The sequence below is a fragment of the Theobroma cacao genome, chromosome 2 (assembly GCF_053813885.1).
Source record: "Theobroma cacao isolate CCN51 chromosome 2, ASM5381388v1, whole genome shotgun sequence".
NCBI lineage: Eukaryota > Viridiplantae > Streptophyta > Magnoliopsida > Malvales > Malvaceae > Theobroma > Theobroma cacao.
The window spans coordinates 42,608,798-42,746,084 of NC_142640.1; the positions used below are offsets into that span (position 1 = coordinate 42,608,798).

Below are 137,287 nucleotides of genomic sequence, written 5' to 3' on the forward strand. Positions count from 1 at the left end.
TATCAATCGGGTTCTTTAGTAGAACTCATTATATTATGTGGTAAGTAGGAGTTGTTCCCATGCTTAAAGATAGTGGGAGTTGTTCCCATAATCCAAGGTTAAATTAAATTAGACATTTTAATTAATGCTTATATTATTGGTGATGATTATTAGCATGCATGTGAAATTTTTGAATTAGTAATATAGGTAAAAATTAAATATGTCTAATCTTAATTGATTAGAAAATTAGATATATGCCTAATTAAATCTTATGTAATGTAGTGATATAACTTCAAAACAAATTATTGTTGATTTGACCAAATGTGCCAAACTTGATGGCAAAAACTATGATATCTGGCATAAGAAGGTTCAGTATCTTCTTAATGAGCAAGAGTTATTCGATCATCTGACCAAAGAGATGAACCCACCTGAAGCTAGAAACACTGCCCAATGTTATCGTGACCAAGAGGCCTATGACACTTGGTATAACAAAGACTGCATTGCGCACTTTGCCATGTTAAGCTGCATGCACGATATCTCACTAGGGAGTTTGAAAACTTCCCAACTACCAAACAATTGTAAGAACAACTAAAACCCAAATATGGTGGAACCATAGCTATGAGGCTTCGTGCCTTGATACTTAAGTTCATTCAATATGTGATGGACTCCAATCATACTATGGCTGAACACTTAAGGGCTATGTCAGCCATGATAAGAAAAATGAAAGCAGCTGGCTATGATCTCACATATGAATAGCAGGTCTTAGCTATCATCAAGTCACTTTCTGAGTCTTCATAGGGACATGTTAAACTTGTATTAACACACAATGAAGGGATAAAGACTTTTGATGACATTTCCTACCATCTAGAGCTTAAAGTAGAACATAGAGAAACTATCCGCAGCATTGCCCTGATAGCTCAAGCTAGAAATCATAGAGGGTATGTTCCTCAACAAAAGAGACAACAAAAGAAGGGAAAGATTGGAAATCTAAAGCCCAAAAGTGTTAAAGTCACCAAATGCCAAAGAGGCAAGCGTGGTGGGAAAAAGGATAAGTCCAAGTTGAAATGCTTTAACTGTGGTAAGAAGGAACATTTTGCTCAATAATGCACTGAGCCTAAGAAGGTTTGTCCTATAAACCGTTTTAAAACTTATGTATGTTTTCATGTGTTTATAGCTCATTCTCTCCTTGGTGGGATTGTAGATACAGGAGTAACCAAGCACATAACTTGCAACCGTGCAAGAAATGTAAATTACCATCGTTTACCAACTGGTAAACACTTTGTTAGATGGGGAACAAAGAATAGGAAGAGGTCTTCAAAGTAGGAATTTACCAACTCACAATGCACAATGGGCGAAAATGGCTCCTACTTAATGTGCTGCATACTCCGTTTGTACGATGAAATCCATTTTCAGTTTTAGCATTGATGGGTTTAGGATTTAATTTTACCTTCGAGAAGTATATTTGTCTATTTTTCTTGAAAACATGATTTTCAGTCATGGTTATTTTAAAGACGATTTGATTATGTTAGATTTGGATTCTAATAATGATGTTGTTTTTGTTTCAAATTTTTCTTTCAATGTTATAAATAATTCTATGAAATGGCATGCTAGATTAAGACATATTGGGCAAAATAAAATGTCCAATTGGCTAGAGAAAAGCTATTGGGCTCACTCACCAAAGTTAAACTTCTTAAATGTGAACCATGTCTTGTTGGTAAGTCTAGCAGAAAGCTTTTTAGGAAGGTTAAAAGGGCCACCCATCTTTTAGAACTTGTTCATTCGAACATTTGCGGGCTTATGAATGTAAAGGCATGCAATGACACATCCTATTTCATTACATTCATAGATTATTACTCACGATATGGATCCATATTTCTATTGTCTTACCGTTCTGAAGCTTTGAATTGTTTCAAAGGCTTTCTAGCAAAGGTTGAGAATCAGAAAGAAAGGTAACTTAAAGCTTTACGCACTAATAAAGGTCGTGAATACCTATCTGATTAGTTCAAAGAATTATGTGAGGAAAAGGGAATACGTCGACAATTAACGATACCTAGAACTCTGTAACAAAACAGTGTTACAAAGAGAAGGAATCGTACCTTGTTAAACATTGTTAGGTCAATGATGGCACAAGCCAACCTTCCAATAAGTTTTTAGGGGGATTCCTTTTTGACCGCAGCATACATCCTTAATCATGTGTCCTCAAAATCTGTTTCCACAACTTGGAAGGCTTACGTCCTTAGGAATTTGTAAGGTACACACATCACTCATCTCATAAGTATGGGAAACTTGGCCTTAAAGCTAATAAGTGTGTTTTTATTAGATATTTAGAACATTCTAAGGACTACGTGACATCTGGAGAACACCCTGATGGAGGATTGATTGAGATGGAATCTCGTGATGTTGATTTTCTATAAGATGACTTCTCAAACAAAAGTGAGGTTAAAGAAAGCCTTTAGCTTTATGAGATGGAGGGGCCTCAAGAAAATGTATCCCAACATGAAGAAATGAATGCAAAAACACACCCTATCTAAAAGACTATTGAGGTCAGTGGGAGTACATCACTTAAGCTCTAACAAGATTCAGAGTTGCAAAGAAATAAACGTGGGCAAATACCCCATAAATGATTCGAGATAGAAATCTTTCTTAGGTATTCTTGTGGATGTTGATAAACCATCTTCATATGAGGAAGCTTTAAACTCAGCATCATCAGACAAACAACTTACTACTATGGAAGATGAAATGAAATCCATGATTGAAAACCAAGTATAGGAGTTAGTTGACTTTCCATCTGTGCGCAAGGCCATTAGAAACAAATGGGTTTTGAAGGTAAAGCGCAAAGCGGATGGATCAATTGAAAAATATAAGGCTCATTTAGTGGCAAAATGCTTACCCAAAAAAAAGGTGTGGATTATGAAGAGACGTTTTCTCTTATGGTGAGATTTGTGTCAATTCGCCTTATCTTAGCTATAATGGCACATCTAGATTTGGAATTGTTCCAAATGGATGTGAAAACTGCATTTCTCGATGGAGAAATCAATGAGGAGATTTACATGAATCAACTTATTGGTTTTCAAGCCAAAGGAAAGGAACATAAGGTGTGTCACTTGAAACGTTCTATCTATGGCTTGAAACAATAATCCTAACAATGGCATATCGTTTTCATCAAGCCATCCTTCTTATAGGCTTTGTAATGATTGAATAAGACCATTATGTATATGTAAAGAAATTAGGGAATAAGTTTCTTATTCTTTCATTATAAGTGGATGATATCCTATTAACTAAAAATGACATGGAGTTAATTGTCACCACTCAAAAGTGGTTGTCCTCCACTTTCTAGATGAAGACATGGGACAAGTTGAATACATCCTCAAGGTTAAGATCTCGAGAAATTGTTCTAAGAAGTTCTTGAGTTTGTCTCAAGAAGATTACATTTAAAGGGTTTTAAAACAATTTCGTATGCAAAACTCTAAGCTTATAGACACTTTAATAGAGAAAGGCTTATATCTTAGCATGGAACAATGTCTTAAAACTAACAAAGAAAAGAAACAAATGGTGAACGTGCCATACGCAAGTGCTATTGAAAGTTTGATGTACTTTATGATGTGTACTCAATCGGACATATGCTTTGCTGTTGGTATGGTTAGTAGGTACCAAAGTAATCCTAGGATTACCCATTGGGCTGTAGTCAAATGGATACTACGATATCTAAGAGGAACCACTAATTTGGCTTTATGCTATCAAGGTGGAAGTCTAAAATGGGTCGGATATAGTGATGCTGATCATGTTGGTGATAAAGATGATCGAAAGTCTACTTTAGGATATGCTTTTATACTTGGAGAAGGAGCTATCTCTTGGAGTAGCAAGAAGCAGCTTTGTACTGCTTTATATACTATGGAAGCAAAGTATGTAGGATGTTATGTTACAATGCAGGAGGTAGTTTGGTTAAGGAGATTCTTGCAAAGCTTGAACATTATTAGGCATCTTAGTGAAGTTGTTGTACTTTGTTACGACAACACAACTGCCATAGCTTATAGAAAAGATCCTAAGTATCATGAAAAAACCAAACACATTGATAATCGTTATCACTACATTCATGACATCATTTCACAAGTTCTTGTTGTGTTGAATTACATTTCCACAACTGATATGCTAGCAAACCCATTCACTAAACCTATTGCTAGAAATGCTTTCCAAAAGCATATTAGGGGTTTAAGGTTATTACGCATTTGATATTCATGTACTATTGTTTTTGAATAATTAATAAATTAAGTCTATTTTGACTCATTTGATCAAAAGTTGTTAATTAATTAGGGCACATATCTACGGTAATTATTGTCACCTAGCTTTATAGATTATTCCTCTCATACGAGATAATCGTCCCAATGCTTTGGTAATGTGTGGGATGAGACTTAAACGATCACAAGGTACCAATTGTTTTGTGATCTCCTTGTCACGTGAGTTGTGAGTAAATATCTTAGCAATGTCACCTTGATTTAAAGTCAAGATTAGGCTCGTAAGAGTCGAACATGGAAATTATCCACACTCCATGGAACCAGTGATAACCGAATTTGAATCTTAGGGGATTCAAGTCAATCCTTATTGCAAGGATTGGACTGAGATCCGTATGGTGGTTTTAACGTGACAAACCCTAAATGGAAGATCCACCATAACATACATTTCATACTGTATGTGCTATTAATCGACCAATGGAAGGGAGTGATTGAATAAATCCCTGCTTCATCATTGTGTGAGCCCTAAGGACTTATGTAGTCTAAATTATATACCCTTTGGGACTTAGATCTATGATATGAAGTTGAGATTTGGTGTTGCTACTTTAGCATGATTTTCAAGGGTCAAAAATAATGTGATATAGCAGAACATGACTAGGAAAGTAGTTAGATCTTAATGGATTGGCATGAGTATCCAAGGAAGAGTCATTATACATCTCACATACATGGTCTATAACTCATTGTCTCACATACATGTTCTATAACTCATTGCTTGGGCAGTTATAAAAACATTAATTATTGGATATAACCATGAGTTTAGACACAAAAAGTGATTCCACATAGCTTTTACATGTAAGAGGGATCAAAGATGCAAAATCTTGTGTGATTAAAATGATTTGGGGTATGACAAGAACTCGAGTGGCGTTATGTTAGTAGGATGGTAACTTAATATCTCACTACTCACTAGTACCTTTATTTTTTAGTTGGTCGCACATTCCATTTTCCTTATATGACATTGAATGGAGAATAAGTTAAATTGAGAATGGTATAAGTTGATGCCAATGTGTATGAGTGGGAGATGTTGCATTTAAATGTGTTGCGTCCACATAGCATGCAATTTTGTTAATTATTTACGGATAATTAACAAATATTCGATTAATTAATATTGGATATTATTTTGATATTTCTTAATTGAATAATTAAAAAAACTTTTGAGATAGGATATAAATTTAAATTTAATTTGTTTAAATTTAAATAAGAATTATCAATCCACTATTTTAAATTTAATTTGTTTAAATTTAAAAATAATATATTATCTCTATATCCCTAGATACATCTATAAATAGTAAACAGACATATCGGTTTCTATACACAACAAAGAGTGAACATGAGTTGTTCTGTAAGTCAAAAAAACCAAAAACTCTTCTCTTTTTTTTCTTCGTTCTTGAGGCACCATCAAAGGTTAGAAGGTTTTGGAGCGTGCATTTCCTTGTGAAGGACTCTAGTAGCCGCGCCATAACAATGAGAGTGAAGAAATCATTGTGTGCACGAAGGAGGATTTGTAAGGCAAACTTCTTCGATCAGAAAGGGAGTGGGATATTTATCTGAAAAGGTAAACTCACTTCCCAACAATAGAAAAAAGAAAGAACATGAGAAGTACAAAAGAAGAAGAACATGGTTGATAGTTCGAAGAAATTTGGAGAAGAAAATCTATAAAAATGCAAAACATATAAGTAAATAGAATAGAAATGAAAAAAATAAATAAAAATAATAATATATATAGAAAGAAGAAGACAACAGAAAACTTTACTTTTTAATTTCACACAATCTTGATGAGTGGTCCCTGTCCCCATCCTTGTTCAAGCAAACAAGCTCATAAATCTCTATTGAAAAATGAAGTGCATTTCGATGGTGAGTTACTGAGAAGTGAGTAAAACAAAAATGAAAACACAAAAAAGAAGAGGAAGAGAAAAAGAAATGGAGAAAAAGAGAAAGAGGTGTGAAAAAAATTAAGAGTGAGGGTAAAGTTGAGAGGAGCTTGTGAGGTTATTTTATTATTCTTTTTTTATATTAATTATTAAATAAAAAATTATTTTAGAAGGAAATTAAAAAATATATAATAAATAAATAATTTTAAAAATTTGGGAGTCACAGCTCCCCATAATTAAGCATCATCCGCCCCTGATGGAGGAAGACCAGTAATTACAGTAGCAGTATTGTTTTTTTGTTGGTTTTGCAAGAGTAACATTGTACATAGTCTATTTATATAGTACTGTTCTGTTGTCATTATCAGCTTAATAAGACAGACTACAATGAGTTTGCCTATATTTCTATTTCTATACGGCTTTCAAAGTCCTTTTCCATTGATGACGCAGTTGTCTGTTTCGATCCTTTAAGGCTTTGAAGTGAATTGACCATGGATCCCCTCATTCAATAATCTTTGTTAACAACCATTCTACACTACCAGTGAAGACAACAGAGATATTGGGTTTGACTGGTAGCTATTTCGACATCATGAGTTTTACCTTTGACAAGCATATTGCCTACAGAGCCAGCAAGCTCAAAACCATCTCATCGCCGACATCAATATTATTTTTCACCATATATATACAAGACGAAAGACAAAAGTAATGCTTCCTCCTAAAGCCATGGACCTTGTAACAGGTATATCAGTTCCGTTTTGGTAACAGGTATGCATGTAAGTAACAGTAACGTTTGGAAGCTACGGCTGCTGCCTCCTCCTCCAGCCATATGTTAGTTATTGCAAGGGATTTGGATGCGGACACACGAATGAATGTAGTAATATACATGATAACCAAACAAGAATAAATAAAATTTGGAAGCTACATATTCTTTAGTAGTGTAGGACGTGATTGCGTATTTAAAGAAACAAAAACGAAATGGTGGCATAAAATTGGTTTTGATGACAAAATTTAAAAGTTTCAAAAACCTTTGACCATGAAAGTCCCCTTATGTTGTATTTATATGTACAAAGGCAGAAAAAGAAAAAAAAAATGTTTCAAAACAAGATCTTTGCTACTATGTTTTGAAATAAAATCTTTACTACTGAACTCGAATTTGTGTTCTATATTTTTTTAATTGAGGTTTTTTATGTTTATATATAACATTTAGCCTTTAATTAATTCCAAACAAATTAAAAAATAAGATGCTTCTCGCCGCCCTTCTTTTTCTTGCCTTCCCAGGCTGATGTTGTGTTGAGGTTTTGCTAGGGTTACTACCTCAGAACTACAGCTATTTTATATGTCAACTTAATTTTTCTGTTGAATGAACTTCCCTTTCGAACAGTTGACGGTGAGCAGAACTCCCTGTAGAGAAAGGCTACCGTTGAGAAATGTGGGGTGGAACTCCAAGCATGGATTCCTTCATCAAATAATCTTTGATAGAATGTCAAAGGTGTGGAGAGATAAACATTCAAATAGTCGAAAGACTTCAAAACCTCATAGGGAATGAAGGTTGCCGTTGGGTTTTAGGAAATGGAGAGAACATCTTATTTTAACATGATGTTTGGATGGAAGAGAATCCTTTTAAGGCATGTTTGGTTAGCCATTCCCTTTCTATTTCTCAAAATTTTTTCCCTTCGGTTTGGTTTGTTTTTGGAGAAAGGAATAATCTTCAGAACCTTACAAAATCTTGAAATTACTATTATGATCCTCATGGTATGAGCTATTCCACACCCATGAGAATAGAGTCTAAAACATTTTGGACTAAAATGTCCTTACTTTCAAAAATTACAAACCTAGAGTAACAAAATTAATATTTTAAATTAAAAATAAAAAATTATTAATATTTTAATATTTTAATCATAATAATATTTAAATTATAAATAAAATATTAATATTTTAAAATATTAATGTTTAAATTATTCAATGAAAAATAAATTAAAAAATAAAAATTGCAAATAGAGAAAAAATAAAAAATAAAAAATTATACTAACAATTTAATAATAAATTATTAAAATTATAAAACTTTAATGAAAATAAAAATTTAATGATTAAAAAATAAATAATTTACTTAATTTTGTCTTGTGGTATAAATTTTACTAACTTATATAAACAGTATTTTTGTTTTTGATGAAAATAAATCTTATTATAATAAAGAGTTTAAGTTTTCAATTATATATTATAAAAAATTAATATTTTAATTTTAAAAATTAATTAAATTAATTAATAATTTAATCATAATAATATTAATATTTTAAATAAATTATAAATTAAGAATATTTAAAATTAAATGATCATATATTATAATAAAGGGTATTATTTTTTTTTTATCACCTATTCCTTTGTTATTTCAAAATTATTTTTACCAACCAAACATTGTAATAAGTTATAATATCAATTCATACCTTATTCCTTCTTGTCAACTAATAACATTTCCATTATATTCCTACCTTATTTTATTTTTACAAAATACATATTGTATTTCATTTCATTCTAGTCCGTGAACCAAACGTGATCTTAAAAGTTATATGTCCAAGATTGTACCATTAGAGCAATGAATAAAAAGGCAAAAGTAATCGACTACTGTCAAGAGGGAGGTGATATGAATTCAAATTGGCAGATTGTTTTTAGAAAATCCCTTTTTGAGTGGAAAAAAGAATTGGTTCATCAATTGATTTCAATTTTTTTTTTTGAAAAGGAAACTTAAAAAGGATAGAAAGGATAGGTTGATACAGAAATTCCACGAGCATGGCTTGTTCTCAGTAAAAAAGCTCTCTTCCATCATTTGCTTTTTGTTAGACCATTTGTATGACAACACTCTCGTGCGATGTGGAGTCAAAAGATCCCTTCAAAAGAACAATGGTTCTTATGATTGGCATACAGTTAAATCTCTATAAATTAATTCTCTGAGGATCATAAAAATTTATTAATTAATCGAGATATTTTTTGATTAATAAATTAATAATTTATTAATTTATACATCAAGTTTTGTATTAGAGCTTGTCTGTTGCGAAGATGCATTTAAAGCAATAATCACATTGTATAATTTTCTCTTGCAATACGAAAACACTACACTAGAGCTTCTTAATGCACTAAGAAAAGTTAGAATTGAGGTCCAAGGAGACATCAATTAAAAGAAGAAACAAGTAACATTTGAGTCATATTTTACAAAGATCTCCGAATAGAGTCGTGTATATATATAATTTGGATGTATAAGAAGATTACTAATTTATATATCAAGTGAAACTTATGTGTTTTTTGTTAATGTATTATTTTATAAATTTAGCAAATTATTAATTTACCACATTGATCCTAAGTCAAGACAGGTCAAAAATATTATTTAATCAAACTTATTAATTCATCAAATATTAATTTATAGAGGTTATAATGTATTTGGGGTGCATTCATACCAAGGTCTTCCTTGTCTTTAGAGGAATCTTGATACCAAAGGAAAACTGCCTATGCCCTTGGTGCTATGCGATTGTGGAAGGCTTATAATCATCTTCTCCTTAATTTTCTTTGAAGTTGGAATTTTCGAAGAAAAATTCTAAAGTGGTCAGGAGTGCTTGTTGTCTTTCCAATATCCCTCATTTCCTTCAACAATGTGATTTTTTAGAGGAAATGAGGCATGTTGGAAGAAATGGGATGTTGATGTATGGGGTAGCTTCATGGCTTTATAGGGTGCGAGAAATGAAGCAGTATATGACGGGAAGAAGTGGGAATCCAAGGTTTCTTCGATGAAACTTTGAACATTTATTGGAAAAAGGCAGTGGAGTAGGATGACAACTTCATGGAATCAGCTTGGTGGACTAACCCGAGGACCATTTCTGTTTTAATATATACTCATATAGATAAAAAAGAAAAAAATGAAGAAAAAACAGAGACTTAACAATTAACAACAAAAAAAAATAAGAAAGAGTTTTGAATGTGGAAACCGGTTCGAGGCACACTATAGAAGGCGTTGACTTCATAGTAGATTTTTATCACTACTTTGATGTAAATAGCAATCGATGACGACTTACTCCCAAGATACAATGAACCACTCAAAGATCTTCTAATGTTCAGTCAAATAGAAAATCTAGCAAACTCATAAATCCCTTGAGTGCTCTTGAAGGAATTTTAGAATGAAGAAGAATAGAGTTTTTGGAAATCCGAAATGCTTAGAATGAATTTTTCAAAAAAAAGGGGATGGGTATTTATAGATAATGAACTATCGCCAATGTGTCTTTTCATTATACAGACACACCTATTCATGAAGTAAACAAATGTATCCTTCTAAAGAGACATGCCTTACGACAATCAAAAGTCATACCTCTCTCAATAGACAAATTAAATTTTAAATCATCAAAAATAAAATAAAAATTAAAAAGTCAACAATTTCAAGATCACACGTTCCAAAAAACTCTCTCTATAGGAAAAACATCCAACGTAAGCATCCACACTCTGATATCATGAAGTTTAACATGGACAGTTTTACAAGAGGTAAACCTAGTCCATCGAGGGTAGGAGGGATATTGAGAAATCCCAAAAGTAATTCTATTGCATCATTCTCTGGCATTATTGTGGTGAATGAATCAATTATGTTGAACTTGTGCCATAAAAGTGACTCTTGAAATTTTCTATGACTCAATATGGTTAAGGGAAAGAGGTATTTGATTATTGAATAGGAATCAAGGATTATGGTTCATTAGGTGCTTAAAACTAGTACAAGGTCATGGAAGCATTAGAAACTTTTGCAACAAATCGATTCATTCCAGAATACTACTGGTTGCATCTTCTTTTGAAAAATCTTTCGAGATGCTAATGGGTGTGCAAACACTCTAGCAAAAATGGGTGTAGATGAAGCTATTCTATTTGTGGCCTAGATTTAATGCGAGGAACCCGTCTATTTGGGAAGTTCTCAAGCACTACAAGAATCTGAAAGTGATGATGCATGTCCACATAGTGGCTATGGATCCAAAAAGGTGTGTTTTAATGAAGTGGCTGGTACTTGACCTGAAACCAAGAAGGAAATCTGTTACGGATTTAGGCATTTCTTTATTTTCTGTTTTAACAAGGAGGCAGGGCTATTAATATGATATAGCTGATTATTTAACTATGATTGGTTGGTTATAAGTAGACTTATGTTGCTTTTGAAGTAAAAGAGATTAGGTTGAACATAAGTATACACGTGATGATGGTTGGGAAGGCTTAATGCTTGTATTGATACTTTATTTTATTATTGCAACCAAGTTGTTATGAGGTGCTTGTTTTGTTATCTTGGTGTAGGTGTTCTTTGTTGAACACAGTAAGAATGATAGCTTACACTACCAAAATTAATGCTTTCACCAACAGAATTTCTCGTCATTAACGTAAATTACCAACAGCATGATCACAGAAAATTCTATCAAAATTTAGTCGAAAATATCATAATCGATAAAGTTGATTTCGTTGACAATTAAGTTTTTCGTCTGTAAATCTCTAACAAAATATTCCGTTGGACAATGGGTCGACAATGCATCTAATTCGTTGATAGCGTGATTGGTAGGTATTGATTGATTTCTAGACAGTGTTTTTCATTGGTGAAGGATTAAAAAATATTTTTTAATTTTTAAAATATAATTTTAAAAAATTAAAAAATACATACATAATAATTTTAAATATTACAAATATGTAAAAAAATTAATTACTAAAAACATAAATATAAATTGTATTATTTTTATTACAATTAATTAAAAATAACATGCCAAAACGTATAAGTATATGATGAACACAAATGAAAAAAAAAATACAAATCTATCTACTAGCATCATCCTTTTGTTGCGAGGGCCCATCGACTACTCTAATGAAGATTTGATGCAGACTGCCGAGCACATCACGTAATTGAATATCTACTAGACACTAGACTCTAAGTTCATTAAACACTAGAGTAGACCAACATCCCTATATTTATAGTATTAGTATGTAAGACACCTTCCTAGTCGATCGAGAATCTTTGGTTGATTGAATATTCTATCTTTAAACCTCTTTTATCAAATATAATTACATTGAAAAGACTATTCCTTTCAATTTGATCATATTTGATAAGGGTGGTTTAGAAATAGAATACCCAATCAACCTACAAGGAAGATCATCAGTCGACTCAAAAAGTGATCTTACATACTAATACTATGAAAACAGAGAGCATGAGATTAAAGAATTATGCCAATCACTACATTAGGCGGTGGAAGAGATGAAAACTAACCTTCTATAGAAGCACTCATCTTAAATTGAAAATAGACAATAACAAAACACATGTTTTGTAGAAGCATTCATTTTGTAATCTTTGTTTGTTTTCCATTCAAAGATTTTAATATTGATAGCTCGTATATTCTGTAGATCTGACCTACCAACTTGAGATTATTTAACAAATAGGGAATTCGAAACAATATATTCAATCCATACTTCCTAAATAATCCCCAGTAAGTTGATCAAGTCCATTGAACCTATCAGTGAGTTGGTGACGAATTGTGCTCTACTCTTTGAACCCAAACTCGTATGTTCCATAGACCTAACCAACGTACCCAATGCCAACAGCTCGAATATTCTATGGACCTGGCTAATAGACCCAAAATTAATTCAATTTGAAGTTGGTTAATCAAGTCCACAAAATATCCAAGTGATAGACTTTGCTATTCTCCTTAAATCCAAAATTTTGAAATGATATGCCTATTACATAAAAAGAATAGTCATGTTAATTAAGCATAAATTCATTCAACAAAATCAATAATCTAAACATAAATTTATAATATATAAGTCAAATCATCAATGCATAAGAAGATAACTCACTTTGCATGGGTAACATTCATGATTCAAATCCAACTTTTATAAGACCACGTATAAGATCAATAAAACAACTAATATTATCATATAAGGTTTTAATTGACACATAAATTAACCAATGGATACCCAAAGTTCTTTAGAGGAAAAATTTACCAATATGGTATGTTAAGTAGGGAGGAGCTTGTGTTTGAAGGTACTTGGAAATCATACATTAATCTAATTGTCAAGGGATGTAAGAGATGGATCCAACTAAGCCAACAAAAATTTTAGATATGAGAGGGAATCAACAAATTTTCACTCAAAGTGTGCTTGCTTATATCATTTATCAAATGTCACTTCAACAAAAATACACATCCTACGTACATTACTAGGCTCCAACTGAGAAAATAACCAAACTACGATCCAAAAAACCACATCCAAATCACAACCCGGGAAGGCATTATGCAATTCACACTTAAGCAGAGCGCATTGGCTGGAACATAATAGCTATTATAGCAACAATAGCACCAAGACATGATGAATGAATAAACCAGAGATTCAAACCCAAAGAATTAAAAAAGGATATCATAAAACCACATCCTCATCAGAAACATAACACGGCACCAAAAAACAATTAGAGCCAGAAATTGCCTCACGATTAAAAGCAAGCAAGATTAAAGGGTATACATTCTACATCTTCTTTTTGGTTAGAATTACTCAACAATCCTATGTTAATTTCTTTATTTATAGTTAAAGAGAGACATGGCAAAATAGAAAACATACAAGTATTTTTTTACACAAGCCCCATCAACAAGATACCTACTTAGGTTAGAGAAGGTAATTTAAGAGGTTTAGAAACCAAATTAATTGAATGGTTGTAACTTTCGGCAATCGAGGAGGGTGGATTTGTGACGGGGGAAGGTGAGGGGTTAGATTAGGACCAATAGGGATCAACGGTAATGGAGGGGAGAGAAAAAATAAAGAGAGAGAAAAGAAAAAAATGGCTAGGGTAAAATTGGAGAGCTTGATCAGGTTCCTTATATATTTAACTAATCGACGAAATTCTAGAACTCTTACTGATAGAATTTTGCTGAAAAAATAAGTTGGTAACTTTATTCAATTACCGACCGACGACTTCGTTAGAAATTCCATCACAACAGTTTGTTAGTGTTAGTAATTACTGACAGAAGTAGTTGGTTGGCAATATTCGCGCCTTTCTCACTTTTTGCATGCCATCACATTATTGTCCTTCTGTAATTCCATCAGTATATTACATCAAAATTAATAAATGCCAACGAAAGTTGTTGGTCAGCATCTATGCACTTTTCCTAATTAATGTGCGCAACCATTTTATCGACCAGACACTGACGAAATATACTTTGATGGTAAATTCTATTGCTAAAATGTCAATGTCATGTTGGATGTGTCCTTACGAGTATTTGGTCAGTATGTACCAACAGAATGAATGCCATCAATAAAGCCTTTTGTTTTGTGGTGTTAGGAAAAAAAAAGAAAAATAAAGAACTTCCCTTTCGCATGAAAGAGAAAAGAATAAAAAAAAGTGTTCTATCAATCAAAGACAGAGGAATAAATTAAAGTTTGAGATTTATTCTTCTCATTCTTTGTTTCTTTAGTTTTCATGAGAACTTTCATGTCTTCCATTCTTATAAAAATATGCTTTTATATGTCCTGCCTTATGACACTATTAAGATTCTTTATTACTCTAAATTGTCTAAGATCCAGAATTCAAGCTAACTCTCCATCTTCTATCATTCTTTTTTTCTTACAATTTGGAAATAATTATTTAAAATTATTGCATTATCCTCTTCATTCTAACTTATACTCCACAACTATGTAATCAATCTATTGAACTAGATTATGTATGCCTTTAAACTTGATAGTTCATCTTCAACCAATACAATTGTGTTTTTTTTTTCAAACATAACTCATTTGTGATCGATTTTGACATTTAAGTTTATTTTAAATTTATCCATTGTTTTGGAGATTTTTCATTATTGAATGTATCATTCTTAACTTCAAGTGTAAAAGACAAATAAATTGTGCTTATCGCTTTTCATTCAATTTGTTTCGTTGAATGTAATTCACCCCTGATAGTTTCTCTCTTTCAAATACGTCTCTTAATACTTGTTCCTTTGCCACATGTTAAAATTGTTTCTTTCATTTAGTGGTGGATCCAAGATTTTGCATAAGAGGTGGCAAAAAGGTAATTATACAAGGTCATGGATTGCGAGAATGATCCAATTTGAAGCAAAAAATAATCATTTTTTAAATAAAATTAAATTATAACATAAAATTTCATTAACAATTTAAATAAAAATTTTTAGATTTACCAATACAAATAGATATAAAGCAGAAAAAAATTAATACAAGATTTTCACATTAGGTATTGTAAACTATTAAGTAATGTATTTTTTACCTAGGACCACACCAAGTATCTAGACTTGGGTCAATCCAATTATTTAGGAAAATACATATTAAAACCAAATCCTCCAATATATAATAATAGTTATTTGGTTTGGAGAGAAAAAAAATTGTTTAGTTGATTCACGAAAAAAGATAATAAGACAAAGGGTTTTTCTAATTTGATGATTGATAATTGTTTGATTGATTCACAAAAAAAAAGAGTTTTTTAATTTGATGAATGATAATTGTTTGATTCATTTACAAAAGAAAGAGAATAAGAGAAAGGGTTTTTTTAATTTGATTAATAATAAGCCTCCAAAATATTTATAAAAGAAAAAAAAGGAAAAAGGAAATAGTAAAAAAAAAAGAAAAAAGTCTAGCCAGGAAAAAAATTGATGAATGATAAGCCTCAAAAAAATTTATAAAAGAAAAAAAGCAAAAAAAGTAGTAAAACAGGTAAAAAAAAAGTCTAGCCAGTAAAAAAAAAAAAAGAAGGGAAAAATTTTTTTGATGAATGATAAGCCTCCAAAAGATATATGAAAGAAAAAAAATGGAAGTAGAAAAAAAAATCTAGCTTGCAAAAAAAAGGAAAAAAAAGGGGAAAAAAAGTCTAGCTAGCAAAAAATGAGAAAAAAAGTATAATCAGTAAAAAAAAGGAAAAAAGGGAAAAAATTAGAATTTGAGCTCAAGAAGAATTAAACTTAAGCTAGTTAATGGTTTTACTAGAAAGATTACTACTATTCCAAAAATAGTTGTATGATTTAATTAGGGGTGACAAAAATTTATATGTCAAATTTTATACATATGATGATAAAAAAAATTAAAAACTGAGAGGTGATGGCCACCACCCCTCTCCCTCCACCATTACTTCCATTAAAATGCTAAATCTCAAACTTTGTAGTTCCAATAACATTAATATTTTCTACTAGAACAGCTTTAACATAATTTGTTATGACAAATATTTAATCAAGCAAGCAAAAGCAAATAACAAGACACAAAAAATTTCAAAAACTTTTTTTGTGGAAAAATTTCACAACTTTCTCTAACAAAGTTTCAAGGTTATAATCCAATTATTATTATTTTTATCTCTATCACAATCTTACATACCCAAAACCTATTACAATCAAGAGTTTTTCCTAATAATCTCAAAAGGTACTTTTAACTCTTTAAGACAACACTCACTTAACCTTAAGTATATATATATAGCCATCAATTTTATTGGAATATAGAAAATGGTACGTAGAATGTATAAAGAAATCACAATAGACTAAGACCCCTTTCCAAACATCATAGCATAACCATCTATTGGTAACAAACATCCTCAATAAGTCAATGCTAGCACAAGATAGACACAGATCCCATCTAAAAAAACATAACGTAACACACTTGTGAAACAAGAGATATTAACATAGAATCCAAATACCACCATTTCATCTAAAGCAACAACCAACAAAGATCATAGTGCTATGAAGAAAAGGCCTACTCCTTAGACCCAAGGAATTAAAAAGTTAGGTTTATCCACCTTCAATTTGACTAGAGTATCTACACAATAGTTGGCTTCTCTAAAAAACATTACAAAAAAAAAAATACAACCAATCATATCTCAAAACATGCATATTGATATGTTGGAATGATTTTCACAATTTCCATGATCTTTTAGATGAATTAAAAGACTCGGCATACACTGACCTTTGAGTCCAATTCAATGATCAATGGCATTTTACCAATCCATTATGAATTGTAAAACATTTCAAAGGCCAATTTAATGGTGAATGCTATAGCATAATTAGAATTTAAAATGCTAATTGGTCTTGAGAAAAAAATGAGAATATTACTTGCATAATCTTTTATCATCCCTTCAGCCATCACATCTTTGGGTTTATCTTTAACAGAACTATCCATGTTAAACTTTAAGAAGCCAGCTTGTGGAGGTTTCCAATAAATATTGCTTCTACAAAGGATATTTTTACAAATACACTACTTAAAAGCCAATCTTGTGGAGTTCTGTCTCTCAGTGTTGTCAAAAGTTATTAGAAGGTCGTAGACCACTTAGACCCACATCTATAGGTTTGGCACCAGGGTGTCGGCTGCAACACTACTTGATGCAACTCAAACGTTCGAGTGACGTTGTGGTCCAACCCTTTCCAACAATGTTGTAGTCGTTCCTCAATTAGATCCTAAGGAACTGCCAGCACTGAAGGATAAAGTCAACATTATTAGCAATGAAATGGTGGATATGAAGTAAAGCATCACATAGATCCTTTAGTACGTGACGCTGGCACACCACTTGGGTTTTCATCACAACAGTTGGACTTATCTAATAATGAAGAAGCGTGATCAAGGGACAATGACGGCAGTTAGATTGTAGATTGTGTGTTTAGGTATTTGTAGATTTTTTTATTGATTGTAATATCGAATAATACAATTTATATTTTTTATATATTTTTATAAAAATTAAATATTTTTATAAAGTTTAGCATTTTTCAATAGTATTTGTGATTGCTATGATGTTTGAATATGTTTTGAATATATATATATATATATATATAAATTATACGTAAAGTATTTTAAACTGGGAAACAAGCTATCAAGACCCGGAACTCCCATAGGGCCCATGACAACCGTCACGACACCCGATAGGCACTTATTACCTGGAATGCTGATCGAAACCCCACAAGGCTTAGCATCAGCTTTCGCATCTCCCCGGTGAGCGACAGTTATTAAATCTCGCATTTCAAGAAATCATAAGTTGTTTCGAAATCAAAATAATATAATATTATTTTTTGGCTCATAGGGGTATTTTCATCATTTTTCTTCGAAAATATCAAAACCTGCCAAAAACATGGTGTGTCGGTGAAAAACACATGTTTCATAATTAAAAGTAAATTTAGATGTCTAAAATAATTATTTGAAATGAAATTATAATTGTTTGAATAAAATAATAATATTCAATAAAATATTTTATTTTTTAAATAAATAAAAATAATAATATTTATAGAGAAATTCGTAATTTAATTTCTATAGTGTAAAAGCTAAATATATTCATACGTACTTTAAAGCAGATAACTGAAGTATAAAATTACTTTTACAGTGACACGTGGCCCCCAACTAACCAATAAGGTGCGAGTCTGTGAACTTACAATTTTGTCGATGCAAGGCTAACTGAAGTCCTTGATGCAATCGGCTATTTACCGGCTATCCCGAGCTTGAAATGTGGAGAATTGAGGGTGGTGAGATTATAAAATCTCAGTGAGTAAACAGACACCATCTAAACTATCTAAAGGTGAGTAAATGGAGACAAATTAAAATATTCTTTTCCAATATATGTTTCATAACATGAATATTCAGTTTACTCAATTAATCAACATGGCTTATATATCTCATAAAACTTGGCTCTTGCCAAAATCATTCCCGAGGATGCCTTAGCCTAGGCATCTAATCGAGACCACCAAGGCTGTTAAATGTCTTTACATTCGAAATTCTAACCATGCCTTGACGTTGGCTGAGTCTCACTCTCACGTGGTGGTGCACGTGAAGTGCATTCAAATCTTTACCTCTAAAGAAACCCTACACACGGCTCTCTAATCGAGGTAAGGTATATCTAATTCTGTGCCCCCTCTCTTAAGTTGGTCCATAGAACCTCCACTGCAGGGATTATGAATTATTTTATCTACCACCTGATTTATAAAATCCTTTTCTGTATGACATGGTAATTTATCGCAATCTAACCTCTCAAGGCTGAATACATAGTATATATAATTTTGATACAAACACCGACTTTGCAATTCATGCTCATATATTGCTATAAGCCATATAATTTAAAACACAATTTATAACACAAGCGAACAGTCTCCAATTACTCTACTTTCAAAACCAGTATTCAATTTTCAAGACAATTTATAAAATCTTTTCATGTAAACACATTTTGTTTGTAAAACACAAAAATTGACCATTTAAACTCATTTTCATAAAATTTCACCAAAACCGATTAAAAACATACTTTAGATAATAAAAATGATGGTAAGGTTACTCACAGTTCTAGGAGTCGATGTACTCCTAATCTCAATCTTCAAGCACAATCTCTGTACTTTTACCAGCGTAATTTGCTCACCACCTATCAACAATGTACAATACATAATTCACCAAATTAATGCTTGACCATTATAAATCAATCCAGGCTCGATGTATATGCATGATATGATATGCAACTTATCCGACTACCGCTTAAATGCAGTGCTGACCTAATTCAGCCTATTACCCGATTAAATGACAATTGTGTCCGATTTGGTTCCAAATTGCTCCATTTCATTTCTAATACCTCAATTCACCAAACATTATTCAAATAACACCAATTTCAGCATCAAAACCCTCCCATTTCTTCATGGAAAAATTTGGCCATTACAGTGCATTAACATCGTGATTTTTCCTACTTAATTTTCTCACCATTATTCATCATTTTCTAAGCCATTTCTCTTGAAATAATAACAATCCATCTCCCACACATATCAAGGAAGATTCAGCCATGAAGATTCATGGGGAAAATGGAATCCTTTCTTATTGTTTTGCTTCTGAATATGCTAAACTAACTAAAAACACTAACATAACTTAACAATCAAATCAATCCAACATCTTTCTCTCTCCTTACCCATTTTGACCAGCCATGAATTCATCATGAAAACATGTAATTTAAGCATGGAAAATAAGGAGAAATGCTTAAGGAAAATAGATTTCAAGCTTAAGTTGAAAAATCCTACCTTTTTCACTTGTTTTCCTTGATTTTCAACACTTTTTCTCTTGAAATTCTTCACCTAGGGTTTGTTCTTCCTTTCCTTCCCTCTCTTCCTTGCTTGGCCGAATATTTGGAGAGATAATGGGCTGATTTATGCTGATTTTTAAGTTAAATAATAAAATATCCTAAGCTTGATACATGGCATGTTTCTATTGGTCTATTTTTAAAACTTTAAAAATTTTAAACCTTTTATCTCCACCACATGATTAGTCAAAGGTCAAAATGAGGATAAGGGAAGACCATGTGCTGGACAAATGTCCTAGTGGTTGAAAATTATAATTTTGCCCCTGAGGTGACAAAATTACCATTTTACCCCTATACTCCAAATTATATCGGAGTTAAAATTTTTACTTCTAAACCTCAAATCATACTCCAATACTCAAATCATACTCCAATAAGTCAAATGGAGCCAAAAAAATCTTTTCTAAAATTTCCATTTTGTCCCTAAGTGGCAAATGACCATTTTGCCCCTAGATAGTGAAAATTTTGATTTAACTCCAAATTGATCCTCGAACTCCAAATCACCATTTTAAATCATTCCTAGGCTGTGAAACTCTTAATTTCACCTTAAAATTCCTATTTGAACTAGTTCGAGGCTTAATCGACTTAATAGTACCATTATGGGCAATATCGTCTTTTAATGATTTTTTGAACTTCCTAAATATGCAAACATTCTATTGAGCATGTAAATGACGTCGTAATTATTTTATAGAATAGGGTTTGACACAAGCTTTTCCAGACGGTTTATATAAAAAAATGTGCCTTATATTTGTGTGGTGTGCATCCATGATTATATTATTTATTTGCATTTGTGTTATTCATTTGAAATAATATCAAGGAATGTACAAAACCAATCAATTTTAATTTTCATAAAAAAAATCTTGTATTTAACTTTAATGCTGACGAATATACTAGTTTACCAATGAAAAAATGTAAAAATTTACTGATAGAATAAACTCAATCATCGACGAAAACTACATGCACTTGATAATTTTAATAATTTACCAACTGAATGTCCAAAATACTGACCACTCATCCCTCCAAGGAATTAGATGCTTTCCCAACCAAAATTTGGATGGAATATTCTATTGGATACTTACCGACGGAATATGCAAGCACTGACATAGTGGCTTTTACCGACAATGGTATTTTTTACAAAATACCAATGAAAATTTTCATCGATAATCCATCGATATGTAGACTTACTGATGGAATTTTCACCTTGTTGATAAAAAAATTCCAATGATAAAGGTGTCAAACTTGGTAGTGAGTTTTATAAGATTCAGATCATGTGGTGTTTGTATGAAATAATTTTCGTCTCATATAAGTGAGATGCATAAGATGTTAAATATATATAATATAATATAATTCATGATCAAGAAAATGATCAAGAGAAAAAACATGTGACTAATTAAGTTCTAGTGTACTTAACGCTGTAACATATATTTAATATAGTAGTATTTTTAGTATAGTATAGAGTTTAAAAATATAAATATTCCATGCAATAATTTGTCCTTCAATACCAATGATCTCTGTCATTAAGGTTACGTTTATTGCCTTACAATGCAATTACATTGTAGGGAATGTGATTACAATGAATATGATTGTAAAGAATATGATTGCTAATAAGATAACATTGTAGCATTTGGTATATTAAGGAAAGTGTAATTAAAATGTTGAGAAGATAACATTACTGCTTTTGGTTTACAAACACTTTATTGGAAATGTAATGTTAATTTATAAAATTACCCCTATGTATTAAACTACAAGGTTTTTTTTCGGAAAAGAATGCATTTCATTAATCTGAATTACATAATGGTTACATATGAGCTCAAAACAAAACATCATTATAAACTCACTCAATGAACCAAAATTTTTATAACCCCATGTATAATGTGAAAGCCTTGTTAAAAACCTCTTCATGGGAAAACCTAGTGGGACAAAATCCATGGATCCCAATTATAAAGATACATATATACCTTGCCCAGTATGCCCAATTAAATCTAACTTAATACTTGAGCTAAATCACTTCCAATTGGATCAGGAAGCTCTTAGATACTCTTCCAAAGCGCTTTACTCTGTTGTATTTCCTTAGCTTTTTGCGTGATTCAATGGTGCCTGGCTCTTTTCTCTTGGACAATAAGAATTTGGCCATCAGCACTTTTCATTGTAGTCCTCTATAATGTTCCTTAAGCCACCATTTACTTTGTTGGTACATACCCAATTAACCACATTTAGACAATCTGTCAACACATGACGAACTTTAACATTCTCTAAGATGCAACATGACAAGGACCATGCCAGGGCCATGAGCTCCACCTCCTCTACACTAGAACCATAGATTTGATGATTGGCACTAGCCAAGATAATATCTTCATCATCATTGCAAACAATAAAACCAACACCAACAAATTTTGCATCATTAAAATCAAATACAGTCACATCAGAATATAGCAGATTCCCCTGCATTCTTGTCAACATATCTAAAGCTCAACCTCATGACTCCGTTTTCACCACTCGTCACCAATACGTTAGCTTCTCGGTATTGTTTAATGATAGCATATCACATTTGCAGCACATCTCCAGGTTCAATCCTTTGGTTTTTATATATGTAGGAATTTCAATTTTTCCATAATGTCATAAGACACAACAAATATTCTCTCAAACATATTTCTCCATTTAATCACAAAGATAATTGAACCAATCATAAAGAGAGGAAAAACACCTCGACAAATCTCGAAAGCCCCACTTTGAAGCTAATCATACAGCTCTTGAGAAGTCACATGACATCAAACAGTGGAAATCTATTTTACCTACATTAGAGCAAAATGGACATAGCAGCTCAACCAGTGGCGGAGCCAGGATTTCGAGTTTAGGGGGGCAAGGAGTCGAAAACAATATAAAGCAACTTAAATGGAAAAACAATTCATATAAAAATATAAAAATAAATTATGAAAATCATTTCAAAAATCAATCTTAATAATTTACTTAAAAGAATTAACTAGTATAATCATAAATAATTTAATAATGGTAATAATCCTAATTTCCAAATAAACTTAACAAAAAGCAAAAATTAACAAATATAATAACAAAAACCTCAATGGAAAGCAATTCGTTAAGAAAAATATTAAAGGCTATCAATAAATAATTCAATGTGAAACAATTTCCTAAAATTAATAACAAAAATTGAATATAATATCAATAAACAATTCAATGAGGAAGTCATCCCGAATAAAAGACTTAATTGTTCACAAGAATATAAGCAAATAAAAAAAACACAAATAATTTGTAAGAAAGCAATCAAAAAATCCCTAAATAAATAAGTAATAACTAACATTAAGTACTCAACCAAATTCTTGTTTGTTGCTTTCAACAAAAAATGACTAAGACGGTAATCATAAATCAAAATCACCAAGTGGAAATTATTAAATAAAGAAAAAATTTGAAGTTAAAAATATTAAAAAAATAAGTAAATAAATCAAACTTACCAATTGTTATGACAAAAAAATTGAGTTATCTGCTAAAGGTTTTCTGTACAGAGAATGCTGGCAAGCAAAAAAGTGCAAAAAAAAAAAAATTTGCTTCTATAGTATTTGGCAAAAAGAAAAAAGAACAATAGGGGGTGGTTGTGAGGTTTTGTAGAAGTAGGGGTTTGGGAATAATTATATTGCAATAGGTTTTATTTTAGTCCTATTAAAATTAGTTGTTAACTAATTGTTGTGGGACATCTCACCAAAAAAAAATTATTGTAGGGTCAAAATTATAAAATTCTAAAAAAATCAAAATATGAAATTATTAAATTTAAACATCTCCACATGAAAAGGCCTATGTTGCAAGGGAAGTGAAGTTTCCATAATCTAGCCCACATAGGATCAACATTATTTGAATTGCCACTAGCTTGGGGATTCAAAGATGAAAATAATAGATGGTATCCAAACTTGCTCGAATAAAGACCATGTCCCTCATAAAATGAAAATTGGTGATCCATTGGTCTCCGATAACTCAAAGGAATAGAGAGAATAAGGTTGCATTCAAATGGCGAAAAGCATTGTTGAATCCTATCCTCATTCCAACCACCTCTGTCAAAATCTATTAATTCGCTCATCTTTGTTAATTCTACTACATCATCAGCACAAGCAATGACAGGCCTAGTTGTGTCATAAGGGATCTAACAATGCCTTTTAACTAAAGTATTATCGTCGTTTCCTACTCTCCAAGTTGACCCTTTCCTTAGTAAATCCTGGCTTTCTCTTATGTTTCTCCAAAGATAACTAGGATTGTTACCAATATAAGCATACATAAAGTTAGTGTTAAGGAAGTATCTCGCTTTTAAAACTTTAAAAGCTAAAGAAGGTTCACCTCTAATTGTAATCTCAAACCCTGTTTTCCCAACATTGCCACATTAAAAATCCTTGAGTCCCTAAATCCCAAACCACTAGACCCTTTAGATGTACACAAAGATCACCAATTTTTCCAATGAAATTTTTGGTCTTTCGCATTTCCTCCCCGCCAATAACGAGCTATAATAGAATCAATTTCCTTGCATAATGAATCTAGGAGCTTAAAATAGCTCATGACATAAGTAAAGATAGCCTACGCAGCATATTTAATTAAAACCCCTACAATTCATAGAAGTTTATTTTTCCAATTGGAGATCCTTTTTGTACTCTTCTTTTTCACATACCCAAAAATCTGGTTTTTAGAACCCCCACCAATCAACGACATTCCTAAATATTTACCTCCCCACTACCCATTTTGGATACCAAGAATCTGACATACAACTTCCTTATCTTACTCTCTAGTATTTAGACTGAAAAGCATTGTCAATTTCTTTATGCTAATCGTCTATCCAGAAGCTTTCTCATGCCATTCAAAAATCTCCTTAAGAGCTTGAGCTTCAATACTCTTTGTCTTACCAAAGACTATGTTATCGTTTGCAAAAAACAAATGAGTCACATTCAATCCTTGACGACATACCTCAATACCATAATTGGTTTTTTGAAGCTTGGCATTCAACAATATACAAGATAATGCTTTATAGACTATTACAAATTAAAAAAGGAGAAATAAGGTCTCCCTGTCTTAATCCTCTAGATTACATAAACTTGTTTCCTGGAACTCCATTCACAATAATCGAATAAGAAACTATGGTTATACATCGCATAATCATATCTAGATATTTTTTATTGAAACCCATCTTGCACATTATTTTTTCCACAAACAGACATTCAACCCTGTCATATGCCTTACTTATATCAAGCTTCAATGCAAAATTTCCAATTAAACCCTATCTTTTATTATGTAGGAAATGAATAATCTCATGAACCACTACTACATTATTAGAAATAAGCCTACTTGAGACCAAGGCACTATAGTTCTTTGAGATAATCAAAGCAATAACTCTATGACATAGAGTTATTTGGACTTAATTTTGATTATAATTTAACTCAGTTCTTGTAGTAATGCATAAAAATTAGTAGGTTTTATCTAATTATTTTAAATTAATTAATTAGGTGAGTCAATCTAATCTTAGTTAAATTTGCACTTAAATTGGTGTTAATGTGCCCAAGATAGGGTATTATTGATTTATTTGTGCTTCTGTAGGTGTTTATTGAAGAAGAACTTTTAATGGAAGAAGAACTTTTTAATGGAAGAAGGATTTTCAATGGAAGTAAGAGAAAAATTAAAAGGTGTAGACTTACAATGCAAATGTCTCAGTATTTTGACCATAACTCTCTCTACAAAACTCTAAATGAGGTGATTATTAGACCATTGGAAAGATAAAAGAAAAACCTACAACTTTCATGTTTGCCATTTTACTTAGTTCGTCCTAGAAAGTGGTCAAAAACCTTATTGTAATAGTAGTATGTTGTCTCATGAAGATTTCCTTGTTCAAATACACTTCTTTCTTGGCCAACATAGAACTTGGAATTTAAGTGGGCTTAGACTTCTATTTTGGTTACAACTTTAAGCCTTATAAAAAAAATCTTTGAAGAAGACTTTTAAATGAATCAATCAAACACGAGACACCAGATTTAGAGTTGAGATTCAAGGCACAAAATCTTTGAAAAAATCTCGTTGAAGCTAAGAAGAAATCGAGGGATTCAAAAAGATTTGGAGATCAAGATTGCAAATCTTGGGTTTCTTTTATCTTTTTGTTGTTCTTTTATGTTCTTGGATTTAGTTTTAATGTTTAAACTTTATTTGATTATGATGTGTGACTTGATGGGAAACTAAATTATTTATAAAAGATTATGATTGAAACTAATACATAGTCTAAATTATTTATCTCTCTTTTGCTTATATTTGATTATTTTAAGTTATTTATTTTATTCTGTTCTTAATGCTTTTAGTTGATTGGCCACCAATTAAATTGAATTAACAACCTAAATTAAACCTTAACGAAGGAAATTTAGGTAGACTTTGAGTAGAAGCATATGATTGAATGCATTTAGTTGATTAGGTGGTTTGATTTACATATAAGGCAGACATACACTTAGAAGCCATATGTAGCCAAGATTAGAGTACGAACTTAATGGGTCTTTCTTCAATTTAATTTACATAGACATATAGTAAGTTAATTAGAGAGATATTTTTATGAGAAACTCAATAGAGACTTGTAAATAATTTAGAACTCTAGGTTAGTAACTTAATCCATTAAACTAAGTTGAGAGAGAGAGATAATATTCAAATTAAGTATTAATGGAAATCATAATCTTAGGTTTGGTAGTTAAGTGAGTTTTTTAAAACAAATTTACTATTTAATTTTATTTTCAGTTTATTAGTTTTAATTTTTATGTTAATAATTTTAAATTAATTGTTTCGATAAGATTAGGGTGTGTTAATTTTCGCTGCAACAAGTAGGGATTAATTCAATTATCCATGGGAGCAAATTCTACTTTCTTCTATATTACTTGTTAACAATACATGCTCTTGCGTGTGAAATCAACAACAAGTTTTTGGTGCCGTTACCGGAGAATTGATTTTTAATTATTTCTTGTTAATATTAATACCAAGCATTCTTAATCTTACTTCAAACTTTTTATTTTATTTTTAGGTATTTTTTTATTAAGGTGATGAATTATTATAACTAATAGTGGTCATCTGAACAATTTGAGCCTAGGAGGATTGCGAGTAATTATGAATTGGAAGCAATTAGTGCTTTGACCACCCAAGTAGATTCTTTCTCTTAGAAAATTGATACTTAGGGGGTTAATGTTTTTAGAGTCTTTTTTGTGACATGCGAGCTTTATGGAGATAGGCATTCAAGTGATTGTTGTCCAACCATTGTGAATCAATGCAATTTGATGGAAACTTCAATGGGAAGCAAAACAATTCATACTACAACAATTATAACTCAGGGTGGAATCACTAAAATTTTTCATGGAGTAATGATCAGGGTCCTACATATTCATCACAATCTGTTTTCCATAATGGTTTTCAATCACAAGTTAGAGCCTCTATTGTGAGACCTCGACCTTTATAGGCTCGTAACTAGACATAGACGCAATAACACGAGCCAGGGGTAGTTTTGTCATTTCCTTAGTAAGTCCCTAAAAGTAAGTTTTTTTTTAAACAATATTATGGCCTAAGTAGGCCTAAGGCATAAATGAGTGATGAAAATAAGGGTAAAATGACGAAGGAAATAAAAATGATGAGGATTTTCATGATAGGGGCAAAATGGTCATTTTTCACCTCGGGTCAAAATTTTTAAGTTTTCGCGAACCCGAGTATTTCTAGACCATTATGGACTTTGTTTCAATGTCAAAAGAGTAAAAAGGTTTCATAAAGGATTGGAGGAGAACAAGTTAACTTGTGAAGGCATTTTGGTAATTTAAGTGGAGTGGATAAGCTTGGGCTATAAATATCTCTTTCTTCCAGCAGCTTCTTCTCCCATTTTCTAGCAGCTTCTTCTTCTTCTTTCTTCTCTTTCACGTTGCTTCCAACCTCCATGGAAGCTTGATAAGAACCTCCATAACCTCCCTTAAAATAGCTCCACTTTTCATGCTTTTGGTGCACCCTTTCATAAACCCTTGTGCTCTTCCACTCTCTCTCTTTAAAACCTTTGAAGAAAATCTTATTTCCATACTTTCTATCTAGTTAGGTGTTTTAGAGAGAGAAAGAGGAAGCTTCAATAATAGCTTGAAGGTTTTTGGAAAGAATTTCAAGCACAAAGCTATCAAGGTGAGTAGTAAATTGGAGTTGAGTTTAAAGCGTTGAGAATATCTAGTAATTAGATTTGTGAGAGTTTATTTGTTGGGATTATTCATTTAAGTGTGATTAGAGTATTGTAAACAATAGCCATTTAATGGTAGTTGGAAACTAGTTAAGAATGACTAGTAGAACCCAATTTAGAAAATAGTTTTGGAATAGTATTAATACCAAGTTGGGGTAATGGTGATGTTGTTGTGCATGATAGGTCCCAATGAAGTCCCACAGCCTCAATTGGACCATTAGGGGAGTTAGAGTCGGCTAAAGGCTCAACAAAATACCGGTAAGTGAATTTGTATCTCAAAACCGTTTTGGGAATGTGAATCTATTTGCACAAAACATTGATTGATTTTATCCAACTTTTCTTAAAAACGTGTGCCTTGGGAACAAGCCCTTGATAAAATATGTTGATGTTGTGAAAATGTGAAATGTGTAAAAAAGACGGACCTATGTGTTTCTATACTGTGTTGATATATATGTATGTATACGAATAATGTTGTGTAATGATATTGACCCGACTATGTACGAGTAGGAGTGTGCATAAGCCGATGTTGACCCCACTATGTGCAAGTGAGAGTGTGCATAAGCCGATGCTGACCCGGCTATGTGCGAGTAGGAGTGCGCATAAGCCGATGCTGACCCAGCCATGTGCTAGTGGGAGTGCATATGAGCTGATGATGATGGGAGGGTGTGCATGACGGTTGATATATATATATACATATATAGATATGTGTACTATAGAAAGTTCATGAGTATGGTATATGGTTTTGCACATGTGAATCTTGCATGTTGAACTTTGAGAATTTTTATGCTTTTCATGTTGATTTTTGTCATTTTAGCAGGATGGCTTTTTCTTGAAAGAAAGGAAACCTTTTTTCTTGTTGCTCTGTTTCTCGCTGCAGTGATAAACTCTAGAGTTTGGAGGGATAACGCTTGCCGGAATCTCATTGCAGTGAGAAAGTTACTGCAGCATTTTGCTGTAACGAGAATCAGTGAAAAACATTCTGTTTTATGGCTGAAATTTCGCTGCAGCGAGAATGAATTCTCGCTGCAGTGAAAAACTTTCTATTTTGCTCCTTATTTTGATCGGTTGCTGTCCTATTTTCTACTTCTTTAGTACCATAGTTGAGCATGAACTTCTAACATTAAGAAATTAATTAGTTAAGTTTGAAATGAGGAGGTTTGGTGAGAAACCCTCGTTCGGCTAATAACTTGAATCCAAACTTCGCTGCAGCGGAAAGGCATTCTTGCTGCAGCTAGGACCCGTCGTTTACTTGACTTAATTTGCATAAAGGCTATTAAGGTTTTCACTCTTCAAATCATATGTTGAGCATGGACCCTTTTATCAAGTGATTTACTTATCTTTGATAAGAGCTAAACTAATTGCATTGTTTTAAAGATAAATGCATCATGATTTCTTTAAATTTTCCTTGTAGTTGCTTGTTCCCATCCTTGTTCACTCACTAGGTTTATACTCACTGTTTTCAACTTCATGTTTTCAGATCAAGAGGCAACTGGTAACTAGGTTGAGGTGTCTTCGTATATTCGACCCTTGGTAGGTGTCTCAGCATTCAATAGTTGTACATTCGTCTGAGTTTCTCCGCTGGAAGTCGAGTACTCTTTTGTTATGTATAAATAAATCCTATGTAAATTGTAGACACAAAATTACAAATAAAAAAAACAGAGTGAAAAATATAATGAAAAATGAAAAAAATGAAAGAAGGAAAAAAGGAGAGAGGTACGACTAGCAGGGTGCGGACGCACCCTGCCAGGCACCTCTCTCACCTGCCAGACGCGAATTTTTCGCGTCTGGCAGGGTAGTGGAGCGCCCCCTCCAGAGCCCAGAAATTGGGTATAAATGGGAGGGGGAGAACCTGCAACAGAAGGAGGGAGCTTTTCTAAGCAATGGAGAGCAACCAAGGAGTAGAAAAATAGAGAATGAGGGAGAGTCGTTCTGCTGCCGGCAAGGAGAGCTGGGCAGAAGAAAAAATAGAGAAAGAGGGGAGGAGTGTCTGCTGCCGGCAAGGAGAGCTGGGCAGAAGAAAAAATAGAGAAAGAGGGGAGGAGTGTTTGCTGCCGGTAGGAGGAGAGAAATCTGGGCTGGTTTGCCGCCGGTAGGAGGAGCAACAGCTTGGAGGTTTGCCGCCGTTTAGAGAGGAGCAACAGCTTGGAGGTTGGCCGCCGGTAGGAAGAGTGAAAGCTTGGAGATTTGCTGCCGGAGAGAGGAGTAACAGCTTGGGAGGGTTTGCCGCCGGTGAGAGGAGTAGTAGCTGGAGTGTTAGCCGCCGGTGGGTAATGATTTGAGAAGAGAAGAGAAAGGCAGCATTTTTAAAGAAAAAGAGAAGGTACCGCCGGCATAGAGAGAAGAAAGAAAGTTGAAAAGTGAGGAGAGAAAAATAAGAAAAGGGAGTCCGTCTCCCCTGAGCCGTACGACGTCGTTTGGTGCTCCAGATTGAACTAATTTAGTGGGATCAGGTAAGGAAAGCTTCACTCCTTTGCCTAATTGATTCATAATGATTTAATAGCTTAGGTTATTATGGTTTGATTTGTTTGGATTTAATCTATAAAATTCAATTTAAGCTTCATATGATTAATCTGAAAATATTTTAATACAATCCCCTAGAAATTTTTGAAGAATGTCTTTCAAGATTAGGATTGGTTTACTTTAGCATAAGGTTCAAAAATCTTTTAGATACTATTTTTAGGACAAAGAAGATAATATACATAGAGAGATATAAATCTATATATAAAAATACAATATAAAAATAAAAATATATACATATAGCTAATAAAAAAATTTAAAGGTAGGAGAATGTTTAGCAAGGGTGAGAGAAGTAAATATGCAAAACATAAAAATAGATTGCTAAATAAATATATATAAGTGAATGAAATAAATAGTAAGTTAAAGAGCTACATATAGAATAAGTAAGTGAAATTGAAAATTATTAGGCTATTAGTGAGGTATTCTTAAATAAAATATATAAAAGAGCATGGGAAATATTTATGTACATTAAAATATATATATATATATAGTGAATAGAGATAGATGAATAAATGTAAATAAATATAAATAAATATATTATGTTAAGTATCAAAATAATTATGATAAAATAGATATGGGAATCAATCTAAAAAATAATTAACTCTTCAATAAAAAAAAGATAATGAATAATAAGATAAATACAAAATACTATAATGTTAGCTATAAGTATAACATGCTGATGATGGGATAATCGATCGAGATGCGAGAAGTCGCAATCTCGAGTTTATGTTCCCTAGGCTCGGAATTCAAACCAAGGCTCCACCAGTATGATGGGAGGGCCTCGTTTTTAAGATCCCGAAATCCTTAATAAATAAAGAGCCTGATTATACCACAAAAATTATTACTTGATAAAATTACTTGATAAAAATAAATAATAAGTAATAAAATGATGATGAAGTGATAACAATTCAAATATATAATAAATAATTAATTTGCGAAAATACAATATATATGACATTAAATAAGTAAATAAATAAATTAATAACTAATTTAAAATTAAGCATTGAGTATTAAGTGGCATAAACTATAAAAATGTAAAGTATAAAAATAATAATAATAGTAATAAGAAATAAGAATAGGAAATAGGATAATAAAATATATAATAAAACAAAAATGTTAATGATAATAAAAAATAAATAATTATATTAGCATAGCATATACATATCGCATCATACATATCATTGCATATTAATATTTTTTGTTTTCGAGTTTAAGCCCCGATGATGGGATCTTTCGGGGATCCTGCGAAGGCGGGTATTTCTCGAAAAGTTTCTTAGGTGAAAAGATGTCCTCGGATCCCACCAGTATGATGGGAGGGCTCGAGAACCACCTTTAATAAAAGGCTTTCGCCCGAATTAGGACCATTATGCACAAAATATTATTTTAAAAAGAAAATGTACGATGACCCCGAAAACGGGAATTATTCGTCGAATTTGCGAAGGCGAGTTTCTCGAATAATTCCCTAGGTGAGAGAATATCCCGAGTCCCACCAGTATGATGGGCGGATTCGGAAAGTATCCTCGATAAAAGGTTATTTGTCCAGCATTTTTATCTCACGCCATGCATTTCATCTCGCCATTCATTTGCATTCCGTTTTAGGTTAAATAGGAGATAAAATAAAAATAATAATTAAGGAAATCTAGTGAAATTAAAAATTAAAGCCCAATAGGATAATCTAAAAATGGTACCGTTCATGGAACGGGCGTCCGAGGGGTGCTAATCCTTCCCCGGGCGTAACCGTACTCCCGAACCTAGATCCAGAAAATTGTAGACAGGTTTAAGGTTCTTTTCGGTGGGCTTAAAATTAATTTAAGTTTGCATCGATTAGAATCGAGTCAATAGGTGGCCAATCACACCTAGTAAAAAAAAAGATTGGTGGCGACTCCTAGTTTAATTTTTTAGTGAGTTTTCACAGTTCATCGTATAGCGGTCGGGTTCCAACGGACCCGCACGTTACGACAGCTGGCGACTCCACTGGGAACCTGCCGAGAGTCGAGCCATTAAAAAATAATAATAGGTTATCCAAGGCTTTAAATAATCCACTGTTTCCTTAATATTAATGATTTGTACTGCATATTTTGTTTGGTACATTAGTTTATTTCGCATTTATTACTTTATTGTTTCTAATACTTGTGGGGATTTAGGGTAAAGAGGTGTGAGATTGTTACTTTGAACTCATGATTTCCTTCACACACACAGCACATTTTACATTCATGCATAAACCCTCCACCCGGGTTATGTCCTTTTTAGGAGGGAGTTTAGTAGCTACGCTCTCGTGAGGTGATAACCTCCGCACGGGCTAGTGAAGACTCCCACTCAAATCGAACCTAGTCCGTTTGAAGCCTGTAATGGGTGAGGACCGGGGTGCCTTACTAGTCCGCGTGGACGACAGTGAGGAACGATTTGGGAACCTTAGCTCTGTTCATAAACCCCGCTCAGCATATAGAGTACCGAGAGCAGCGTAACCTTAGAAAGAGCCATACCCGTGAGAATATACCTTATAAGTAGGTACACATGAAGGAATTTCTTCCACTCCCTCTATTCTAAATTATGTCCCGAGATAATAAAGTATCGTGGAGTAGACAATAATACCCATGATATTGTTTGTTATTCTCTCATTATTTTTAACATTCCATTATTTCTTTTTACCATACTAACTTAAGTTTATTTTTCTTGTCATGCGCATGTTACATGTTCATTTGCATACATCGTAATTGCATATAGGAGGAATATTGGCTACACAACATTCAACCTAAGAGATCCCAGTTATATCCATGGCATCCTCATCAGCCGGCCCGCTCAACATATACAGAAATGACTATGAGATAGAGTTACAGATGAGGCAGATTCAACAGGAAAAAGGAGACTGTTTGACCCAAGGACATATCTCAAATTTACCCGAGAGAGTTCACTTGGATCTTCAGCAGAATGACCTTACAGAGATGGTAGGGATTTGGGAACAATGGAGACGTGCTCACCGAGATAATTTTCAGAACAAGTATGGACACATTGCATGGCTCCTATATGTACCAGTCGATGACCAGATGCTCCGAGCCATTGTCCAGTTTTGGGATCCCTCATATCGTTGCTTTGTCTTTAACAAGGTGGACATGACCCCTACCATAGAAGAATACTCCTCTCTGCTCCGGATAGACCATATGCAGCCTGACAAGATCTATTGGAGGGCCCAGAAGACGGGACACCGACGAAAGTTGGCCAAGTTATTAGGAATGACTACGGTGGAAGTGGATCAGCATTTGAAAAAGAAAGGAGACACAGAATGCCTTCCGTGGAGTTTCTTGAACGGATATATTAAAAAACACATGGAGGATGAACAAGGTCTCTTGGCTTTTGCGATGGCGATTTACGGCTTAGTGGTCTTCCCGAAGGTTCTAGGTCATGTGGAGGTGTCAGTCATAGACTTCTTTGATCAGGTGACAAGGAGCATCAACCCGGCCCCGTCCATCTTAGCTGAAACCTTCAGATCCTTGAATTTTTGTCGACGCAAAGGTGAGGGACGATTCATCGGATGTGCTCAACTCCTAACCATATGGATCAAAAGCCATTTCGAATGCAAAGAGAGCAAATTTCGAAAGCTTTATCTGTCTGCGAGTTGTCCTATCCTTGAGTTCTGCGAAAGTGAATGGCCCGACTACAAAAGGAAAGAAGAGTGGGTCACAAGGCTCCGGAGGTTAATGAGCATTGAAGTGACTTGGAGAGCTCCATGGATGCCACGAATGCAAGTAATGTATAAATGTGGGGATAAGCCGTGGGTACCACTGATGGGACCTTGGGGAGCCATCAGCTATGCCCCAATAATTGTGCGGAGACAGTTCGGATCTGAGCAATTCGTGCCCATGACTCACCAGCTCGACCAGTTAGAGTTTACATATGGAGAGCCAGAAACGCTAAAGAGAATTGAGGAAATTGCTCAAGACTGGAAGAAAACTTGCAGAGTAGATCAGGGAAGGGTTACTGATGAAGTCACCACAGGATATCATACTTGGCATGACCAAAGGGTGAAAAATGTCATACATCCCCCGAAGAACCCATCCAAACATCCCGTAAACCCAGAACCTCAAGACGTCCTGTTGGAAAGTGAGTTAACGAGGAAAAGACTTGAAAAGGAGATGATGAATATGAAGCGTAGGCATGAGGATGAGCTAGAAGAAGTGAAGAAAGAAACTGCAAGAAAGGTACGGGTGGCTTTGAAAGAGCGGGATGAGTGGCAAAGCAAGTTTGAGGAAGTGAGCGTGGCAAATTCTTCTCTGTTAGCCCGAATACAAGAACTCTAAAGTGCCAACAACGCTTTGCAGCACGAGGTACAAAGGAAAGAACAAACCATCCAAGAGTTGAAAAATGACTGCGACATGTTGGAAACTGCCATGGAGGGCTATAAGGCACAGTATGAAGCAGTAAGGCAAGAATATTTCCAAATGAGGGAAAGAAACAATTCATGCGCACAAAGCCTTCAAAGGAAAGAAGCTGAAATGCAATGGATACTGAGGCAGATGAGAGAAGTGGCATTTAGAGCTCGAGTAATGGCAGACAAGACTGAAGAGCTCAGGCGGGAGATCCTTCCCAAAGATGAATTGAGTGAGCGGTTGATCAGTCACCTCAAGATGGTTAGGGACCAATATGACAAAGTCGGTTTTTCTTTTTGATAGTTATATATGGTTTTAGACAATGATGTGATTGGATATTTAAGTTTTATGGATGCGGATTTTCTTATGGTAAATGTTGGATGGCCAATATTTTTCCTATTCAAATACATTTCATTTGCATCATAATGCATGATTCAGATAAAAATAATAAATAATAATGCACTCAATATAAAATTCTAACTTATTCCTTGAACTAATAGAACAAAATTCCAGAAAAACAAATTCTCCACAGATACAATACAAGAGCCCGTTCTAAGATCATGGGGGACGAGCATTCAGAGAGGATGGATAAGATTGAGAAGAAGCAAGAAGAAATCATGGGTCAGTTATCAAAAATTTTGGAGTTAATATCTACAGATAAAGGAAAGAAAGTGGCAGGGAGTTCTGGTACACCAGAAGCAGTTCAACAGACAGAAACCAAAACAGACCCCGTGTATCCACCAGGATTTACACCTCCACCTGCAAGGAATGCTTCTATTCCCATGCCATCCATGGGTCAATATCCATTTTTTGGGATGCCAATAGGACCACCACCGACTTATGCTCAACAAAGGCCAATTGGAGGGGCAAGTCCTTCAGATCCCATCTCTGTGCCTGATTTGGATGATCCAAAGGAACAAGAGAAGCTCAAATGTGGATCCGTTGAATTGAAAGATAATCCCGATACTCATCAAAAATTTGACCTTTTTGAGGAAAGACTGCGCATGGTAGAAGGAATGGGAATGTATTGTTCTATGGATGCAATTGAGCTTTGTCTGGTTCCAGATGTGGTTATACCCCCAAAGTTCAAAGTTCCAGACTTTGAGAAGTATGATGGAACCAAGTGCCCGGTCACACATATCACCATGTATTGTAGAAGAATGGCCGCATATGCTCATGATGACAAACTCTTAATACATTGCTTCCAAGATAGCCTTACTGGTGCTGCAGCAAAATGGTACGTCCAACTGGACCGCAATCGAATCCACACGTGGAAAGACCTTGCTCGGGCGTTTGTAGCTCAGTATAAGCACGTTACAGATATGGCTCCGGATCGCCTTTCTTTACAAAACATGGAGAAGAAAACCACTGAAAGCTTCAAAGAATACGCTCAAAGATGGAGGAATGTGGCCTCTCAAGTTCAGCCACCATTGACTGAGAAAGAAACCACTGTAATGTTTGTCAACACCTTGCGAGCCCCTTACTATGAACGACTGGTTGGTAGTGCCACAAAGAACTTTGCTGATATGGTGATTTCGGGAGAAATGATAGAAACTGCCATTAAGCAAGGGAAGATAGAAGGAGGTGATATGGCAAACACAAGGAAAGGGGGAACTTTCAAGAGGAAAGAAGGAGAAGCCCAAGCCGTTACTTCAGGACAACACCAAGGAGGAACATACAACCCTTACCAGCCATACCTACCATACCCCTATTACCCAGCTGTGCACAACACTTCACAAAGCCCATACCCATACCCGCCTATGCCAAATGCCTTCCCTAACCCGTACCCATATAATCCCATCCAACGGACACCTTACCCACCTGCTTCCACACCTGTTACAGCTTCAACCACACAACAAGCAACACCTTCAAACAACCATACTACCGGTGAATCAAGAGGATGGCGAAACAAGCAAGAGAAAGTGCAGTTTGACCCTATCCCAATCCCTTATGCTGAACTCTTCACTCAGTTGGTTGCAAACCATCTAGTAGCTCCCTTATACATAGAGCCATTAAAACCTCCATTCCCAAGATGGTATGACACGTCCGCCCATTGTGATTATCATTACGGAATCGAAGGTCACTCGATTGAGAATTGCACGGCATTTAAGCATAAGGTGCAAGGGTTGATCAAGGCAGGAATCCTGAACTTTGAAAAAAAGCCAGAACAGAATGTTAACAACAACCCACTGCCAAATCATGCTGGGGCGGGGGTAAATGCGATCGAAAGGGAGGTGTATGTCAAAAGGAACATTCGGGAAGTGGAAACCTCCATGGAGAAAATATTTGAAGCCTTGGTAAAAGCCGATATGCTCGAGGTGTGGCCTAAATGTCCTAATGTGAATGACTCACGAGATATCCAAAGGCTATGTTGCTTGTATCACAAAGGATGTGTGGGACATTCAATCCAGGATTGTAGTTCTTTCCAGAAGGAAGTGCAAAGAATGATGGACGAATCAAAGATCGAGTTTTATACGGAAGCTTCAGAATCAGCAGTAAACATGATATCCAAGGAGCCCACTCACCCAATGAAGATAAAACCTTTGACCATTTTCTACGAACCAAAAGGAGAATTTGTGGAGGACAAAAACCGTGCCAAGATGATCATCGAAGTCCCTAAACCCTTCCCTTACAAAGACAACAAAGCTGTCCCATGGAACTACAACTGCAATGTACAAGTGTCAGAAGCGAAGAAATGGATAGCTGAATCTCAAGATGATGCTGCCAATATAACTAGCGTTGGAGGGATTACCCGCAGCGGACGCTGCTATTCACCGGAAGCATTCGAGAATCTCAAGAATGAGAAGGGAAAGGAAAAAGAGCAAAATCCTAGAGGAGAAGAGGTACAACCTCCGGAATCGACAGATGGCTCAAAAAGATCGGTAACAGAAAAAGAAGCTGCAGAGTTCCTCAAGTTCATCAAACATAGTGAGTACAATGTAGTCGAGCAATTGAACCGGATGCCCGCTCGTATTTCACTACTATCTTTGCTCCTCAGCTCAGAACCACATAGGAACTCTCTGATGAAGATTCTGAACCAAGCATATGTGGATCATGATATCTCAGTTGAAAATTTGGACTACATTGTTGGGAACATTTCGGTGGGTAACATAATATCCTTTAGCGATGAAGAAATCCCTTCTGGAGGTAGAGGAAATTACAAAGCCTTGCACATCACCACCAAGTGTAAAGGTTGTACCATCGCAAAGGTACTGCTTGACAACGGATCGTCCTTAAATGTGATGCCCATGAGGACCTTGGCCCGTTTACCCATCAACATGTCCTACATGCGAAAGAGTCAGATGATCGTAAGAGCTTTCGATGGAACAAGGAGAGAAGTAGTAGGGGACATTGAGATACCAGTAGAAATTGGCCCATGTACCTTTACCATTGAATTCCAAGTTATGGATATTGCTCCTTCATACAATTATTTGTTGGGAAGACCTTGGATACACATGGCTGGGGCCATACCTTCATCTCTTCATCAGAAGGTCAAGTTCATCGTGGAAGGGAAGATTGTCTGTGTTAACGGGGAAGAGGACTTACTCATAAGCAAGCCAGCAGATACGCCTTACGTGGAAGCGGCGGAAGAAGTGCCTGAATGTTCCTTTCGATCCTTCGAGTTTGTTAACACCACGTATGTGGGAGAAGGAACCACACCGCCTATTCCGAGGCTTTCCAAAACCACCAAGATGATTGTCAGTCAGATATTAGGAAAAGGATACCGAGCGGGGGCAGGATTGGGAAAAGAACTGCAAGGTATTAGAAGTCCCATACGCACTACCAAAAATGAAGAAAGGTTTGGCTTGGGGTACAAGCCAACTAAGAAGGAAAGAGAAGAAATGATAGCCGAAAGAAGAAAAGAAAGGTTGGCTCGCTTTAAGGGGCATGAGTTGGAAATCCAAGGAACGACATACCCTCATCTTTACAAGACATTCCGATCTGGAGGTTGCATCTTTCCTGAATCACTCACCGTTGGGAACCAAGAATCAGTGTCAGCTTTAGGAGGGACTTTTTCTGATTTATCAATATGTGCAACGGAGGAAGGTGAAGAGCAGTCAGGAAACGTGGATGAGATTCCTACTACATACCTTGGGCCACCGAATCTAAAGCTGAGCCACTGGACCACCATGAGTTTACCAGTCACTTGTGATTCAATTTCAAAGTAATGCAAACTAAACATTCATGCTTATGCCCAAAAGCATTGGAATTTTATGTATCGGGCTTTTTATCATTTACCATTTTAATAAATTGACATGCGTAGTGCATTTCTCATATCTCTTCTCATAATTACTCATTTCCATTAGTATCATTTCATCCCTTTATTTTAACTATTTACCTATACAATAGCTCTACATATTTCAATTCCCTTTACCTTCCAGGATTCCAAATAATGAATGCAGAGATGATAATGACAGTGGTTTTGAAGTTGATTTTGAAAAAGGAACAAGTGTCAGTGAACTTGACAATACAGAAAACGTGGAGGATTATGATTTAACTCCAGACTTGTTAAGACTAGTAGAACAGGAGGGGAGACAAATTGTCCCACATCAAGAGACACTTGAAACAATTAATTTGGGAGATGAAGAAAATAAGAAAGAGGTTAGAATCGGTGTGACGTTGGTGTCAATGGAAAAAGAAAAACTGATAAAGCTACTTCATGAATATATAGATGTGTTCGCGTGGTCTTACCAAGATATGCCAGGACTCAACACAGACATTGTAGCCCATAAACTGCCTTTGAAACCTGAATGCAAACCGGTTAAGCAAAAGTTGAGAAGAATGAAACCTGAAATGTTGTTGAAAATTAAAGAAGAAGTAAAAAAACAGTTCGATGCAGGATTCTTGGAAGTAGCTAAGTACCCTGAATGGGTTGCAAATATTGTCCCAGTTCCTAAGAAAAACGGGAAGGTGAGAATGTGTGTGGATTATCGAGATTTGAATAGAGCTAGCCCAAAAGATAATTTTCCTCTTCCCCACATTGACACCCTTGTTGACAATACTGCCCGCCACTCCATGTTTTCCTTTATGGATGGCTTTTCAAGGTATAACCAAATTAAGATGGCACCAGAGGATAGAGAGAAAACTACCTTCATAACTATGTGGGGGACCTTTTGTTATAAGGTAATGCCATTTGGTTTGAAGAATGCCGGGGCAACTTATCAGCGAGCTATGGTGACTCTCTTCCATGATATGATGCACAAAGAGGTCGAGGTGTATGTGGATGATATGATTGTAAAAGCTCGCAAAACAGAGGACCATGCGACTAATCTTGAAAGATTATTTAGGAGGTTACGAAAATTTCAGCTCAGATTAAACCCGGCAAAGTGCACTTTTGGAGTCACTTCAGGAAAGCTACTAGGTTTCATCGTCAGTGAAAGAGGAATAGAAGTTGACCCAGATAAGGTTCAAGCAATCCGTGATTTGCCCCCTCCCAAGACGCAAAAAGAAGTTAGAGGATTTTTGGGGAGATTAAATTATATAGCCCGGTTCATATCACAACTCACACTCAAATGTGACCCGATCTTCAAACTCCTTCGCAAACACAATCCGGGGGCGTGGAATGAGGAGTGCCAAGTTGCTTTTAACAAAGTTAAAGAATATTTGTTAAGTCCGCCAGTATTGGCACCACTTGTGGTCGGGAGACCCCTCCTCTTATATTTAACGGTAAATGAAGGATCCATGGGATGTGTGTTAGGGCAACATGATGAAACTGGTAAGAAAGAAAGGGCAGTTTACTACTTGAGCAAGAAGTTCACTGAATACGAGTCCAAGTATTCCTCGTTGGAAAAGATGTGTTGTGCTTTAGCATGGACGGCGCATCGACTCAGGCAGTACATGCTATATCATACCACTTGGCTCATTGCAAAGTTGGACCCGATTAAATACATCTTCGAGAAACCTTCCTTATCAGGTAGAGTGGCAAGATGGCAAGTGTTATTGTCTGAATATGATATTGTATATGTGTCCCAGAAAGCTATCAAAGGAAGTGCAATCGCAGATTTTCTTGCAGAAAGGGTGGAAGAGGATTATGAACCAATGGAGTTTGAGTTTCCAGATGAGGACTTGATGTCAATATGTCAAACAAGTGGGGAGGAATCAGAGAAAGAGAATTGGAAGATGTTTTTCGACGGAGCTTCGAATGCCTTGGGGCATGGCATAGGGGTCGTGTTAGTATCACCAGAAGGAGATCATTATCCCGTTATAGCTAAACTCAACTTCTATTGCACCAATAATGTAGCTGAATATGAAGCTTGTGTCATGGGCATTCAAGCAGCAATCGAGAGGAAAATTCACATTTTGGAAGTGTATGGGGACTCTGCTTTGGTTATTTATCAGTTGCGAGGAGAATGGGAGACGCGTGACTCAAAGTTAGTTCGGTATCACAAGTATGTATCAAAGCTGATTGAAAATTTTGATGAAATTTGCTTCAATCATTTACCCCGAGAGGAGAACCAAATGGCCGATGCATTAGCCACGCTGGCGGCAATGTTCAAAGTTGGTACCAATGTCAAGATCCAACCCATCATGATTAATCTTCGAGAGTGTCCCGCGCACTGCTCTAGTGTAGAAGAAGAAATAGACGGGAAACCGTGGTACCACGATATTGTGTACTATCTCAAATTTCAGCAGTACCCGGATCAAAGCTCAGAAAATGATAAGAAAACCATTAGAAGGTTGGCAATGAATTTCTTCTTGGATGGGAACATTTTATACAAGAGAAGTAGGGATCAAACACTTTTGAGATGCGTGGATTCAACCGAAGCTCGGAGAATAGTCGAAGAAGTTCACGAAGGAGTTTGTGGAGCACATGCAAGTGGACATAAGTTGGCAAGACAGGTCATGAGGGCAGGGTATTACTGGCTCACGTTGGAAAAGGATTGTATAGACTTTGCTCGAAAGTGTCACAAGTGTCAGATATATGCGGACAGAATCCACACCCCTGCTAATTCACTGCATGTATTGACATCACCATGGCCATTCTCAATGTGGGGCATGGATGTGATTGGGTTGATAACTCCGAAGGCATCAAATGGGCATCGATTTATTCTGGTGGCAATTGACTACTTCACTAAGTGGGTAGAAGCATCATCTTATGCCAATGTGACCCAGAAAGTGGTGTGTAAGTTCGTCCAAAAAGAAATAATATGCCGCTATGGTCTCCCAGAAAGGATCATCATGGATAACGCTAGTAACCTCAATGGTTCGATGATGAAAGAGGTTTGTGCCAAGTTCAAGATCAAGCATCACAATTCAACACCTTATCGCCCAAAGATGAATGGAGCAGTGGAAGCAGCCAACAAGAACATCAAAAGGATAATTGAAAAGATGACAGATATATACAAAGATTGGCATGAGAAGTTACCTTTTGCTTTGCATGCTTATCGCACAACAGTCCGAACTTCCACGGGAGCTACACCGTTCTCTTTGGTATATGGGATAGAAGTAGTTTTGCCAATTGAAGTGGAAATCCCTTCCCTTCGGGTCCTTAAAGAAGTACAGTTGGAAGAAGCCGAATGGGTTAATGCTCGTTATGAGCAATTGAATCTCATAGAAGAAAAAAGGTTGACAGCACTTTGCCATGGGCAGTTATATCAAAAAAGAATGATGAGGGCATATGACAAGAAGGCACACTCTCGACAGTTCCGAGAAGGAGAATTAGTATTGAAAAGAATTCTCCCGAACCAGCATGATCCTCGCGGGAAATGGACACCGAATTGGGAAGGACCATTCGTGGTGAAGAAAGCTTTTTCAGGAGGAGCACTAATTTTGGCGGAGATGGATGGAAGGGAGTTTTCCAACCCGGTGAATGCCGATGCTATCAAGAAATATTTTGCATAAAAAAAAATAATAAATAAATAATAATAATAATAAAAAAAAAAAAAAAAGAAAAGAAGAAAATTTTCAAGTTGAAAACCCGAAAAGGCAGCTTGAATTTGGGAGATGTGTTTAGGGTGAAAACCCGAAAGGGCGGTCTAGACACGAAAAAGGTCCAAATACTACAAAGGCTTAACACAGAAAGGGTGAAGATCATGATCCGAGATGTTCATGCAAAAGACAAGGGAGCTGACAAATGTGCCTATTTCGGGATAGAATTTTGAGACTACTGTTAATATCTATCGAAACGGTCATTAAGAAGGAACTGTATCCCCTTGGTATTAATCAATTTTCCCTTGTTCCTTGTCATTATACTTGATTGTAGAAACTTCACTTTTTTCTAATGAAAAGTAGCCTTTTGCTCCCAATAATGCCCTCATTTCCATTTTGTCAAAAGAGGAGATATGAGTACATTGCATTGCATTTGTCATAAAATTGGAATGATACTTAATAAAAAGCGTGATAAAGTAAGAAATGTTTGCAATATTTTGAAAAAGGATCGTAATTGACAGGGAATGAAATGGAGTCTAAGAAGAGAAAGAAAAGAATGGAATTAGCAATAGAATGGAGCACAGTAAAAATGTGAAGAGTGATTGGAACATGCATATGATAGAAGAAGAAAACAGTTATGAGCAATGAATTGAGGAAGACGGGAGATCAGAAATGTGATCGATTCATCCCCCATTGATCAAAGAAAAGGCTCTAAAAAACACTAAAAAAGGGAAAAGGGTTTCGTTGCCTCAAGTTTGAAGAATTCATTTTTTAAAGGTACGTTGCCTCAGCTTTGAGGAGCTCATTTTCAAAATATCGTTGCCTCAGTTTTGAGGAGTTCATTTTGAAGTTTTAGTGCCTCAGTTTTGAGGAGTTTATTTTTAAAATCTCGTTGCCTCAGTTTTGAGGAGTTCATTTTGAAGTTTTAGTGCCTCAGTTTTGAGGAGTTCATTTTTAAAGTCTCGTTGCCTCATTTTTGAGGAGTTCGTTTTTAAAGTCTCGTTGCCTCATTTTTGAGGAGTTCGTTTTAAAAGTCTGGTGGCCTCAGTTTTGAGGAATTTATTTAAACTATATATATATATAATAAAAATTTGGTAAGAGAATTAAAGAGTTTAGTCAAATACAGTGTCTATGTCTTTGCACTATTTCGAATTTTCGAAATGTTCAAAGAGGGGCAGCTGTAGACACAAAATTACAAATAAAAAAAACAGAGTGAAAAATATAATGAAAAATGAAAAAAATGAAAGAAGGAAAAAAGGAGAGAGGTACGACTGGCAGGGTGCGGACGCACCCTGCCAGGCACCTCTCTCACCTGCCAGACGCGAATTTTTCGCGTCTGGCAGGGTAGTGGAGCGCCCCCTCCAGAGCCCAGAAATTGGGTATAAATGGGAGGGGGAGAACCTGCAACAGAAGGAGGGAGCTTTTCTAAGCAATGGAGAGCAACCAAGGAGTAGAAAAATAGAGAAGGAGGGAGAGTCGTTCTGCTGCCGGCAAGGAGAGCTGGGCAGAAGAAAAAATAGAGAAAGAGGGGAGGAGTGTCTGCTGCCGGCAAGGAGAGCTGGGCAGAAGAAAAAATAGAGAAAGAGGGGAGGAGTGTTTGCTGCCGGTAGGAGGAGAGAAATCTGGGCTGGTTTGCCGCCGGTAGGAGGAGCAACAGCTTGGAGGTTTGCCGCCGTTTAGAGAGGAGCAACAGCTTGGAGGTTGGCCGCCGGTAGGAAGACTGAAATCTGGAGTGTTTGCTGCCGGTAGGAAGAGTGAAAGCTTGGAGGTTTGCTGCCGGAGAGAGGAGTAACAGCTTGGGAGGGTTTGCCGCCGGTGAGAGGAGTAGTAGCTGGAGTGTTAGCCGCCGGTGGGTAATGATTTGAGAAGAGAAGAGAAAGGCAGCATTTTTAAAGAAAAAGAGAAGGTACCGCCGGCATAGAGAGAAGAAAGAAAGTTGAAAAGTGAGGAGAGAAAAATAAGAAAAGGGAGTCCGTCTCCCCTGAGCCGTACGACGTCGTTTGGTGCTCCAGATTGAACTAATTTAGTGGGATCAGGTAAGGAAAGCTTCACTCCTTTGCCTAATTGATTCATAATGATTTAATAGCTTAGGTTATTATGGTTTGATTTGTTTGGATTTAATCTATAAAATTCAATTTAAGCTTCATATGATTAATCTGAAAATATTTTAATACAATCCCCTAGAAATTTTTGAAGAATGTCTTTCAAGATTAGGATTGGTTTACTTTAGCATAAGGTTCAAAAATCTTTTAGATACTATTTTTAGGACAAAGAAGATAATATACATAGAGAGATATAAATCTATATATAAAAATACAATATAAAAATAAAAATATATACATATAGCTAATAAAAAAATTTAAAGGTAGGAGAATGTTTAGCAAGGGTGAGAGAAGTAAATATGCAAAACATAAAAATAGATTGCTAAATAAATATATATAAGTGAATGAAATAAATAGTAAGTTAAAGAGCTACATATAGAATAAGTAAGTGAAATTGAAAATTATTAGGCTATTAGTGAGGTATTCTTAAATAAAATATATAAAAGAGCATGGGAAATATTTATGTACATTAAAATATATATATATATAGTGAATAGAGATAGATGAATAAATGTAAATAAATATAAATAAATATATTATGTTAAGTATCAAAATAATTATGATAAAATAGATATGGGAATCAATCTAAAAAATAATTAACTCTTCAATAAAAAAAAGATAATGAATAATAAGATAAATACAAAATACTATAATGTTAGCTATAAGTATAACATGCTGATGATGGGATAATCGATCGAGATGCGAGAAGTCGCAATCTCGAGTTTATGTTCCCTAGGCTCGGAATTCAAACCAAGGCTCCACCAGTATGATGGGAGGGCCTCGTTTTTAAGATCCCGAAATCCTTAATAAATAAAGAGCCTGATTATACCACAAAAATTATTACTTGATAAAATTACTTGATAAAAATAAATAATAAGTAATAAAATGATGATGAAGTGATAACAATTCAAATATATAATAAATAATTAATTTGCGAAAATACAATATATATGACATTAAATAAGTAAATAAATAAATTAATAACTAATTTAAAATTAAGCATTGAGTATTAAGTGGCATAAACTATAAAAATGTAAAGTATAAAAATAATAATAATAGTAATAAGAAATAAGAATAGGAAATAGGATAATAAAATATATAATAAAACAAAAATGTTAATGATAATAAAAAATAAATAATTGTATTAGCATAGCATATACATATCGCATCATACATATCATTGCATATTAATATTTTTTGTTTTCGAGTTTAAGCCCCGATGATGGGATCTTTCGGGGATCCTGCGAAGGCGGGTATTTCTCGAAAAGTTTCTTAGGTGAAAAGATGTCCTCGGATCCCACCAGTATGATGGGAGGGCTCGAGAACCACCTTTAATAAAAGGCTTTCGCCCGAATTAGGACCATTATGCACAAAATATTATTTTAAAAAGAAAATGTACGATGACCCCGAAGACGGGAATTATTCGTCGAATTTGCGAAGGCGAGTTTCTCGAATAATTCCCTAGGTGAGAGAATATCCCGAGTCCCACCAGTATGATGGGCGGATTCGGAAAGTATCCTCGATAAAAGGTTATTTGTCCAGCATTTTTATCTCACGCCATGCATTTCATCTCGCCACTCATTTGCATTCCGTTTTAGGTTAAATAGGAGATAAAATAAAAATAATAATTAAGGAAATCTAGTGAAATTAAAAATTAAAGCCCAATAGGATAATCTAAAAATGGTACCGTTCATGGAACGGGCGTCCGAGGGGTGCTAATCCTTCCCCGGGCGTAACCGTACTCCCGAACCTAGATCCAGAAAATTGTAGACCGGTTTAAGGTTCTTTTCGGTGGGCTTAAAATTAATTTAAGTTTGCATCGATTAGAATCGAGTCAATAGGTGGCCAATCACACCTAGTAAAAAAAAAGATTGGTGGCGACTCCTAGTTTAATTTTTTAGTGAGTTTTCACAGTTCATCGTATAGCGGTCGGGTTCCAACGGACCCGCACGTTACGACATAAATTATTAAGACGTATGTTTAGACAATACCTGTATCTTTGATTAGTAATGCCACTACAAGTTGGAAATGCTTAGTATTATTTTGATTTGAAGTTATGAAATGTGATTTAGCAACTTGATGGAATGATGAACAGATCATATTAATAGGCTTGCTTGGGCTTAGTGGACTACCTCCATTGGGCCCATGCTCCGGTCATGGCTCAGAATTTGGGTAGTGACATTTATGCTTGAGAATAAGCCTTCAATGGAGGATATATTCATGTAATTCATGACAAAGATTGAGACCTTCATGAAAAAACTGAAGCCTTCATGACAAAGAAGATGCCTTCATTCAAAGTCAAGCAGCATCAATCAGAAATCTTGAAACACAAATAAGTCAACTAACTAGTGCCATCAATGATAGACTTCAAGATGATGGAGATAAGGTAGATTAAGAGAATACTTCCTCAAATCAAGTTCAAGATGAAGAAATTAAGCAAGAGGAGGAAGTATCTACACTAGCATAAGTCAAGTCATATGTGCCTCCCATTCTTTCTAGATATAGTTGATGAGTTACCTAAGGAGACTATTGGTATGAAAAATCCAAAGAAACTTTTTGAAGCTTGTTTGGTTCAAGATGCAACAACAAAGGACAAGAATGAAGAACTCACAAATGTTACACATGTTTTGAAAGCTATACCAAAAGTGCATTATTCAAGAACTCAATTTGATAAGTTAGGTAAAAGTCAGCCTATTTCACCACCTTGGGTTGAGCAAGCACCAAATCTTGAGTTAAAACCACTACAACCTCATCTTAGGATGTGACTATTCTTACACCTCAAGCTTTTCCATGCAAACTCAAACTTCGTGAAAGAAGACCTCAACCAAAGTCAAGCTATTAACTATAAAGAAGCACTTCTTGAAAGGCAACCCAAGCTTTTGAAACTCTTTTTTTTTTCTTTCTTTAAAGTTTTTTTATTTTATTTATTTATTTTTCTTCATTAATCTCTATTTATTTATTTATTTATTTTAGTGAAAAAAATCCTCTTACAAGTGACAATGAGGAAAAAAAAGAGGATTAAAGCTTCTCCTGATTCATCCAACTAACAAAGAAGTATTCTTTTACCTTTCTTTTATTTTTTCTAACATTGAGGATAGTGTTTAGTTTAAGTTTGGGGGGATGAAGTTATTTTTCTATTAGTGAATATTCTGTGGAAGTTTTAAATTTTATTTTATTTTCATGTTTATTTATACTTTAAGTAATTAGGATTAGTTAATCATATAAATTTATTTTTAGGATTAGTTGAATTTATTTTTTATGCTTGCTTGAATTTTTAGGAATATAGAGCAGAGTTATGCCAAATTTTTCGATGATCTCCCTGTCCAATGATGATAATTAGTCGTCTTGAATATTTAACTTTTGATGAATAAGGATATTGTTTGGTTCATGCTAAATTCTTTTGTTTAGTATCATTGTTAGGATGTGATTTTCACAATTTTGAGCACTTTATCTTTTGCTTTAAATTATTGTGAATATTTAGAGAAGGTTTATGTTGATATAAAATTTTGAATTATGTTATGAATTCTAGAATTTGCTTGATTCTCTCTCGAGGTGAAATCCTAGGCAATACTTAGTTAGGGATATGATTTAGACTATCTTTGAACCGTTTGAGTTTTTCAAGCTAACTTTGATATATTTTTATCCCTAGTGTACCCCATTGAGCCTAATTTCCATTTTCTTTATTTAACCACATAATAATTGAGCCTAACCTTCAAGTAAAATTTATAATTTTGCAACCCTCACTCCTAAGCATTTATATTGTTTTAGGAAAAATAGATTAAAGTATATGTTGAAAAAGGTAGAAAGGTGAAGTTACTGAAAAAAAAATTCAAAATATTGAAAATCAATCCACAACTTCCAATACAAAGAAAAATAAGTTTGGGAGTGTAAAATTATGGAATTGAAAAAACAAAAAAGAGACAAGAAAAAGTAGAATAAAGTGTTGAAAAAAAAAAAGAAAAGGTGTATGTGGAGAAGGAAAATAGAGCTTTATATAGGTCCTTGAATAATTATGTGCTTAGGGTGATTTGAACCATATTATTTTATTTATCCTACTTTGACCCTAGCCATACATTACAAACTTTATAAAGTCCTATTGTTCTCTAGCTTTATATAGTCTACATTAGTGGAGAGAGAGATGAAAAATAAACCTATGAAATTTTAGTACTAATTTGAAATTTTGATTGGCATAAACTAATCCGGACATTATGATATTCTTGATAAAAGATTTTACACACTTACATGGAAATCCATTCAAGAATATGCTTGCATTGGAATTGAAACATAAATTTAAATGATGCCTATATTTTTTCTTAAGTTTTAAGTTGATCGATATACTTTTGAGGAAATTATGAGAGATCATTGAGCTGATCCACTTTATCTCTAGTAGTTGCTTTATCTATTTTGTTTTCACCATTTAAATTGATTTTTGTTACTTTCTTTTCTATGGTTTTCTTGAGGACTAACAAAATCTTAAGTTTAAGGGTGTGATAACTCTATGATGTATAGTTATTTAGACTTAATTTTGATTATAATTTAACTTAGTTTTTATAGTAATTCATATAAATTAGTAAGTTTTATCTAATTATTTTAAGTTAATTAATTAGGTGAGTCAATCTAATCTTAGTTAAATTTGTGCTTAAATTGGTGTTAATGTGCCCAAGATAATTATTATTGATTTATTTGTGCTTTTGTAGATATTTATTAAAGAAGAACTTTTAATTGAAGGATTTTTAATGGAAGTAGGAGAGAATTTCAAAGGTGTAGACTTTCACTACACGTCTTAGTATTTCGACCATAACTCTCTTTACAAAACTCCAAATGAGGTGATTCTTGAGCCATTGGAAAGCTAAGAGAAAAAGCTACACCTTTCATGTTTACTATTTTACTCAGTTTGGTCTTGAAGGTGGTCAAAAACCTTTTCATAGTAGCAGCACGTGATCTGATGAAGATGAAGATTTCCTTGTTCAAATACACTTCTTTCTTGCCCAACGTAGAACTTAGAATTTAAGTGAGTTTAGACTTCTATTTTGGTTACATTTTGTAGCCTTATAAAAAAGAAATCTTTGAAGGGCACTTTTAAATGAATCAATCAAACACGAAACATCAAATTTAGAGCTTGGATTCAAGCTACAAAATCATTGAAAAAATCTTATTGAAGTTGAGACGAAATCGAGGGATTCAAGAAGATTTGGAGATCAAGATTGCAACTCTTAGGTTTCTTTTATCTTTTTGTTGTTTTTTTATTTTCTTGGGTTTGGTTTTAATGTTTAAACTTTATTTGATGATGACGTGTGACTTGATGGGGAACTAATTTATTTATCTAAGATTATAATTCAAACCAATACGTATTCTAAATTATTTATCTCTCTTTTGCTTATATTTGATAGTTTTAAGTTGTTTATTCTATTCTAGTCTTAATGCTTCTAGTTGATTGGCTACCAATTAGATTGAATTAGAAACCTAAGTTAAACCTTGACGAAGGAAATTTAAGTAGACCTTTAGTAGAATAGTGTATGATCGAATGCACTTAATTGATTAGGTGGCTTGATTTGCATATAGGGTAAATATACACATATAAGCCATAAGTTGCAAAGATTAGAACACAAGCTTAATAAATCTATTAAACTCAACAAAGACTTGTAAATAATTTAGGACTCTAGGTTAACAACTTAATCTATTAAACTAAGTTGAGAAAGAGAGACAATATTCAAATGAAGAATTGAGGAAAATCATAATCTTAGGTCTGATAGTTAAGAGAGTTCTATAAAACAAATTTACTATTTAATTTTAGTTTCAGTTTATTAGTTTTAATTGTTATTTTAATAATTTTAAATTAATTGTTTAGATAAGATTAGAATGTGTTAATTTTAGTAGTTAACAAGTAGGGATTAATTCAATTCTCCATAAGAACTGATTCTACATTTTTCTATATTACTTGTTAATTATACATGCACTTACGTGAGAAATCAACAACACAAAGCTATAATTGTTTTCAATCTATTGGTCAAAACTTTAGATGCAATTATGTAAAGCACATTACTTAAACTAATAGGTCGAAACTGACTTACCTTTCCTATTGATTTATCTTCGTAACAAGCACTGTATGGGTATGATTAATATCTGAATTATCCAATCTTCAATCTAAAAAATCAATCACCAATCGATGTATGCAATTACCCAATTTATCCCAATATTTATGGTAAAACAGAGTAAGGTAGCCATCTGGACCTGGAGCCTTTATTGGGTTCATCTAGAACATAGCACACCTCACCTCATCAAAACTAATCTCAACATCCAAAACTGCTATCATATCATCATTGAATTTTGGTTGCACAAAGGTTAAGACTTCTTCTATCACTTGTGGAGTAGATGAGGTAAAAATATTCGACAAAACAATCTTCCATTTCTCTTAACACTTTGGCATTTGAGTCCACCCATACATCATTATCCTATTTAGAGCCCATATTGTATTCTTCCTTTTTGTTTCAGAGGCTCTACTCTGGAAGAATTTTGTATTCTTATCTCTCACTTTTAACCATTCAACATAGGACCTTTGTCTCCCCATGGTCTCTTCCTCTTTAAGTAACCCACTAAGCTCGTTTTTAAAATTCAAGTTTAATATACTTGTATTTTTTTTTTGTAAACTTTTATATGATATCATCTCTTAAATAAAATTTTCAACAAATAACCAAGCATCGGACAAATCCATGTTAATATTAATTAGAAAATAATTTTTTATTTGTTAGCAATTTTGAAAATTTTAGATATTGTTATTATTATTATTTTGAAATATTCCTAAAACATTAAAAATGGAAAAATTCTTTTTAGAAAAAACTAAAAAATAAAAAAATGAAAGAGACTTTTTGAAAAAAACATTGAAAGTAAAAAAATATTTTTTTATTTTTAAAAGTTTATTAAAAATTATAGAGAGGAAATAATTTTTATAATTTTAAAAAATTATGAGAATAAAAGAATATTTTCTATTTTTCCAAAAATCTTAAATATACTTTTTATTTTTTGTAGTTTCTAATCTTTTATAATTTCTTAAAAATATAAATTAATTCTATTTTTTATTGTTCTAGAATTTTTTTAATAATTAAAAATTATTTTTAGTTTTATAAAAAAAGTTTTGGAATTTCTAAAAATTATAAAATATTTTTATGCTTTTTAAAACTTTTGGATTTTTTTAAATTTTAAAAATATTTTTAATTTTTAAATTTTTTTGAAAGTGATAAAAATTGCAAAGTATGTTATAATCTGATATTGCATTAGGTTCTCAAATAATCACCTTACATTCATTTGCTTTAATATGATTAAATTGTAACTTGCATTGTTTTGATTTATTTTAAAATAAATACTTTAATATAATTTAATTAGACACATGTATACCAAACACCGCCTAGTTCTTAAGTGCTTATTACACCAAACCAATTCCTTCTCTCTCTCTCCCGAATGGCAGAAGCAATAGAGCCGCTACTCTCCCCCACCCAGGAAGAGCATACACGGCCACAACCAAAAGCAGATAACACCTCTTCCATCTTCATCGCCGGCTCCCAAGACATCCCTCCGATCACTGGCGTCTGCCACTTCTTCAGAGAATGCTTTGCCGAATCCAAGAAGCTATGGTACCTAGCTGGCCCTGCCATGTTCACCTCCATCTGCAAATACTCCCTCGGTGCCATCACTCAAGTCTTCGCCGGCCACGTTGGGACTCTTGCCCTCGCCGCAGTCTCCGTTGAAAACTCAGTCATCGCCGGTTTCTCCTTCGGTGTTATGGTATATATATATATATATCATATTAGTACATCCATAACAAAGTCATATATATATATATATATATATATATATATATATATATAATTTGACTTTCATGTTTAATTGTTTCTGATTATAGACACATATAACAACTTAGTTGATGATATATACTGCTTTAACGTAATCAGCTTGGTATGGGAAGCGCGCTTGAAACCTTATGCGGTCAAGCGTTTGGAGCAGGGCATATTGACATGCTAGGGGTTTACATGCAAAGATCATGGATCATCCTTAACTCAACAGCTTTGGTCCTTCTCTTTTTATACATATTCGCGGAACAAATTTTGAAGCTGATAGGCCAGACTGAGGAAATATCAAAGGCGGCTGGGACTTTTGCAATATGGATGATACCACAGTTATTCGCTTATGCCATGAATTTCCCCATCGCCAAGTTTCTGCAGTCACAGAGCAAGATCATGGTCATGGCCGTGATTGCAGCTGCAGCCTTGGTTTTGCACACGGTTTTCAGCTGGCTCTTGATGTTAAGACTGGGGTGGGGGCTGGTAGGTGCAGCCCTGGTGTTAAATGCGTCGTGGATTTTCATAGTTGCGGCTCAGTTCTCGTATATTATTAGTGGGACATGTGGGCGCGCATGGACCGGATTTTCATGGAAGGCTTTTCAAAACTTGTGGGGATTTGTTAGGTTATCTCTGGCTTCAGCCGTCATGCTCTGGTGAGAAAATAAGAATTTGAGATATTGTAACAAACTTTTTCAACTTTCAACTACTGTTCTCACTTCTCGGTAAACTACTTTGCCTACTGCTCTGGGCATATTATTCTCCACATCCATATTATAAATATATATTTATATATATATATATATATTATTCCTTATTATACAGTTCTTGAAGAATTGATATATGACACTATTTTAATTGATTTTGTCATAACTTGCATGGTTTTGGGCTTTGGCCTGGCTAGGCCCTAGTACTCACGACGAGCCACCAACCTTATGGTGGCGGAATTACTTAGTCTCTTCCCCTCATTTTGCCTATACGTATATAACCAAAATTTATATATATATATATAATATCCACATTGCATTTCCACCTATACGTATCCTAATAGTTAGATCATTACTACTATTACTGCTGCTGCTGCTTAATTTTAGGCGTATAAATGATATTATATACACATGGTAGTTCCATCTAACTGTGTCTTACTACTTTGATGCATGCATAAAGCATTTTGTTAATCTTTATTCACATTAGGATATTTAAACTTTGCTTAATCGATGTTTTGATATGTTCCATTTTGTGTTAACATCTTGTGTAGCCTGGAGGTATGGTATTTTATGGCACTAATACTCTTTGCCGGATATTTAAAGAACGCAGAAGTTTCTGTAGATGCCTTGTCCATATGGTGAGCTTGACTTCACTGATTTTCCATAAATTATTCAACAATAATTTACTCTTTTAATGGTGCAAAAATGACGCAAGTGATTGGCGTAAATAATAAAAAATAGTCCCCTCTTTCTCCCTCGTTTCGAAAGATACGTATCGGCCTTTGGGGAAGATCGAAGAACCTTTATTATCTCCTCGATATATGTGGAAACAAAACTTTTTTGGTTTCATATTTAATGGTACGCAAAAGAATTTCAGTTCACCAGTTAAATGGGCTCTCGTTCATGAAACCTTTGGTCAATACTAAGTTTATGTAATTTCTAATCAGAGTCGGAGCCCCATTTTTTTTTTTTTATCTTGAATAATTATAATGCATTAGAAACAAGAGCAAAATCGTTTTCTTCTCCATTATATTTTAATTGTTTCTTTCTGCCTTTCTCCTAACAAAGCTGCCAAATTTGCAGCTGTAACATTCTGGGCTGGACGGTCATGGTAGCTCTGGGGATGAATGTGGCTGTAAGGTACGTACGACGTGAACACTCCAGAAACCAGCGATATCACGAATCATTTGAAACAGTTTAGGTCAAAGTGTTTCTGATCAGCGTAAAACTTTTACAGTGTGAGAGTGTCAAATGAACTGGGGGCAGGACATCCGAGGAAAGCAAAACTTGCATTGGTAGTGGCTGTGATATCTTCGTTTATGATCGGTCTGGCCATCGCGGCCGTTCTGATTATCTTTCGGGACAAATACCCAGACTTATTTTCAACCAATACACAAGTCAAACAAGTTGTCAAAGAGCTAACGCCATTGTTGGCCTTTTGCATTACGCTTAACAATGTTCAACCCGTTCTCTCAGGTTTGAAAGATAGCAATTATTATTCCTTTTTTTTTTTTTTTTTTTGTAGAGAAAACAAATTTACGTTTGGCATTTTAATTAATTTGTGGGGATGGATGGGGCAGGGGTGGCCGTCGGAGCTGGATGGCAAGCTTTCGTTGCTTATGTAAACATTGGGTGTTACTATATCTTTGGGGTTCCTCTGGGTCTCATATTGGGTTTCACATTCAACATGGGTGTTAAGGTGATTCTCTTCCCTTGTCTAACCTATTCTACGTCCATTTAACACTTTATGGAAATGTAAATGCAATGGTTGGTATCCCATATACTTTCAGGGAATTTGGTGTGGAATGATATCTGGCACAGCTGTGCAGACTTGTGTCCTTTTTGGGATGATTTATAAAACCAATTGGAACAAAGAGGTAACATTCAAATTCCATTGAGCTATAATTTGTTCTTTTAATTTTTAATTTTGTACTTTTTTTCCTTTTAAATTTTTTTGTAAGAAAAATAAACAACAAAATTACAAAAGTACCAATCCTCTAAGCATTTTGGAATTCCACTGCGCGACCTGCCCAGGTTAAAACTAGTCCCGGTAAGCACTAATCCATGCCAACTTTGATGCTGTGTGCAGGCTTCGATTGCTGAAGACAGGATAAGGAAGTGGGGAGGACACACAGAATTCAGAGAGGGCAACGTAGAACAATGAAGAGAGATATTGCACTGCCATTTCACCAACAAATTTTTAGTACCCATTGTGAGTTGTGACGGGATTCTCTCAAATTTCTCTTTGGAACAATAATAGAACAATGAAAAGAGATAGTGTACGGTCATTTCGCCACCAGTTTTAGTATCCATTTGAGGTGGGATTCTTTCTCTTAAAGTTCATGATAACTGGCAGGGAAGAACATATGGCTGTGTAAAAGTCTAGAAATAAAATGATTTATAAGTAATATAAACCAACATCAAATTTCTCATTCTCAATATGTGACCACAAAACCACTCATTTTAGGCCATTAACTGCCTTTCAGACACCATTAAAAAACTACAAGGCCATAACCATAACCGTATTATACAACACATATTCAGTTTATAACAGGAGAAAGGCTGATAATTCTCTTATAGGCAAGTAGCATAAGTCAATTAATTTATTGATCTCCCCAAACAAATCCTATGCAAGCCTGATAAAAGCATCACAGGCATCTTCGATGCAATGTGCTGCAAGAGGCAGGGCAACCTAAGCCTGTTTAAATCTGGCCATTGCAGACAATCTTAATTGAGGAATCATGTTAAGGATAAACCTAATAAAGAAAACCAATTATCTGTGATATGCAGAATGGGGCACAGTTTTTCCAACCTCTTCCCCAACAAAAAAAATGTTGAGTCGCTATTGAATCCCAGTTGTGCAGCAAAAAGTGATGCTCTCAACACATAGATCTAAAGAAAAATGATCCTTATGCCTTAATGCATTTATCATGCTGGAAATAAGGGACTTCAATCAAAGAAATCATTTACAATAGAATTTTCAGCTACCCCAAGCTTACACCCCCATATGAACAGCTTTCATGCTCAAAATACTTGCTACATTGTTGCAAACAATGGTGACATAAGCATCCTTAATGGCTCAATAACAGCTTGTTTACTCTTCTGCTTTTGCATCTCTGATGATCTATTTCTTATAACTTCTGGAATAGGTATATGACCACAAAGCATGACATATGCACAATAGCACAAGAGAGAAAATGCCATGCCCAGATTAGTAAGCCACTAATGCCAATAAGGTAGGACCCACACCTTTCTCCAATTAGACATATGCAACTGATGCTATTTAAATTGAACACAGGCAACTAAAGGGCCGATTTCAATTTGATCCCTAACAGTTACTCATAAGCACAGAAAATGGCTCAAGAGAATGCATCTAATCACTAAATTTTATCATATCATTCTCCAACACAGAAGAGAACTATGTTCAGTCCACCATAAGATTATTAAGTATCCTAGACCAAGCAAGTACCGATGTCAAAAAATTGAAATATCAACATTTTTGGACCACTCGGAATTCGATCATTTACACCTTATCAAATCCCACACATTCGCAACATTTCCCCCATTAATTGCATCCAGAGCTGATTACTATTTAACTTACACTGCAACATCTAATATACATCATAGAACTAAACCGACGAAATTCAACAATGAAAAACATAACAAAATAAACAACGCAAGTCAAACTTAACAAACATAATACGTAATTGCGCCAAAATTAATGACATTAATTTAAAATCTCATTTCAAAAATAAATCCAAACAACCCAAGATAATAGTATAACAGAATCGTCATTCAGATCCCAAAAATAAAGAAAAAAACAAACCCTGACCTAGGCGGTGAGCACAACAGCACCACCAGCCTCCTTGATCTTCTTCTCAGCAGTCTTCGAAACCAACTTAGCCTTAACCACGATCGGTTGATTCTCTGGTAACACACCCTTTCCGAGGACCTTAAAGTACCCGAACTGAGTCACGTCGATCATCGGCGCGGCATCCTTGTTGGCTTTCACCTTCACGTCTTGTGGAACGAGAGACCAGAGCTTGTCGATGTTGACGATGGGACAGTAGAATTTGTTACGGAGCTTGTGGAAGTACCTCATACCGACCTTCCCAAAATACCCAGGGTGGTACTTGTCGAAGAGGATCCTGTGGTGGTGCATGCCTCCGGCGTTTCCGCGACCTCCCGGGTGCTTGCGGTGCTTGCCGATACGGCCGTGACCGGCGCTCACGTGGCCGCGCTTCTTGCGGTGCTTCTTGAAGCGGGTTGTCATTTTTGGATTGGTGAGGATCTGGGGAGGGAAGGGTTCGGAGCGGCTGAGGGACGAGAAAATGAGAGTAGGGCTTGTGGGGATTTATTTTGGTGCGGGAAAATGGTGGGGAGTGGGGAGGTTTTTGGTTTCCAGGTTTGCCCTCTAGGGTTTCGGGGATTTTACGGCTGTGGTGGGCTTAAGGAGGGTTCGGCCCTAACGGCTGTCTGCATTTGGGTTGGTACGAGGAGTGATGGGCTTCAAGGGGTACTGCAATGGGCTTGAGGATTGTGATATTGATCAGACTGCCGGGGTTGTTGGGTTGGCTCGTCTAACGAGAAATTTTGTTAAGATATAATGTTTACTTTTTTTTTCACTATTTAAAATATATTTAAATAATTTTTTATTTTTTATTATATTCAATTAAATTCTTATATTTTTATTCTAAGTTAAATAGGTTCTTATAACTAACCGTTAATTAATTACCAAAGTTGCCTATCATTTTATATCCACGTGAAAATGACATGGTAAAAATATTATGTAATCATATTATCATACTATATAAATATGCTATATTATTGTTTATTATGATATATCAACGTGTCACATCAATATTATATAATATAAAAATGAAAAGTGATTTTACTAACAATAGTTAGCAAATCGTTAATTATAATTACTTATTTAGTTCAAAATAAAAATATGAGATTTAATTGAAAAAAATAAGAATTTATTTAAATTTTGGTAAATACTTTAAAAGTCTTTTTAGATATTATGCCTTTTGTTAAATACTATGAACATAATTGCATTTGCATTATTGCATATGAATTTTCCTTTTGAATTTGATGTACCTTAAAACTATGATTAGCTAGAGAAATGGACACAATAGACTTGCACAACAAAGAAGTGGAACCTTATAAAGCTTAGGTAGACATTGTGTAGCAATCCAACCTTGTAATTGTTGTGGCAAATGACAAACTTGTAGAATTATCAAGGAACACGGCGAATCTGGGAAATTAAAAATGATTTTTTGTTGCATTACGTATTGAGCAATAATTTTCTAAATAACCAATCTCTTTCTCCCCAAACCTTAGAGTGACTTACATGCATTTTCATCTAAGTCGAAGTGGGTAATTTGAATGAAAATTCTGAATTCTTCTGTCACTTGCCAAAGGGGCAAATAACGTTACTTGTTTACTAGTGGCAATCCTCACCCAACTTCAGGCGGAAACCGTGGCTCTTGATGTTTTAGTAGGAAGGGATTGTATGCAGAAAGATATAAACCATACCCAATTGGCTATCCAATCACAGACCTCTCAAGTCTGCTTTCGAAAATAATGAACGAAAACATCTTTTTGCTTCATAAATACAAGGGCATCAACATCACATTAACAAGACATAATAAATAATTAAATGAACATATCACGATCCAACAATAACAACTATAGAGAGTGTTCTGTATGATTCATCTTTGTAGAAACAGGGCAGCTCCCACCAAGCCAAACCATAGAGTCAAAGCTACCCAAAAAGCTTGGTTCTTCTCCAGTCCAACAGGCGGCCGCCACACCAGAAAATCCCCTAGAAAGTCTCTGGAGGAGGGAAGCTGATTGGTAGTCGACCCACTTCTCTGATCCTTGTCCTTGTACTTATCACTCCACGTTGCTGCATAGCTGGAAATTTTACAATGATGCATATACTTGTCAAAATCTTTTTCCAGATTAGCTCCAACTTACTCCCTACTGAAGTAGAAATGGTGTAATCGAATATTCAGAGATAGAAAATAATACAAGAATAGGCAAAAGCTGAAACTAGAACTACGCTGGTCACAAGACAAGGGCAGAAAGAAGAATTGACATGGTGATCAAGAACAAAGCAATCCAAATAAGAAGCAAGCTGATCATTAGGCATGGGAAGAACTTAAGGAATAAGTATTTGCTTGGAGATTAAGAAAAGACTACTGAATTATATACTTTCTAAGAGCCTGTAGCTGTCCAAATAGATGTGAAATGGTTAACATTATTGCCTCCAACTATCTACTATGTTCATGACACATTAGCAAACCATGAAGTATGGACATGGACACCATAATTCATGGCAAGAACAGCAAATTTCCCAAAGACAGGAAGCTATATGGTGAAAGTAAGGTACAAGAGTTGGCAGCCAATCACAGGAACATGACTTATTCGAGAGACGAGCTTTGAGGAATGAAACAGGGATTATTTGTAGTAGTATTTACTACTCGGAAGAGTTGGTGAGACAGGAAGTGAAAAATAAGTTAGTCTTAAGATAAAGGAAGATTTTCAAGAGATCAAAATTTAGAATGCTAGCGTTGACAAGGATCCACACAATATTCTCAAAATTCACCATTACACAAGCCAATGCCAGCTAAACACATAAGACTGTCAGGGGAAAATAATATGAGCATTTGCCAAGTCTTCAGAACAACATATTATCAACTTCAGTTTAGATAAAAAAAAGTAAACAACTGACGAGGACTGCCGGTCAATCCACATAAAAGTATGTTTCATGAATGTCTATTGGTGCATTATTTTATGCCTTATCCTTCCTAAAAAAAGGCTAAAACAAATATACCTGTCGTAACTAGAACCAATCAGCGGTATAGTAACCATTTCTTCCTGGGATATCTTGAGTTTAGGTGCTTGCAAGATGTAGCGAAGTTCAGCAGCTTGACGTCGAATGCTCACACTAGGGTGCCTCTTCTCCAATTGCTGGTACAGAGCAATGCAGTCCGCATGGCGGTTATTCGCCTCATAAGCCATAGCCAGCCATATTTGAATCTGAAATCCGATAAACAAAAAGAAAAAAAAAAAAAACCCTCATTAGTCTTTGCCTCCTTTGCCAAACATTGATTCAAATAAAGAGCCATATCCTCAAAATCATGAAGCTCTTATCTTATAGGGTATCAACCGACCTCACCGCCAAATAATGTTGGCCTGGGAATGATCGTCAGAGCACCTTCAAGAAACTCAATGGCCCGTCCGTACATGCCTTTCCCGTAAGCCTTTTGGCCCAATTCGAACATCAATTGTGCCGTTGCTCTCCTCTCTGCCTGCTCCTGAGCCACCTGTTCTCACATACGAAACTATATCTGATTAAAAAAACTAGAATTTCTTGGAAGGAAAAAGAAGTTGAAGATTAGTTTATTTGTATGGTAGCAGGGCAAAGAAGGCAAAACCTTTTCGAGCTCTTTTCTCACTCTCATCCTTTTTTTCTCCTCAGTTTCTTCGCTACCTTCGCCTTCACTTTCCTCTGCTTCCGCTTTACTCTGCAACTCCTCCGCTTTCTTTTCCAACTCTCTCATCTCCTCAATTTCCTTAACTCTCTTCCTCATTTCCTTCTCCCAATCGTACTCCTCCTCTTCCTCCTCAAATCCGTTGCCGTTTCCGTTCCCATCGTCGTCGCTGGACCCAGCATCGAAATCCACCGCCTTTACTTTCGAATTCGCTTTGCCACGAGCCACCACTCGGTGAGCTCGATTCTCCCCGTCCGAGGAGTCGAGTTGGCTCTTGTTGGAAAGAGAAGCATGGAAGAAATAAGGGTCTCTCTTCGGTAAGTTCAAAAGGACGTCGATCGCCAAGGGACGGGATTTTCGGTCAGGTGTAACGGTCCTCGCTGACGTCACGTCTAGTAACAAAGCTAAATTTCCAAGAACCACTGCCATGGTGGCGTTCCAGAGAGAGAAAGAAGAAAGGAGAGAGTGAGATGCGGAGCTTCCAGTTAACAAAGCCGCCGTGAAGATATTTAGAATGCTGTTATCTTAATGACTAAATTCCCCTGGATTTCGCATTAAAATGACGAATGTTTGAAGATATTTCGTGCCATCCACGAGGGTGATACCGTCAAATAGAATGTGAACGTGGCGCTACGTAGACGAGTGTCGTGTGTGGAGACTGTTGCAGCCTACAATTTGTCTTACGGCAGCGGAAAAGCTCATCGGTTCAAACACGCATCGGAGCAATTGAGCACTCCACGCAACGCCGTCGTTTTATTTGGACGGATTCAACGGTGTGGGATTCAACACAACGAAACCATGCGCTTCACAGAAAACGTTCAGAAGAAAACAGAAAAACGACCCTCCAACGCGCACGCTTTCCACGTGTTTTCACGCGCAAGAATTTGTGTCAATTAAGCAAGCGAAGGTTCCCTCACTGTCATTTCCCGAGCGTTTTAAGGCCTAAAACGGTGGCGCTTCTCTGCAGCACATGCGCCAGAAGCTAAAGATTTTGAACTTTTAGCTTTATCCTCAAACAAACTCCCTCCATTACCCCGTCCAATGGCTCTTCCTCTTTGCTGCAACGCAAAGTTACCGCCCTGCTTTCGTTCTTCGACTCGTTACGAGCAAAAGTTTCATTTCATTAACCACCAGAATATCCGATTTTTCAGGAGCAGTGAAGTGTCGATTTCTTCTAAGAGGATAAGCCATCGCTTAGCTCCTTTAAAATCGTCTTCGATTAACGGATTCTCGGTAGAGAAGAATCTGGAACATTTTGAGGGAGCGCATAGTGTAGAGAATGTCGAGTTGGGTGAGAGAATTCGGAAATGGATTGATTTTCTTCAATCGGTGTTACCTGGAGGGAGCTGGTGGAGTTTCTCCGATGACGTGGAGCTTAAATTGATGGCCAAGCCGGTGACGGTTTGGCGGGCGCTTAGTCGAATGTGGCAGTTGATTTCTAAAGATCGTTTGGTTATTTTCGCTGCTTTTTCCACCCTGATTGTGGCTGCAGTAAGTCCTTTTTTTACTTTTTTTACATCTGTTTTGTTGCTTGCTTCGTATTAGTTGATTGATTTGTGCTAATTTCAGTTCTGAAGTTTTTTGATGAAATGAATGAATCATGGACCTTTTGTTTTTCCTTAACTGTGGTTGCCCAAGGATTAATTTGCAGGGAAACTTTTTATTTTAGTTGTTGCTTTTTAATCATGTTAACTGACTTGTGTGTGTATTGGCTCAGCTTTCGGAGATATCTATACCACATTACTTGACAGCATCAATATTTTCGGCACAGAGTGGTGAAATAGTAGTGTTCCACCAGAATGTACGGCTTCTGATTATGATATGTGTTACTGCAGGAATATGCAGGTCAAAATCTAGTATGGTCAAATCTCCCTTCTACCTTAAGTTGCAACATGAGCATGGCATTGACCTTTTCTTGCAGTGGCTACTAAAAGATAACTGAAATCATGCTTCCATTGAACTATAATTTCTTCCCTTAATTATTTGTTGCTGCATATTAATGTTTAAAGTGATTCACTATTGGATATGACCTAACCAGTCTGTGAGTTCTCTGGCCATTACGATGGAAAAATGCAACAAATCAAGCACCTGCATGCTGCTTTCTATGAATGTGGAACTTTTCTTAGTATTTTTGCGGAATTTGCTCCTTCATGAAGGAAAAGGTGATAGCTACTGATGTTTTACTCTGTTTGCTTGTTTTCAGTGGTCTGCGAGGATGCTGCTTTGGCATTGCAAATATGATCCTTGTGAGTTTGCTTATCATGATTTTACTATTTCATATCCGATGCTTTTGTCTGCTTTTCACTTTGGGCCCTGTGTTTGGTGGTTTTGTGAGCTTGGAGGAGCCATTATTCAAATTTTCTTTTCCATTTTTGAATGTGAATTTAGTGAGCATGACTTATAGGACTGACTGGTTCCTGTAATATCTGCAGGTTAAGCGAATGAGGGAAACACTGTATTCTGCTCTTCTTCTTCAGGTTCTGAATATAAAATCTCAACTTCCTATTGATTTTTGCTATCAATAAGGCATACAGGTTATTTCTTTAGTTTCTTTGGTGTATAAGGTAACTTATTTTTGCATCACATTTTCTGCAGGACATATCCTTTTTTGATGGTGAAACTGTCGGTGATTTAACGAGTAGGCTTGGTTCAGATTGTCAACAAGTGTCACGTGTGATTGGGAACGATCTTAATCTGATTTTGCGAAATGTTCTTCAGGTTTCTCACTGATCAAATAATTAATCCATCTGAGTTTTCTGGAATTGTGGGAATCTGATTAGCACTTCATTCTTCTTTTAGGGGACAGGTGCCTTGATCTACTTGCTGATTTTGTCATGGCCACTTGGTTTATGCACATTGGTGATATGCTCTACTCTAGCAGCAGTTATGCTGGTCTATGGCCTGTAAGATTTTGAAGTTTCACCACTTTTTCCTTCTCTAAAATTGAAGATAGTTTATTTGAAATATATCCATAAAAAGTACGTGTGATTAAATATAAAATTCAAATGGATAATGGCTGGAAAAAGGATCTATCAGAAGGCTAATAACCTTTTAATTAGATACTGCAAAGTTCATGTAATAAGTCTTAGATGGTTGGAGGAAGAGACAGATCAACGGAAAATGGGTTGAGATTTTCAGAAAAAATGATGCCTTGTTCAAACTGAGCAATTTGACTTGTACTTGCTAAGATACACACTCACACACACGGTTTCTTATTCTTGAGTTTCAGAGTATATTGATGTCTTGATTATTGTCCAAGTGTAATATTCTTTGAGGAAAGTTTTATTTTGTCCTCATGTTTAGGTATCAGAAAAAGGCAGCTAAATTAATCCAAGAATTCACTGCTTCTGCCAATGAGGTAGTTATTAGAAACTTTATCTGTAGTTTGTATTCTTTCTTCTTTTCCCTTGTTTTGACATTAGGATAAAAGGTTTCTCACTATTTATTTCATAGGTGGCTCAAGAGACATTTTCTTTAATGAGAACTGTTCGTGTTTATGGAACAGAGAAGCAAGAGCTGAAAAGGTAATCTGTGCTACCAAAATCTTTCTTCCAAATGTCTTATTGGTTGTCAATCTTTTCCCCTGATAACACATAGAAAAACGATTGATCTGTTTATAATTAATAGGTACAATCATTGGCTGAATAAACTGGCTGATATAAGCTTGCGACAAAGTGCTGCTTATGGAGTTTGGAATCTGAGCTTCAACACTCTTTACCACTCAACTCAGGTTTACAATCTATGGCCTTTCTTACAAAGAAATATAAATCGAAAATGAAAGAAAATAAGAATGTCAGAAGTTACTTCTGTGATTGTGAAGTTTCCTCTCTTTTTTCTTTTTTTTTTTGTTCTCCTTTCTCTATAGATTATTGCTGTGCTGGTTGGAGGGATGTACATTCTTGCTGGTCAGATAACAGCTGAGAAACTTACAAAGTTTATACTATACAGTGAATGGCTAATCTATTCAACATGGTGGGTTGGGGATAATGTATCATCATTGATGCAATCTGTTGGAGCAAGTGAAAAGGTCTTCCAGTTGATGGATCTTATGCCCAGTGACCAATTCATATCGAAAGGCAAGAATTTTATAAACTTTGTAGATCCACTTTCATAACTTCTTTTTCTTGTTCATTTCTTTGATCCATTGCACTCCATCATCTTGGGGATTGCAGAATTCTAACTGCAAATCAGAAAGCATGACAAAATTGTGAAAAGTATTCTTGTAGAAGCTTTCATGTCCTCTTGAACTGGTACTTTTATTTAGGACTTTTTTATTTCCCCTGCATGTAGCTTTTTGGTTGAACAGATGACTTCTCTTCATTTATCTTGCTTGGCTTAGTGATTATGGGATGTGTTGTTGCTATAGAAATGTTGTTCCTTATATTTGCATATGGCACTTCGAGTTTCATTATGGTTCACACTAGTTTTGGATGGAAAAAAGTTTGAAATTATTTTGAAGTATGTTTACTCTTTGTCTTAGATAATGGTAGTTGCAATACTTATTAGTGGGTGACATATATGTCTGTAGCAATAGCAGTTGTGAGTGTTCTACATCATTTTTTCTTTATCAAATTCAAGAGAACCTTAGTCTTTGATGTGAGAAATATTACTTTAACTATAAATTAAATGTTCCATTCAGCAGAAACAACAACTTCTCTCTGCAGAAATTTTCATCAATGGCAGATATTATCTTTCATTTAACTTGTATTACTTTGAATATTGCTTTCTTACAGGAATGACAATGCAAAAGCTGCTGGGGCATATAGAGTTTGTAAATGTATCTTTTCAATATCCTTCAAGAGAAACGGTATGTTTGCCATCCTTAGCGTTATTAGTACTCCAAGTAACATCTCTGTTTTGATAGCGACGGTAATTTTTATAATTTTAGTGTGGTATAATGGTGCTAGAACCAGAATTTCCACTTGCAATCAGTAATTGCAACGTTCTTCTTTTAAAGGTTTTTTTTTTCTTTTTAAACGAGAAAACTGTTCTCCCTCAAATGCCCCTCTGTTTCTTTCACTCCAAAAAGTCCAAAAAAGAGATAGAGGGATTAGTTATATTATATTTTTTTACTCTTACATAAGTGCGAACCCTCCAATCCTTGGAACAACTGAAATCCACAAACACAACCACAGCCAACTAAGGACCACATCTGTCTCGTCTAAGAACAATTCAAGAGGAGATGATGTACTGTTTCAGGTGCAGTCTTGCGTACAGATTGCATCAATTTGGAAGAATTTTCCCCTTCCATTTTGACATTATCTATGGTGAAAGCTCTTCCTTAAAATGCTTCTCAAGCAAGGAATGCTACTTTTCTTGGGGCTTTTCTCTCCCACACCAATTTTCATGGAAGGTTTACACAGCTTTCCCCTCCATTTCTCATTCATAAGATTCCAATTCAGGAACCATATAAAAGTAGAAAAACATGAAAATAGAAAGAGCACATTTTTCTATCGTAGCATTTATGACTCTGCCGCAGTCGTTTTTCTTTTCTGCTGTAAGTTTAGTGCAGTACGTTCCATGGCTAGTTGCCCGATTCAAAGTAATTGAGAGGTTTAGTCCCTTTTGTTTGATTCCTGAAGCACCCAAGACTATATGCTTAAGTTTTTGGTGCATGCATGCTTTATCTTTGTAAAATTGTTACGATAGCTACTTGGTAACAATTAATAGCAGATCATTTCCACAGGTACCAGTCCTACGGTGTATAAATTTATCAATTCATCCTGGGGAAGTGGTTGCTATAGTAAGTGTCTTGACTCTTATGAAAATTTCATCACTTCCGCACTGACTATGAGCAATAATTTGCCATGTACTTAATCTTGATTAGGTTGGTCTCAGTGGTAGTGGAAAAAGCACGCTGGTGAATCTTTTGCTCCGTCTCTATGAGCCAACAAATGGTCAGGTAGAACTCTTTTGATCTTCATCCTGTTCCATTACTTCCAAGCTGTCAATGTTTGAAAGCTCTTCGTTTGGAGAGTCCAGCAGCAAATGGTTTATAGCCGGCAATTTTGTACTTTCTGCTTGCATCTCAGCAGTTTTATTTCCAACACCTGTAATTTGAATCTCTTGTTACATTTGACCTCTTTTTTCAGATTTTAATTGATGGCGTCCCTCTCAGAGAATTGGACATCAAGTGGTTGAGGGGAAAAATAGGATATGTGGGACAGGTCCTCTAATTACTTCCAGCCTTGAACTTCAGTATATTTGATGGGATCTTTCCTCCTTAATATATTCTTTTTCTCCAGGAACCAAAACTTTTCCGCATGGACATTAGTTCAAATATTAAATACGGATGTACCAGAAACGTAAAGCAAGAGGATGTTGAATGGGCTGCCAAGCAGGCATATGCCCATGACTTCATCACGTTGCTCCCCAATGGGTATAACACACTTGTTGATGATGATCTGCTCAGTGGAGGACAAAAGCAGAGAATTGCCATTGCTCGAGCCATTCTTAGAGACCCTACAATATTGATCCTTGATGAAGCAACCAGTGCATTGGATGCAGAGAGTGAACACAATGTTAAGGTAACTATTGTTATTAATAAAGATACCTCACTCCATTCTTATTTCCCTTTTTCCAGTTAGGAGATTGAGCATTGAACTAGGGACGGTCACTTGTTTCCACCCCTAAAGTTTCATGTGCCACCTTGTACAGGGCGTTCTTCATGCTGTCAGAAGTGACTCATCAACAAAAAGAACTGTCATAGTAATTGCGCACCGGTAGGCTTCAGGTATCCTCTTTTTGAGTAACTTAACAGTAAGCATAAAGTCTTACCATGCACTATTTACAGGCTTTCTACAATACAAGCTGCTGACAGAATTGTGGTGATGGATGGTGGTCAAATCATTGAGGTTGGCTATTTTTTTAACTGTTTAACAATTCTTTTTTCTGTCATTAATATTGGAACTTTAGGATATTTGTCATTGTTAGGAAAGCAAAATGCTTGCATGAAAAAATGCCGCTCAAAGACATGACTGCCATTCTATCTTGCAGATGGGCAGTCACAGTGAGCTTCTTTGTAAAGATGGCTTATATGCACGATTGACAAGAAGACAGACTGATGCTCTAGTATGATTGTCATTTAAACCGGCACATCATAATCTATCTCAATTCAAGTTTTCTTCAACCTATATCTCAACAAATATAGTATAGGAGGTCAAAGCAACTTTTCACAGCTGACCAGTGCGTTTATAACCATACAACAAGAACACATTATGTCTTGGAACGGGGAGAGGGTTGCAAAAAGGACATTTGCTAAGTGATTTTCTTTATGCTACCCGAGTCAGCATTTGCCAGGGCATTGAACAGTATGCAAGCAGATTCTTTGCTATTCCAATATTGATCAAGGCATGAGTTTGCACAGAATTACTATACTCAGGAAGGTAAGGGAGCGACACTAGATGTAGAATGTACTATTAACTGCACCATATATGATCCATCACCATGCTTATAATGTTACCATGTAAATTTGATGAAAAACTCTTGCCTCAGTTCATAATTTAAAACAATTATGTTGGAGATAACATTGCAAGTAATGATTGAGCTCCTTTAGACATATTTTCCGATGCTTCATTGTTGACAATTCTGGAGCATGAGCTCAGTTTATTGTGCAAGTGGTGTTGTGTGTCAATCTTTTTCAATTTTCTCCAACGAAAACAACACATGTATTCTTAATAAAAATCATATGCCAATTTTTTTTTATTTAAAGTATATCAACAATTTTAAAAATATTGTTTTCATTAAAGCACTAGTATTAATGAAAAATAAGATAGCAATAATTTTCACCTAAATTCCGTTAAACCATGCTATAAAAAAAGAAGGGGCTGCGGAGTTGGGGTAACCAGAATGGCGTGTGATGTTAAATTTCGTTCTTTTCATCGGAGTCATAATCTCCAACATTAGGGCTCATGGGTCCAACCCTACATCCCCTCCTCTTAAAAAGAAATTAAAAACACAAAAAACCCTTGTCTCGTTGTCTGATTTCTTCGTCGTACCTTTCTAACGCTCCTGCAAACCCTCCCATAAACTCCAACACAAATCAAAACCACCTCCCCCCTTCTAAAGAAATACTAGTTTAATAGTTTAACAAATGGACGCATATCAGCAACAGCAACCACACCGTTACATGAGACCACCGCCGCCGCCACTACCATCCCAACCGCCACCCCCTGCGGATCCCCACCTCCAATACCACCCTCAATACCACCACCAACCACCACCGCCGCCCCCAAGAGCAGCTGCACCGCCACCACAGGGCTCATGGTACTCCAACCAATTCCACTACCAGCAACATCACAACCAATCACACTCTACCCCATCACCTCCTCCTCTACCTCAGCAACACCCTTCCCACTGGGGTCCACCTCCTCACTCCGATCATTCCGCTTATCCTCCGCCCGCTCCTCTTCCTTGTCCTGCGCATCCCCATAACGCAAGTAACCACTTCCCTCCACCTCCTCCAATACCGTACCTGCCTCCTGCTCAGATTCCCCATTCTTTCTCTCAAGTTAATCAGGTAATTCCTATCTTTTTATGCCTTTTTTTCTCATTTTATTTCTATTGTATCGTGCAATGATATTTATTCGGTTCATCCAGTGACCTTTTCCTTTCTATTCTGTTTTCATTCTCTAGGAATGGAGCAATCCAAATTGGTCTCATCACCAAGGTTGGTATTAATCAGGTTTTCTTGTTTTATTCCACTTGATATTTGGCTTTTTCTCTTTGGTTTCATTTGAATCAGATCATTATTTCCATATTTTTGGGGCTGGTTTTATTAAATTTGAATGTGGATTTTTATGAAGGATCCTATACATACTAAGAGTGGATTTTATGAATTTGGTGCATGTTAATTTAACTACCTATTCACGGGCAATGAAGTTTAAAAGCTCCACTAGCTTTTTATATCAATGTCATATGTCCATCTAATTGTAAATAAGAAAACAAATATTGAATAACTAAGTTGACATATTTGGTTTAATAGACTTGAGGCATGCATATATTTCCTCTCGATGGAGTTGAGTTTTCAAGTCCACCATTGATGTATAGGATAATAATCCTTTAACTAAAAAAAAAAAAAGAATGTCATGTATAATAATTTTACAAGTGTCAAAACAACAACAATATAAACATGTAGACACAAAATTATATTTATCACCACATGAGATCTTTGCACATAGGATCTTACACCAATATTTTCCCAATAACATAACTAAAAAAAATTTATCTTAGTAATTCAATATTGATTTTTTTGTTTATACTTGAGTGGAGCACGATCAGTCCTTGTATGGATATATTTTAAATTAGTACCAATTGAAGCGAAGACTGAGATGGCATTCCTTTAGATGGTTAGTTAATAATTATCCATCATAATCTAAGTTGCTGATTGTAATATGTACAAAGTGAATCTCTCTTTGCGCTGCTACCTCCACAAGCCCTCTGCCCCTGCTTGTGAAAGTTAATCTGAACCTATGCTTGTCTTATAATATGTTGATGATGATGGATTTGGCTTGCAATAATATTCTAGTGCCAGCCCACAACAACGTGGAAGATTGGGGAGCCAAAGCTAGAGAATGGGCGAAAACCAGGGCTGCCATGCAGGACCAGCCAGTGCAATCACAAATTACTCCAGCTGGCAGGCCAGAAGAACAAAATCGTTTTCATGATCCATATTCACAAGCTGTTGATTCTCATCATATGGATGCTCAACAGTTACTGGTGGCTTCTAACTATCAGCAGTTCCCTGTTCCAGCAGCATCTCCTCATAGACCACCAACAATTTATCCTAATGAGACTTTGTCTAACAGCTCTGGACCATCTTCATATATTCCTGATGGGCGTCTACCTTACCATGCTAGAGATGGAACTTCAGCTCTGGATCCGAAGAGTGGATTTCTTCTCCAAGAAAGTTTGCCTACGAGTTCATCTGTTCATCAGCAGGAGGTACCTTCTAGTTATTCTTCTGTTTCAGGTAATAATTTCACTTGGTAAATTGAACTTGCTTGCGAAGCTTGTGCTGAAGAACTGCTTATATAGAACTCACTTCCTACTAAGTTCTATATTTTTGAATAGTTTTTGTGCATTTAATCTGGAACTTTAATGTAGCTATTCGTCAGATAAACTCATGATGTGTAGGGTATGTGGCCTAACCAAAAAGATTGTATATTGGATCTGACTCACTTGTGTGTATGTATATATATGAAAGGGTCTTTTCCTTATTATTTGGCCCTTTTCTTTTAAAATTTTAGTTTCATTTTTGTTTTTAACTATGATGCTAGTTTCAGTTTGATTAGTGTTATGTAGGTAATTCACCTAAAATTGGACCATGGCACAATGTTGTGTCTTTCTCAAAGTTGGTTTTCTTAACAAGAATCATTCCTTTCATTAGATTTTAATATCTTCTTGGATGCTATGGTGCTATATATTCTTATTTGTCCTTGACTTCACTTTATAGTTGTCCACAAATATTTAGTTGACAAAGGAGCTGCCCTAATATATGTACTTGGTTTTTTGAGTGATTGCTTTTATGTCATGATATCACTTTTTAATGGTCAACATAATGGCTTTGTTTTCAGGAAAAAAAGAGAGTAAAACTTAGGAAATGATAATTACTTTGGAACTAATTCTTGTGTATAATTGAATTATTATTATTTTACATTTTTTTGAGAAGCTATTATTTTACTTTGATTATGTAGACGTTCTTTTTTATTTGGAGTGCTATCATGTATCAATAATTCTTTTATATTCACATGCTATCTGATCTTTTTACAAGGATTTAATGACAGGATGATTGTTGGGGAAAAAATTTAATGGTATGAAAATGCTGTCAGGAATTACTTTCTTGTTAGATTTTTAAATATTATTAAATTACATTACCACATACGCTACCTTATGTCAAGGTATGACAGTTTGCTGAGATTATACCATTTTTCAAAAGATCAATGATAGTCCTTTTTTTGGGTAAACTCCACTTACATCCCTTGTGGTTTCAACTATTCTCACATAACAACCTGTGGTTTCTTTTTTCCTGATTAGCACCCATGGACCTGTTCACAGAGGGGTTACACCGTTAATTTTACCCAATAAAATAACCAAAATACCCTTAATTGAAAAGTTAGTCTATTTGTTCACATTTAAGGTTTTTCATAATTTTATTGGGCAAAAATAATAGCCTAACTCCTTATGGGAATTGATATTTATCGATAGAGTGCTAATTGGGGCAAAAGAAATCACAAGGTGTTATGTGAGAAAAGTTGAAACTACAGAGGTAGGTGGAGTTTGCTCTCTTTCTTTTTGGTCCTAAACATATCTATTAAACCTTTTGAAGATTATTTAATGATATGAATTTTATGGAACATGTCTACTAAGTAATTAGAAGTGCCTGGAAGTGGCACTTATAATTGTTCACGGACTTGTAAACACGGTTTCTTGTTGTAGCTTGTTCTGTTCTGGAGGAGACAAGCTTATGGTTTACAAAAGCCCGACAACACTAAAAGACACTGATAACATTTGGAAATTAGTTGAACCAGTTCTTGAGCTCTTAGATACTTCATGGGTTTCTTCTTTTTTTACTGCTTTTGTTGCTATATACTTGGTTTCCTTGTATTTTTGCTGCTTGCATTGTTATACACAAGTTTCCTGATGTATAGGCTTCACATTGTGCAATGTGTCTTACTAAATGAACATAAAACTTAATTTAAGGTTGATAGTTGCACAAAATTGCATATACTTTTTGGGCAATATAGCCCTGTTACAGTGTGGTTTCCATATGACACGCTGAATTCATTGATGTGATAAATCAAATGCTTCAATTTGAAAATCAAATTGGCAACTTACCTTGTGTTTGAATGTTGGAAGGTAAAGTAATTGAGTTGTAGTGTTAGGAAAGTAGAGTACAGGGTAGTGGGAAGTTTATATGCTATTAATATTACCACTATACTATATGAGATCATTACTAAAATAAGGTTTTGAAGGTAAAATGCAAAAACCATTAGGTGAAAGATACTATACTTTAAAAATCTCATGATTAAATGGAACTAAAATATAGGATTTGAAGCGGTTTGAAGGGATTTAATTCACCTCCAAAACACCCTTCTCCTGTTAAAAGTGCTCACAAACAGGGTGGAGTTAACCTTTTGCTGGCTTTCACTCTACCATCATCCACTCCCTCTCTATCCAAGGACACCATTAAAGATTTTCATAAGTTGTATTCTCTAAAACGTCAAAAACATTGAATTGAAATTGTTCTTTGACAGGTTATCAGGAACTCAATTCTGGAAAGCTTATCTTGTACTTACGAGCTATTTTAACTGCATATTGCTGCCTAATATAGTTGTGTAATTTTTTTAGGATTGAGTTATGATAATACTGAATTTTAAGTTCTTGCCCTTTTTGGGTGAAAACATTTTAGTGAAGATTTTTTTCTCTACTAAACTACTCTTGCTGCAGACAAAGATCTTCTATAGAGTAGATAGGAGAAATGCAGAAATTTGGGTGTTCATGTGAATGACAGCCAAAAAGCAGTTAGGGATGCTTGGTTTTGTGTTTTGCTATTTGACTCCTTACTTAATGCCAGGGAAGGAAGATTCTGCAAATCAAAAGGAGCAGTCATATAAGACATTGCCCTTGCCCATTTCATCAGCTCAAGAGGCAGTGTATCATATGCAACCTGCACTGCCTGATATTGGTAGATCAGTGCTGAGTGAACAATCCTTCGTGTATGGCACTCAGACGGCAGATCCTGCAGCTGATCTTAGTGACCGGCCTTTAGATTTTGCACCTAGATTTAATAATGACCATGACCCACAGATGCAGTCCAATTATGCTGCTCATCATGAATCAATGGGAACTGTGAGAGGCATTGATCCTACTGCTGCTGCATCTTCAATTAACTCTTGGACTCCTCCAGTAGCACCTGGTGCAGTTTTCCCTCCACTCCCTCCTGTTCTTCCCCCAGGACCACAGGTCTTGCTTCCAGCCTTGTCAGTTTTCTTTGACTTATTTCTCCAAGTTTTAGTATGCTAATACTAATTTAATTTTTCAGCATGATCCATCCCTGGCTGTGCCTTCTCCTGTTTCTGGACACACAGCACCTTCATTTCCAAGGTTTCCTGGGCCAAGTTTTCAGCCATCCATTCCATCTGCCAGTGCTCCTTTTGGTCTTGGTACAGGAGCTCCGCTTCAACCTACAACAGCCTTTCCTGGTGATACATATGGAGCCATTTCCGAACGACCCAAAAAGGTATTGAATCCTTTACATTTGTTAAATGGAAGACTTCCATGATGTTATTACTTAGTTCTTCTCATGGAATTTTTTCCAGGGTCCAGTACCTAATTGGCTTAAAGAAGAAATATTAAGGAACAAAGCAACTATAGCTAAGTCTTCTCTGGAACAGTCTAAAGAGGAAACACAATCCATTGAGGATGAAGCTGTTGATAAATCCTTGGCTAAAGGTGATCAAGCAGATAGCAAAAGCATTGATTCTTCTAGATCAACTGAAGAAGAGGATGATGATGAGGTTTTATCTATTTCTGCCTTTAACTTGTTGATATCTTAGTTTGCCTTGGATGGGTTTTCTCATTATGATTTTATGTGCTTTATTGAACCATGAGACATGACCTCCCACATTTTCATTCTGTGTAGGATTATGTAGAAGCAGCTAGAACTGCAGCTATTAACCAGGAAATAAAACGGGTGCTAACTGAAGTCCTTTTAAAGGTTACAGCTGTTTGAACACTTATGGTTGTTTATATTAATGTTTTTCTATGGTAGATGTAATTTTCATGCCTTTGAACAGGTCACAGATGAGTTGTTTGATGAAATTGCAACCAAAGTTGTAAACGAAGATGACTTGACAGTTGAAGGTAAGTAAAATTTATATTTCTGATGCAACTACTGAAGTCTGCTAACTTCATCCTTGATATTTTGTTTATGGTGCCACCTTTTTTTTCTTTAATTTGACCATTCTGTTGACAACTGCAGTTGACCACAACACTGTTGCTTCAAATTACAAGGTATCACCATCTGCCTCTCCTGTCCCAACTCCTAAGGCTTCTGCAAGGGTACTAGTTCCAGGTAAAGCAAAGGAATCAGACACTGTAGGTGTTGGAGAAAAATCTAGTTCAAGCTCCCCTGGCAATGTACTGGGCCTTGCAAATTATGCCTCTGAGGATGAGGATGAAAATGAAGATAATGAAATTCAAAGTTCCAGGATGCTAGATTCAAGGAGTAATGCTGCTTTTGTGCCGTCCAGTGTTAAGAAGCTTTCACAAGACAATGATGCGTCAGAGAATAGCAATTCACAGGTAGAACTTGATGAACACAATGGAGTTGAAAAGAATTTTGGAAGTGATGTGAGGAGGTTAAAAAACAATAGAGACAAAACTACTGCTGAATTGAGTGATAATAGTGCAGATAGGAACCATGACAAGTCATTTTCTTCCAAGGTGGTTTCTGGAGAGGAGATTAATTTTAGTAGTGGAAAACTGCAGGAAAGAAATAATGATTCTGGGTTGAATGATACTTTAGGAGAGCAGGTGATAAAGAAATCTGATTATGGGCTGCCTGACACAAATACTGGTAAAAGATCAACAAAATCTGAATCTCAAGGTAGGGAAACAAGATTAAAATCAGACAAGAATGATCGACCTGAAAGTAGAAAGAGTTCTTTTCAGAAAGATCCTGGTGGTGGTAGGGAGTTAGAGGTCAGGAGTAGGGAATATGAGAAGGGAGTTGAGAATCATCTGAGAGAGGATGAAAGGCTTCGAAAGCAAAAGACAGAAGATCGAAATGGCTCAAAAGAGAGAGTAAAAGAGCATAAGACTGGGGAAAAAGCTAAGGAATCTGACAAAAGAAAAAGATCCAACCAGCTCAATTTCAAGGATGACAAGAAAGATGCAGAGAAATCTCATAGAGCTAGTGCCAAAGAAGATGTTGATAGAAAAAGAGAACGAACAAAAGAAGAGGATAGATCAAGACATAAACATGGAAATGACTCAAGCAGGCACAAGAGAAGACGCTCCTCGTCCATTAGCAGTAGAGGCAGAAACAGCAAGGATAACTCCAGTGGTCATGCTAATGACTCAAGTGATGAAGCATCAGATGGTTCTAAGAGGTTCATCATTGGGATCTTTTGAATATTTATTCCTGTTGTCTTGTAATTGAGCTATCTAGCTTCTAATTTTCTGTTGTGTACTACAGGAAGCTGCATTCAAGAAAGCGTCACTCATCCCCTTCACCTGTCAGGTCTAGAAAAAGGTAACTGTATCATTACTTGATCAATTTTGTTCATTTTTTGCATGTTCTTTTTTTTATGCAGCCTGAGCTTGTGGCAGGTTTGATCTCTTCTATTCTGAGGGTAATTATGGACTTCCACCACTGAGATCTTAAACTTTTGGAAAATGGGTTTGTTGGTCGTATGGAGATACTGTCATGATAATTACAATGAACTTAATTAATCACACAAAAATGAACTTAAACTGAGGGCATTCATTAAGTGTTGTTCTTATGAACAAGTGTACCAAGAAAGCTCATTCAAAATTGTTAAAGAAACAATTACCTGTTTCAAATACCATTCAGTACACAATGATATACTTTAACTTTCCTGGTGTGTTTATCGCCCCATAAAGCACTTTGTTCATATTCAATATCTTTTGAATGGAATTCTGATTATCACCACTTCTGTATCCAAAGTCTTTTGTTGTTTTAGTGGATGGTTTCCACAAGGCTAATTTGTTAGTTTGAACTTTGATTATTGTTATGTTGTCAATTACATGCCTATTTGCTGACTCAATAGATGGTTGGGTGGTTACTGGCCTTAGTCTCGGTTGGGTATTTTTCACTGTAGTCAATTGTCAAGCAGATATAGTATAACCTGTTGACCAAATTGTCTTATGTAAGCAACACTATGAAGAGACACAACAAAGTATTTGGTTAAATTATTTACTGAGGTTTTTTTTTCTTGAAAAGTTTGTGTCTTGCCTGAAGGATCATATGTAAGCATATATACTGGCCTTTTCAATATCTGTTGTTATTGCTTGCATTTGTGTGTCAAGCGTCTTGGTGTACATGTGTGTTTAAAGAAAAACTCATGGTTATTGATCTTTGTATTTGTGCTCTCAAATATGTCATCTCCCTAAGTTTACTCTGTTAAAAAATTGTCCTTTTTTTCTCATCTGATATGCTTGTTTATGCTAATATATGGCTACATTTCTTTCTCCTTGGCCGCTTCTCTCTTTTCTGTCTCTTTTGGCTACAAAATGCACGTATTGCTTTATTTTTACCTTTTGTTTATAAGTGAACAATGATATGTTAATCAGCAAATTTGACTATTAATGCACGTATCTGATATGACTGTTGTTTTATGGTGGTGATTACAGAGATGTTATTGCTTGATAGTTAAAACTGAAGGGGAAATGAAACTTATCTTTCCTTTATATGTTATCTTGACTATACTTATTCCTTTAGATGTTATCTTAACTACCTTTATAGTCAAACCATTCTTTTGATTTTGTTTTTTCCTTTTTGACTGTAGCTTGCATTTTCTCCCAGTGCAAATTATATAATAATTTGACAAAATTAACAATGGTGATATGTATAGGAAGTTATGAAGCTCAGGTTGTTCTATGTGACTTACTCAATAAGAAGAATCTGCTATTTGATCTGCAGTCACTTTCTTTTTCCCTTTTCGAGGATTTGGTTATTTGCACTTTCTTAGTTGTTGCTTGAAGATGTTTAGTTTTCAGTTGATTATCACCAAAAGATAATTATTGTGTAACAGATTGGTTATTATCAAATTTGACTCTGTACAAGGCTAGTCATTTCTCTTAAGTTATACTATATGTTTAACTTACCAAATCAGTATGATGTATGTTTCATTTCTAGACAAGTTTCGCGGTCACCACATAGCAAGCATTCTCAGCGCAGGCATTCTCCCTACTCTTCTTTTGAGACTACCAGGTATGTTACCATGCAGTCAGTAGAATTAGATTAAGTGTTTTTGAGACATCACAACCATCATCAAAACAGCATGCAACTCAGGTGAAAGGATCAGGGCTCCCAATCTTCAACTTTATAGGTTGTCTAGTTTGTCTAATTTACAAACTTATTTTGCAGGGGAAGGAGGTCATGATCCAGATCACCTGTTTGGCGATATCGATGATTGAAATGAAGAGTTTCATTTGGTTGATACAGGTTTATGAGCATACAAGACATTTCTGTTTTGTGACAATCATAGGTGGATGTTCCCTCAATCTGGATATTTCTCTGCTTCAGTTGTATTGGAGTGGAGCATGTGGGTCAATTACTCCAAGGTCAAGTGGATGCATGATCAAAGAGGAAATGGAGACGGGCTGCTCTGCAGGTTAACTAAGAGGACCGGGTTTGTACATCTCAAGCATGATGATGAGCCTTGCAAGATATTGTTGAGGATTCTAGTATGGAAAATATTTCCGTAGCTTGCATAGTTATTGATTTAATCCTTCCCAGTTTGTTGGTCCTAGGCATGTATGATTTCTTGTTGTAACTCGTATGGTTTCGTGTAATTCAGTTGCTAGCCAGCACTTGGTTTCTGTAGTTTGATTTTTTGGGCGTATTATATGGCAAAACCAAGGTATTTAATATTTTCGCTTTTGAAAGTATGTGGGGTGCATTTCGAAGGGAGTAGGATAAAAGTGTGACATTACCACTTCCACCTTAATGCATGGAGAGTGAATCAGTGATAAGGGGAAAAAAGAACACGTCTTTGTTTGTTTAACAGACACGAAATCACAGGAAGGATGACACAAGGGAAAAGGACTGATTCAGTTTTTGTGTACAGTGATCGTGTAACTGACAGCAATGGAATGAGGTGACAAGAAATCATATCCACGGAGAAATTTGTGCAATTTAAGAAATTAATTACGAGGGTCGGTGTTGTCTAATCCTCTAGAGCCCACAAGCTCTTCGTTAGGCCGCCCATCTTTATTGCCCAAATGCAGTGAAGGTAACTGGGGAGTTTCAAAGGGGGCAAAGTCAAATGCTTGGCAGGTGGGATTTGACTTCCCAATGCCGCAATACCTTACTCACATGTCCCATGGGTTTTCCCCGTCTTGGTGCTGTCAACCTTTTGCGCTTAGTGCTTCCCTCGTGGACTTTGCTTGTTCCTCTTCCATTTCTTTGCTTCTTTTTTAGGCTGAAGTTTCACTCTTACCCATATTTGTCCATGTTCAGATCAAACCGATCGTTCCTTTACTACATCAAAAAACAAACAAAACCCACCAAAATTCTGCATTTCAACCTTCTGAACACTTCACAACAATGAAGGTCCATTCTTTTTAACATCAAAATTTTCCACTTCTTACTGCCTGAAATCAACTTGTTAAAGTATGTTATATTTCATTTTGTTTATACAGGCGTTGCAGATTGGATTATGGTCAGTTTGGCTATCTGGGGTTCTCCTAATTGCTCTCTCCCTTTATGCTACACAGAGGTTACCTCTCTCCAAGAATCTAATTTTCAGTCATGGAAGTTTCAGCGACCTGGACACTCCCAAAATCACTATTTTCACAGCGCCTACTCCGTTTAAAGGCTCTTTAGGAACTAAACAGAGCCTAGCTATTCGTTCATGGCTTGCTTTATCTCCTCAAATCACTGTCATTCTCTTTAGTCAACATCCTTCTGTTGCTTCTTTTGCCAATTCTTTTGGTTCCAGGGTTTTGGTCGAACCCGATATTGATTTCACGTAAGGAATTAATTTGACTCCCTTATTCGAATCTTCATATTCTTGTTCATTGACTGCAGTTTAGTTCAATACAAAAGTGTTATAAGTTTTAACCACTATTCATTGATTTCCTAGAGTTATCGTAATATTATAGCTGTGAATTGATCCGCTTTGATTTACGATTTCAATAGGTTTCTAGGGGTTCCATTTTTTCATTCCATGGTGGCAAGGTCACGGGCATTTACATCTGACGTATATGCTTTTATCAATTCGGAAACCATTCTCCTGCCTGACTTTGTTCTGGCATTGACTTATGCTCATGAACTTGATCGTGATTGGCTCCTTTTTGCTTCTTCGCGAAAAGTTTCAACTTTCCCATTCTATCTGGATGAAGATAGGAAATATTGGCTAAGAGAAGGTGGCAAAAGGATAGGAATTCAGGAGGTATGAAGGTACAGAATCCACATTGAAAGTTGGTGATCTACTGGAGAAAACTTCATTTGACATCATTGTCCATTTAATCAGTTGCAGGAGAAACTTGGCTCAAGTTGGCAGTGGAATTGTTGTGATGGAAGAATGATGATAGCATGGAACAATGGAGAGCTGCCCTTACATCATGGAGTGCTTCCTCCTTTCCTGTATAGTAGGGGAGTTCACAATCACTGGCTCATTAACGAGGCCTTGTCCAGTGGATTCAGGTTTGTGTTTGATGCAAGTTGGGCCATCTCAACTTTTGTTCTGGATGATTCAAGGAACTGGTCTAATTGTTTAGTTAAGAGCTCCATTGTTTCAGACATTGAAAAGGGAAGTTGGGAATATGATGGCAATTCCCATCTTGCAGCACTATATGGATCATCATCTCTTCACAAAATTAATTATTCTGGTTTGATGGAACTTTTGAAATGTGATGCTCAATTCCTTATTATTAATACTACAGAAGATACCATTCATCCATATGCCAACAAAAGGATGAGCTTATGTAAAGGAAGCATCCCAAAATGCTGGAAGTCAAAGAAAACTTTGCCTTGTATTGCTGGAATTAAAAAGTCACAGAATGGAGTGTCAGGTTGCTCTCTGAAAGATCAATTAGTTCCCTCAAAAACATTGAAGTTCCCCTTTTCCTTAGAGTCACTCCTTGCAATAAACGCAGACAAGAATAGAACAGTTGTGCTCACAGTTGCTGGATATAGTTACAAGGACATGTTAATGAGTTGGGTCTGCAGATTGAGGCGCCTCAAAATTACTAACTTTTTGGTTTGTGCTCTTGATTATGAGACCTATCAGTTCTCCATAATGCAGGTATTTCCTCTTGTTCTTCTATTTATTGTTTAGTTTTACTTCCCTTTCATTTTCATGTTTCAGCTGATTCTTCAGGTTATTCTTAGTTTGATACCACAACTTAGACCATTCAAGCAAATTTGGAATCAAATAAGAATTTATGACATGATTTATGTTGATTAAATAAAGTTGATGCTTGGAAACTATTGTCTCTTTACCAGATTTGTTATAGGTTTTCTTCTGAGTAGGGATTGACCTCATAGGATGATCTAAATATTTTGTTTGTGGTAATTGTTTGGTTGTTTCCTCTCCAGTACACTCTGAGTTCGTTTTATGCCCCAAATAATATTTTGAGACGTAATAGCATCAAATCTGAGTTCTGTAATGATGATTTACTGCCCTTAAAATCTGCTGGGAGTTCTTTTCTGAACATTCTCCCCAGAACTTTCTGGGGCCTTTTGCTTGCATGTATCTGAATAAAGCATTCTGTTTTGTGCTAGGGCCTACCTGTCTTCAATGATCCATCAGCTCCAAGTAACATTAGCTTTAATGACTGCCACTTTGGAACAAAATGCTTTGAGAGAGTAACCAAGGTGAAATCCAGACTGGTTTTAAAGATATTGAAGCTAGGGTACAATGTACTTTTGAGTGATGTGGATGTATACTGGTTTAGAAATCCATTGCCATTGCTTTCCTCTTTTGATTCTGCCATTCTTGCTGCTCAGTCTGATGAATACAACCAGACAGGTGATTATTATCTGAGCACTGCTAGACTGTGAATAACTAATCATTTCCATGGTTTAGAAATATGAACTACATGTGCATAGATGAAAGCTATTAGGTCAGGAGGAACCAAAATATCAGCTCAAAGGGGTTAAACTTTAGAGCACTTTTCTAATTCGTACATTTTATTCTTTTAAAAAAATATATTTGTAAGTTTCTTTCTGTTTCTAAACAGAAAAAGTCAGTTTCTGGTTTATGCAGAAAAAGAAATATTATCTATTTCTTTGAATTGAATACTAGATTGCGTTTAGCATCTCCATCAAAGGTCTGTGAAAGTACAAGATCAGCCCTTTGTCAATGGACAAGTCAGTTTTATCTAGTATTGTTCCCTTGCAGGACCTATAAACTTACCTAGACGCTTGAACTCTGGTTTTTACTTTGCTCGTGCTGATGGTCCAACTATTGCTGTCATGGAGAAGGTAGTGAGGCATGCTGCAACTTCTGGCCTATCTGAGCAACCAAGTTTCTATGACACATTATGTGGGGAAGAGGGTTCCACTCGCAAAGGTGATAATAGATGTGTGGAACCTGAAACAAATTTAACTATTCATTTCTTAGACAGAAACCTTTTTCCGAATGGTGCATACTTGGGGCTATGGGAGAGAAAAAATGTGAAATTAGCATGCAAGAAACAGGGTTGTCTTGTTCTTCATAATAACTGGATTAGTGGAAGAATGAAGAAGCTGGAGCGTCAGGTATTATCAGGCCTATGGGACTATGATATTACCACAAGGATGTGCTTGCTCACAGAATAAATTGACTAGAAATTTTTGAAACGTAGTTGGTGAGTGTTGTCATCTTAACTTTTATATGGATAACTTTGGGATTCTTGCGCAAATGAACAAAAGAGAAGGCCAATGTTGCTTGTGTAATGCCTCGGTTTTATCAATCTTTCTCTGGGAGAATACTAAACAAGAGAAGCCGGCCATAAAATACAAAATGGCATCCAGATTGGGTAATGCAGAAGAATACTTTCATTAAACCTAAGACGGTCCTCCATATCCCATGCTGCAGAATCTAATGAAACCTCTGGATCAGGTAGCGTTTTATCCCCAGCTATGCTGAAGAGCTGTGCTCCATTCTTAGGTTTTGTCAGGCATGCCAACCATGATTCTGGAAGCAAAAAAGCTCTGGGAAGAACTCCCATGTCTGTTGACTTGTCCCAATCAAGGGACATATCTGTGAGGATAGTTCATGCAGGTGGACGAGAGGAACTTTATCAAAATGCTGTTCCTGTATCTCATCTCATGGAAAAATATCCAGGGATGTGTATTGCACGTCCAGAAGTTTTCAATAATCCTCATGAGTCCCTTTTATGGCCTGAAGATAGCCTGTTGCCTGGTCAAAAGTATTACATAATCCCATCCACTACAGCCCTAAAACTGAAGCGTAAACACCAGGAGAAGGTTAAGGTCAAAGGAGCTGCTGAAGGCAGAGAAGATATGTCAGATGCAAGGATCACTTGGGATGTAAGCGGAGAAAACTTGGAGGAATCTGTTCATTCTGCAAAAGAATTCTATGTTACCAAGCCGTCCAAGGCTTCTAAGGTTCCAAAGCAGAGGCAACCTAGATATTCACTGCGAACAGGTGGAAGGGTAAAGAAGCCTTTTGTACCCCCACTCCCAAGGACAATATCATTGCGGGAATCAGGGTGGGAACCAAGTTTAACTTCTGTACAGGAACTTTCTCCATGACTGTTTTTCTACCTGAAGGTTTTCTCTCTTCCTGTTCGGGTATGTGATCATGCAAAACAGTGAATTGCCCAATATGCCTGTCAGTTTCTTGAGATGTTTGTAAGTCTAGTATAACAACTTAAATAAATTGAAAACATCCAATTCTCATTTCTATGTTGTACTTGTCATGTTTTTTGTATTAGATGACCCTTTGCAGAAAGATGTTGTTTCAATATTTTCCGTTGTCATATTCTTCCGCTATTTACAGATTTTTCTGTTAGATATCGGTCAGCTGCTTCTCATATCATGATTTGGCATAATTTTACGTGCTTCATGAGATTACTGGGGAAAATTTTCGGTTGCACCAGTTTGGTACTGGTAAACTGAATGCTTTTTCGGTCGCCCTTATTTTGTCACAAGTTGCACTTACAATTTTACATTATTAGACTCGGTTGAGTTGGCTCCTGGCTAATGTTTCATCTATAATAACAAAATGCTGGAATCAAACATTTGCCTCATTCCAGACAGTTTTTCAACTTAGTTCTTAAATATTAAATATTATTATCTATATTAAAGCTTTGCCTCTTTATAACTCTTGTACAACTAGCTTAGCTAGGCAGATATGTGGGAGCAATACTGCTGAGCTAATATCTTGCTGCAGCAACTCCTTTGGTCTTCCTTGTGGCAATGAGAATATGAAGCATGCTAGCTATTATTATTCTTCTTATGTCATAAGTAGATAAATAAGCTTCAATTGAGAATAATCACTCTTTTAGCTGTCAGTTGCAGGCATGAGTGGCAATATATTATATTACAATTGGTGGTCACTTTATTACTTGAAATATAAATTATTAATTAAAAAATAATCGACATGGCAAAACACAATGTGCAAATATATAGTCCTTTATAAAGTGTTCAACAAATATACATTCCCTCCAAAATCTCATGCAGTTTTTGGCCTCTCCACATCCAAAATGTTTTAGTGATTTCCAGTTGAAGGAAATCGCATCATTAATGCAAGAAGGCATAACCATTCCACAAATTAATTTGGGAAAAGATGAGTGATTTTAATTAATCACATACATCAGGCTGTTCACTTAAATGTGTTGAATGAGTATCATGAAATATTTGGCAAAAGCTTGGTTAAGATCCATGTGTAGAGTACCGCAAGAGAAGCACCAACTGGAATCGTTATCACCCAGGACGTGACAATCTCTCTCACGGTCTCTGCTCGAACTCTATTTAGTCCCCTTGCAAAGCCAACTCCCATAACTGCTCCCACCAAAGTATGGGTTGCTGAGATTGGGAGTCCCAGCTTTGATGCAAAGAGAACTACAGACGCTGCAGCGAACTCGGCTGCAAATCCTCTAGTAGGTGTGAGTTCTGTAATCTTCTTCCCAATTGTTGCAATCACTCTATACCCCCACATCATGAGCCCTGCTACGATTCCAAATCCTCCCCACGCCAGAACATCATTTGGAATAACGATTTCATTTCCACTACCACCTTGAAGAATCGATAATGCAGCAGCCAGAGGGCCTATCGCGTTGGAGACATCATTTCCACCATGGGCAAACGACATGAAGCAAGCTGACAACACCTGCATGTATCCAAAGACCCCATAAACTATTTCCAGCTGGGTGCCTTTAGGCCCTGCGATATCTGAGAGAAGCCCGAGATTTTTATTCTGAGTAGTGTTCTCTTGTGGCTCTGAGTGTGATGATGAAGTGGATTTGACAAGGAGATGGCCAAGCTGTTTGTTGATAATTTTGTGAACTAGGAGTGCCCCAGCTGCTCCACAGCCCAAAGCCTGGGCAAGACCAATGGCATAGCTCTTACTTAATGGAAAGGCTGCAAAAGAAATTCCAGTTACACCCACAAAAACAGCAATTGGTGCTACCGCAGCTGCTGCTTGTCCAGGATTGTGAGCACTGTAAACAAACTAAGAAACAAGTAGACAGGCTGTAAGAACAAAGGGGAGAGTCTAAATGATGGTTAAACCAAGGTTCAACGATGGAAAAGAATTTTTGGCAAAATTTCCCAAAGAAACAGGAAAATCTGTATGTAGAAGACAAGGAAAAACCCCCATGTAAACAGGAAGCTAGGCTGGTTATCATTCCAAAGAGAAAGAACATACCCTGCGGATGCATTTGTACACTAGAAATGACACCATTGCTCCCATTATAGGTGAGACAATCCACGATGAAGTTACCCTTGCCAGTGAGCTCCAGAAAACAGCGCCAGCTCCCCCATAAACCAGGCCAAATCCAACCATTGATCCTACTATACAGTGCGTGGTGGAAACTGGCCAACCATAATATGATGCAACCTGGGTAATACATAATGAAAGGTTTACAGGAGTAAAAAAAGTGGAGACTATAGCATATAAATGTTACAAAAGCAACTGCTTTCAAAGTCAGGGCCCTAAACAAAAGAGAAACCATATAGCTAATGGTTGCCTGCCAGGGCAAGTGTAGCTACAAGCATATTTCCATTTAATCCAGAGTTCAAACGATTGCTGAAAACTTCTTTTTCATTTTCATGTCCATTATGAAGTTCAGAATGTTAAACCCACAAAGATAATTAATTGAGGTGCTGAAGGATACTTGAACTTGTTGCAGTTCTAGGAACTACTATTAAACAGGCAAGCAGATGATTATCCGCATCGTCGTTCATTCTGATCTTGGAGCTTATCAGTGTTAACAGTTTTTCTGGAGAAGTTTATATATCCTCGTGATATTTCACCGCCTATGTAGCCTTGCCTATCCCCTACTCATTCCTGTGAGGAAAGAGAAAATGGGGAAAAAGTGTAGGGGGCAGCAAACTTTTTGTCCTTGAGTCTCACATTATTGACACAAGAAGCTTGGAAGATGTTCAAAACTTACCTAGGAGACCAGTGAAACACATACGAGAGGGAAGAATTTCGATCTTCAGTATATTCTCCCTCCGTATACTAAAACTCGTTCTAGCCATCTCTTTTTGTCCCAACAGGATGAGCAATGAGCAATTCCATAAGATTGTCAATAAATACAAATGGGTTGACATTAATTGGACTCCAAGCCGACTGAATAGTACAAAATATTTACGATGCCAATGCATACAAACTCTGCTTTGGCTTCTTTATCTTTCCTTTCAAGTCCCAATATAAAATTGTTATGCCAACCGTCTCGATACTATTATAAATCTTGACACCCGTTTAGAGGATAATGGGAAGGAAAAACAAATTAGAGATATCTGGCCGCAACACAACAACCCAATGTAACATGGATTATAAGAATCTAATGGCTTCGTTGATAATGCCAACCTCAGGGATCCTTAAATGTTTGAAAACCAATAAACTAGGAAGATACTGCAAAAGGTATATCAAAATATTTTAACAACGAACCAATTCATAGGTAAAATGTAATCATCAAATTTCTTGGGTCCCTCAGTTTTGGATCTTAAGCATACTGAGTGAAAAGCTTAAGGTAGCAGCATAAAAAGTCTCATTGCCAATGTGCTGATTCTAAGGGTTGCCAACTGTTGCATCAATTGGTCAAGTGTGGGAATTTAAAGTTTTTTAAATTTTTTTCCCACTAAGTATATGAAGTACATTGCCGTGGGCACAGGGAGGCAGTAAAAGCAAGCACTAAGCCAGATCCATCAATTCCCCTCCAATTTTATTTCATTGAGGCCAGTAAAGGTAGTTGTATTGGGGTTCATTAGTTGGCATTGTTAGACAGTAGCATATGATCTCGTCGTATTGGCATGTCTTCGGCAACAAATAGCAAAAGTCACAACTAAAGCATGCTCTTCATTAATTGAATCTTATAACACGAATTAGATTAATCAAGAAAACAAAAGATTTTAAAGCAGATAAACTTTCTATCAAAAGGACAAAAATTTACAAGAGATGAAGCTCAATCAACGCACCTGCAACCAAGTACCAGCGGCTGCCAGAGAAGAGAGCAATCCAGCAAAAAGCAGACTATCCTTCCCCTGAAACACGTTAGCAACAAGAATTCCTTTCTGCATTGTACTGGTCACATGAGTTCCCATCAACAATGCTCCAGAGAACTCCAAAATCGCTGCCGTCAACACAGCCTGACGCAGGGTCAATGCACCTGATCCCACTGAAGTTCCCATGGCATTAGCCACATCATTGGCTCCAATATTCCAAGCCATGTAAAATCCAAATAAAAGTGTTGCATATGATAAAAACTTGGTCTTTAAGCTAACTCCTTGACCCAAAGACTTCATAAAAAAGGGAAGACTCAAAGCTGCAAATGCTATGAATATAGCAATAGCAGAAGCAGTTCTTGAAGATATATGAAAAGCTTGAGCCATTGCAGGCAGGTCATCTTCATTTGTTTTTGCATCTTCTTGATCATGCGTTTCAAGTTGGATTCCTTCTTTTTGCTCTTTCTCACCTTCTGCCTCTGCAAAAGAAGAGATACTGGCTGAGGGCTGCGTAAGTTTAGAGTTTGTTAAGCTCAATATTGGACGATAAGGCCTGGTTGGAACTTGGAAAGGCATCCACATAAGATTCTCTTTCTTGGGTAGTTGAGTTTCATTGTAACGGTATTTGGGTACATGTAAATGGGGATTTCGCAAAAGAAATGCTTCGGGTGAGGTGGTGTTTCTTGCAGAAGGTAAACAAGAAAAGGGGGTCATGTCTCGCAGAATAAGTATAAGCAGAGGAGGTAAAGTTGGGAGAAGAGAAAATGAAGAGTATTATTCAGGTGAATTATTGGCCATGGAATTTGGAAGCGAAAAGGGAGTAGGTGGTGGAGGAAGAAGAATGGAGGAGTGTGCATTTTTAGTTCTGTGTTTAGGTGTATGTTTCATTTGGGTGGAAAGCCCGGTGCGAGAATGGATTTGGCAGCTTTCTTTGGTCGATTCTAATGAGTGGTGGGAATGGCTTCTCGGATTGTCCCTCCACTCCATACACCTTGTACGCCCCACAATGTTTACATTCAGAAAAATTATGGGAAAGAAATATACATGACTTTATCCAAAGCGGAGATAATTATATCAATCCAAGACAATTGGCTGTTATCTTCTTTTGTCAAACACTAAGGAAAAAAAAAGTTTCTCACAATGCTAAAATGTTTGCTATTTCAAGTCAAAGAAGGTCATTGGACTTTGCTAACCACATGTTGTTGAAGTTGTGTCATTTTAATTGTTGTCTACCTCAAGTGGTGATATACCCCAATGGGGGGTAATTCTCCCATGAGACACTTGTTCCTCCAAAAGTCTTGCATTCTGAGATATAATCTTCCAAATTATCTCAATAAATAAATAAATTAAAACTACGATGTCAAAATATTCTTAATACAAAAAAATAAAAAAAAACCTTCAATACAATATTTTAAGATATTTTAGTAAAATGCGAAGTTAGCCAATTTTTATTAGAAAAGCCAAATATGAAAAGAAATGAGAGTTAAAAAATTTTAAAATTAATATATTGAAGTTACCCAATAATAAAAAAAATTTATAATCAATAATAATTTTATATAATACATAACTTAAAAAAATTAAAAAAAAAAAACTCACAATAGTCGGACCACTGACCCATTCCCATTTCCTGTTCAGCATCATCTTTTAAAGGGCCAGCTTCTTTTAGATTCTTAAATGCCTGGACCAAACATCATGGTGTTTTGGCATTTGTTGAGCAAAACTGGAGGCTTCCAATGCACGGTACAGGGATGATGGCTTTTTGGCAAAAACAGTTGAGTTTGAAAAAACATTTGAAGTGGTGGAATAAAGATGTTTTTGGAGACATTTTTAGTAACCTAAGGGCAACAGAAAAGAAAGCAGAAGAGAGTGATCTTATCTTCCAACGAGAGCCTACAGCAGTTAATAGAGTAAATATGCAACGTTCTTATGCACAGCTTAATCATCTTTTGGGCATTGAGGAATGTTTCTGGCAGCAAAAGGCAGGGGTAAAATGGCTCGTTGAAGTTGAAAGAAACACTAAGTTCTTTCATATGAGAGTAGAAAAAAGAGAGAAAAAAATAATATCTTCCGAATCCAAAAAGAAGATGGAACTTTGCTTGAGGATCCGGCTTTGGTTCAAGCTTCAGCAGTCGAATATTTTGCTCACCTCTTGCAAGCAGAATCTTGTGATAATTCCAGGTTCAACTATTGTTTAATCCCTAGCTGTATTACAAAAAAATAACTTCCTTTGTGCAGCTCCAACAATACAAGAAGTAAAAGAAGCAGCATTCTCCATTGATAAAAATAGTGTGGCTGGACCGGAGGGCTTTTCTTCCTTTTTCTATCAACACTACTGGGATATTATTGCAGATGACTTACTTGAGGCAGTAAGGGATTTTTTAAGGGGAGCGGCTCTACCTAGGGAAGTAACATCTACTACTTTAGTTTTACTGCCCAAGAAACTAAATGCTTTACATTGGAGTGACTATAGGCTAATTAGTTTGTGCACTGTCCTTAATAAGATAGTAACCAAAACTATTGGCAAACCGTTTGTCAACTATTCTCCCTTCTATTATATCTGATAATTAGAGTGGTTTTGTGAGTGGTGGCTCATTAGTGACAACATTTTATTAGCCCAAGAGTTGATCGGGAAAATTGACCAAAAAGCTCATGGAGGTAATGTTGTTCTTGAGCTTGATATGATGAAAGCCTATGATCGTATGCAATGGGATTTCTTATTTATGATCATGAGGTAATTTGGTTTCAATAATCAATGGGCGGAAATAATTAGAAAATGCATTTCTAACTGCTAGTTTTCAATATTGATAAATGGTCATTCTATGGGGCATTTCAAGTCAGAGAAAGGGTTGAGGCAGAAGGATTCTATTTCTCCTGTATTATTTATCCTTGCTACAGAATATTTATCAAGAGGTTTAAACAACCTTTTTTATTGTTGTAGCTCTCTGTGATATTATTCAGGATGTCCTATGCAGATAAGCCAATTAATCTTTACTGATGATATTATGATTTTTACTAATGGTAGTCGGTCAGTTCTACAAAAAGTTATTAATTTTCTTCAAAAATATGAGCAGATTTCTGGGCAACAAATTAACCATAAAAAAAGTTGTTTTATTACAGCTACCAATGCCGCAGGCTCTAAAAGACAAATAATTGCTCAAACTATAGGATTTTCTCAAAAAACTCTTCCTATTAATTACTTGGGTGATCCCTTATATAAAGGTCATAAAAAGGTATTTTTTATTTGATTCATTTGACAATAAAATACATGACCATATTACAAGTTGGGAGAATAAAATCTTGTCTTCAGGTGACCGTATTACTGTTCTAAGGAGTGTGTTATCATCCATGCCAATTTATCTCTTGCAAGTGTTGAAACCATTGGTTTCTGTGATTGAAAAAATAGAGCGTCTCTTCAACAATTTTCATTAGGGTGGATCCTCAAATTATAAATAGATACATTGGGCATCATGGTTAAAAATTGCAAAGACTAGTTCAAAAGGTGGCTTGGACATTCGAAACTTAATGGAAGTCTTCAGTGCTTTCAGTATTAAGCTACAATGGCATTTCAGAACATGTAATAGCCTGTGCACAAGATTTTGGAGAATGAAATATAGTGCTAGCCAAATACCTATGCAAGTCTATCCGAAAATCCATAACTCCCAAACTTGGAAAAGGATGATAGAAAGCTATACAATCACGGAGCAACATCTTTAATGGCGGATAAGCAAGGGAGAACTTTTTTCCTAGCATGATTGTTGGATGTGAGATAGGCTACTAGTAAATTCTTTCCCATCCTAGTTTAATTCTATGACTAAAGTTTGTTATTTTTATAGCAATGCTAATTGCAATGTGGAAAAACTTAAAGCTATCTTACCAAAAAGTGTTGTAGATGAGATTGTGAAAATTTCCTTTGATATCTTTAGAGAAGATGTTGCTTATTAGGATCTCACTTCTAATGGTGAATTTACCACCAAGAGCTCGTGGGAATTAATTCGGCAACATTACCCTTCACGTCATCTTTGTAAGTTTATATGACATCAAAGTATAGCACTATCAGTATCCTTTTTTTTTATGGAGAATAGTGTATAATTGGATCCTGGTAGAGTTGCAAATTAAATCTAAAGGCATTCAATGGGCCTCTAAATGTTTATGCTGTAATTCTGAGGAATCCCTCATGCACATCCTTTGGGATAACCCAATTGCTAAACAGGTTTGGAATTATTTTATAAAATTTTTTCAAATCTATATTATCAATCCTCAAAATATTATGCAAGTTATTTAGGCATGGATATATTCAAGAGACTTTGTTCAACAAGGCCATATTCAAATATTAGTGCCATTATTTATTTGCCAATTCCTATGGGTAAAACGTAATGCTACAAAATATAGAGACCTTAGAATGTATGATAACCAAATTGTGTGGCGTGTTATGAAATTAATAATATAGCTTCATCAAGGTAATTTGTTGAAACTGAGGCAATGGAAAGGAGATATTCAGATAGCATAATTATGGAGAATTGATACTTCAAAAAGCAGCCTATACTGCCTAAAAGTATCAGTTGACACAAACCATTGACAAGTGAATTCAAATTAAATGTTGATGAAAGCTCCCAAGATAATTTTCAGAATATAGTTGGAGGGGGGTATTGCGTGATCATACAAGTACACTTATTTTTGCATTTTCTGAAAAACTTGAACATAATAATTCTGCCTTATTCTCTTAAAGCAGAATTATTAGCCTTACATAGAGGTCTTCTCTTGTGTCAACAATATAATGTTTCTAAAATGTGGATTGAGATGGATGCTTCAGTAGTGGTACAACTGATACAAAAGGCAATAAAGGATCACATGATATGAGATATTTATCGATTTCTAGAAGGAAGTGTTTGCAAACAATTTCTTATAGGATATCTCACATTCATCGAGAAGGAAACTAGATATCAGATTATTTGTCTAATCTTGGGTATTCACATTAACAACTTCAAGTTTTCTCTTAGGCTCCAAGAGAATTACGAGGTATTATACATTTAGATTGTCAAACCCTGTTCTATAAAATAATTACGACGTCATTTACATGCTCAATAGAATGGTCACATATTTAGGAAGTTTGAGAAATCGTTAAAAGACGATATTGCCCCTAATGGTATCATTAAGTCGATTAAGCCTCGAACTAGTTCAAATAGGAATTTTAAGGTGAAATTAAGAGTTTCACAGTTCAGGGATGACTCAAAATGGTAATTCGGAGTTCGATGATCAATTTGGAGTTAAACCGGAATTTTCACTATCCAATGGCAAAATGATCATTTGCCACTTGGGGACAAAATGAGAATTTTTAGAAAAGATTTTTTTTGGCCCCATTTGACTTATTAGAGTATGATTTGAGTATTGGAGTATGATTTGAAGTTTAGAAGTGAAAAATTTTAATTTCGGTATAATTTAGAGTATAGGGGCGAAATGGTAATTTTGCCATATCGGGGGCAAATCGGTAAATTTTCACCTCGACATTTGTCCAGACCAAGGGATTTTATTCATCATGAAAATGGATAAACATGAGAAATGTGTGGTGGAGAATTAAAGAATTAAAAGTTAAATATTTAAAATTTGAACCAATAAGGAAATGTCATGTGTCATGTTTTTATTATTTTATTATCTCTTTATAAAAGGGCAAAAAAAATCAGCCCATTTCTCCCATAGTGATCAGCCAAACCAGAAGAGAAGAGAAACCAAGGAAGAACAAACCCTAGGTGGGACAAATCAAAGAGAAAGTGTTGGAATTCAAGGATTTGATCAAGCAAAGGTAAAATTTCTTTGATTTTGCTAGTGATTTACCTTACCCATGCATTTTCCCTTAATTTTCATGGTTAAATTACATGTTTTCATGATGAATTCATGGCTGGTCAAAATGGGTATGGAGAGAGAATGATCTTGGATTGGTTTGATTTTTAGGTATGTTAATGTTTTTAGGTGATTAATGATGTGTAGCATGAAAACAAGTGAAGAAAACTACCAAAGGTTTGGTGCCCATCAATAGCCGAATTCTCTAAGTGAATAAAGAGGAAGAATGGGATGTTATTCTAGGTAATTTGATTAAGAAATAATAGTTTTTGGTGTAGGAATTAATGAATTATGGAGAGAAAATTAAGTAGGAAAAATCACGGAGTTAGTGTACTATTGTTGGCCGAAAGTTCCAAGAAGAAAAGTGAAGATAAATTTTACCTAATTGTGTGTTAATTAGTTGTGTTTGGTGAATTGAGGGATTGGAAAAGAAATGGAGCAAGTTGGAGTGAAATTAGATGCATTGGCCAATTTATTGGATGAAAAATCGACTTAGGTCAATACCGGGTCTAGATAGCTACCTGTGCATTTTTCATTTCATATCATGCATATATATCGAGCCTGAAATAGCTTATGAATGTTAGACACAATTTAATTGAAATATGTGCCATGGATTATGGCTAGGTGGTGAGCCATTAGATACGGGTAAAGAACTGTACCCGTGGACTGAAAATAGGAGTATATCGACTCCTAGAACTGTGAGTGGACAATTTATCGTCTTAAATATCTAGAGTAATTATACTTGTTTGATGCTTTTATTGAATGGTGAGTTTAAATTATAAAATATTATGTTTTCCAATTAAAATGTTTTTTAATAAAAATGAGATTTATACTGGTTTTGAAAACTAATATTGTTTTAGGAAAATTGAGTATATGGAGACTATGTTAAAATTTATGATTTTATATATTATTGAAATTGTGGCTTATGACACTATGGTAGCATGATGGCTAAATTTTTGAGGTTGGCATGAAATATATGAACAGTTTTGGATTGGTCTTGGTAGACTGGATTACATTTTATTCGTCACATTATGTTACTGGAATTTTTATGGGTCTGGTGGTATATTAAACGGTCACTACAATGGTGGGGGTTTCCGTGGACTACCTATGAGAGGGGCACGGTAACTCAATTATATACTTACTTCCGAGGGGAGATGTTGGGTGAAGTATCTCCTGAGTTATGATTTGAGTGCACCTCACGTTCGGGCCACCACGTGAGAGTGAGATTCAGCCAACGCCAAGGAACGACTATGTGTCAGATGTGAAAACATGTTTATGGGTATGGGTCATTAAACAGCCTTGGCGGTCTCAGTGGGATACCTTGACGAAGGTACTCGAAAGAATGATTCTGGCAGGGGCCAAGTTTAAGAAATTCATAAGCCGGGAAATTTTGATGAAAAGAAATTGTTTAGTATAGATTGAAACGAATTTTGTGTTATGAACATTATTGAGATATAACGTTTTTATATTGTCTCCGTCTACTCGGCTTTAGATGTTTTTGATGGTAATTGTTTACTCACTGAGATTATGTAATCATAATCTCACCCCTCTTCCTATCCATTTTTCAGGCTCAGGACAATTTGTTGATAGTTGATTAAGACGAGAATTAATCTCAGAGTTGCATCCTAGAAAGTAAGGGTTCGTAGCCCTACATCTTCTTAGTTAGTTGGGAGCCCAAGTGTCACTATAAAAGCAATTTTATACTTCAGTTATTTGATTTAAAGTATGTATGAATATATTTAGCTTTTACACCATTTTTTTGGCGAGTTTCGATATTTTCGAAGAAAAATGACAAAAATGCCCTTGTGAGCCAGAAAGTAATATTTTATTGTTTTGATTTGGAAATGACTTATGATTTTTTTTGAAATGTGAGATTTAATAACTGTCGCTCACTAGGGAGATGCGAAAGCTGATGCTAAGTCTTGCGGGATTTCGATCGGTATTCAGGGTAATGAGTGCCTATCGGGACGTCGTGGCGATTGTCACAGGTTCGATGGGAGTTTCGGGTCGTGACATAGATAAAATTAACATACCGCATGTTAGGTTTAAATAAATGTAAAGGAATAATACTCCTTATTCATTTTTGCAATTTGTTTTTCATAGACTCATGTAATAGGTAATATTACTTATCTTTTGCACTCTTAAACATGTAAAGAAAGTAATATCCTTATTAGGTATTCTTTCCTCAATATCTTATGTAATTTTGGAAATATGGTACATGTGCCCCTTCCAAATGTATGTTTACTTTTTTACTTTATGAATAAAATTTAACAGGGTAGTTGGGACTTGCGAGAATTTTTAGCATTAAAAAAAAAAAAAAAAAAACTTACAATAGTCTTTTAAGAAAGTTGTACTTGATGATATTTCCTGGATTCAAATTCATCAATTATTGATTCTATAGCAAAAACACTAGTAATAACACTAGCAATGTCTTTCTTAATATAAACAACTAAACTATCTGCTAGAAATTAATCATCCATTTTGTTCCACGAGTCTTGTTTTCACAATTTTCATTGCTAAAAAGGTTTTCTCTATAGTTTTGTTGTTGTAAAAACTAGAAGAATTAAAATAAAAGGAATTAATCTATCAATCAGTATTGATAAAAAAATGATATATTGATGCAATTTTAAGCAAGAGCTAATAGTGCAACACTACAAGTTGTATTTGAAAATTACATAATAATTTTTTAATTTTTAAAAACTAAAATCATGAAAAATAAAATCCACATAACAGAAAAAAGAAGAACATGTCAAGTAGAAAATAGAACCCACATAACAAAAAAAAAAAAAAAGAATATGGTTGATGGTTCGTAGAAATTTGGAGAAGAAAATCTATAGAAATTTAAAATATATGAGCAAATAGAATAAAAATGAAAAAAATAAACAAATATAAATAATAACAATATAAATATAAAGAAAAAGACAAAATAAAACTTTACCTCCTCTTAATTTCACACAATAGTGGTGAGTGGTCTTCGCCCTTCCTTATCCAAGTTTATAACCTCATAAATCTCTCTTTAGGAATAAAGTGTGTTTTAGTGGTGAGTTACAAAGAAGAAAGTAAAATAAAAATGAAAAGAAAAAAAAAGAAAGAGAGAGAAAGAGAAAGAGGTGTGAAAAAACTTGAACGGTATGGTAAAGTTGAGTGGGTTTGTGGCATCATTTTTATTATTCTTTATTTATATTAAATTATTAAATAAAGAAATTATTTTGATAAAATATTAAAAGAAAAAATATATAATAAATAAAAGGTTTTGAAAATTTTGGAAAAGCCACAACCCCTCGTTATTATGCTACCATCTGCCCTTTTGTTTGTATCTATAAGTTCAACAATCAAGGTTTGAGTTAAGAATTGTTATCTCTCTTCTATTCAGACGAACTAGTTAAACTCAAACCCCTTTTGTTAAGAATTGTTAACATTAGGCTCATGCATGCAAGTTTATATATCTAAAAAAATTAATATATATTGAAAAAAGAGTACAATTTACGAAATGTTTATAAAAATTAGTTATTTACATATGGTTAAAATGATATTTTAAGAAATGATTTTTTAGGTAATTAAGTAAGTCCCTAAACTTTTTCATTTTTCCTAAATACATCGATATTTTTTTATTATATCCAAATAAACTTTTATCCTATAATTTATATCTAAACAGACCCTTATTTTGATACAATTATATCAAATGTATTTCAAGACTTCAACAACCGTTATATCCATGGCTAGCTTCCATAATTTGCACCCGTGAACCTTGAATCCAGCTAATAAAACCCAATTTGATGAAACAAATATCTTAAATACATGTTCAATTTTATATTATTTTATGCTTAAGAGTGCAATCTACAAAAATCGAACATAGGATGGTGTCTCTTCACATTCCTTGCAACCTATTGGAACACAAGTTTGGAAAATTGAAAAGACTAGGAAAAGGCAATGCGTATATGTAAAGGGAGAAAAATTATTATCCAATTACAAGACATCACATGCCCAAAATCAATGGAAGAAAATTTTTAACAACACCATATAATTAATTATAAAATAATTAATTTATTGATTGGATTATTTCAATGACACATAGTTGGATCAATTAAAACTCACCTATGTGTCATATATATATTTATCCCTTGTGATAATTTAAGGATATATATTTAAATTGGATCAATTAAAATTTAATTATTTATCATCCAATTTTTTTTAAATAAATCAAGGTAATTTAGAGATAATATTCATATTTTTGAGCAATTAAAATTTACCAATTGGTCATCTAATTTATCTCTAAAAATTATGATAATTTGGAGATAAAAATCAAATTTGATCATTTAATTTATCTATAAATAAATTAAGATAATTTAAAGATAAAACTTAACTTCGACCAATCAAAAGACTATCTATGAGTCATCATGATTTATATCTAATTAAATTTAAATAATTTAGAGCTAATTCAAAGGGACTAAATCCTCATCAAAATCTCTCATCTAGCCACTATAAACATGGTGCTCTTCTAGGCCATTTGCATCATTCGAAGATTGAGAAGAGCAGAAGATTTTTGAAGTGAAGTTCTAGTTCGTGGTCAAGACCAAGTCGCCAAGACACTTGAAGCGAAGATCTTAAATCGAGGTCATGATCAAGACCAAGGCACCAAGACGCTTGAAGCGAAGATCTCAAGTCTAGGTCATGATCAAAACTAAGTTCCCAAGACCCTTGAAGTGAAGATCTCAAGTCTAGTTCATGATCAAGATCAAGTTCGAGTTTGTGACTCTTGAAGAAAGAGTGAAGAAATTTATCAAAGGATTTTCAGGGATTGTAGCTCGCATCAAATATTTGTGTTTGTCTAATAATTTTCAATTTTAGATATTCAACAAAAAATTTGTGTGCACAAATTTCTAGCACGCCCTGTAGGATAGTCTTTGCCGTTCATCTTATTTCTTCAAACAAATCTTCAAATTGCAAATGGCTCGCTAGCAACTCATTATCAAGCCTGCTCAGGCAAATCTTGCAGTCTTTCCAACCTCATCATCAAGTACGAATAAAAAACACGATTAACCGACTTAATCGACCTTGCTGAAAAAATTAACCAAACCGAACTGATTTAAATATTTTAGCTGACTTTAAATTAACCAACTTTAGTCAATTAAATCGATTTTCACCGATTTAGCTGAATTTTTTTAATAAGTTTCTTTTCAGCCTTTTTAATTTATTTAATAAATTTGTTGATATTAAACAAATTACAATTGCCAATCACAAGAACATTAATCTAATCCAAACATTTGTTGGTAAAATTATCAAATAAAAAAGTACACGTTAAAATTTCATAAATTTATAAACAACAACATTAATATATTAATATTATAGTATATTAATAAGTTACTATTTTAAATTATTAATATAAGTTATATTACTATAATATACTAATATTAAAAATTTAATATAACTTACTATATTAATATAAGTTATATTATACTACTATAGTTTGTAGTCTATAGAGTATAGACTATTTATTGTATATTAACAATATACTTGTTATACTATATATTGTCTAATTAGTGCATTAATAAGTATACCATGTGTCATGACCCGACACTCCCTTCGAACCCGTGACAACCGTCGCGAAGTCTCGATAAATTTTCATTACCCGGTATGTCAACTGAAATCTCGCAAGGCTCTTGCATCAGTTTTCCACTTCCCCTGTGAGCAATAGTTACTAAATATTGAGTTTTAAGATAATACAAACTATTTTAGATCGAAAACAATCAAAACAAAATTTTGACCACACAAGGGTATTTTGGTCATTTTTACTTGAAAACTTCGAAACCTGATAAAAATATAATATATGGTAGAAAGGTATCCATTTCCAATTAAAAATAAATTTTTGTAATCTAAATCATCCATTTGGAATGAAAAGTTGGCTAATTAGACTAAATAAAAATATTCGATAATATATTCTATTTTCTTATAAAACAATTTTTATAGAACTATGCATAAATAATTTTTGTAGCTTGAGAACAAAATAAATTCATACACATAGTGATACAGTAAACCAAGTATTCAAAATTATCCTACAGTGGCATATGGGCCCCGAGATAACCAAAAGTGTGCAAGAAGGTAGGCCTACGATTTTTAAGGAAGTAAGTCCAAAAGAAATCCTTGATGAAATCGACTGCCTACAGACTATCTTGAACCTGAAATGGTTAAAAAGAAAGGGTGAGTTTTCATAAACTCAGTGAGTAAACAAAGTCCGTCATTAACTTCTAAAGCCGAGTAAATAGAAACAGTTAACTTTTTATCATACCATAATCCACAACATTTTGTACTTGTTTCAAATCATATATATATAAAACAACACATTTCATTATAATACACATCTCGACTTATAATTTTCTCAAAAACTTGGCTCTTGCCAAAAATCATACTCGGTGATACCTTGGCCGAGGCATTCAACCAGGTCCGCCAAGGTTATTAAGTTAACAACTACTCATAAAAACATAATTTAGCCATCCCCTGGTGTTGGCAGAGTTCATCCTCAAGTGGTGGTTCAACGTGAAGTGAACTATATCGTACCTTAAGAGATATCTTTCGTGCCTCTCATACTAAGGTAAATATAATGGGATTTACCGTACCCCTCTAATAGGCTGGTCCATGGAAACCCGCATACTGCAGTGGCTAATTAAATAACCCATCAATTAATAAAATTTTGACAGCATAACGTGGCTAACATAATACAACCCAGCCTGTCAAAGGTAAACAACAGTTTATATATTTCACAACTCAAAATCCCAGCCACATGTGTCATCACGTATCAGTTCATAAATCATCAATTCCAAACATTGGTACGTAAACTTAAATATATAGGCAACATCAAAGGTTGGTCTCCACATACTCTCATTTTCAAAAACATTATTGAATTGTAAAATAATTCATAAACCTTATTCCTTAAATCGATTACTAGTCATAGAACATAAAATTCATTTAGGTTCAATATTCTTAAAATCATAAAATCAATTGTAAAAATACTTTAGATAGATAAGATGAACAGTGGTTACTCACTTTGACGGGAATTTACAACACTCCTAGTCTCGATCCTCGGGTGCAATACCTTTGCCCTTATCTGAGGGCTCACCACCTATACATAATATGCAACAGGAAATTTAATATACTTATGCTAAATCGTCACAAAACTATTCTATGTTCTATATGAATGCATGCAATGAAATGGGAGGTGTTCGGCCTATCGTGCACTATACACTATTTAATCGGTCTAACATCCAATTCGATTCCAATTAATTTATTGCACTTCCAGTACTCCCCAAAATTCCACACACTTCAATAAAAATCTATTCTAAGTGCAATTACCAAAATATCCCTCATTATGGTGCAAATTGCTAACTAACACGAGTAAAATTTTTCGGTACCCGTTTTCGATTTTCGGTATTCCTAAGCACCAAATACATCTAAATGGCATGAAAAACAACCAAATTCATCACCAATCCTCACCCATAAAATTCAGCCAAGATAGGTTCTATAATGGGCATGTGGATTTCTTGCTTAATTTTCATACTAAATGTTACTAAACACCTAAAAACACTAAATTACTTTAAAATTCAACTAAAATCATCACCAACTTTCTCTCTCTAAATCTGGCCAGCATATTGCCCCTCATGAAAACTTTAATTTAATTCATGGAAAATGGAAAAGAATGCATGGCCAAGATGAATTTCAAGCTTAATATTAAAAATCTTACCTTTAGTCACCAATTTCTTGAAAATTCAACAAATTTTCCTTAGTTTTTCCTCCCTAGGGTTTTTCTTTTCTTTTCTTCTCTTTTCTGCAGGTGCTGGTCGGCCTTGAAATGCTGAGTGGAAGAGTGTGGGCTGGTTTTTAAATGGCAATGTAAAAATATTAAATTTTTAACACATGCGACCTTTTTATTGGTCCACTTGTTTTAACTTAATTTTTAAGCCTTTTCTCACCACCACAAATGCTCTAATATTTATCCATAGCATAAAATAATAATAGGTAGAATTCTGGAACTTGACAAATGTCATGGTGGTGTAAAATTACAATTTTGCCACTTGAGTGATAAAATTACCATTTTACCCCTATACTCTAAAAAATACCGAAATTACAATTTTTTTCACTTCTTAACCTCAAATCATACTCCAATACTCAAATCATACTCTAATAAGTCAAATGGGGTCAAAAAATCTTTTCTAAAAATTCTCATTTTGTCTCCAGTGGCAAATGACCATTTTGCCCCTAGATAGTGAAAATTTCGGTTTGACTCCAAATTGATCCTCGAACTCCAAATCACCATATTAAACCATTCTGGTACTTTCATATCCTTAATTTAATCTCAAATTCTTTATTTGATCTAGTTCGAGGCTTAAATCAACTTTGTTGTACCTCTAGGTACAATACTTATTTTTGTAAATTTTTCGAGACTCTCCTAGCATGCAATCATGCTATCATCACATGTATGTCATGATAAGTATTTTATAAGGTCGGGCTTTACACCATGTATAGTGTATTAAGATTATGTTATGTATAGTGTATTAATATATTACTATATATAGTTAATATATACGTGTATAGAAAATAAGTATACTAAGAAGTCATATATTATATATAGTATATAATAGTATATTGTTATATATAATAGTAAATTGTTATTGACTAATTAGTATATTAATAAATATACTATAATATATTGTTACATATTATAATATAGTCAATTATTAATATAAGTTATATTACTATAGGATACTAATATTAATATAAGTTCTTCAGTAATATAAGTTATAATGTTAATAAATTAATATATATATATAGTAAATTAATAAGTTACTGTATTAAATTACTAATATTAGTTATATTACTATAGTACACTAATATTAATAATTTAATATAACTTACTATATAAATATAAGTTATACTATATTAGTATAGGTTATTAATAATTTATAAAAAAAATAAGTTATTGTAGTCTATAGTCTATATAGTATAACTATATATTTTATATTAATAAATATACTATATAGTATAATATATTAATAACTTAATATAAAAATAAGTTATATTAATAACTTAAGCTCAGGGGAGATAGTTTTCATTATATTTTGTAATAATTTTACATTAATTTTTGTATGGTTATATTTATATAAATATTCAATAATATTAATGTCTAAATAAAGTGTAATTTTTTAATTTTTTATGATTAAATCTAAGTCATTTATTTATATAAAAGAATAGAAAAAATGTGTGAGTTAATACATGTAAGAAAATCCCTCTTGATGATTAAATCTAGCCCTTCATCATATATATGTATAGAAAATCAGTGCGAGTGCATACATGTAATAAAAGCCCTTTTAGTATACTTTTTTCAAAATCGATTAATTTGGTTAACCGACTTCAAAATTTTTTACTCAAACCAAATCGATAAAATCAATTTAACCAAAATTTTTAATCAATTTATTCAAATTAATCAAATTAACTGAAACCAAATTAATTGAATTTGTCAATTAATCCAATTTTGATCAAATTTTGCTCACCCTTAAGATCAAGTACAAATCAACTCAAGGAACATGATGTCTACTCAAGTAGTGGTTTTGTTCCATCATCCCTTCACCAAAGTTCCTCATCAAAAGCGAATTCTAAAGCGATGACTATCATGACAATTGGAACAACATCTCTAGAAAAACAAGTTACGCTTTTTACGAAGACTATGGAATCTCTTACGACAAGCATCAGAGAAAAAGATGAGCAAATTGCCTCGATGATGGCAAGAATTAGTAGCTTTACTGGAAAGGCACCAGTTGATCTTGGTCAAAATCAGCACCAAAATCTTTAAGAAAATGAGAATTCCATTACGGAAGTGGAAAATAATCTCCAACAAAAATCCAATGAAGTGGTCATCACCAACCAATTGAAGAAATTCATCACAAAAGCCATCAAGGAACAAGTGGAAAGTGTCTCCCAACCTTCATACACTTATGCCAAGCCATACTCTCAGAGGATTGATCGCATAAGGATGCCACTTAACTATCAACCATCAAAGTTCCAATAGTTTGATGGTAAAGGAAATCCTTGTCAACATGTTGCATACTTTGTGGAAACTTGCAACAAAGCTAGCGCCTATGGCGATCTTATGGTGAAGCAGTTCGTTCACTCTCTAAAAAGCAACGCCTTATTGGTACATAGATTTGGAGCTTGGGATGGTTGACAATTAGGAGCAACTCGAACATGAGTTCCTTAATTTCTTCTAAAGCATTTGACGTGTGGTGAGCATGATTGAACTTAGAAGTTCACGTTAATGGAAAAATGAGCCTGTGATTAATTACATCCACAAATGGAAGAATCTCAGTCTCAATTGCAAAGAGCGATTGTCCGAGTCCTCAACTTTTGACATGTGCATCTAGGGAATGAATTGGGGATTATGCTACAGTTTTCAAGGCATTAAGCCTAAAACTTTTGAAGAATTAGCTACTAGTGCCCATGACATGGAATTAAGCATGTCAGTTGGAAATCAAGGACTTATAGTGCAAGAACAAAGGAAGGACAAGCAAAATGTCCATAAAAGGGGTAAAACTTTAACAAATAAAGGTAAAGGAAAACAATTTATGATTGTGAATACCAAACCCATCAAGGTGACTACTAATTCAAAGGAAAGCCAAAAGACAAATCTTGGCCTCTCATAAGATAAAAAGAAAGTGTCTTTGAAAGAAAGGCATGAGAAGAAGTATCCTTTCCCTAACTTAGATATCGTAGAAATGTTGAAAGAACTTTTGAAGGCTAAGTTTATTTAGTTGCCAAAGATGAAACGACCTGAAAAAGCTGATCAAGTAAATGACACCAACTATCGCAAATACCATCATTTGGTTGGTCACCCTATAAGGAAAATGTTTTGTCTTAAAAGACAAAATCATGGGACTATACAAGGAGGGGAAAATCGAGTTTGAAGAAGAAACAATGGTAGCAAATGTGGCATCAGCAACTAGTATACTTTTTCCAATTAATGTGTGGAGTACAAATATAAAATTTGGATTTGTCGACTCTATAATGTTGATCCCAAACGTAGAGGAAACATTTAATACTTAAGGAAATTGGGGCAAGGCTTGTGGTTCTACAATTGAGGATATAGATAATGAAGGATGGATCTTAGTTACTTATCAAAGAAAAAGAAAGAAACATCCTCTAAAGAACAAGCAAGCATCAAGAAGATCTAAAATGGTGAAACAACCATATAGGGAATTGATGCTAAAGAAATGCCAAGGAAAGTAATTGCAAATAGGAGTGAAAATTCTCTCTTGCAAAGGTCTAAATGACCAATCACCTTGGATGAATTCATGCTAGTTTAATTCAAAAATCAAAATCCAATTCCCACACCTTGTTTCCAAATTGATGAAGACGTTTGGAATGTAGAAAGAATTAAGTTCAATTCTAATTCCTCTTATCATGTAGAACTTACATTTTTTTATGAAGATTTATTATTGTGGTCTACCCCCATAATTGAATTCTTTTTGTTTTGGGATATAATTGTGAACAGAAGATCAATCAGAATATCAATCAAATCTAGATAGATGACGGATTTGCTATCAACTTACTCCCAGTAAAGACAATGAAAGAGCTTGGAATGCCTCTAAATGAATTATCGAAGAATCGCTTGATGATCCAAGGATTCAATTTTGAAGGGCAAAGAATTGTAGGAAAAGTTTAGACTTTAACTTTTCATTGATGACATGGAATCTAATCCATTGTTTCATGTGATTGATGCTAATACAACATACAACATGTTGTTAGGGCAACGTTGGATGCACCAAAATGGTATAGTCTCGTCAACACTTCATCAATGCTTCAAATATTGTAGAAGTGGTCAAGTGAAGACAATCATCACAAACACTAAACCATTTACTACAACAGATGCACATTTAGCTGATGCTAACTTCTATTTGAAAAGTACCTTCGTGGAAGAGGTACAACCCAAACGTGATTAAGGAAATGATGATCATCAAAGGAGAAAGGAAATAAATCATCTTCATCTACAAAGGAAGATGATGATATTATTAAAGGCTTAAAAATTTTGACTTTGCCACTCACTAGCTTGGAAGAGTAAAAAATTGTAAGTCTCCATTAAAGGGATTTGTAAGGCCAACAAAAAGACCATTGGTTGAACATAATGATTTCCCTCTCAAAAAGCTAATGGTTTCGACCTTAATGCTTATAAACTTCTAATAAAGGCTGGCTATAAGCAAGAAAACATTTCCAAATTGGTACACGAACCTAGTGAACTAACCAAAGAAACTTCCCAAGATAGCTCCAAGAATTGTAAAGTTTCGTAGAAAAATATCAATGTTGTCAAAGCTACAAAATCAAGGTTAGGATTTACATCATTAAAGTTGAAGATTCATAAAGAAACTTCATGATATATAACAATAGAAAAAGTTGACAACAAGGAAGAAACCTCATCGAGCCATCTAAACTTCTAGTTTTTGATCGAATGGGCACACCCACAACTCGAACTTTAGTTTTTGATTAGTTGAACATGCCTTCAAAACAAGGTTTATCATTTAATTGTATCAAGAAAGATCATACAAAAGTGACTTTAAATAAGTATGTGCACTCAAGGCTTCTAAGATCACAAAAAAAGAACAAAGAAAGCTTCGTGGCAGAAGGATCACAAGATTTCCATAGTAGTGTCTCTTCACGAATGAAAAAAAAAATGAATGGATTGTAATGAATAATGAAGCATTAAATTCCAGAAGGCACAATATGGTTGTAACTAAACAAGCCTTATCTTCAAAAGAGGAAGAGTAAGAAGAAATGGAGATTTTCACATGTAATCACATGTCTGTAGTAGAAAATAATGAAAAATCTAAAAAAAAAAATGACCAAAAAGCTCTCCCATCATTAAAGGAAGGGAATTGGCCAACAATTGATAAACTAAAAGAAGTTTTTTTTTTAATCCAAAAACTAAAAAAAGTTAACATAGACACTACAGAAGATCCTTGTCTAATCTTTATAAGTGCTAGTTTAACTTTTGAAGAAAAATGTCTTATTTTGATCTCTTGACAAGGTATCGAGACGTCTTTGCATGGAGTTACAAAAAAATGCCAAGATTGAGTCCTAAAGTTGCTGAGCATCATTTAGCAATAAAGAAAGGTGTTTGACCCATTAAATAAGCTCAACGATGTCTTCACCTAACTTGATTCCCTAAATCGAGGTTGAAGGGTCAAGTACCCTACTTGAATCTCAAATTGTTAGAAAGAAGAATGGCCAAATTCAAGTTTACGTGGATTTTCGAGACTTGAGCAATCCTTTCCCAAATGATGATTTTCCTTTCCCTTTGACAGAAATAACAGTGGATGCAACAACTGTCCATGAGACTTTATCTTTTATGGATGGTTCCTCTAGTTATAATCAAATTCACATGGATCCAAATCACCTAACTTAAAGTGTTTGGAGATTCCAAGTTAGTTGTAAACCAAATCCTTTCACTTTGTGAAGTTAAAAAGCCCAAGCTCTTACCATATGTCAATTATGTTAAGAAGCTTTTAAAGTGGTTTGACAAAGCTAATTTAAAACATGTGCCTAGAAAGAAAATAGGCAAGCAGATTATTTGGCTAATTTGGTGTCTGTATTGGGTTTGGCTATAGATGGCATGTTCGAAATTACACAGTGGAAAGAAAATTGAAAACTTAAAAAAAAAAAAAACATACCTCCACCCATGGACCACCATGGTAATATTTTAACACATAGAATGGCATATAAAATCATAAAATCAAACACTCACCTTGCCAATGTTTTTTCTATCAGAATTGCAATCTTTTCAATGCAACCCACGAGCACCACAAGAAGCAAAAACCCTAGCCAATCAAGCTCTTGGCTTCCAAAGGTAATACACACGATTTCACTTGAACCTTTCAACAAAAGAGGGAGATATTATCTATGCTTTTGTGCTAGCAAAAGGGGACAACGTTTGTCCCTTTCCATTTATCACAAGAATGGCCGAATCACACACTTGAAAAATTGCTTCAAAAACAATTTTTCTTCTTCACAAAGTAAGTGACGGCAAACAAAGAGAGAACCTTTTTTTTTTCTTTTCTAACAACTTTTTTTTTCATATGTGAAAATATAGTTAACTGTGATTTATATAGCCAAGTTAAAATGAACTTTAATTTTGCAATAAAGCCTTCCAAATTATAACACATTACAATATAGACCCATGACTTAATTAAACTATTTTAATTAAGCCCAATGGAAATTAAATTGAAATAATTTCATTTATATTATTTCAATTTCAGCATTATAATTATAACTATTTATATATTATGCCTAAAACTTAATTAAACTCTTTTTAATTTAGTTTATTGAAGCTAATTACCTAGCATATGATTTAATTCTAACTTAAATCATCACTCTCCCAATTTAATTTAATGCAATAATTGTGTATGACCCATTAGGTTCCTAACATGTTAGCAATGGAATTAATTAATGACTTAATTGATTAATATAATTTTAGTCAATTAATTTATAATCGATTCCTTAGACCAAGATTGGCACCTAGCACTGCATCATAGCCACCTAATTGTTAGAAGAGTCAAAGAGTTATTTGACAACCTTTCAATGTACAGTCTATCAGTGTAATTCATTCCCTCATCATATATTTTGAAAATGATAAGAGCTTGGTATAGTGTATACTCTTATTGACCTCCATATTCGTTCTTACAATTGTGGCATTAACTTTATAGAGACTTATGAAACCTTTTCATAATCTCTAAGTCACTTTGGCTAAGGATTTCAATAAGCTAATTTTAACCAAGAACTAATAGGGTATGTCTTCTAAAACACTTGAGGTGATGATTCTTATCTTGACCACTTATTTGCCTTCACATGCTTCAAAAATCTAAGTATAAAGATCAAAACTTTTTCACCCAAAAATATTTTTTAAAATTAAAAATAATTTTTAACAATAAATTATTAAGTATAAAAATAATCAATCAAGGTAAAATATTTTTCTTAAAATGAATGCTAGGTATGAAAGTTAAATGAAAAATATTTTCCTAAGTGTAAAACAACAAATCAATATAAATCTATTTTCCTGAAGCAAATATAAACAATAAGTAATAATGTAGAAAATTAAAGAGAGATACAAAAGATTTATAGTGGTTTAACTTTTTCAATGCCTACATCCACTCCCTTGGTAGCAAAAGAATTCCAATCCACTATCAAGGATTTTTACTTTTTAATAGGAAGTGATAACCTTCACACAATTCACAAAGGAATTCTTACTTTTTAATAAGAAACGATAACCCATACACAAGCCACAAGGGATTCTTGCTTTTTAACGAGATCAAGCGGTAAACCTTACAATGACTTTTTCACAAGATCCAACAATAACCTTTACACAATCCACAAAAGATTGTTGCATTTTAGATGGGAAACAATAACCCTTATAAGATAGTTTTTCAAAGTTAAGCTAGAACCTTTTCAAAGTTTTTCAAAGGAGTATTAGCAAAGATTTGCCTCACAAATGTTGAATGTTAGAGATTTTAGATTAGTTGAAGTGAAAGAAGAAATTTCAGCTTGAATGAAGCAAGGATTCAACTTTGAAAGCTTGGTGGAAAACTAAAAAGATGCTAGAAAGTGAATATGAGCTTTTGGCTAGTCTCTCTAGGGTTTGAAGCTTTGGTTTAGGGTTTTACTGCTTCAAAATGGCTCAAATGTATCTTTTTATAGCTAAGACAAGATTTGGAGCTGTTAGACACAAGTTTGAATTCAATCTGGCCATTGTTGAAGCTTAAGGGTCCACTACAATGCTCCTAGGGCCGACTATGTTCTTCAAATTTCTTAATTAGGGCTTCCATAAATTAGTATAACCTTCCTCTAGTCGATCAACTTCCAAAGAGCGTGGGTTTTGCAAATTTGGACTGCTATTGTAGACCATGCTTCTTTTATAGTCGACTATGGTTGTGTAATCTTAACTTTTTCTAGCCTTTGACTTATTAAGGTCGACTATGCCTCATCTATAGTCAACTATGGCTATGTAATCTTGACTTTTCTTGCTTTTAGACTTATCAAGGTCAACTATGCTTCCTCTATAGTCAATTATGGCTATGTAATTTTCAAGTTTTGCACTATTTCAACCTTCAGATTGATTTGAGCTTCTCTATGATGGACTCTTGACTTGTGTCTTGAGGTTTCCTTAGCTTTTGACGTTTCCCTCATACTATTTTCTCCTTACCTTGTTACTACATTCAAATAGCATTTCAAGGCATGTTTGCCCTTGCATTTTTAGCTGAACATGTATTGTTTGAAAGCTTATAAAGTGTTTTCGAGTGATGCATGTCTTTCCAAACAAATATGTAACTTTAAGGCACTGAAAATGTATTTGAGATAATTTTAAATGCTTGACATTAAGTTTAAGAAAGCATGAGATTTTTGTCAAATCAAAACATGATGTAACTCAAGTCTAACATTATGCTATTTTTATCTTGAAATATTTTAATTTCTAAGTTCACATTTGTACATCCATATCTTTCATTGTAAAATTATTTGACAAAAATTTTTGTCCCTTTACTTGTTCCAAATCCATACCAAATGTTAACATGTCATCCACATATAAGCAAATTATATCTCTTTTTCCATTTTGGAATTTGCTATATATGCGTTTATTAGACTCATTTATTTTATAATCATTGGTTAAAAGAACTTCATCAAATTTTGATGGCATTGTTTTGGTGCTTGTTTAAGTCCATATAATGATTTGACAAGTTTAGAAACCTTATGCTCTTATCCCAGTACATTGAGTGCTTCAAATTATTCCATGTAGACTTCCCTTTCTAATTTATTATTAAAAAAATATTGTCTTTATATCTATTTGATGAATTACCAAATTATGAATTAAAACAAGTGAAATTTGAAGACTAATTATAGTAATTCTAGCTACTAGAGCATAATAATCAAAATAGTTAATTCCTCACCTTTGGATAAAGCCTTTGGCTGCCAACCTTACCTTAACTTATCTATGGTCATCTTCCTTCATTTTTTTTTGAAAATCCATTTACAACCTATTGGTTTGAAACTTGGTGGAAAATCAACAAAATCCAAGTGTTATTTGCCATTGTTCAGTCCATTTCGTCATTAATTACCTCTTTCCAAAATGTAGAATCTTGAGACTTCATTGTCTCGTCATATGCATTAGGGTCAAATTTTTTATTAAAACAATAAGAATTTTATCATATGTATTTTTTCTTGTCCTTGTAACGAGGAACATATAGAAATCTAGTCCAAAGTCTTATGCCTTTCTTATTCTTTTGCTTTTTCTTATTTTTAGACAAGATTTTCATTATTTTTAACTTGTTTTAATGAAATTTTATTTAATTGAACTGACTTTAGTAGTTGTAGTTGTCTTGAAATAGATTTGAATCAATTTTTTTGTCAAAAAATGCATCTCTTGATTTAAAAATAATGTTGACCAAAATTGAATCATTTGGTTCAATTATCATAAACCTATATACTTTATTATGTTATGCATATCCTATGAATATGCATTATATGCCTCTTTCAACCAATTTCTTTCTTTTGAGTTTCGAAACTTTAATTAAAACTTTACAACTCCTAACCCTCAAATAATTAAGATTTTATTTCTTTTTTTTCCATTACTCATATGAGATTGTCTTAGTTTCTTTTTTAGGAACTCTATTTAACATGTGACAAGTTGTTAATAAAACTTCATCCCAAAAACCTTATCCAAGACTTGAGTATAATAATATTGCATTTACTATTTCGGTTAAGACCTTGTTTTTCCTTTATGCCACACCATTTTGTTGTGGTGTGTAAAGTGCTAAAGTTTTATGGATTATCAAAATAACTTGGATTATAATATTCTCCACATTTATCTGATCTTAAGCACTTGATAAAATATTTACAATGTAATTTAACTTTTAATTTATAAATCTTAAATTTATCTAGCCTTTCATCTTGGGAATGTAACAAAAATACATAGCAATGTCTAGAAAATTATCAATAAATGTGACAAAATATTTTTTTCTAACCAATGTAAGTATATTATGCAAATCACAAACATCACTATGTATTAGTTCAAACAAGTTTGTATTTCTTTTACACTTAGAGAAAGGATTTTTTGTAATTTTTGTTAGCATGCATGTTGCATTTATCAATGTTGTGGCTAAATTCTAGAATTAAGTATAACTTATACAAGTACTCTAATCTTTTAAACTTTGAATGGCCTAATCTATAATGCCATAAATAAAAGAATTCAAGCACACAAGCCAAAACAACAATTTTATTCTTATTATTATTAATATTGAGTTTGAACATTCCTTCACACATATAACTTAATTTCCCAACAAATATTCTTTCCTTGGATAAAATAAATTTATCTACCTCAAAAAGAAGCATGAAACAAAACTTATTCAAGACTTCTAGACACTAAATTCTTTCTAACTTCAAGATCATAATATATTCATTCAAAATTAAAGTTTTTCTCAAAATGAAATCAAGTTCAACAGTCATTTTGCCGTTACTTTTTGTTGTAGAAAAATTTTTCATGTATAGGAAATTTCCATATTCACTTAATATGAAATTCTTGAAAAGACTCTTACCTTTGAATACATACTTTGTTTCTTCTGAATCAATCCACCAAGTATCATTAATTTTAAGTACATTGATTTTAAAAATCATGACCACAAAAAAAAAAAAAATTGGAAGCATTAAAACTTGAAAAAGCATTTTTCTCATTCAACAATCAACATTATTTTTAAAAAATATCTTGGCTCTCTACAATGGAAGCATATGCCTTTCTTTTCTTTTCTTTTCTGTTTTAAAAAATCGTCCCATTAACAATCTTTTTGAGCTTTTTTTTTTTAAAAGGTTTAGTGGCTTGTCCTTCCTCTATAACATGTACTTTGGCTTCATCTAAATCAAAATTTTGTTCTTTTTCCTTGTGTCCCTTTTCAATTTGAAGACGATAAGTTAAAGCCTTATTTCTTTTTTTTTTTTTTTGTGTTTGAGACTTCTTTTAAAATCTTTCCATTATAGAGAAAATTTGTCTATTATGGTGTACACAATTATAGGTCCATCCATGTTTATCTTATGTTGTTTAAAATGATTAATCATTCTTTCAATTTCATGTAATTGTTAAATTTTATGTAATTGTTAAATACTAGGATGATCATCCATTATTGGATAACTATTGAAAAATTGACAAGAAATTTCTTCCTAATTGCATCAGTTTTCATATACCTAACCTTTAATTTGTCCTACAAATCTTTTGCAGTAATCTTGTGCAGGTATGTATCAAATAATTCAGTAGACAGACCATTCAAAATATGGCCCTTACACATATAGCTTGCTTTATCCCATTTTCGCCTTTCTCTGGTTGCAAAATAAATTTGTTATAATTTTTTTTTTGGCTTCGAAGTAAATTAAGGACATAAACAACCTTTAAAGTAAAAAAAAGGAAGTCCATATTCTTCTATCATCCTAGAAAATTGCCAGCATCAAACTTGTTATATTTTACAAAGTCAAAAGTTGATTCCTTTAATGTCCCACTTGCAGCACATTAAGATTGTTGGAAAACAAGACTGCAAAATAAAAAAATATTAGGGAAAGGCTTCAACACATGTATCTATGCCACCTTTCTTAAGGTTTTATTCACCCCCACCAACTATTTATTTAGGTGTATAAAATAATTACAAACGATAAACCTTGAAGATATAATAAAATCCAATAATTGATTATGTATTACACCGATGAAATCAATCCATTAAACATTCGCAAACTACTATAGAGTTTTTCTGTAGCAAAACACTATACATGCAATTTGAGAAGTATTTGGAGATAGAGAAGAGATTGATTGCAAATTCTTTTTGTTGGTGCATGTTTAGAAAACTAGAATGTCTTATTTATAAACAAAGATATGTCGCTTTGTACAAACATAACCTTTAGAGCAAACATAATTATTAGAATAGACATAATTCTTCAAAGGAATTTTTTTTTTAATTCCTTCACTATTACTATTGAAAATGTCCAACATAATTTATTGTCATATTGGTAAGAACTAGAGCAAAAGAATAAGATGGTACATGTATGTTAAATTAATAGAAAGATATGTTTTAGCGAGAAAAAGTAAGGAAAGATATGAACAATTGTTGGTCTTAGATTAGTCTTTTAAAAAATAGTAGAGACTCCCACTACTTTTTAGTACTATAAATGATCTTCTCAAAAAAATTGAATTAATATTACATTTGTTAAGGACATTCCAACCATTGAGACTTGATGCTTAAAGATTCCAATAAGTATAAATAGACCAAAACGTTCATGGTAAACGGTATTTTCACTTAGCTACAATAACTCTCTCTTTAGTCTTTGACAACATGAAATACTTGTACATATTTTCATACTCCTTTCTATTGTGGGTCCTCCTCAAGTGGAGCCCACAATTTAAATTAATAAAAAAAAGTGTTTTTGCTTTTTAGAATTATGGATTTGTTTTTTAAAAGGAGAGGAAAAAAGTGCCAACAAAGAAGAATTAAGAGAAAATTTTTGGCTTATTTTGTGGTATCAATCGAAAGACAATTTGTGGTTCGATTTTTATGAAATTTTAGTATGTTGTTCCTGACATTGTGAGCTTTAATCTGTATGGTTATATTGTATTTTTCTCTTCTCTATTTGTTAAGCTGTAATACTTTTTATTTTGGGTTTTATGTATTATCGCTTGGTGATTTCCACCTTGTTGATAATGAGTAAGGGCTGTTGTGAGTTCTAGAATTGCTAGATGACTCTTTGCTGTACTCATTGATCTTTTATAATGGTTTACTTTTCTGGACTATGTCCCGTGGTTTTACTTCTCACATTGAAGGGGTTTTTTTCATGTTAAAAATCGTGTGTTTTCTTGTAATTTTATATTGTGCATTCATAACTATATATGTTGTCTAGAATAATTTTGTTGGTCAAATATTTGCTTCTCACAAGTTTTTTCAAGCAGGAAAGGCTTTATTTTATGTCATTGCTTTCGCAATATTAATACATTTTCCCAACAACTTGTATCAGAGAAGATTCCTTATTTGTGGGTTTAGCTTAATTGAAACATGGAGCCTTATTATAGTAGAATGATCAGTTTGAATGGAAAAATAATCACAAGTGGAAAGGAAAGATGAAAGATCTACTATTTATGAAAAAACTACATTTACCAGTATTTGCTACTTAAAAACCAAGACTAAATTTGATGAAGAATGGGCTTTAAAGCATGAGATGGTTTGTGGTTTTATTTGGCAATGGGTGGATGACAACATTTTGAATCATATTACTAATGATTCACATGCCAAAACTTTGTGGGAAAAGCTTGAGACCTTGTTTGCCTTTAAAACTAGCAACAATAATTGTTTTTTGTTGAAATAGGCTATGAATTTGAGGTACAAGGAAGGTAGTTCTATCTCTAATCATTTGAGTGAATTTCGAGAGTGTTTTGACCAACTGTCTTACATGGGTGTCAAATTTGAAGATGAAATTTTGGGACTTTGGTTACTTAATACTTTACTTGATTTTTGGGAAAATCTTTGTGTGACCTTGACTAGTTCTACTTCTAGTAGTGTTATTACCATGGACTATGTAAAAACTGTTGTCTTTGAATAAAGAGGTGAGATGAAGAACTCAAAAGGCATCAACTTCACAATCTAAGGTCCTTATTATTGAAAATAAAGGGAGAAGCAAAGAAAAGGATCAGGGTCGAAACAATAGAGGTAAAAGCAAGAATAAGAGTCAATTAAAGTCTAAGTACAAAAATCTTGAATGTCATTATTATGGTAAAAAGAGACATATCAAGAGATTTTGTTATCAATTAAAAAAGGAGAACAAGAATAACAAAGGTAAACAAGAAAAGTAAGACAGTGACAATGATGATTGTGTTGCCACCACTACTGCAGAAGATCTTATGACTGTTCTTAATGAAAATTTGATTAATGTTATTTATGATGAGACAAGTTGGGTTGTTGATAGTGGCGCATGTTCCCATGAGACATCAAGGAGGGATTTCTTCACATCTTATTCTCTAGGTGATTATGGGGTTTTAAGAATAGGTAATAATGGTTTGTCAAGGGTGACTGGCATGGGAACTATTTGTGGGGAAACCAATATTGGGACAAATTGTTTTTAAACAATGTTAAACACGCACCAAACGTCCATTTGAGTTTGATATCTGTTGATATTCTTGATGATGAAGGTTATTTCAGTACCTTTAGTGGTGGAAAGTGGAAAGTGGAAACTCACTAAGGGTTCTTTAATTACGGGATGTGGAAAAAAGCGTTCCAGTTTATACTAGACCAAGCTTTCAGTCTTTACTGATGTTGTTAACGCAATTGACAGTGACAACTCTTCAGAGCTATGGCACAACAGGCTTAGCCACATTAGTGAGAAATGACTTGATTGTTTAGCTAAGAAGAATTTCCTTTCAAGGTTGAAAAGTGCAAGATTAGAAAAGTGTGCTCATTGCTTGGCTAGGAAATAAAACAGTCTCATCCTCTTTTCGTAAAATCAGAGTTACTTGAGATGGTGCATTCGGATGTATGTGGTCCGATAAAGACAAAAATATTTGGTGGTGCACTTTACTTTGTGACTTTCATCGATCCGTTGGGATTCAACCTCATGCTCAAACATGAAAATAATCAAGAAATTAAAAATATAATGCAACAAAATAATAAACTAGTATTTAATCAAAGAAACAATCAAATCCTACAAGATCAATGTTTGTGTTTTTCATGTAATTTTCAAATTAGTTATGAACATTCATAAGTTTAAGAGTTGCATAACTTACTCTAGATATCGTAATCAAGAGCTAATTAAATAAAAAATGCTTGTGATGAAGTAAGGAACCCCTAAAAGAAAATAATATGATCTAAAATCCTACAACCAAAATCTTTGCTTTGTCACCTTTAGGGTTTGTCAAATCTTCAGCCACCCAAGTGTTTGGCCTCTAACAGTAACCCACACAAGGACCGAATAAAACCTTTCCAAAGGTAGGATTTTACTTGTGCCAGCAAGTTTTGTTTCTAAAACAAAAGGACCAAATATTCTTGCCGAATCTTATTTTTGTAATACTAAGAAAACTTTTTTCTTTTCTTATTTTTATGAAGCGGATAAGAAGTGGCTGAAGGCATAGAGTTTTAGTTGGCTAACATAACATATTTATATAGCCAAACTAAGTTGTAATCCTAAATACAATAGTTGTATTTTAATTCAATTAAGTCATTGTGAACTTAATTAATTTTTCACTTTATTTTGGTCTGTTTCAATTAAGTCCAACTTAATTAATCATGCTTATTTAATTCCAATCATGTCACTTAATGTGTGTGACCCATTAGGCTTTTAACATGTTGGCAATAAATATAAATTATAATCAAATATCAATTTAATAAATGATTTATATTTATAGATCATGAGCGACATCTAGCAATACATCATGACCACTCAAATGTTAAAGAGTCAATTAAAAAATTTGACAAAGCCCTTTAGTGATAAGCCTCTCAGTACAATACGGTCCTTTCATCAAATATCGCAGATATATCATAATACATGGCTTAGTGTCTACTTACAACAATCTGTTAGCTTTAAAATTATTATAGTTTTGATTATGACAAAATGATCAAATTTGCTTGAGCATTATTTGAGTAATCCTTGACAATTTCTTGAAATGATTTAACTCCCATACACTTGTTTTTACATTGACACAAGCTTGACTCTTGAATTTATTAAACTATATCCATAAGCTTGTATGACTTAAAGTAGCGTTTAGTACTTTACAATGTAATGTGATTATAGGTAATGTGATTGCAAGCAATGTGATTGTAGGGAAGATAACATTGTAGTGTTTGGTATATAAGTAATGTAATAATTAAAATGCAAAGAAGATAACATTGTAGTGTTTGTTTTGAAAGTACTTTACAGGGTATGTAATGTTAATTTCTAAAACTACCCTTATAGCTTCCAGAAGGCATTGAATGGAATCCCTGGGTACAGCCACAAACCCATATTCATGCAAACCGAGAAGCTGGTGAAGCCCTCCGATTTTTTATATTGTTTTGATCGAAAGGCTTTCCAAGCTACAAAATATACAAATTTTTTTCAGCAAACAAGGAATGAAAGATAAATCAAAGGCAAAAAGAAAGAACTTACAAGTGAGGGGGCTAACATGGAGGGGACGTGAGTCAGAGGAAGGAAAGAAAGGGAGAAGGTTAGGAGAGATGAAAAGGGGCAGGCCTTTACTGGTGGAGATGAGAAGATAAGGAGTCTCAATGAGGTTTGGGCAGCAGCCAAGGTGGAGCACACCAGCCCGTGCTCTTCCGTTGCTCCATGCCTTCACAGCAAACTTCATGCCACTACTGTTAACGAAATTGGAGTGGGACCTAGGCCGTCTTCGGGGAAAGGGGAACAAGGATAGGGTTTTGTGAGTAATTTTTTTAAAAGATGATGGGTAAAAATGTCCTTAAAGACATTGTAGAGTGCAATGTAATGTGATTGCATTGGTTTTGGACTGCAATCACATTACATCCATTAGCTGCAATGTGATTGCATTGCAATCTTACATTGCAGTGGTCTGTTCCAAAACAAACACTGCAATATAATTTAATTGGGCACATTATAGGGAATGTGGCTTTACATCCCTTATACCAAATGCACCCTAAGTGTATAAATACTTATGATTCTCATTCATTAAAGTTTGATTTAAAGATTAAAGGAAAATTTTGATGCACTCATTAAGGAGGAGTTTTGAATATCTTGTTTAATGATGAAAAAGAAAAAAAAGAGAAAAAAGACTAAATCAAATAGAGTTAAATAGGTTTTCATGTTTAATTTATGTGTGTGATGCTCAATTTTGGTTTTGTTGAATATTATGTAAAGAAAAGTAGATGCATTGACTAAGGGGGAGCACCTCATTATGCATAAAGATTTGAAGCATTCATATTGAACATAGACATTGCATTCTTAATCTTGGAGTGTTTTGTGATCATCAAAAATAAGAGATAGAGAACGTCGACTCTATATGCTTTTGATGATAGCAAAATATTCTCATTCATTGATGTCTAATGATATTGTTTAAGTGTGCAAGAGAAAGCTTAAATCATTAATATATTTGGTATTTGTAAGCAAGTCAAGATGCTTGTTTAATGATATAGCATGGTTGAGCAAACTCAATTTGATATATTTATATAAATTGCACAAATTCGATGTTGCTTGGTATTTCTCTCTTTATTGGTGACATTGATTGAAAAGGATTTCTTAAGCATTATCTTGAGTGAGATAATTTGACATTGATGGTATTTTTCAAGCAAAGGAACGGATCTATTTGCAATGTTTGACATCCTTGAGATTATAATGATTTCAATGATATATAAATTGAACAAGTATACTTTGTGTTGAAAATGCCATTATATCTTGTTCTTGTTGCAAATAAATGTTTGAGTAACCTCAAGGGCATTTTTGTCCATATGCTGAAAAATTGTTGAAAATGTTAAATTTGATGCTTGTTATGCTTAAACATTGTTTAAATGCTTGTTGCACATGTTATAAGTCATAGTCACTCATCATGATGTAAATTGAATATGCTTGAACATACTAGAGACATGATTCTTCAAATGAGCATTTCAACTTTTTAACACTTGTGAACAATGAGCAATAAAAGCCAAAATTTGAGTTCACATGTTTTTCTTGAAGAATCTTTGATCATACATGTTCAAAATGATGTTCTAAACATGGTTGAAATGAAATTCTAAATTGTTCTCACACAAATCCATGTTTTAATATCATCATACCTTTGAACATTACATGTTTTGCACCTTTGTCCAACTTTTCAATATGCAGGAACCAAGCAAAATTAACTCCTTAGCATAGCTAGTTGACTATTAGAGAACTAAATGCAAATAATGCTGCTGGAATGATAAAAACTAGACCCAAGGGATATACAGTTGACTCTTGAATGCTCTAAAGCCAAAATGGACAAGTTTTGAGTTTCAAGATGTCTTTTTACTTTACTTCTTGTCCATTACAATATTTTCTTCCCTACATTTCCTTGTCAAAGATGATTCTTGACTTTTAAAAACTTGCATTGTGAATACTCTCATGATCATTTGGTGCAAGTAATGGTTCTTGAAATTGTAAAACTTGTTGAAAAATGGGAAATCCTTTTTGATGACATAAATATATCTATTCCCAAGCATGACATTCATATTGATTCCATAAATTCTCATGTATTTACAATGACAAAATAGAAATATGAGAAATTGTTCATCAATGCTTGAATTTGTTAATCCGATTAGATTTTCATGTGCATATATAGAAAATATCTTCTCATGAAAATTGAAATGTTCAAATGCTAATCTACGAACAATTCTTGAAATATATTTTACGTTTGTGCTCAAATGACTGTTTCAAAATTGATTTCTTGATTATGCATACTTATTCAATTAGGATGAACTCATTGAACTTATTGAAAATATTCTTGGTTCATCTACTATATTGGTTAAGACTCATGCTTATATGATTTTTCTTTATGCTTGACCTTAAGGTTTGAAGTCTAAAACTTGACTTAAGCCATGCATTTGAACATGAATGTCATTGTCAAGTTTGATCATGGCATATATTGTGAGTTAACATAGTTGAAATTTATTTTGAATATGCATTTAAATGTTAACTATGTCTTCATTGAGCCTTAACACTTGGTATTGGAGTTCAAATATGGCTTATGTACTTATTGAACATCTTTGTGATTATCTTTCTTGAACTTCATAATTATTATGTCCACATTTTGCTTACAGATATATATATATATATATATATATGTGGCTTTGCTATTGATGATTCTTTTGATGAATTAATAGTTGAATGTGCTTAATGGGTATCTTTCTTAGTAATTTGGTTGAAGATATTAAGTGCATATATATGATGACTTTAAGACTTTATGGTTACATATTCATGGTCTTAACACTTATATTCTTGATGGATTTTGCTAACCATTATTTCTTGAGCTTAAGTGTTTAATGCTAACTCTTCTTAACCTTTTTTACATAACAAAAAAGGAGAGAAAGTTTATGAGCAAATTTAATTTTATGCATATGTTGAGGGGGAGATTTTAAAATCATTTCAAATGCAAATTATGCTCATAGTTTTGTCATATCAAAAAGGGGGAGATTGTTAGCTTTAAAATTATTATAGTTTTGATTATGACAAAATGATCAAATTTGCTTGAGCATTATTTGAGTAATCCTTGACAATTTCTTGAAATGATTTAACTCTCGTACACTTGTTCTTACATTGACACAAGCTTGACTCTTGAAGTTATTGAACTATATCCATAAGCTTGTATGACTTAAGTGTATAAGTGCTTATGATTCTCATTCATTAAAGTTTAATTTAAAGATTAAAGGAAAATCTTGATGCACTCATTAAGGAGGAGTTTTGAATATCTTGTTTAATGATGAAAAAGAAAAAAGAGAGAAAAAAGACTAAATCAAATAGAGTTAAATAGGTCTTCATGTTTAATTTATGTGTGTGATGCTCAATTTTGGTTTTGTTGAATATTAGGTAAAGAAAAGTAGATGCATTGACTAAGGGGGAGCACCTAATTTTGCATAAATATTTGAAGCATTCATATTGAACATAGACATTGCATTCTTAATCTTAGAGTGTTTTATGATCATCAAAAATAAGAGATAGAGAACGTTGACTCTATATATTTTTTATGATAACAAAATATTCTCATTCATTGATGTCTAATGATATTGTTTAAGTGTGCAGGTGAAAGCTTAAATCATTAATATATTTGGTATTTGTAAGCAAGTCAAGATGCTTTTTCAGTTACAAAATGGGCTAATGGGTTAAACAAGTAAAAAAGAAAGAGCTACAATTGAGTCACAAAACAGAAGCCTCTTAGTCGGATGATGATGGGAGCTAGTCAGCTAAAATTTAAAAATGAAGTTAGTTGGTTCAAAAGCAGATTACAAAACAGATAAGACTTACTCAACCAAGAAGAATGGTTAGTCGACTAAGAGCCTACTGCCAGAAATTTAGATTACAAAACAAAAAGAACTTAATCGATTAAGAAGCATTGTTAGTCGACTAAGAGCTTACTGCCAGAAATTGGGTTTAGAAACAGAGGCGACTTAATCAACTAAGACGTATGGTAGTCGACTAAGAGCACACTGTCAGAAAATTTGAATTTAAGCACGTAAGGACAAAATAACGGTCAGAAGTGGCTAGTTTCTGTCTCTAAAGGCCAGAATTGATTGTGCAAGTATTTAAAGCCTCTCCAACAGTCAAAAACAAGAGAGAGAAGTTATCCAAAGTGATTTTGAGCTTAGAAGACCAAAAATCTTCTCTTTTCACTTGTATTTCACTCCTATCTTTTGAAAAAGTGTTTGAGCTTAACTTTGTACATCTTAGATCAGCTAGGTGATCAATTGTACTTCATCGTTTCTTCATTTCTTGATTACTTAGAGTGTGCAAGACACTATAAGGGGTTGATCAAGCTTGGGTCAGCTTGGTTGTTGTGGTAGGTTCTAACTTAGCCTTTAAAAGTTAGTTGTTGGGTTTTGATTGATCCCATGAAAAACCATTGTTGTAGGTTGTGGTTAAGCCTTTGAAAAACCACTTTGGGTTTTGGTTGAGCATGTTAAAAACCATTGTGGAAGGTTGTGGTTGAGCTTTTGAAAAACTACTTTGGGTTTTAGTTGATCCCGATAAAAACCATTGTGAAAGGTTTTGGCTAAGCCTGGTAAAAGCCATTGTAAAGCTTGGTGAAAGCTTGTGAATTTCACTAGTTCATAATGGATTGATTTGGAAAATCCTTGGTTGAACAATCAAGGTAGTGGATGTAGGTCTTTGACTGAACCACTCTAAATTCTGCTGTGTTGTCTACTCTATTTTTGTTCTTATTTTTATTCCTTCTTTTCACTTGCATTTGTTCCCACTTAGAGCCAATTTTTTAAAGAGCCAAATTGTGCCATTCACCCCCCCCCCCCTCTAGCACATTACTTGGGACCAACACAATCCATATTAGTTCTCATAATTTATGACAAACCTTATGAATTTATGAATCTAACTTTTCTCAAATTCATCATGCTTTGGCCAAAGACTTTATACAAGTTAGTCAAGAATTGAAAACAAGTGAGATACATCCCCTCATATCACTTGGGGTGATGAATCCTGTCTTGACTATTCATTCACCTTCGCATGCTTAATGACATACCAAAAAACACACTGTTTAGGCATCTGGTCACCTCCAAACTGGTAGGAGTGAAATCAAAGTATGTCATTCTCCATATAAGATGACCTGGTGTCTCAAGTCCAAGGACTAGTTGCATAACTATCACATAAGAAAATTTTTCATAGACACTTGAGTGAAATACCAAATAGAGTTCTCATAGCGGGTCATGTTCATTGAACTTGTTCTTTAACAAACACTTACATGTTATCCTTAAGTATCTCATTGTGAGACCTTGACCTTTATAAACTCGTGAAGGGAAATATACGCGATATCCCTAATCAAGGGTAATTTCGTCATTTTCTTAGTAAGCCCATAAAAGTAAGATTTGTAAACAATATTATGGCCTAAGTAGGCCTAAGGCATAAATAGATGGTGAAATTAGGGGTAAAATGGAAAGGAAAACAACATTTTGATTATTTTCATGGTAAGGGTAAAATGGTCATTTTTCACCTCGAGTTAGAATTTTAAGTTTTCATGAACCTGAGCATGTCTAGACCATTATGGACCTTATCCTAGTGTCAAAAGAGCAAAAAGATTGCATAAAAGATTAGAGGAGAATAAGCTAATTTGTGGAGGGGCAATTTGGTAATTTTAAGGGAATGGATAAGATTGGCTATAAATGTCTTTCTTCTAGCAACTTCTTCTCCCATTTTCCAGCAGCTTCTTCTTCTTCCTCTTTCTTCTCTTTCACGTTGCTTCCAACCTCCATGGAAGCTTGATATGGAGCTTGCATAATTTTCTCTCTCTAGCTTTAGTTTTCATACCTTTGTACCTTTTTTACTAGAACCCTTGTATTCTTCCACTCTCTCTCCTTAAAACACTTAAAAAATCTTATTACCATACTTTTTCTCACTAGTTGGGCATTCTAGAGAGAGAAAGAGAAAATTACCCCATTTGTTTGGAAGCTATTGGAAGAGAATTCAACTACAAAGAAACCCTAGGGTGAGTGATAAACCAAGCTTGATTTTTAGCTGTGAATAATGGCTAGTAATTGGGATTATGAGCTGTTTTATTATTGAGTATGTTCATTCCTTTTATAATGATTAAGATAGTGAACATACATAGCCATTTAATGTGGTAATTGAAAGCTAGTTAAGAGATAGTTCTTAGGGTTTATAATGTGTGAATTAACCTATTGCTTATGATAATGTGATTCTAGGTTCTAACAAAGTCCCATCCTTCTAATTGGATCATTAAGGGAATTAAAGTCAGCTAAAGGCTCTACAATCAACCGGTGAGTGGACTGCTTATCAAAACTATTTTGGGAATGTGACTGTTTTGTACAAAGTATTTGAATGATTTTATACAACTTTTCTTAAAAATGAGTGCCTTGGGAACAAGCTCTTGAGAAATGATTTATGTTGTGATATGTGGCTATTATGGATTCCTATACTGTTACATTGTGTTGATATATATGTATGTAGGAATATATTGTTGTGTAATTATATTGACTTGGCTATGTGCGAGTAGGGAGTGCGCATAGGCCGATGATGAACCGGTTAAGTGCGAGTAGGGAGTGCGCATAACCCGGTGATGACCCAACCATGTGCGAGTAGGGAGTGCGCATGAGCTGGTGATGATGAGATGGTGTGCATGAAGATGATGGGATGGTGTGCATGATGATGATGAGTATATGTATATATATACATACGTAATTATGTGTGTTATAGGAGATTTATGAGTAATGGTATATGAGTGTAATGCATATGAAATTTGGTATGTTAAACTTTGAGAAATTATTATGTGTATCACATTAATTTTGGACATTTTAGCAAGGTGGTTTTTTTTTTTGGAAAGAAGGGTAAATTTTTCATTAGTGCCCTGTTTCTCGCTATAGCAAGAAACTCTTGGGTTTGAAGGGTAGACTGGCCGAAAACTCGTTGTAGCGAGAGCTCATTTTCACTGTAGCAAGAATGACACTATAGCTTCTCGCTGCAGCTAGAAACTTTCTGTTTCTGGGTTACAATTTTGCTGCAGTGAGATTCAATCTCGCTGCAGCGAAAAACTTTCTGTTTTGTCTACTATCTTGTCCAATTGCTGCCCTATTTTTCACTTCTTTGCTACCATATCTGAGCATGGTCTTCCAACATTAAAGACTAAATGAGTAAAGTTTAAAATGAGGAGGTTTAGTGGGAAACCCTCGGCCAGTTAAGAAACCCTCGTTCGGCTAATAACTTAATCTCAACGTCGCTGCAACGAAGATTCGTTGTCGTATTTGACTTGCTTGCGTATCATTGAAGCTTTCATTCTTCAAATGGTTCATTATGTATGGGTTTATGATTTTCAAATGATTAATCATTTAAGGGCTTGATGAGGGGTTTTTAATATGAATGGAACTAAATTGCATTGCTTTAAAACAAGTGCATCATGATTTTAAATTCTCCCTTGTTGTTGCTTGTTCCTTTCCTTGTTCACTCACTGGGTTTATACTCACCGTTTTCAACTTCATATTTTCAGATCACGAGACAGTTGTGTCACTACCCAAATTTCGGGCCATGATTGACGCATAGGTCCAATGGACGTAATCCACTAAACCCAAGCAAGCCTATTATTTATCTTACTTATAATTCCATCTATTATCACTAAGTCATATTTCATAACTTTGAATCAAAATAGTGATATACATTGCCAACTCGTACTGGCATTACTCATTTAAAATTTACATTAAGTTCATCTATACGTAACAAAATAATACTCGACTTTTAACGGAGGGACTCGGATGAATATACAGCTACCGAATGTCGAGACACCTACCAAAAATGGACACAGGTCTACAAAGACACCTCGTCCTAATTATCGGCTGCCTCGTGATCTGAAAACATGAATTTGAAAATAGTGAGTATAAACCCAGTGAGTGAACAAGGAAGGGAACAAGCAACAATTAGGGAGAATTTAAAATCATGATGCATTTGTTTCAAAAAAATGCAATTTAGTTCATTCCTATTTAAAACCCCTCCAAACCCGAGAGTTTCTCGCTGCAGCGAGCATGAATTTCACTGCAGCGAAAACGGAGCAACAAGAGAAACATTTTTCCTCACTCAACAAAAAAGCCATCCTGCTAAACTAATAAAATCAACATAAAATTCATGAAAATTCTCAAAGTACAATGTGTCAAATTTCACGTACATTACAACCATAAATCATTGTCCATCAATTTGCTATAACACACACATTTACATATATATATACGTATATACCCATCATCATCATCTCACCAACCCATCATCATCATCTCACTAACCCATCATCATCATCACCAGCTCATGTGCACTCCCTACTCGCACATGGTTGGGTCATCACCGGGTTATGTGCACTCCCTACTCACACATAACCGGGTCATCACTGGGTTATGTGCACTCCCTACTCGCACATAACTGGGTCATCCTCGGCTTATGCGCACTCCCTACTCGCACATAGCCGAGTCAACATAATTACACAACATTATATTCAAGCATATATGTATATCAACATAATGCAGCCACATAGAAATCCATAATAACCACATTTCATAATATAAACCTTTTCTCAAAAGCTTGTTCCCAAGGCATTCATTTTCATGAAAAATTGTATAAAATCATTCAAACACTTTGTTCAAAATAGTCATATTCTCAAAACAATTTTGATAGGCAGTCCACTCACAGGTGTCGAAAATCCGAATTCCGGGTGCACTCAGACTAATAGTCCTCAGGCGTAATTCCTTTGACTTTTTCGGACGTCTCACTACCTTGACAAATAACAAAATCAAGGAATTTACTATATTGTCCCTAAATTGATATAAACTAATTTAAATTACTAATGCTTGATATGTAAATGCAAAAATACGTTCGATTACCGCTTAATCGCGATATCGATTAAATTCGATAAATCACCCGATTAATTGGCAATTGTGTCCAAATCACCTCTAAATTAATTCATTTTTCCTCTAATACCTTAATTTACCACATACCATTTAAATAAAGTCAAATTCAGCATTAGAACCCTCACAGTTCCTTATAGAAAAATTCGATCATTTGGTGCACTAGCATCGAAATTTTTTTCTACATAACCGTTTCACCTTAATTCATCATTTTCCAAGCCATTTTCCTTGAAATAAAAACAATCCCCCATTGATATTCAGCCTTCATGGTTCGACCAACAAGGAACCCTAGAGAAATTGAATATTTCTTTTGTGTTTTTGTTCATAACCATGCTTAACTATCCCTATACACTAACATAGTCTAAAATCAAATTATTCCAACAACAATTCCTCTTCCATACCCATTTTTCAGAATTGAATTCATCATGATAACTCAATATTCAACCATGGAAATCAAGAACAAAAGCATGGGCAAGCTAGGTATCAAGGAGAATTAAAGAAATTTTAACTTACCTAGCTTGTTTCCTTGATTTCTTCACTTTTTCTTTGAATTTCCACCTAGGTTTTCTTGTTTTCCCCTTTGTTCTTCCTTTTTCTTGTTGCTGGTTATCTAGGCCGAATATGGTGAGAGAATTGGGGATTTAATGGGCTGATTTCTATAGAAAATAATAAAATAATCAAGCATGCCACGTGTCACATGCTTATTGGCCCAATTTTTAACTTTGTGACTTTTTCTTCTTAATTTTCCGCCACAATTATTCTGGTATTTATCCAATCCTACCACATTTAAAATCCCTTGGTCTTGACAAGTGCTGGGGCGAAAAATTTACCGATTTGCCCCCGAGGTGAAAAAATTACGATTTTGCCCTTATACTCCGAAATGTACCGGAATCACATTATTTCTACCTTTCAACCTCAAATAACACTAATATTGATCAATATTAACCAAATGGGGCAAAAAAATCATTTTTAAAAAATTTTCGTTTAGTCCTCTAGTGGTAAAATTACCATTTTACCTTTGTACTCCAAAAATACCGGGAATCATAATTTTTCACTGCTAATCATCATTTTATACTCCAATAATCATAGTTATATTTCATATAACTATTCTTGGTCAAATGTGATCAAATCTTGGCTAGAAATCTCCATTTAATCATCAAATGGTAAAATGACCGTTTTGTCCCTAATCGGTCAATTTTCCTGATAGACTCCAAACTGGACCTTGAACTCTGAATCACTATTCTAAGCCATTCTGTGTGTAAAGTTCGACCTTATAAAATACTTGTCATGACATACATGTGATGATAGCATGATTGCATGCTAGGAGAGTCTCGAAAAATTTACAAAAATAGGTATTACACCTAGAGGTACAACAAAGTTGATTTAAGCCTCGAACTAGATCAAATAGAGAATTTAGGATGAAATTAAGGATATTAAAGTACCAGAATGGTTTAATATGGTGATTTGGAGTTTGATGATCAATTTGGAGTCAAACCAAAATTTTCACTATCTAGGGGCAAAATGGTCATTTGCCACTTGGAGACAAAATGAAAATTTTTAGAAAAGATTTTTTGACCCCATTTGACTTATTAGAGTATGATTTGAGTATTGGAGTATGATTTGAGGTTAAGAAGTGAAAAAAAATTGTAATTCTGATATTTTTCAAAGCATAGGGGTAAAATGGTAATTTTACCACCCTAGTGGCAAAATTGTAATTTTACACCACCATGACATTTGTCAAGCTCCATAATTCTACCTATTATTATTTTATGCTATGGATAAATATTAGAGCATTTATGGTGGTGAGAAAAGGCTTAAAAATTAAGTTAAAACAAGTGGACCAATAAAAAGGTGACATTTGTCAAAAATTTAATATTTTTATATTGCCATTTAAAAACTAGCCCACACTCTTCCACTCAGCATTTCAAGGCCGACCAGCACCTATAGAAAAGAGAAGAAAAGAAAAGAAAAACCCTAGGGAGGAAAAACTAAGGAAATTTTTTTGAATTTTCAAGAAATTGGTGACTAAAGGTAAGATTTTTAATATTAAGCTTGAAATTCATCTTGCCCATGCATTCTTTTCCATTTTCCATGAATTAAGTTAAAGTTTTCATGAGGGGCAATATGCTGGCCAGATTTAGAGTGAGAAAGTTGGTGATGAATTTAGTTGAATTTCAAAGTAATTTAGTGTTTTTAGGTGTTTAGTAACATTTAGTATGAAAATTAAGCAAGAAATCCACATGCCCATTATAGAACCTATCTTGGATGAATTTTATGGGTGAGGATTGATGATGAATTTGGTTGTTTTTCATGCCATTTAGATGTATTTTGTGCTTAGGAATACCGAAAATTGAAAACGGGTACCGAAAAATTTTACTCGCGTTAGTTAGCAATTTACACCATAATGAGGGATATTTTGGTAATTGCACTTAGAATAGATTTTTATTGAAGTGTGTGGAATTTTGGGGAGTACTGGAAATGCAATAAATTAATTGGAATCGAATTGGATGTTTAGACCGATTAAATAGTGTATAGTGCGCGATAGGCCGAACACCTCCCATTCATTGCATGCATTTATATAGAATATAGAATAGTTTTGTGACGATTTAGCATAAGTATATTAAATTTCCTATTGCACATTATGTATAGGTGGTGAGCCCTCGGAGAAGGGCAAAGGTATTGCACCCGATGATCGAGACTAGGAGTGTTGTAAATTCTCGTCAAAGTGAGTAACCACTGTTCATCTTATCTATCTAAAGTATTTTTACAATCGATTTTATGATTTTAAGAATATTGAACCTAAATGAATTTTATGTTCTATGACTAGTAATCGATTTAAGGAATAAGGTTTATGAATTATTTTACAATTCAATAATGTTTTTGAAAATGAGAGTATGTGGAGACCAACCTTTGATGTTGCCTATATATTTAAGTTTACGTACCAATGTTTGGAATTGATGATTTATGAACTGATACGTGGTGACATATGTGGCTGGGTTTTTGAGTTGTGAAATATATAAACTGTTGTTTTCCTTTGACAGGCTGGGTAGTATTATGTTAGCCACGTTATGCTGTCAAAATTTTATTGATTGGTGGGTTATTTAATTAGTCACTGCAGTATGCGGGTTTTCGTGGACCAGCTTATTAGAAGGGCACGGCAAACCCCGTTATATTTACCTTAATATGAGAGGCGCGGAGGATATCTCCTAAGGTATGATAGAGTTCACTTCACGTTGAACCACCACTTGAGGATGAACTCTGCCAACGCCAAGGGATGGCTAAATTATGTTTTTATGAGTAGTTGTTAACTTAATAACCTTGGCGGACCCGGTTGAATGTCTCGGCCAAGGTATCACCGAGTATGATTTTTGGCACGAGCCAAGTTTTTGAGAAAATTATAAGTCGAGATGTGTATTATAATGAAATGTGTTGTTTTATATATATATGATTTGAAACAGGTACAAAATGTTGTGGATTATGGTATGATGAAAAGTTAACTGTCTCCATTTACTCGGCTTTAGAAGTTAATGATGGACTTTGTTTACTCACTGAGTTTATGAAAACTCACCCTTTCTTTTTAACCATTTCAGGTTTAGGATAGTCTGTAGGCAGTCGATTTCATCAAGGATTTCTTTTGGACTTACTTCCTTGAAAATTGTAGGTCTACCTTCTTGCACACTCTTGGTTATCTCGGGGCCCATATGCCACTGTAGGATAATTTTGAATACCTGGTTTACTATATCACTATGTGTATGAATTTATTTTGTTCTCACGCTACAAAAATTATTTATGCATAGTTCTATAAAAATTGTTTTATAAGAAAATGGAATATATTATCGAATATTTTTATTTAGTCTAATTAGCCAACTTTTCAATCCAAATGGATGATTTAGATTACAAAAATTTATTTTTAATTGGAAATGGATATCTTTCTACCATACGTTGTATTTTTATCAGGTTTCAAAATTTTCAGGTAAAAATGACCAAAATACCCTTGTGTGGTTAAAATTTTGTTTTGATTGTTTTCGATCTAAAATAGTTTATATTCTCTTAAAACTCGATATTTAGTAACTATTGCTCATAGGGGAAGTGGAAAACTGATGCAAGAGCCTTGCGAGGTTTCGGTTGACATACCGGGTAATGAATATTTACCGAGACTTCGCGACGATTGTCACGGGCTCGAAGGGAGTGCCGGGTCGTGACACTATGGGTTTCAAAATTTTCAATTTCCTCTTAGAATTTCTATTTAAACTAGTTCAAGGCTCGATTTAACTTAGTTGTACGACTCGGTACAATACCGTCTTTTATCGAGCTTGACAGGGTCTCAAAAGCTGGTAGCTAAGTCAAGGTGTCTTTATATAGTCGACCCTTGGTAGATGCCTCAGCATTCAGTAGTTGTACTTTCGTCGAGTTTCTCCGCTGGACATCGAGTCTCTTTTTGTTGTGTATAAACAAACCTAATGTAGATTATTAAGATATATGTTGTAGACAATGTATATATACTTGTTCGGTATGCCAGTATGAGGTGGCAATGTTTAATATTATTTTGATTCAAGTATGAAATGTGACTTAGCAGTTTATGATGGAATGATGAACATGTCAGATTAATAGGCTTGCTTGGGCTTAGTGGACTACGTCCATTGGGCCCATGAGTCGGTCATGGCCCGAAATTTGGGTCGTGACACCCATATACTTTAATCTATGAGATCGACTACTTACTTCCCAAGTATGGAGGCTTAACATGTATCAATCTTTGAGCATTATCAATGCCCTGTCTTGACAATACAATGACCAGGAATAATTTTAGGAACATGGCTTTAATGCATAGTGATCTCATAATTGTAACAACTTTACAATTCTCTTGCAAGGCCTTTATATTCCATGGGCTTCATCCAATTAGTACTTAATAACTCTTTATTATTGCACTAACATGAAAGAAAGCCTCTATCACATATAGTTATGCAATTAAGTATGCATTAAATGACAATCTATATTCTTTGAACAATTCAATTGGCTCAAAGGCATATACCAACACGATGACCATTCAAGGAAACTTTAGGTGTATGTCTTAAAGACTAAGGTCCAAATACTTGGTGTCTTTAAGTAATTTCAAGCTTCTGTTGAAAGAAAAATAAAAAAAATGAAATGCATTCGTACTGATAATGGTGGTGAATACTATGGACTGTTTCATGAAAACTGCGGACAGTAAGGTATTAAACACCAGAGGATGCCCCTTAAGACTCCTAAGCTAAATGGCCTGGCAGAAAGAATGAACAAGACATTGATGGAGAAAGCTAGATGTTTGCTTTTAGAAGCAAAGTTCCCTAGATTTTTTTAAGGTGGGGCTTTATATACCGTTGCACATGTTATTAATTTATCTCTTATTGTTGCTTTGCAAGCTGATGTTCCTGACAGAGTGTGGTATGGTGAGAATGTTTCTTATGATCACTTGGGTTTGTTTGGCTGTAAAACATTTGCACATGTGCCCAAAGATTAAAAATCCAAGTTAGATGTCAAAACAAGACAATGTATCTTCATTGGCTATGGCCACAATGAATTTGGCTATAGGCTATGTGATCTAGTTGAAAGAAGCTTGTCAAAAGTTGTGATGTTGTTTTCATGCAAGATTAGACTATTGAAGATATTGATAAGGTAGAAAAGTTAGAGTCTCCAAATACTAATGGCTTAGTTGATCTTAACCCAATTCTTGAGATACATACCCTTGATGTAACTGAGTTGGTGATCAAGCTGATATGGAGAATTATACTCCTAATGATCTAATTGAGAATAATCACGATAATATTGTTGATAAGGTAGATGCTCTTGCTTATGAGGTTATTGATGAACTTTCTATTCAATTTAGAAGGTATATTGGACAGCGAATTTTTCTACTTACTACTCATCTGATGAATATGTGCTCATTTGTTGTCGATTTTGTACACGCAAGTATACGTATCGAACAAGTTATATAGTGATGAAGTAGATTATTGTTCCCACGAAAATTTGTTTCTAAAGTTTCACCAAGTACTAAAATTATAAAACAAATTAACCTTATTTAAGTAATCCAAAAATCGAAGAAAAATTAATTAAAAACAATTAGAAATCAACATTAAATAAACTAACAAACTAAATAAGTTGAGAAAATCAATATATTAAAGACCTAGGATCATGGGTTCATTCAACATTTCATTTGATACCAACTTTTCTTGTTATTTATCTTTCCTAAGTGGTTTTACTAACCTAAAATCCAAACCTCTGGACAAGTCTCTGTCGAGTTGCTTATACAAATACCTAACTTAATTAGTTCACTATATGTCTATAGGAATCAATTAAATTAAGTTTGTTAAACAAGTATCCTAATGTGGCTATATACAGCAATTGGCGTATGTCTATCCGAATCGCGAATCAGATCTCCTAAGTGACGTGAACATACACTATTTAAACCTTAGTCCAATCTAAAATCTCTCTATCGAGTCTCAATTAGATTCACAAATTAGTTAATTGTTAACCAGACAATTAAAAGCATTAAAAATATATTTAAATAAGCAAAACTACACCCATTCATGATAAATGAAAGAGAAACTAATACTCAAACTACATGTTGAAATCTACCACAATCATAGAAAAATAGTTTAGCTCATAATATCTAATGAAAACAACATCCAAAGTAATTTAGCCATGAATCTAAGTCGAAGAAAATAAAAAAAAAAACATAAAAGTAGAGAAAGAAACTAAGTGTTGAAGCTTTGCAATCTCAATTCTCACTCAAATTCTCTTGTTTTCTTGCTTTGTTCTTGGCTCCAACTCTCCAGAATAGTTGCTTGCTGCCTCTCTCTTTAAACCTCTAAAAAAGGTCCCTTAAATAGGCTTAAAGTAACCTAATTTTCAAAATTCTGTCAAATTTTCATTTTTAGAAACTTTGGGTAGTGCCGCAGCACCAACACAGACTTTGGTAATGCCACGGTGCTACTTCTTCAGTACTGTGGTGCTGTGCTTTCAAGTTTTTGTATGATGCTCCTAATATTCTCAGCGTCGCGACGCTCGTGCCAAGCTGCCTTAAGTGCAAAACCACATCTGTCTATCAAATTCAAACATCATTTTCACCTTTCTCTATTCCAAACTTAGCAAAATGGTAATCATAAAAATTTTATTCCTGTTTCTTAACTTTCCAATGGCTGAAGAATGGTGTCAATTGGACAACTGGATTGAAAGATATGCTCCAAATACCGCATCATGTTCAATCCATGCATATTGCTGCAATGCTCCAAATTGTACAAATATTTTGACTATGATCTGACCAGAACTGAGTGACATGGTAAACATAAAAGTTGTAGCCCTTACTCTTAGCGTTCTAATGGTTTAAGAATCACTTCATTGGGAGTTAGGTAAATAGAGCTATGGTCAAAATACCACAATATATATGAATAAAGCCATCACCATAATTGTATGAATTTTCATCAAATGAGCCTTTTTCATCAAATTTCCTACAAAAGTAATAAGAGAAGTGAGCAACAACTACTCTTAAAGTAATTGAAAATAAAATAACATAAAATTAAGCTCAAATAACTTAAATTAACTACTCAACATGTAATCAAACTTAAACTAGAAAAACACCTAAAATGCTACAATTCGAACCTAAAATGCTACAATTCGAACCTAAAATGCTACAATCCGAACCTAAAATATCAAAGATCTAGCTACTTAAGCTCTCAAAATGTGTCAAAATAGATCTATATAATAGAGTTATCACTAATGGTTAAGAACTTAAATGCTATAGAGAGACTATGGAAAGTGAGCAAAAAGCAGAATGGGCTGCAACTGTTAAAGATGAAATGAAATCTTTGCTTGACAATCATACTTTTGAGTTAGTCAGGTTGCCAAAAGACAAAAAGGCTTTGCAAAATTGATGGGTGTATAGGTTGAAGAATGAAAAGAATTCTTCCAATCCAAGATACAAAGCCAGATTAGTTGTCAAAGGTTTTAGATCAAAAAAAGGAATTGATTTTGAGGAGATCTTCTTGTCAGTTGTTAACATGTCTTCCATCCTAGTTATTCTTGGTTCGGCAACTAGTCTTGATTTAAAGGTTGAACAGATGGATGTGAAGACTGCTTTCTTTCAAGGTGATTTGGAAGAGGAGATCTACATGGAGTAACCAAAGGGTTTGTGATGAAGGGTAAAGAAAACTATATTTACAAGTTAAATAAAAGTTTGTATGGCTTGAAACAAGCACTAAGGCAATGGAACAAGAAGTTTGAGTCTGTTATGATCCAACAGGGATTCAAGAAAACTAACTTTAATCATTATGTGTTTATAGAAAAATTTTCTGACAATGAATTCATCATTTTGTTGCTTTATGTTAATGACATGTTGATTATTGGTCATAATTCTTCTAGAATTGACAGGTTGAAAAAAGAGCTTGGTATGTATTTTGCAATGAAAGACTTGGGACTAGCAAGATAGATCCTTGGCATATGGATCATTCATGACAGAAAAACCAAGAAGCTATGGTTGTCTCAACAAAAGTATATTGAGAAAATATTTCAACTGTTTAACATGGATAAAGCTAAAGTGGTAAGTACACTACTTGTTAATCACTTTAGGCTTAGCACTATATAGTCTACTTTTAATGCTAAAGAGAAAAAAAACATGCAACATGTTCCCTATGCATCCATTGTAGGAAGTTTGATATATGCAATGGTTTGCACAAGGCCGAATATAGCTCATGTAGTTAGTGTGGTTAGTCATTTTCTTTCAAATCCTAGTAGAAAGCACTAAAAAGCTGTAAAGTGGATTTTGAGATATCTTTGTGAAACTTCTAGTTTGAAGATCTATTTTGAAATTGGGAAATCTATTTTTTGTGGTTACACAGATTCAGACATGATTGGGGATGTTGACTTTAGAAAGTTTACTTTTGGTTATTTGATTACCTTTGCAGAGGGAGCTGTGGCTTGGCAATCCGGATTGCACAAATGTGTTGCTTTGTTACTACTGAGGCTAAGTTTATTGCTGCTATCGAAGCTTGGAAAGAGTTGCTTTGGATGAAGAACTTTGTATATGAACTTGGTTTTACATAGTAGAGAGATGTTTTGTTTAGTATTAGTTAGAGTGTTATCCATCTTAGCAAGAATCCTACTTTCCATGGTAGATTTAAACACATTGATGTGCAAAATCACTGGATACGTGATGTTCTGGACTCTAGATTGTTAGAGCTTGAAAATATTCACACAGATGATAATAGTTCAAACATGTTGACAAAGAATCTACTGAGGGGGAAGTTTGAAGCTTGTCATTTGATTGCTGATTTGGCAGTTGCCTCCACTTGAGTCAAAAGGGGAGTTTGTTGAGGGTCCTCCTCAGATAGAGCCCACAACTTAAATTAATAAAAAAAGAAAAAAAAGTTGTTTCTACTTTTAGGATTAGGGACTTGTTTTTTCTAAAAGATGAGGAAAAAAGTGCCAACAAAGAGGAATTAGGAGCAAATTTTTGGCTTGTTTTGTGGTATCGATCGAAAAGTGATTTGTGGTCCGATTTTGATGAAATTTTAGTATGTTGTTTCTAACATTGTGAGCTTCAATCTGTACGATCAGATTACATTTTCTTTTCTCTATTTGTTGGCTTTATTTTAGGTTTTATGTATTGTTGTTTGGTGATTTCCACTTTGTTGATAATGAGTAAGAGCTAGCATGAGTTCTATAATTGCTAAATGACCCTTTGCTATACTTATTAATCTTTTATAATGGATTACCTTTCTGAATTAAATATCATGGTTTTTACCTCTCACATTAAGGGGTTTTTTTATGTTAAAATCATGTATTTTCTTGTGATTTTATTTTGTTCATTCATAACTATATCTTTTGTCTTGGATATTTTTGTTGATAGGATATTTGTTCCCCACAAATTTTTTCAAGCGGAAAAAGTTTTATTTTATATTGTTGTTTTCACTATATAAATATCCTTTCCCAACACTTCCTTCCCAAATTTTTTTTTTTTTATGATTCAACCATCCTTTTTCTTTTTGGTAAACTTAATTCTCTTACTTTATCTATATTCTAAACTTATTTTTATAATTTTTTTATATTAACAATCATTGCTTTTTTTTTTTTTGAAAGGCTGTATATCATTTAAAGGGACGAAAAGCCCGTTCAAAGAACAGGGGAGGTTTGATATCTTTATGCCTGTACAGGGAAAGAAGCATAACGATTCCAAACCTCCAAACAAAATGAAACTACACAATGGATGCCCAGTCACAAAGAAAAAGGGACCTGGCACTTAGAAACAGCTAGTAATTGTTTCCATAGCAACATAAAATGGTTCAATATTTTTACTTAGTTCGAACACTACTTAGAAGCTCACCATTCAGAATTCCTGGCATCCAAAAATAAAATGATAACGTAGGACTTTCGTTTTTTATTTTTTTTTGGTAGGGCAAGTATAATGATTTCCTTACTGTGGATTTCTTTACAAAACTAGCCAACCATCGGTAGTATTGCAAGCAAAACGCAACAGGGGAGAAGCAAGCCCCATTAAACCGTTGCCTGCGTATATGGCAAAAACAAAAACCTGACTATCAACAGGTTGCAAGTGGGATCAACGTCCCCCTTCAAAAGCCAAAAAAATTCCAAGGAGCCTAACCAGACTCATCCCACCACAACGCAGTTCCCGTAATT

General features: G+C 34.4%; 9 protein-coding genes and 1 pseudogene across 15 annotated transcripts; 7 read left to right on the top strand and 3 right to left on the bottom strand.

Annotated features, from left to right (window-relative positions):
• The first annotated feature begins 3,528 nt into the window (after positions 1-3,528).
• On the top strand, positions 3,529-4,209 carry LOC148764299 (secreted RxLR effector protein 161 pseudogene; annotated as a pseudogene).
• A 32,074-nt stretch (positions 4,210-36,283) lies between these two features.
• Positions 36,284-48,015, top strand: LOC148764300 (uncharacterized). The gene is made up of 4 exons (XM_088803576.1): positions 36,284-36,910; positions 38,174-38,896; positions 39,759-41,781; positions 47,750-48,015. Exons 1-4 carry the CDS (start codon positions 36,284-36,286, stop codon positions 48,013-48,015), a joined length of 3,639 nt encoding a protein of 1,212 aa, XP_088659702.1.
• A 4,646-nt stretch (positions 48,016-52,661) lies between these two features.
• Positions 52,662-56,077, top strand: LOC18609549 (protein DETOXIFICATION 29-like). Of its 2 annotated transcripts, XM_018116383.2 has the most exons (8): positions 52,663-53,029; positions 53,197-53,738; positions 54,341-54,427; positions 54,873-54,929; positions 55,027-55,265; positions 55,370-55,488; positions 55,580-55,666; positions 55,879-56,077. In XM_018116383.2, exons 1-8 carry the CDS (start codon positions 52,706-52,708, stop codon positions 55,951-55,953), a joined length of 1,530 nt encoding a protein of 509 aa, XP_017971872.2. In that variant the 5' UTR covers positions 52,663-52,705; the 3' UTR covers positions 55,954-56,077. The 2 variants fall into 2 exon arrangements, with proteins under 2 accessions (XP_017971873.2, XP_017971872.2); XM_018116384.2 differs by lacking the exon at positions 54,341-54,427 and having other exon boundaries at positions 52,662-53,029.
• Positions 56,078-57,496: 1,419 nt separating this feature from the next.
• LOC18609553 (Ribosomal protein L18e/L15 superfamily protein) lies at positions 57,497-58,187 on the bottom strand. Its single transcript, XM_018116385.2, has one exon. The coding sequence runs from the start codon at positions 58,060-58,062 to the stop codon at positions 57,622-57,624; it is 441 nt and encodes a 146-aa protein (XP_017971874.1). The 5' UTR covers positions 58,063-58,187; the 3' UTR covers positions 57,497-57,621.
• Positions 58,188-59,376: 1,189 nt separating this feature from the next.
• LOC18609554 (Tetratricopeptide repeat (TPR)-like superfamily protein) lies at positions 59,377-61,908 on the bottom strand. The gene is made up of 4 exons (XM_007044729.3): positions 61,235-61,908; positions 60,971-61,123; positions 60,631-60,836; positions 59,377-59,708 (listed from the first exon to the last, which is right to left on the bottom strand). The coding sequence occupies exons 1-4, from the start codon at positions 61,718-61,720 to the stop codon at positions 59,504-59,506; spliced, it is 1,050 nt and encodes a 349-aa protein (XP_007044791.2). The 5' UTR covers positions 61,721-61,908; the 3' UTR covers positions 59,377-59,503.
• Positions 61,909-62,103: 195 nt separating this feature from the next.
• ABCB26 (transporter associated with antigen processing protein 1) lies at positions 62,104-68,817 on the top strand. Of its 2 annotated transcripts, none has more exons than XM_007044730.3 (18): positions 62,104-62,782; positions 63,009-63,136; positions 63,495-63,537; positions 63,724-63,768; positions 63,887-64,009; positions 64,091-64,194; positions 64,595-64,649; positions 64,745-64,815; positions 64,919-65,021; positions 65,157-65,367; positions 66,025-66,098; positions 66,978-67,034; positions 67,119-67,193; positions 67,384-67,458; positions 67,537-67,818; positions 67,949-68,013; positions 68,085-68,145; positions 68,288-68,817. In XM_007044730.3, the coding sequence occupies exons 1-18, from the start codon at positions 62,333-62,335 to the stop codon at positions 68,366-68,368; spliced, it is 2,103 nt and encodes a 700-aa protein (XP_007044792.2). In that variant the 5' UTR covers positions 62,104-62,332; the 3' UTR covers positions 68,369-68,817. The 2 variants fall into 2 exon arrangements, with proteins under 2 accessions (XP_007044792.2, XP_088659498.1); XM_088803372.1 differs by having other exon boundaries at positions 62,640-62,782; positions 63,009-63,147.
• Positions 68,818-69,145: 328 nt separating this feature from the next.
• LOC18609556 (cyclin-like protein) lies at positions 69,146-78,863 on the top strand. Of its 5 annotated transcripts, XR_001926669.2 has the most exons (13): positions 69,148-69,809; positions 69,926-69,959; positions 70,818-71,261; positions 73,866-74,254; positions 74,334-74,531; positions 74,611-74,808; positions 74,934-75,008; positions 75,088-75,154; positions 75,273-76,404; positions 76,491-76,547; positions 78,174-78,248; positions 78,405-78,482; positions 78,564-78,863. XR_001926669.2 is itself a non-coding variant. In XM_007044733.3 (12 exons), the coding sequence occupies exons 1-12, from the start codon at positions 69,384-69,386 to the stop codon at positions 78,418-78,420; spliced, it is 3,111 nt and encodes a 1,036-aa protein (XP_007044795.2). In that variant the 5' UTR covers positions 69,148-69,383; the 3' UTR covers positions 78,421-78,863. The 5 variants fall into 5 exon arrangements, 3 of the variants coding, with proteins under 3 accessions (XP_088659333.1, XP_017970955.1, XP_007044795.2); XR_001926668.2 differs by having other exon boundaries at positions 69,147-69,809; positions 78,174-78,482; XM_007044733.3 differs by having other exon boundaries at positions 78,405-78,863.
• A 165-nt stretch (positions 78,864-79,028) lies between these two features.
• Positions 79,029-83,023, top strand: LOC18609557 (Nucleotide-diphospho-sugar transferase family protein). Its single transcript, XM_018115468.2, has 6 exons — positions 79,029-79,592; positions 79,682-80,010; positions 80,181-80,433; positions 80,515-81,288; positions 81,768-82,014; positions 82,387-83,023. Exons 1-6 carry the CDS (start codon positions 79,587-79,589, stop codon positions 82,803-82,805), a joined length of 2,028 nt encoding a protein of 675 aa, XP_017970957.2. The 5' UTR covers positions 79,029-79,586; the 3' UTR covers positions 82,806-83,023.
• On the top strand, positions 82,817-83,958 carry LOC108660934 (uncharacterized). The gene has a single exon (XM_018115469.2). It carries the CDS (start codon positions 83,109-83,111, stop codon positions 83,742-83,744), a length of 636 nt encoding a protein of 211 aa, XP_017970958.1. The 5' UTR covers positions 82,817-83,108; the 3' UTR covers positions 83,745-83,958.
• Positions 83,959-84,610: 652 nt separating this feature from the next.
• PHT2;1 (phosphate transporter 2;1) lies at positions 84,611-88,571 on the bottom strand. The gene is made up of 3 exons (XM_007044736.3): positions 87,636-88,571; positions 85,861-86,052; positions 84,611-85,665 (listed from the first exon to the last, which is right to left on the bottom strand). Exons 1-3 carry the CDS (start codon positions 88,374-88,376, stop codon positions 84,841-84,843), a joined length of 1,758 nt encoding a protein of 585 aa, XP_007044798.2. The 5' UTR covers positions 88,377-88,571; the 3' UTR covers positions 84,611-84,840.
• Between the last annotated feature and the right edge of the window lie 48,716 nt (positions 88,572-137,287).

Bases quoted from the DNA above. Each gene is read 5' to 3' on its own strand.
- LOC18609554 (XM_007044729.3), bottom strand. From the start codon at position 61,720: ATGGCAGTGGTTCTTGGAAATTTAGCTTTGTTACTAGACGTGACGTCA. The intron at 61,124-61,234 runs GTTTTGCCTTCT...ATGTGAGAACAG, and splicing joins TGAGAAAAGAGCTCGAAAAG to GTGGCTCAGGAGCAGGCAGA. The intron at 60,837-60,970 runs GTCGGTTGATAC...ATCGGATTTCAG, and splicing joins CAACATTATTTGGCGGTGAG to ATTCAAATATGGCTGGCTAT.
- LOC148764300 (XM_088803576.1), top strand. From the start codon at position 36,284: ATGGTAGAAGGAATGGGAATGTATTGTTCTATGGATGCAATTGAGCTT. The intron at 38,897-39,758 runs TTCGAGTTTGTT...AATACAGAAAAC, and splicing joins CTGAATGTTCCTTTCGATCC to GTGGAGGATTATGATTTAAC. The intron at 41,782-47,749 runs GTACCAATGTCA...CATTCTTTCTAG, and splicing joins GGCGGCAATGTTCAAAGTTG to ATATAGTTGATGAGTTACCT.
- LOC18609549 (XM_018116383.2), top strand. From the start codon at position 52,706: ATGGCAGAAGCAATAGAGCCGCTACTCTCCCCCACCCAGGAAGAGCAT. The intron at 53,739-54,340 runs GTGAGAAAATAA...CATCTTGTGTAG, and splicing joins GCTTCAGCCGTCATGCTCTG to CCTGGAGGTATGGTATTTTA. The intron at 55,667-55,878 runs GTAACATTCAAA...TGCTGTGTGCAG, and splicing joins AAACCAATTGGAACAAAGAG to GCTTCGATTGCTGAAGACAG.
- LOC18609557 (XM_018115468.2), top strand. The intron at 80,011-80,180 runs GTAAGGAATTAA...CGATTTCAATAG, and splicing joins GAACCCGATATTGATTTCAC to GTTTCTAGGGGTTCCATTTT. The intron at 81,289-81,767 runs GTATTTCCTCTT...GTTTTGTGCTAG, and splicing joins ATCAGTTCTCCATAATGCAG to GGCCTACCTGTCTTCAATGA.
- LOC108660934 (XM_018115469.2), top strand. From the start codon at position 83,109: ATGCTGAAGAGCTGTGCTCCATTCTTAGGTTTTGTCAGGCATGCCAAC.
- LOC18609553 (XM_018116385.2), bottom strand. From the start codon at position 58,062: ATGACAACCCGCTTCAAGAAGCACCGCAAGAAGCGCGGCCACGTGAGC.
- ABCB26 (XM_007044730.3), top strand. From the start codon at position 62,333: ATGGCTCTTCCTCTTTGCTGCAACGCAAAGTTACCGCCCTGCTTTCGT. The intron at 67,035-67,118 runs GTAAGTGTCTTG...AATCTTGATTAG, and splicing joins CTGGGGAAGTGGTTGCTATA to GTTGGTCTCAGTGGTAGTGG. The intron at 67,194-67,383 runs GTAGAACTCTTT...CTCTTTTTTCAG, and splicing joins ATGAGCCAACAAATGGTCAG to ATTTTAATTGATGGCGTCCC.
- LOC18609556 (XM_018115466.2), top strand. From the start codon at position 69,384: ATGGACGCATATCAGCAACAGCAACCACACCGTTACATGAGACCACCG. The intron at 74,255-74,333 runs GTCTTGCTTCCA...TTAATTTTTCAG, and splicing joins TTCTTCCCCCAGGACCACAG to CATGATCCATCCCTGGCTGT. The intron at 75,155-75,272 runs GTAAGTAAAATT...TGACAACTGCAG, and splicing joins AGATGACTTGACAGTTGAAG to TTGACCACAACACTGTTGCT.